Source organism: Astatotilapia calliptera, chromosome 6, assembly GCF_900246225.1.
Source record: "Astatotilapia calliptera chromosome 6, fAstCal1.2, whole genome shotgun sequence".
Lineage (NCBI taxonomy): Eukaryota > Metazoa > Chordata > Actinopteri > Cichliformes > Cichlidae > Astatotilapia > Astatotilapia calliptera.
The window spans coordinates 30,502,203-30,646,381 of NC_039307.1; the positions used below are offsets into that span (position 1 = coordinate 30,502,203).

Genomic DNA, 144,179 nt, shown 5'->3' on the forward strand with positions numbered 1-144,179 from the left:
TTTCTATCAGGGAGTTTTCCTTTCATCCCTTTATCTGGATAAAAACAGAAATTCTCTCTTGAGAAGGAGAGACTCCAAAGGGAAACTTTGATATTTAAGATCATTGTTTGAGGACACCGGGCATCATGGTGGTCCAGTGGTTAGGACTCTTGCTTCAAAGCAAGAAGTCACTGGGTTTGAATTCATCTCACTGGTAGGGGTCGTTTCTGTGTGACCTTTGGATGGTTTCCCCTGATAATCTAGTTTTCTCCCACAGTCCAATGGTAAATTGGACCATACTTGTCTAGAATATGTCCCCTTTGCCCTGTGACAGCGGGTCCAGCTTTAGTAGGTGTTGACCAAAATGAAAAGACATCGTGGATGGTTTGTGGGAAGTCTTTATTTTATTATAAACTATGTGATGAAGTCAAGTTATTCAGCAGACATCTGCCCCTCCCTGAGCCTGGTTCTGCCGGAGGTCTCTTCCTGTTAAAGGGGAAGAAACCACTGTTGCCACGTTCATGTTCAAAGTGAGTCATCTGATTGTTTTCTCTGTATCATTGTGTTATTGTATTTTTTGTATTATTGCAGGGTATCTACCTTTCAATATAAAATGCCTTACGATGACTGCTGTTGCGTTTTTCTGTTACATAAATAAAATTGAAATGAATTTTAATTATACCATTATCATCTCTCTGTATATGAGCAAAATAGGTGACTGGTTTTATTCTAAAGATACAGACTGGTGAAGCTCTCTAAGAAAAAAGGGACAGCTGTACGATTAAATGGGTTACAATGACTTTGCTCTCCCTGAACAAAAATATGCTGGTCTGCCTGGTTGTGTGGCACTGGGGGTCCAGCACCTGTGTAAACAGTATGAGAAAATGATACAGGAACATGGCCACTCAGCTCGCTGCAGAGTTTGCAGCAAAGAGGAGAATTTGAGGAATGACAAAACTCAACTCCTGACAGTGGACATACAAAAGAGAAAGATTTGATCAGGTTTTTTTCAATTCAGGCAAATATTCTGAACAAGCCAAACTTACTCAGCATCAGAGAGGCTGATACATGTTTGATGTTAGGACAACACCCCTGTGTCTTCTATAAGGCAATAGGACTATTAGGTTCTGTCAGTTATTCTTTGAACTTCTCTTATTAGTTTTTCTGACTTTTTCAAACTGAGCTCAAAGGTTACTTTTACATCCTCATCCCCTTGACTCATGCTATATGGAACCAAGAATGGGTTCAAACAACTGGACTTCAGAATGGTCATATCTGGGCAACTGAATGGCTTTGCAAAGTGATAATAGAAGTCGATAATAATGTTATATTGGATATCTCAAGTTTTTTAGATCGTAAAGGATTAAAAACATTGTTACTCTTTAGTTTTAAAACGCACGTGAATGTTTTGCGCCTTTGTATATCCACTATGATGTATTACAGCGGTGTAAGCTGTAATGCACAAGTAAAAACTAACACACTTCCATCTGTTAATCATCTGTTTTGTAAATTATGGAGGTTTTTTTGGTCCACCCCAGATAGGATCAAATTGGGCTGTATGTGTCCCACGGACCTGAATGATTCTGGGAAGAAGAACCCACTTTCAGCCCCTCCTTGTAGCACCACTCCGAGAGCAGCGGGCAAAACACTACCTGGGCTGTGCTCTATCAAGGTAAACAGAGCTAACGGGTACAACCGGCCAATATTTTCAAAATAAGTTTTTTGTTTAAAGAAATGCGTTGCCCTTCGCTTGAAATCGAAGCGTAGTTTGCCAACTTAAAACACATTATTTCATAAACTACCATTAAATTAAGATAAGCATCACGCGTCACGTTTACTTTCGCCTGTCACGCGTTTACGTTTTTATTTTGAAGACGTCCTCATACAGTTCCGGCACCGCTCGGATTCTTTCTTGGTAATTTGACATCGCTGGTTAACGGCAGCCTGGTTGCTAGACGACTCAATCTGCGACGCCGATGAGAAATCAGTAACCTCTGTACCGTAAGACAGCAGCATTTTAACAGTTTTAAGGAAGCTATGCTCTACAGCCCACGTTACCGTATGAACTGCTTATTATTAAGGAAAGTTAGCTGTCCCAAAACACGTAAATTCCCAGTTGTAGCATAGCTAGCGTCTCTTTTGTTGCCCCCTCTGTGTATTTCTTAGCAAGAGAGGAGGCGACGTGAAGTGAGATTTGGGAGTTGGGAAAAGATGACCGAATTAGAAGTGGAAAAAGTCGAGTTTTCCAACCTAACATAACATTTATTTACTAGCGATGTTCAGTGCCAATGCTAAGACGTCTTTTCAGGCGAGTGATGTCCAAACAGATGAAGACTACGAGGAGCTGGTGAGTGTTCTGATCTGGCTGGGTTAAAGATACAGCTGTTTACTTAAAACTGACTTTACAGTGGTTCTTGTTGGAATTGCTTATTAAAAGCCTATAAGGTTCTATAATTTAAAGCCATGGTAGTTTATGGCAGTTGTTTTCAGCACTTTTGACTTCTCAATCAGAGGGGATTTCTGTCTTAGTATGGGTGTCTTACGCCTCCTAGGTTGAGGATGGCTTCTCGCTCCCTGCTGATGTTCCAGTAAAGGTAAACAAATGGACTCGTGAATCTAATCTGTGCCACATGAACACATTGTTATGTCTTTGTTTTTATGGCTGGGACATTTCCTTTGCTTTCGACGTGCTCTTCCGCATGAAACCAGTTTCATAAATACTCCTGTCATCTGCTTTGCCCTCTTCGTGTTTGTCCTCTATCAGAAAACGAAAAAGAAAGTCTCTTCTGGCAAGCCTCCTCCTTCTCCAGGTGAGTCCTGTTCGGCTGCGCTGTAGGTAGTATTTTCAGACTCTGTAGGAAAACCCACCTTGAAAGTTATGTTTGCTTTTGTATTTGTAGGGTCTCCATACCTCACCAGTCTGAATGTGAATCACAGGAGAGCAGCAGTGGGTGCTTGGAGACTACCAAGGGCCTCTCTGGGGGACACCAGATTGGACACTCCCGGGGAGACTGGCCCAGCTCGCCTTACTTCCCTCAGCAACGGCCTTGGTAGGTGTCATGAAGGCACAACAAGCTCTGTGAATGGTGCCTACATAAATACATTAACAGTGAATGGGTTTATCTGCTTGCTTGAAATGAAACAGTTTATGGAAGGCTGTACAGCAAAAACAAGGAGGTAAAGGGAAATATAGGTTTTCAGTGATTTCGTCACATATCTGAACTTAAATGCATTATTCATGCTCTGCAGCGCGTCCTCGAAAAGTGTGAAAAGGCATGAGTCAGATGCAGTATTGACTCGTGTTGGAACAGTTTGTGTAAGCCAAACTTCTTTTTAATGTTTATTAGCACATCATCTAGGCTTAAAAACAAGCATGGCACAGGCATCTAACACTGCGTTATTAAAAACAATAGAAATCTGCCAAATGAATCAGGAAACCGAAGCATGTTGACAAGTAGCCTCTGTCTGTTTCTCTTTTTCAGATGTGTCTCAAACTCTGAGATCAGAGTGTGACGCCACACCAGAGCTCCTCATGCAGACCCTGAGCACGAGGAAATCCAAACATCTCCACTCTGCTTCCAACGGTGAGAGAACGCGTTTGTGTATCAGACTCAGAAATGGAGCGAAGAGGGAGACAGAGCTGAAGCTCAGGTTTTTGTGCTGAACAGGAGACGCTTAAAAAAAGGAAAAATACTGGCTGTGAAGGGAGTATGATGTGATATTAGTGCAGTCAGTGTTGTTTTTCACGACTTACAAAGCCAAGCATGTGTTGTCTTCTTTGTGAAATCATTTACCTTCTCCCATCATTTGCAGGTTTGACTTTAGTTACAAGTGATTTCATGAAGAAGGAGGACATGTACGATGAGATCATTCACCTCAAGAAGGTAAGGAGTAACACAATCACACGTTAAAACAAGACATGCATGCCTGCACATCGGTGTAGTGACTTTTCCATCTCGTTTTTGTTCTTCTTCTCAAAAATTCTTCCTCTTTAATTTAGTCAGGCTTCTTTAAAATGTAAATCCTTATGCACTTATTATATGTTTGAGTAGTCACTGGTGCTGTTCTCTGCAGAGCCTTCATGAGCAGAAATCTGACAACCAGCAAATGAAAGCCAAAATACGACGCCTGGAGGAAGACAATGCCAAGAGAGAGAAACAGATAGAATCACTGTTGGATCCCACTAAGGTAAGAATAGAAAATTATTTGTTTTTTATTTTTTCGTGTGTCGTTTTTTTGTCAAAGAAACTAAAATGATGGAAAAAAAAAACCCCAACTGTGCAATGTTTTTCCTGTAGGGATCTGAATATACGCGTAGTTTGGTAGATAGGAAAAGAGAAGGGAGCGTGGTGAGTATATCCAGTGGGTTAGTGAACATGCCGGGAATAAATGTAATTTTTAGGATGTGTTTATAACAAGAAAAGCTGATCCTCTTTGTCAAGGTTATCAATGGACTGAGGCAGAGGATCCTAAAGCTGGAGCAGCAGTGCAGAGAGAAAGAAAACGCCCTGAGGTAATGCCGTCCTCCAACTTTGTCTCTGTATGTTTGGTTTCTGTGTAAAACAGAATGATGCTCATGTGATTTATTTATTTTTTTGCTTGTTCAGTAAACTGCAAAGTGAGCTGAGGGCCACCAACCTGGAAGAACTGAAGATTCGAGTCAAATCATACTTTGAGGAGGTAAAATCAGTCCCACTTTGCCCACTGTGAGTTTGGTGGTGTGTAAAGGAGTTCAGTAAAGTGGGTCTGTTTGCCTTTCCTTTTAGATCCAGAGACTGAGGATGCTTCTAGAAGCAGCTGAGAAAAGGTGACTGACACACACGTGTCTGAGTGTAGCCGAGTTCAGGAGAATCACGGATCTCCGTCGTCATCATTATAAAAGGTTAACGAATAAACGAGTATGTTTCTGGCATTGAGACTTCCTTACCTGCTCTGTTGCAGCTGTCGAGCCGAGAGCAAATGCTCCCAGAGGCAGCAAAAAGCTTTGAGCTCCACAGTTCACCGTCTGACTGAGAACCTGGAGCAGCTTCAACAAGAGAACGTGGCACTCAGAGAAGAACTCAACACCGACAGTCCTGCTGGAGGAGCCAAAGGTCTTTTCTCACACGCCACAACGTAGTGCTGAAAAAACCAGCAAGAGTCAGATATCAGTGTAAAACGCCTACAACTCGCTGTATATTTTACATACAGTATGTACATATGTATAAAACCGGGAGGAGTAAAAAACCAATGATACTGGAACCAGTGTGTTCTATATGTTGATTTAGGGTCCCGTTAAAGGAGCTTGTACTAGAAACATGCCTTCCTGTCTCCTAGTAAAGCTCGCTGCTATAAAACAATTGTATTGTTTTTAAATCCTAATTGGTTAATACAGTTTTTCTTTATGATCTACGTAGGTTGCCATTACTGATTACATTCCAGCTAACATTAAGTGCAATGCAAAGACAAAGGAAACAAAGGAATTGGTATTAGTCTTTACATCTGTGCTGTTGGGCGAAAGGGGCAAAAAGTCCTTGTGGTCATGGATGCAGGCAGCTTCCAGAAGACTCAAAAGTTGTAGTTTTTAAGCCACAACTAAAACAAAATGCTGTGCCTCCAATTAAACACACAAGGAGACTAAATGCACTTTGGTCACAAGTGAAAATCCTGGAGATCAAGAGGATGGTCATAAAGTGGTTACAGTTTTCTGCTGTGTGCTGTAATGTTACTGAAAATAGTGTAATGATGTGTCCCAGATTACAGAGAGTGGAGTAAACAGAGACTGTTGAGACGGCTGTTGGAGGTGGAGAAGGTGAGAGGAAGCCGTAACCAGTTGTTCATGTAAACACGAGCAGTTGCCTGCCTCTGTTTCTAAGCTCGCAGCTAACAGACTCTCTCCTCCTGTCAGAGGCTGGAAGACAGCAAAAGACACGCCCAGTCACCAAAGAGCGCCATCCTATTGGATAAGGAAGTCCAGACCACACTCACTGAGAGTCTGGCGTTTACCATGGCAACAGAGGCAGTGGTCTCCAGGGGAACGCTCACTGATGAAAGGGAGGAGGTTTCGGAGTTGAGGGAACGCTTGAGCCAATTGGAGGAGGAGAAAATGGCACTTGAAGAGTTGCTGTCAAGTAGAGAGTGAGTGACGAGCAGCCTGAGACTGCTCAGTTAAAAAACAAAACACTACTTCTAAATGTAAAAGTCTAATAAATGAATGATGTGAACCTACCACATTATTACATCCGTAACAGCAGCTGTTGTTCTCTATACTTAATCTGTGTTGTCTGTGGTTCCAGTGATGAACTGAAACAGCTGAAGGCTGAAAGAGAAAAACTTGAGAAAGCGACAAAACAGTGGAAAGCTGAACAGAAAAAACTACACGATGAAGAGAGACGGCAGCATAAGTACACTTTCACTCCTGCATTTGGTGTTTGACATGGGTGTGATTCAGTGTGTCCACACTTTTCTTCAATTTGCATTGTTCATAAAATTGATCATTGTAGTTTTAAGTTAAAAGCCAAGTGTAATTCCATTTTAAGTCTTAAGTAATAGATAAATATGTAATAATAATACTAATACTAATAATTATGATGATTTGCAGGTGGAGTTTGCTTTTCATGCAAAGTTGTGTTTATTTACTGCTTTGCACGCGTGTGTTTTGTGTTTCCCAGACAGGAGTTGAAACAGTTGCGAACTCGGATCCAAACTCTGGAGGAGGAAAACAGTAAACTTGCACAGGCTGAGCTTTCCTCTCTTCCTCCCACATTGGCAGAGGAGACTCAGGGCAGCACAGGTGTGAGAGAGGGAGAGGAGAGGGACACGGGGAGCAAAGAGGAGGCAGAGGGAGGTGAGGAATCAGTCACAGATGACGGAGAGAAAGAAGAAATGGAGAAAGCAGCATTAGACATTCAGATATGCTGGAGGGAGCACAGAAACAGGGTATGTAACACGCTTATGCAAAGGAAGTTATTAATATCTGATAGAAATGTTATGTAAAAAAAAAAAATGTCTAGACACTGGCCCAGATTTCTCTTTCTGTCCATATCCGTCCTCTGCATTCTCTTTTAAGGACACGGTGATGCTGCAGTCAGCTTTAAGAGGCCACCTCTTCAGAGACTCGCAGCTGAAGGAGCTACCGGAAGATGCACTGAATCAGGTTTTACCCACACGCTTCCATGCGATGCACTCATATCAAGCCGTACTTGTAAAGCATCGAGAACAGTGTACTAATAAAAACAATAAATGCTACTTTTCATGGATACTTGAAGACTCATGTCTCGTGTTAAGGTTAATTTGAGCATAACGAGTGCTGATTTTGTTTTTCTAATGCTGGGTAATGATCAGCAGGTGTGTGAAGTATTTTCAGCAATGAAGGACTTAAATGTAATTTTGTTTTTCTTTCTTTTTTTCCTTCAAACCCAAACAAAAGGGGAAAAATTGATTAAACCAGAAATTACTTGTGTGCTGATGTACTTCCAACAATCCTACTAGAGATCATGATGTCCTTAATAAGCCAGAGTCAGCGTTGCAGCTAACACAAATAACCACTAGGTGGCTCTAAAAAACATTTTCTGGTGGGTTGGCTGTAAGCTTTTGTCCCTGCTGAAGCTTTCTTATCTCTTCCCCCTTTTTTGCTGTTTCCAGGTTGAAAAATCCTCAAACTTCAGCGATGAAGCTTCCTCCGTTGGTGACACGCTGGATGATGACGCCTTGACGATGATACAGTCGGCGTGCAGGGGACATCTGGCTCGATGTAGTCTTGCACAAGAAAGGTGACTCATTTATGCACTGAATTAAAAACCAAAACAACAAACAAACAGTCAAACCAAAGAAAAAAATCCACAATTGCTTGTTTGCGTTTGTGTGTTAGGTCTGTGCCTTCTTTAATGGAAAACAATTTTCCCACGCTGGCACCAAGAGGAAGTGCATTACCACACCCACCCAGCAAAAAAGGTGAGGTTCTCGCCATCTTTTAAAAATTGTTTCTATGCAAACACATCCACAGCAAACTATCAAAATATTCATCAGAACACAGCAAAAAACCAAAAAAAGTCACAGCTCTCCATCCATCTTCAGTTCAGGGATAGGGGTTGATGCACCCCAACACGCTGTACAAATGTATTCAGTGCCTTCGTGCTACACTGTAACTGCTCAGTGCTCAGACTTCATATTCACTGATGTATGCACCTCCCTGCTCTCAGGTTCCAAATCACTTATGATTCCTTCCCCCCGGCACTGCTTTGAGTATTGATGGATTTCGCTGGAGCAGTAATGTAATTCTATTGTCCCTGTCTGCTCAGCACCAGCGAGGGCACCGTCTGCCTCAAATAAAATAAAGACTTAAGAGGGCACTCAGCAGACCTTCACACCACTACTGCCTCTACTTTACTAGGAGTAAAAAAGACTGTTTAGGAGCTTAACTGTTTAAACAGAGGCGCAAATGACAAGAAGAAAAAAAGAGTTTGGAAAAATATCCCCCAAACTCTCTGCAAGTAATTCAATGTTAATTAAACTTTACAGAATTATATTTAATGCGCTCACGTCAAGCGATCGCAACATCCGCGATGACTCAGGTCTGTCGCAGCTTCCCATCAGCAGAGCCATCACACAAACGATTGCAGGGATTTGACTGTGTCATGCTGTGATGCAGTTCATTTCAGCGCCGAAGTAGAACCATTTTTTCCTGTTAAATGCCAAAATAGGAAATCAGATGATGACAGTGATTAATTATGAACAGATCGAATGAGCATGGAACTTTCCATGTGACTGAACCGCTCTGTGAATTATCCTCAATCCTTCCTAAGCAAGAAAGTTAGGAGTTCTCTGAGAACATTGTGCGAAGCTGTTTCTGTTTCAGGAGTCCTGCCTTCACATCTGTCTGCCCTAACTGACTCCCCCATTACTTTCCCCGCCATGTCCCAGAGTATTGAGCATGTCACAGCATGCTTGTGCATAGAGCAAAGCAGTGATGTCAGCATTTTCCCCCCTATAATCTTACAAGGATGCCTCTGCATTTGATACCTTGTGGGCTTCACTGAGAGAGTTTAACCTGCATCGTTCCAGCTTCTTTTCGATCTGAGAACACGTGCTTTCTTATGGAGCTTTACAGTGTGTCGTATTGTGTCATGCTTCACTGGTTACATTGTAGTTATATTTTATAAGTTGTAAAGGACAGCCTCCAGTGAAGCTGTTTTTTACCATCTTCATTTGATGTTTTTAATAATGTGGTGAAAGGCCTATCATGAGCAACATGAACTCCCTCGCTGAGCTGTTCTAGATTCCTACAGACAGGGTTTTATTTGTTGAAAAGTTTAGTCAATGCCACGAGAGAAGAAATGGTCCATATTTAAATGCATGCTGTTAGCACTATAGCATCTGTACATGTGTCTCTGAGGGTGTGGCTGAATGGCATTAATTACTCTTTGCTGTTCTGTTAATAAGATGCTGCATCTCTCAGTGATGATGGTGAAGAGGAAGGTGTAAAGAAAAATACCCGGCCTGCGTCTAACATCTCTGCCTCCAGGAAGACACTCACAAAAGGTCAGACAGAGGTCACAGCAAGTGTTTATTTCTTTCATGGCCTTTGTTCTTAAATGTAAGTGTTAAAGGTAATTATAGAGGAGTGCGTCCACACACCTATAAACATGCGTGCTGTATGTCTCCTGCAGCCCAGAGCGAGTCTCGTGACATCGATGAAGACGCCGCTTTCTATTCTGATGATTCTGATGACATCATCGTGTCTCCGTCACGCCCATCGAGAAGCTGAGTAGTCACTAAGTATAGTTACTGAGTATAGTTACTAAGAAGTTTAACTTCTTACTGAAGCTGCAAATAAAAGCTGGGCTGTTCCAATAATGTTTGTAATATCAATGACAATATTCACTGTGTAACACGAGCTGCTCCCATGCCAATGCCAATAACAGGAATATTCTCAGAACGTGTCTCAGTGTTGATGTAAGGTTATGAGATGTTTTTTTTTTTCTTTAATCAGACAAGAACATAAAACGAACAGCCCATTTTTGTTGAGTGTGTTATTCTTGAGCCAAATATCTCTGTTTAATTAGTCAGATTTATTTTTGCTTCTTTTTGCCTGCTGCATGGGAATTCTAATTGAAATTACAGTAATAAATGCATTTATTTCTGCTAACCTAGCAGGCATCACTTTAAATTCATCTGGCTTCATCAGGCTGTAATAATCCATAAAATCACATTTGCACATGCCTTATTTGGTAATACATGAAAGTCAGCACACTAATATATTTTGCATGCTTAGTTTGTTATAGCTGAGTCTGCGGTGTGGTTGAGGGAAAGCTCTTAACTGATGCACTATTGAGCCAAACTGTGAATAAGTTATAGATCAGGCTGCTGCAATACTGAAACGGTGAGAGCAGGGGAGGATACACAGGGACTGTGTCTAATGCCAATAATACTTGTGCTTTAAAACAGACAAATGAGTCAATAAAATCAACGATCGAGTGCATTTGTCTCCACATGATCAGTGTAACTTAATTTCTGATACAGTAAATAAAATGTTTTTCTAATAAAATCTCCAGTCTCATGTGGTCCTTCCCAGAAACTATTACCTGTACTTACATTTTGTGCTTATTTTCCCAAACACTTCTGAGAGAAGTAGCATGTACCCCCTATTTTTTTTTTGTTGTTACACCCTTTGTGTCCATACACTTCTTAATGTTTGAAGTCAGCTAATATCAGTTCCACTGTGTATAAAATCAAGCACATAGCCATGCCGTCTGTCTTTACAAACCTTTGTGAATAATGTGTAGTTTTAAAGAGATGGCTGAGTGTTGTGCTGTAATAGGAACCACAACAAAAGCTGATTGAGGTGTAGTGAGAAAAAAAATCACCAACACTCTGCTGACTTTAGAACTGCACAGCTCCAGACCTGCTCTGGCACTGAGGATTGTACAAAAACCTCCCAACAGTATCATGATCAAGAGTTTTAGCTGAAACAAAAGAGAAACTCTTTACTAAAACTCCTCAGAATAGTGACAGAGTTAAGTGTCATTACTCCATAATGTTGTTCATGGATCTCTTCTCATGTAGAGAATAAGTCTGAGAACAAAAGGGGTGCCTCTGGGGAAAACACAGAGAACAACCAGTGAAATATAGGATTTTATTTCAAAATGTATGTATTTGAAATTAGCCCAGTGTTAAAAGTACAAGTGAAAATATAATTTCTATGTATTTATTATAATGTAATAAAAAATCACCCTCAACACTGAAGATGTGCATCCCCTGAGTCTGCAACCCTCAACCTCTGATATCATATTTATTTATATTTATTATTGGTAGGAGACATTAATATTGTTTGGGACTGTTTTTCTGATTTTTTTTTTTTTCAAATTTGGAAATATTCCAGGAAAACATTTAAAACAATTTCTAGTGAAAGACCCATTGTGTTGCTTTCCACCTGTGTCGTAGTCATATAGGCTTTCTAAAATAATCTTCACCATTGTGGAGGATAAAACGTCTAATGTGTACTTCCACCACTTCAACACCAGGGGGAGGCTTTTTTGCGCATTTGCCCTCTCACATACACATCTACAAACTCAGGCGCGCGCTTGCAGAAACACACGCGCTCACACGCGCGCGGAGCTGCCGCAAAGCCCCGTCCTTCAGGGCTTTTAAAGCACCGTGTTTGCTTCACGCTCCAACAATACCATCCAATTGAAGAGCCACAACGCTGAACCGGCGGTCACTGTGGGAAGACCGCCGACGAGCACGAACCGTGAGCAGGGGAGGACAGCAACTGTATTATTATTAAAAAAAAATAGATAGTGGTTTGCTGGTCAGATAATTTAACCCCTAATCTGCCGTGACGCTTTTGCGGAGGGTGAAGGCAGTCGAAACGGGAGGACGTCTCGGTGAAATGTGAGCGGACCGGGTCGGTGACCGTTATTCCGTTCTTTTCAATGTGGATGGGACTACAAGCGACTCGCTCGTTGCAGCTAGCTCGGTCCGGCCGCGTTGATGCAGCAACAGCGCACGGCTGTCGTGCTCAAATCTACCGCCGGATTCGGGAAGACAATAGGTGAAGTATACGCCGGTCTGGACCTCCAAGACTATACCAAACGAGGGTCTGCATCCGCTTGGGCTTCACTAGGTAGGTCATAACACGGTTCCTACCCACCCCAGCACACGGACTTGGATGTCCACAGGCACGCAGACCTCAAAATGAATTCTTCCTTTTCTCCCTTCTCGTTGCCTTGACGACTCTGTGGTACTGCGGTAGATTTAATGGACAAAGCGGGATAGAGCTAGCTAATCTGGGTTTGCTAACATTTTATTGAGCGCTGCGATAGATAAATAAGGCTTGAATGCTGAATGTGTAAGGGTACCCGCGAAGGGGCTGACCTACATGTACCCATACAGTAAATTCAGTACAACGGCCATCCCCCCCTCCCGTTCAAGACACATTTATTTCACGAAGCCTGTGTTTTTGCAGTATGGGCGTAAATTGGGTGACGCTGTCATGGATGCTCTTGTCATGCCATAATTCATGTACAGGTTTAACGTTTGGGCGAAATGTACACTTACTGAATGTCTTGTCGGGCTTTAATTACATTTAATAGGTTATCGGTGATAATTGTTGTGCGGTTGTTATATAGTATAATATAGTTATTATAATGCATTGTGATACTGGCAATAAGCCAAACATACATCACTGTAAAGGAAGGCAACCTCCCAAATAGTAAAGTCATATGTCATATTGCAGTCTTTTTGCCTTTGTAACAAAACACACAGAAACCTGTAACCCCTGTGTTTTACAGCAGGGGTGTTTTATATTGGTCCAATGGGAAATGATCACGAAAGATTCAGCAGCTATACTCTTATTGAAATTAATAAATTGTGAAAATATATGCATAACTAATGAATAAAGAGGGTATCCATTATATTGGCATTTTTGACCCGCCCTGTTAGTGGGTATTGATTACTGTTAGGTCATCACATTAGCCTTATGATAACATGCGAATGCTGCGTCTTACTCTTCATCTAATGCGTTTGGTGACATTAAAAGTTGCTTCGTGTCCTCCTCAGATGCAGTGATTGGCTGTTTCTTTTACAGTGTCCCTGTGAGGAATCGGGCTAAAGAGTGAAGTGAGAGCCGGCAGGCAGCTGCATCAGGATGGCGGCCGTGGTGAATTATTCTCCGCCTTGGTGGGTGAATCTGCTCCACCGGTTGCCTCATTTCAACATCGAGTTTCAGACAGTGAGCAGCGACTTCAGGCCAGAGGACTCTGAGTACCAGAAGGTAAGACAAGTGCGGGAGAATAATTACCTCCCACTCAGAAATTCATCATCTCCTTCATCGTGCAGCATTGCCTCATCATCGTACCTCCTGCCACATGCCCACACTGTAATTTCACAGCAGAGTGGCCAAGTGGTGACTGAAGCCGTCCTGCAGCCAGAGTTGTGGGGTCTCTCCCTGCATCGATCAGTGCGCTGTGTGAATGTGTGTGTGTGTGTGAGAGAGAAAAAAAGAGAGAATAAAATCTGTGAGCCTATTCTTGTTCCACAGTCATAGACAGATGAATCTATATAAATAGATACTGCATATGAATAGCCTGACTCTGTAGAAAAGCGAGAAGGTAAAGGAATCTTTCTGTCTTCCATTTATTTTCTGCCAAATACGTTTGTAGTCCACGTAGAGAGTAAATAAGGGAATAGAAATGCAATCTCAAACCCACTCGTGCTTGTCTGACAGTGGTTTAGCCTCTATTAGCCTTTTTAAAGACGTATTTACATTTGTAAACAGTGACTGGTTCATTGACCTGAAGTCTTGCAACAGATATCCGGATATTTGAATTGCACTGTAAGTCCCAGACCGTGGAGAACCTGTAAATCAATGAATTTAGTAATCAGTTAAGACTTATTTTTTTGCAAATTAAATTTAGTTTGCTGTAGAACTCCTATTCTGACACATAAAATATCCAACATAACACAGCGTAGTACTAAGCACCGAAGGTACTTATAATTTCAAAAAATAAAATCAAACGAAGTAAGTAAACACTGTTTTACACTCTGAAACTATAAACCTTTGTTAACAGTGCTCCTGCTGTTTTTTTCACCTTGTAAAGCGCGTGGCATGATGCAGTGTTGGTAGGCTGGAGCAGCTACACAGAGCTGTGCAGGACCCCGTCTACGTGCTGAAACTGTACTGTTACCTGATGGCAGTGCCAAAAACACATGGAGCAGTCAGTAATGTGGGCTGTTTGTCCCATTGTTTGTGCTTTGACCCCTGTCATGATCAAACAGGAAAAAACAATGAAAAAAGCCATTGTCTGAGGTCTTGTGATTTTTATTTTTTTATATTTACATTTTTTTGCCCTTCTTCTTGTTCATCGAGAACTCTGCTGTTGTTCCCCTCAATCTCCAAGCCAACTAGTCAGCCAATTAGCAGTCAACCTATGAATAGCATGATCGACGTTGGTTAAATTCCCATAATTCTTCACTCTGTTTAGCAAAAAAGGTACCAGTTGGACACCAGCACAGGCCATGAATCCATATTAAGTCTGTGTAATCATCTGTGGACAGATTGGGTTTTTTTTTTTTACCTTTCAATGATAAAATGTGGTGGTTTGTGAAAGTATCATCACTCTTGATGAACTGCTTGCAGCTCATACATATATGCAATCTGTAATATGAGGTAGTGAGTAGGAATTGATTTCTTGGCTCTCTAGACACCATTAGAAGTGTAGGAACCAATGGCCACAAATAAATCACAGACAATTTTGAAAACCTATTAATATGTAAAGTCATTTATCACTGGCAGAAATCCCAATGTGATTGTCCTACTTGTATATCATTATCAGTGTAATATCTGCTGATTTGCGAGGGTTGGTTGGACAAAATATGCAGTCAGCACTTTGTGCTCTCCGATGGTCCGTTTTTCCACAAATTTTCAGCATTTTATTGGATTAAAATGAACCTGATACTTGGAAAAAACTAATGAGGAAAAATCCCAAATTAGATTTCTTTGAAAGCATAAAACTAATTGATATCATTCTTGGATTAAACACTGACTGAGTCAGGAACGGTGCATTGGAAAGCAGCTTCATCTTGAAAGGGGGGGGGGGATTTGCCCCAGTTTTGCTGCATTTCATTAGAATCCTCAAACAAGGTGACTCCCAGGTCTCTGCAGCAGTAAACCCAGCCTCGCTAGGCCATATAAAGCAAAGGCACATCACTCAGGATCTCACATTTCATGCACCGCAGTCATCCCTCAATGCATTTGCTGACACTACGGGGAGAGAAGGGAGGGCGTACAAGTTCATGCGCTGAGCGTGGGAAGGCACCCACAGCCACGAACAAGGGGAGGGAGATGAGAACCGTAGAGAGAAGAAGGGAGAGAGGAGGAGGAGGAGGAGGAAGAGGAGTGAGAAACATAAAAAAGGGACTGATTGGAGCCGAGAGGAGAGAGAGAAGGCTCCATGAGCCATGGGAGGTGCTTCCAAATTGCCAAATAGCCACTTCCTGCGAGCTATTCAGTGTTTAACTAAGGGCCTTTGTAGATGTGTGTGCCAATGTGTTTGCCCACTGGAATTTTAAGGACCCCCCTTTTAGACTAATTACATCCTGACATATTTTAGCAAACGAGGCGGTTTCTATGTCAGTGAGGATTTTGTGCTACGACCATACGTTTGTTTGTACAGCTGTAGACGTTGCGTGCACTGTATTTATATATATATATATATATATATATATATATATATATATATATATATATATATATATATATATACACACACACACACACACATACATACATATATGTCACGTACAGTATGTTCGCTTTCTGTGTCAGCGCATTTAGAGCTTGCTCGTTGAGATGAGGTCACACAGCTCCCTTGGGGGGGTTTCGTGTGTGTTATTTCGCAAGTGTGTGTGTGAGTGAGTGAATGTAGGGGTTTCCATTCAGGGTGAAATCGTTAATTCTGGCTAGACGCAGAGGAGGGAGAGATAGAGGTTGAGAAGGACAAGGAGAAGGAGGGTGAGTTGGACTGGGGGGAGGGTGAAGGGGAGGGCTGGAGTCTGTTGTGGAAGAATGCTCTCTTTCTTTCTTTCACTCTTTCACTGAAGCCCGTCTTTAGATTGGCTCAGTATATCTGTCTCAAAGGCTTTCATGCATCTACTCATCCAGCTGAGAAGCACATAAACACTCGGGCGCACACATAACAAACAAGGTCTTACACAGTGTCTTTCAGCACACGGTGTTCGTCACCGCACCACGACATTTCTCACACACACACACACACACACACACACACACACACACACACACACACACACACACACACACACACACACACACACACACACACACAATAGAGAGAGATTCTTCTGTGCAGTGTTTTTCTTTCTGATGTGATTTGGCTCGGGTTCATTTGCATTCAGCTTTTGAAGCTGGTCACAAAAAAAAAGAAAAAAGCTCTCCTCTCACACCATGTCTCACTCACTCACTGGTCTGTGATGACTTTGACTGTAGTGGGGATGCTGACTCTGTGGCTTTGTGAAGAAAACCGTTTGCGTTTTTTTTCCTGGATAGCTGAAATAGGAGCTCTTATCCTGAGGTTCTGCATTTGTGTTCATCTGTTTGCGTTATGGTGGAATCGCAAAGTCAGCTCGCAGCCACAGTTAAGCAGCTGCAGAACATTACAGAGGAATCATGTGACCTGTAATAACACACACTTTCATATTGCCAGCTGTGGAAAGTAAGTCAGTAATTGGTATTTTGGATGGTTTGCTACAGTTTGCACTGAAGAAGGCATTTCCTCGTAGCAGTTTAGAAAGATGATGCTAGCGTTGAATGTTTTTTGTGTGCGCTGTCCATGCCTTTATGCTTTGGTAGCTCTTTGACCCAGTGGCACAGGTGAATATTAACAGAATGAACTTGAGGTCAGTGAATGCCTCAGGAAAGAAGTTGAGAGGATAGTAGGCCAAATTACAGAGTAACACACAGGCAGGGAGAGTGCAAGGACAACTCAGTGAAGTGGAAGTGATTGATCCTGTCATCTCAAACACACACACACATGCATGCACACTTGTGGGAGTGCATGTACACACACTTAAATGGGCAGATTGAAAGTAGATCAGTGTGCCGGGGTGTTTAACGTTTAGCCCCTCCTCCAGCCTGCAAGCTGATCTCTAGTGTGGAGATGTGCAGGCACGCACACACTAATGTACACCCAGGCTCACCATGCTTATTAGGGGCTAATTGATCCACGCCTAATCTGCACTGATGGTTTGTTAGCCTGACAGTTAATCTAACAGCCATCAAGCACACCAGGAGGAGTTCTATGAGTACTAGGTCAGTTGTTGTTGCTTTGTAAACATAACAGTCATGACTCGCTGATTTGCACTTTTCACTGGCAGGTGATCATTCAAATCATATTTCCTGCAAACTGTGAGATATCTTTCATTTCTAGCTGCTTAAACATAAACTTTCACTTCATTACGTCTCTTAACCACACTAAGCACTGAGTAATTTTGGGGTTTGATAATCTCCAAGACCCAATTTGTGATGGGTTAGGGTTTTCACTTTTTTCTACTGAGTACTGAGCCAGCCCTTATCTCTTTACAGTTTGCTTCCAAGGTGCCAGAATTTGTTGAAACTTTTTAGTGGTCTTTGACATACATAAAAAAGTAATGCACCAAAGAGATGATTCCCATATCTCAGCATTTCAGTGCAGTGTCTCCTTAAAAGATCTGAGTGAACTGGACAAGTGGAGGACACAAAACAGATGTATTAAGCAGATGAACAGTATCTGAAAGTCATGTCCTTAAGAAACAAAAAAATAAACAACGACACGACACAGGACCTGTAAAATGCATCTGGCCTTTTAGTTGATCCATCTATTGTTCTCCAAAGCTTTATCAGAAATGGTGTCGGTGGAAGGGTGACTGTGAAGAAGTTATTCTTTAGGAGGGGAAAGAGGGAGAGAAAGCTGAGGTATGCCAAATTACACAAGAACTGCACTGAAAATCAGTGGCAGTGGGACTTACGGGGTGACGAATCCAAATTTGAAAGCTTTTGTCCAAAGTGTTGTTAGTCTGCACAGAAGAGGTAGAACAGTGAGTGTCTACAGCCATCTGTAAAACAGGGTGGAGACTGTCATTGTTTTGGGAGAATTATGAACAGAGAAAAGTATCATCAGATTTTGATCCACCGTGCAATACCATCTGGAAAGCATCTCATTGGCAAATCCTTTATTTTTCAGCATGACAATGATCCCAAACAGTGCTACAAAGGCATACCTGGATAGAAAAACTATCGGGCATGAATACTATCAGTAATAGCATTGGCCTTAGAGGAGGATCATCTTTATGGAACAAAACGCAGCCAGCATCCAAAGAAGAGCTTTGAATGTCCTTCAAGAAGCCTGGAATAAGAAATTAGAAGAAAGTTTGCCTAAAACGGTTTCGTCTGTGCTGAAGAATAAAAGGGGTTTAATATTCCAAATATTGACTTTCAAGCTCACTAAAATTGTACAAACTCTGTTTATGCCTTATATGGCGTATCTTATTAATTTTCATTTACACGTGTTTAGGTAAATTTCAATGGTGTTTTAAGACTTTTGCATTGGATTGTATATGTAATTCTTTATATGAACAGACTTAATAGTCTGTAGTATAGTTTATCTATAGATAGCTTTATTGTATGTAGTTGATTTTAGTTGCATTTGTTTGAACTACTTGCCTTTTTGATGATCTGTTTACTAGTTGTTTTTCAGACGCCCAGGTTTTCTGTGAAAATTGCTTTTTTAAAATCAAAAATGCACACTCTGAAAATGTGAGTTTATTGATGAAAAAATGACATTTAATTCGTTTTTAAATACTGTTTTGACTAATGCCAATTTTTAAGCCCTGCAGTTTGATTGCATGGCCTAGCCTACGTTTTTCATGAGTTTAAGCTGTGTTTGGAGGCTTGGGTTTTCACCTTTCAGCCCATCATATGGGAACAGGAGATTTTCTCTGTGTTCACAGTGAGTTTCTTTCCAATGTTGTAGCAAAGCATGTCGCAGCCTTGCTGTCTCACTCATGCTCTGTGTTTAATTGGGTTAACCAAACAATTGTATTAACCCTGAAAGACATGCTATAAACAGTCCAAAAATATTTCCCTGCCTAGCAACAGTAAGGCTGTAAATAAGACTTGCAAACACAAAAACAAATCTGCAGAAAGAATTACCTAGTCCCCTGATATCTGATGATCTTCTCATTCATTCAGGCCATTACAGTATTCTTTTTTTCTTTTCCATTTTGGCTTAGTCATTGCATGAAACTGTTTCAGTGCCGAAGGCTGTCTTCAGACTGCAGGCAGAAGTCTAGTTATTTTTTCTGGTTTCTGAACTGAAATTTACATTCACAATTCTATTATGTAGTTAAAATAGCCTGTGACAACCTGAAAATTGTCTCTGTGAAGCAATTCATGGTACAATGCCACCACTCATGGCTCCGACTCTGCACCCACACACGCCACAAGAAATGCCATAATTAAAAAGCTGGCTGTCGTCTTTGTGCTCTTTGTCATCTGCTCACAAATTTTCCCACACAAACTTGTGAAGTAGAAAATGTAAACACTAACTGTGACCTCCATGTTTATTTCTGTATGACATGTGACGTCTTTGCCATTGTTCTTTTGGGCATGCGAGTCACCACAGCATCATGAGCAGTTTGCTCTGAAATCAGATCTTGGCCACTTGAAAAAAAACATAATCCAACCAAAATTGAACTCTTATGAAAGGGGAAACCGTGAATTCATGTAAAAATATTACTTTCTCTCCATGAATGTGTCCTACTAGTGACATGTATCATAATGTATATGTGCAGTTTCATTGCCAGTCTGTTACGGTTAATCTGTATCTCCATTTAGTTTAAATCCCTTTGTTGATTTTACATACACACATACCTATACATAATACCATAGACTAAGAATCAGGAAACTCATGCCATTTCCTCTCTCATCATCTTTAATCTGTTGGGAGGAGACAGTCAGGGATAGCTGAGTAATAACCAGATTTCTTCTCCTTGTCCTCCTCCTTCTTTCTGATGAGCAGGGCTCAACATTGCTAATAGCACATTTGCTGAGATGGACCCTCACTAATGAATATTTTTTCTTACAGTCAGAATTTGCACAATAAAATACTTAAATTTTTTAAAATAAAACTACTGGAGGGGATAATTTAAGACAGACCTGTTTGTTTTGTACAGCACAGCTATTTTAGGAATAAGCGTGTGGTAGTGTAATAAGACAACTTTTAAAACTACACAAATGGCAGACAATGGCCAAGGGACGTAGTGTGTAAACATCGCCAACACTGTGGACTCCATAACTGCAGAGCTCCAAACCTCCTCTGGCATTAACATCAGCAAAAAACTGCACCGGGAGCTTCGTTGGCTAGATTTTCAATGCTAAGCAGCTCCTGTAGGTATAAAGTATAGCTAGCTCAGTACTTTTGTCCATATACTATAGTTGTAACTTATCTTGTAATGAGGTACATCACATTTAAACATTGCACCAGGTCACAGCCATAACTGTAGGATCTCACACAGTAGACTGATGCGTTTAGTAAATAATGATGCCTGGCATGTTTCACTACACATATACTGTATGAAAAATTTTGCTGTAGTATTCTAATGAACCCATACCTGATTAGATTGGCTCTAGCCCCCTATGTGTTGGTATGGTGCTATAGTGCTGTTACATGTGCCTCAGCTCACACACCAAGAAGCACTGACATTATTAGGGTGCATAGTTTTTCTTAATGTGAAAAGAGATTTGTGCCTTCAAAGACAAGTTATCACTTATATGCTTTTGTGAGTAGCTAGCGTGAATTGTACTGCTTACTGAAAAAGTCCAATTTAAAGAGGCAGTGAAAGTAGAAATAGAAGTGAGAACATTGCAGTTTTAGCTGGCCCCTCATTCTAACATTTTAGACTAAGATGCTGAACACGCAAACGTGGCACAGTCTCTTACTAACAGGTTAGCACTGTTTTTTGTGCTCATGCTAGCATGCTAACATTGGCGTCTAGCTCAGTTGGATTTCCAGCTCAGAAAGTCCTTTACTTCAAAAGTAGTGCCATGCCTAGTGGTTTTGACATCGTATTGAATATAGGTGCTTAGCAACTCGTTTAGACCCATATTTACACATAGCTGGTTCAATCCTTAGGAGGATGTTCATGTTTCTCCATTATTTTTTCATTGGAACCATTCTAAGAGGCTCAAGGAAGAAGACCTTTAAAACTGCAGTGATTGTCTGTTTTTCTTCGTGTGTGTGTTCTTTTTTTTGCTCTTCTAATCCTTGCACGAATCCTGTTGGGTTAAGAGACACAGTCCCAGAGATTGCTTTTCCTGATATATTTTAATAAGCTTAAAGATGTAAGGGCATTGCCGTCTGGAAATCAGCAAAAATATGAGGTCAGTAGCAAAAAAGCAGCAGTTTAAAATCTTGGGAAGTCAGGAAGTGTTTGTGGAGGTGGAGTCCCATTGTGTTTATCATCAAGGGTCCCCAGAGTTGCACTGTTGCAGTTTGTCACCATGTAGCTCCGTGGCAGAATTCCTTTGTCTGCCTTAAGTAGTCTAGCAGGTGGAGATTTTTGGTTTTCCAGAAACGTGTAATTGTCCCTCATGGTCCTCCAGTACAATGACTTTTCCAGACAGTCCCAGAGGGGAAAGAAAAATCAACATTTCAGCGTGTGTGTAAGATAAAAAAAGATTTCATCAGTCCCAGCCAAACTGCTGTAACAGCTCTCGTGTCTGTCTTTACCGGCTTCTTCCTTTTTTAGAGTTCACTTCAGTCATTTTTCACATCTGCTTCCTTGTACGTCTCTCCAGCGTGTCTTTTTTTGTTTCAAATTTACTCCCCCTACTTCTCCTTCTGTCTACCCCCATCACCCCCACCCTCTTTTACACTTCAAAGCTTTTAGAGGGTATGTGATCTGTGTGGTGGGTCTCTGGCGCATACAGCTCCCCAGCAGCAGCGCTTCCTCTCACTTGTGGAGGTGTGTGTGTGCATGTGCTTGATGGTGTGCAAATACAGGAGAAGGTAAAAATTTTATGGTGTCTATCAAAAGCCCATTTAACAGTCACTATTTTGGGGGCCTCAAGTAGCAGGAGACAGGAACACAGTTTTGCAAATACATTCACATGTGTCTGGCAAATCATGTGGTCTGTTGGTGTGTCTGGTTTCTGTTCATATCAGCTAATTTGCTTCCTTAACCCACATCCTAAATGGCCCACTTCCTTGTGATAAAGGAAACCTCTCAAACACGATGCATCTGAATGAATCAAGACAAAGTTTAATGGAAAACGTGTAACACAAACTGTACAAAAATCACAAATGTCTTGTTTTTGCTAATTGGTTTTTTGTTTTTTCTCTCACTCTTTCCTCAGTCTGTGTTGCTCCTCGGTGCTGTGGCGTTGCTGTGTTTGGGCCTGGACCTTATTTTCCTCCTTTTCTACTCTTTCTGGCTTTGCTGCCGGCGGCGCAAGAGTGATGAGTCCTCACACTCCCATATGCACTCCCAGCAGCCTAGCGCTGACTGCTGCTGCACCGCTTGGTGCGTCATCATTGCCACACTCGTCTGCAGGTGAGACGTTATTCCTATGAGATCGACTCTTCTGTACAATGTGATGAAGCTGTTTGTGCTTGAGTGCGTTTAGCAACATCCACCTTTGCATCACAGTCTGTAAGATGAGTAAGGGAGGATTGTGTCTCATTGACTTTGAATGAAGTAATGTCGTGTGTTGCTGAACTGAATTGTGGATCTGCTGCTTCACTTTACTTATGCTGAAAAGTTGATGAAAGTTCAGAATGTCGAGCACCATATCAGCCACGTTTATTCAAATGGTCCAGCACTAGCTAGCTCTCGTTAATGTAAAGGTATCCACAGCAACTTGGTTGGCTTGCCTTAAGAGTGCCAGTGTTGCTAATACTTTATTTAAAGTTAGAAGTTGGAAATGTTGACTTCCAAGACTGAATTTATAACTGGAACGCCCCCTCAAGTTGGATTTCCAGCTCAGAAAGTCCTTTACTTCAAAATCCATGTTGGTGGAAGTGCACATAAAAACTGCAAAACCTCTCATCTGTACTACTACTGTTTTGTATTTGTGACTTACTAAATAAGTCACACACAGAGACCCAACCAGGCTCCATCTTTGTGTTTAAGGGCAGAAAAACAGACATTATACTGTATTGCTAGATGGATGCTTCTACATTGCTAGGAGCAAAACAAATCCTCTTCTTTCCTTTCTTTTCCGGCTTGAACGCAGTCAAGTCAGGAGTGATGTCATTCCCTGCTTTGACATCTGACTTCGGAGGTAAATGAAGCGCAGCATTAGACCATCAATCCTGCAAAGAAACAAAACAAAACAAAAGTCAGGGATGCTTTTGTTTGGCAGTGCTTAAGTGTGAATGCTCCCATAGGGCTGAGCCAGCATAATTAGCTATTCACTTGGAAGAGTTGCCCTCTAGCCCTGGACTCAATTTTTCTCAGGGGGTTGCTAAGAAAAGCGTTATACAGCCAGTTAGTGTACAGCGTGCAGCTGAAAAGGGATAGCAGGCTTGTAGTGCTTGACTAACAGGCTGAGCAGTGATGACTTAAGGCAAACGTTTTAATTTTCTTCAATCAGAACAAGTTTCTCTCATCATTACTTTGGAGCAGTGAGTAGCATGAGCAGAATGACTTTGGATTTTTTATTTGTCTCTTACTTGTATTATATGTGTACAACAAACACATGCAGTCAACATGTAAATAATTTTTGAATTAGTTATCATTAATAACTAGTTTTGTCTTAGCACACATTGCATCCAAGGTATACAGGAGAGCATTTCTGAAGCATCCTTGAAGCAAAAGGTCTACAGCAGCGGAAAACCACACCAAGTGACACTACAGTCAGCAAAGAGCAGGAAACTGAGGCTACAATTCACTCAGGCTCGCTGGCCTCAAGCCCTGTATTAACAATTCAGGCTGCTGCTGGTGTAATGGTGTGGGAGATTGTTTTCTTGGCACACTTTGGGCCCCTTAGTATCAACTGATCATCATTTAAATACTATGACCACAGTATACCCATCTTCTGATGCAGGATAATTAATCATCTCAAACTGGTTTCTTTACATATTACAGTGACTTGCCTATACTCAGGTGCAGCATTTTGTAGTTATTTAAGATCGTGATCGTTTCCCCTCTCTCCACTGCTCTGTTTCAACATGCGTGTGTGAGTGTGTTTATCTGCTTTGCCATGTGTATGTTAGTGTGTTTATCTATTTAACCATATGTGTGTATGTGGGGCTAGCCAAGTAGAACATATAAAGTAAAGATAACAAAAGTGTGCAGATCAATGATAACTCGTCATGACACTGTAAGCGCTATAAAATCTTTCCAGAAAGTGTTAATGCCTGAAATGGTACGCCTCATGGTGGGTAAGCTAGTCCTGATGAGAGAATTAGCAGGTCTATTACAGCTGCACGCCCTGACAGGACAATAGATAAATAAAAAGAGGCCGAGGGTAAGAAGCTGACAGTGAAATGCAGAATAGGTGGCAATGGTGGCAAGTCACCATTCCAGCTGCTGTATCACATGCATGAAGCCCATGTGGCATATTTGGGAGCCAGCCAGGTGGTGACACTTCAGTGTTTGTGTTTATCTGACTCTGAAGGCTTTGTACGCTCTGGGTTCTTTAACCCAAGTGACCCAGTGGTAGGATATTTTGACCACAGATAGTGGAGTGTGTGTGGGCTCTGCTCTTACACAAAGACACAGACGAGCACATTTCTGCCTGCTTAGAGACACACAGACTGTTCCTCTTTCAGTTACCCTCTCATCAATTTTATGCCTCTCTTCTGCTGACTTTTTCCTTCCTCTCTTTCCATTTCTACATCTCTAGTCCTCCTCCTTTATTTATTATTTCTCTCTGTTCGGCCTTCTTCCTGGCCTAGAAAGGTTGCCATGGAGACAGAAGCAGATTTGATGCAGAGACGAGAAATGAATTATACAGTCGGGGAAGCTGTCTTTGTGTATGTGTGTGTGTGCATGTACGCACATTAGCGTGATTCAGAGCTGAAGATCGTTGTTTTGGAGGTTTTCATATGTTATGATTAGCTGTAATATTTCTTATTGAATATGGATCCGAGTATATGTGAACGCATTTGCGTGTGATTTTGTGTGCGTGCGGTTCCATGCGTTTTGTTTTTTTGGGGGGTTTTTTGGTTGGTCCACAATTTAATATGACATCATGTGTTATTTTTGGCTCAGCTCCAGCTACATGTGGGCTTCCTTCATTTGTGTGCAGCTGTAGTGTGTTTATACAGGAGACTCTGTAGCTTGCTTTAGGTTTTTTTTTTGCTGTTGTTGTGAAAAGATCAGCCAAAAAACAAAAAGATCAACATATTTGATTATTAGTTATTTTCTCAAATAACAAACTGGCTGCCAAGAATGAACTGAACACTGTATCTGAGTAACTGATTGTAAAATGCATATTCAAAAACACATAGAGAACAGGTAAGGTAACATGAACTGCTGAACTGTGGATCAATGTAAATGGCTGGATTCCTGTGAAATTTGAATCTAGTAGAATGATCAAAACAATTACATAGAGAGATCATTGGATCAAAAAATATGCATAGCTCAAATGGCTGTTGCTGAAAAAAAAAAGTCAGCCATGTGTCTCATTTTCTCATATAATATTAGTGAGAATATCCAAAAGCAGAACACAGAGGGAGGCAGGGAAAGCAATAGAAAATGAGCATTTACTGTCAGATCAAACCCAGTCCAGAGTCCAGTCTGAAAAGGTAAACAAGAATCCATAAAGAAGCACCAAAAGAACAAGGAGCAAGGGAACAAACGGGAGAACAACAGGGAACAAACAGACGAGCCGACACACATTGATCGGTGTCTAGATGCAGGTGAAAACAGTGAACAGCGGACCGTCTCGAAGGAGGGAAACAAAAGCAGGAAGTAAAACCAAAACAAGGCACACGAGAAAACTAACCTTCAAAGTAAAAATGGTAGCGGCAAATAACTAATGACGAGACATGAAGACAGCAACGCTGAACAAGGTGACAGAATCTTTGGGACTCACACAGAGGGAGAAAACAGTAAAACTACGGTAATAAAAACCACGGGCACTATGACACTCACCCTGTATGTATCATACACTTTGTATCAATTTTGATTAATCAAAATGTTTTTGATGACATTATTGCGGATAATGTATGAAATTAGAGCCAGAAAGGAGGCCTGGCCAGCACGAATTGGATTGGTGAATCCCCCAGAATAGTCTTAATAGTCATCAGCTGCTTTGTTAGTAGCGGTTTTAATCATCAGAATGCTGTCTGCTAACTGAATGCATTTATTTTGGACTGCAGTGAATCTGTTTGCACTGGAAGTGATCATAACCCAGCGTTGTATTCAGCGTTTACTTTCTTATCTGCTGAGCTCCGTCTGACTGCACTTAAGTGTGCTCATTTAGGTAGAACAAAGCATTTTTAGCTCATGAAGTCAGTTCATTTCAGTTGAAAGTGGACTGAAGCAGAAACTAAACAGAGTGCAGTTTCTTTGAGGTGACCTCGTTAAGAACAGCTTGCTGTTCCTAAAAGGCAAAAAGATGTTCTAGTAACGTATTTGTATTCTCCCGTTTGGAGGTTGTTTGTGTTATCAGAACTAAGCTGGATAGTGTTTACTGTCTCTTATTTGATTTCTCAACTTTTGCCTTAAAGGAGGATCTCTGTCTGTTTCATATCCTAAGCTTATGCAATCTCCTGATAGGAGCAGCTGGTATTAAAACCAGGGAGATAAAACTCATGGAGAGAGGAAAGGAGGGATAAAAGGGAACTAAGGGACAGAATGGGTGTTGGGTGAGAAGAAGAGGATGTGTAAACAGGAGCTGAGGGAGGTGGTTGACTGTTTAAGCTGAGATCACATGGAGGATGGAGTGAGATGATGGGAGGCAGGGATGGGTGGGGAAATGATAACTGATGAAGTAGACAGTGGCTACATCAACGCACAAAGCACATTAAAGGGCTACTGTGCTTGTTTTTTATCACCACTCTGTTTTTCTTCTGTGTTTGCGGTTTTATGTCATGTATGTCATAAAGATCTGAAACACACACGCAGACACACACACAGCGCAGACCCTGTTGTAAGAGGGGCTACTCAAAATCTAATGGGCTAGAATGAATTGCTGTAATAAGGGCCATAAATTTCTCTCTACAAATCTGTCTGGTGTTATTGTGCAGACAGCATCATCAATACAAAAGCATACAGTCGGGCACATGCATACAAGGGGAGGGCAGGAGCTTTTACAGGCTGAGTGAGGCTATAAAAGCATGGTGAGGAGGGGGGATGTCGGGGAAAAGGGGTCAGGAGTGACAAAACACAGAGTGGAGAAGATTTCTGTAACGGTGGTGGTGTTGGGCGGGCGACGGGTTAGTCGTAGCGTGAACATGGTTAAGGAGGACGTGGGCTTGAAATAAAGGAAAGTTGGGGGCCAGTAACCCCAGATATCGCAGCATATGTAATGTGTGAACGTGGGTGCAGAGCTGCAGAAGGATCATATTATTTGCGGTCTGGTGACCCAATTATTGTTTGGGCTCCGTGCGTGTGTGTGTGAGTGTGTGTGAATCATTTCTGGTAGTCCTGTGCTTGCCCGAGGCTTTAGGGTGACACCAAAGCCGAAAAGCCAAAGTGCTCAATGTCGCCTGTTGCTGGTTGAAAGAGCAACTGCACTCAGCAGTTCAACTGTCAGTGGGTAGTTCTGTATGATATGAATTTAAAGGTTAAATTATGTGCTGTGTTTACATGTGGGATGTCTTGTTTTCTGCCTCCTAGCGCTGGCATAGCCGTAGGATTCTATGGAAACGGAGAGTCGAGTGATGGAGCCGCGCGTTTAGCGTACTCCTTCCGTCATGCCAACCGCACCGTGTCTGGAGTGGAGAAACTGGTGAGTTGTCCACTGATTGCAAAAAATTTATTTATTTATTTATGGAAAACCTTCCTAATGACAGTTTTTTCTTTCTAGGTTTCAGACAGCGCCCTAGCCTTAAACCAGACTGTGGAGGAGAACTTGGTCCAGTTAGAGACAGCCTTCCAGGATCAGACAGATTATGTGTCCATCGTCCAGAAGCTCCAGGGACAGCTGGATGAGCTGGTGAGGCTGATGGTTGATGTTCCCTTCTGGTCCAATACTGAGATCTCCCTGGAGGACTTGGCCCGTAAAACGGAGGCCTTTGACTTTTACAGGTAACTACTGACCAGCATGGATTTTGTTTCTTACTCAGACTCAAGACTACTCTTACATTCTCTCATACACAAAGTGTTATACTGTAAGGTTAACTATTAAAACCACAGATGATGGACCATGTGTTCTGGTCATATCCTCAATCAAATCAAATAAGAATTTAAATATTTTAGGTGCACAACAGCAGAATTCAACAAACGTTAGCAAGAAAAGGCAAAATAACCAGTTCTAGTTCTAACCAGAATGAAGGCTACTCGCTTCCTCTGACAGACACATTGGATCAACAATGTCATGATGCACCTTTAAACGGAGAGGCTGAGATACATGCTAAAAGGAGCTCTTAAAAGCTATTCATGGATTATGTGGAGATTGTATCCTTCGCAGTAGTTTGTGAATGAATGGGTACTCTGATCTCATTCTTTAACTGTGAATGGCTTTCATCCCTCTTTTTCTGTTCATGTTAACCTGCTTTGTTGTTTTTGGGGCAATGACAGAAAAAGTGGTTGATAAAAAAAACAGATTGTGATGCTGTTACGTGTCGAGTCTTCTAGTAAAGCTTTAATTAGCTTTTCCTTTGCATTGCATATGTATCTGTTTGACTTGGTGTTGTATGTTTGTATGAAACACTGTGATAATTATTTTTATTTACAGGTGGTTGGGGTACCTTGGCCTGTTGCTCTTTGATGTTCTCATTTGTCTTCTGGTGCTGTTTGGACTGATACGCAACTCTAGAGGCACTCTTATTGGGTATGCTACCTTACATCACACACCAAAGCCTGCTCCTATTGGACAGATCAAATTGTGTCCTGCCTCTGTGTGTGCTGAGACTGCCTCCTGTATAACGTGTTGGTAAGCTGAATCTTGCTTTAAAAAGATATTCTTTTTGGGGGGGGTTGTTCTTCAGAGTGTGTCTGCTGGGTGTTCTGACTTTGATCATCAGCTGGGGATCGCTGGGCCTGGAGCTGGCTGTCGCTGCTGTAAGTGTAACCATGGCAACACTGCTGAGCTCTCCGGCTCTGCAGTGATGTAATCTTTACCCACTGCTCGAGTGAGTTTGTTCAGCACGTTACTGTAGCCTGATGTGTCATGTGCACTCGCCCCCCACAGTCAGCCAGCGACTTCTGCGTCTCCCCCGATACCTACATCACCAGGGTGACCAAGGAAAACGATGTCATTAACCAAGGTATGGAGACGAGAAAATAAATCATTGGCCTTTTTTCAAAACCTTTTGTGCTTCTTTCACATAATCATAAAATGAATTTAACAAATTGTATTGCGGTGTTGTTGGCTTTGAAATGATGGCTTTTAAGATGGGGACCAGGTCTGTGACCACTTGCAGTCAGTTGCCCTCTGTAAAGCAACTTTGGTGGATGAAACAGCAAGAAGTGCTGTTAACCTATGTGCCATCAGGTTGCGACTGGATGGAATCAAGTTGGAAATGAGGTCAAATCTGATAACAGCAATTAACTGATATATATCGACGCTAATTGGATATCTATTGTTGTCTACATGCACAGAAATTTACTTACAGTCAGAGTCCAGCCAGAACCTCATAGATGTGATGTAGTTTCTTCAGGACAGTGAATTAACTGAAAAATGACAGGTTGTCTGTAACTTTGCTTTTATATAGAAATACAACCAGTGCAGTCGAATCTTCTGTTGGACAGAGATAATCACACACGAGTTACACTCATTGGCGCAGACTGACTCAGACTGTGAGCGTGTCTGTGTTTATGAATTATATTAATTTCACAGCTTTGCCAATCTGTCTGAGAGGGATTGCAGTCAGTCCAAGTTGGGTCACAATTCTTTGGAGACACACGACCTGTCGAGACCCATTGTGGTTGAAAGTAGTGCTGAGACACTTAGGATGTCGCATGCTTGACCTGTGGCAGGAAAAAACTAAAGAAAAAAAAGTAAATTAAAAGCAATCATAAGGCAAGGAGGTTATTATCCTATTTCTGTTGTTGTGTGACTGATCCATAATCCACCTGTATTGACATTGGCTGTAGTGTGTCTAAACGGTGCTGGTAAGATAGGCATGAAGTGCTACAGGGCTAAAACAGCCTTTTCCAGTCTTGCAGACCACTGCCATCTATTTCAAAGTCTGTAAATCTGTGTGCAGTCCAAACCTTAAACCACAACTGTGGTCATAAGACGAGCTCATGAAGTGTTTCTGTGTTTTCATTTACTCGTTTTTATCTTCTAACGATTTACTTGTTGAAGCTGATTCTCATTTAACACTTTTAGTTGCAGTATGCGATAGCCACATCTCCATTATGGTTTTTACATCATTAATGAAGTCTAAGGGAAGTTAACAATTAAAATGTCAGATTTCCCCCCCCCCCCCAAAAAAAAATTTAAAATCTGGTGGCTTTGTGCAAATAGTGATATTTCTTTTTTCAAATTTATATTATTTATATATCACACATAATTATAGTTTATATTATAATTTTTCCCATTTGTTTATCATATGCAAATTTTTCCTGTCTACTTGCAGTTTCTTCACAGCCCCACCAGGGGTCTGTGGCCTACCATTTGGGAATCTCTGGATAAAAGAATATTTACAGTTATTTATGCTGCTTGAAGACAAAAGCATCCCACATTTTGTTTTGGTTTTCACCAAATAAAATATCAGAATTTAAAGAAAGGGTGCGACACTTTTGGATCCAGAAGTCCTGGAGAAGGGATTGTCATGTTTAGAAATTCTCTGTTAATTATAAATCCTGAACATTTTATGGTAAAGGGATGTAGGGTACGACCCTTTATATGCAAATGCTGCATATTGACAAAAAGTGTGAGCTGAAATGTCTCAAACAGAGTCCATTTTCCTCACTGACAGTTGAATCTCACCCTGACATGTTGGTGCTATTTAAAGAAACAAGTGTGTGTGTTTGTGTGTGTGTGTATCCAGCAGGATTGTGTTTGATTGGCACTCTGGTATCTAAAAGCTCTCACTCTCTCTCTGTGCTCACTGCAATGCATCAGCAACCCTGTACTCCCTGCTCGCTCTGCCCTTGCTTGTCTCAGATTCAGAAAAAAAACCCAACCTGACTACATTTCGTTTTTCATTTAATTGCATTTGTTCTCTCTTTCCATCCTGTTATATCCCTCTTTACTTCTCAGTTGCTCCGTTTCTTTGTCTCCATTTCTCTCCCTCGCTCGCCTCCTTTCACTCATCTAATGACTTCTGTTTGTCTGTCAGTTGTTTCCGCTTTGTCTGTTTGCTGTAGCGCACAGATGTTGCCTCTTTAACACACACACACTGAATTATGCCTGAGTGGAATTGCAATCATGGCTCAATACAGTCATACTGGATATTATTTTACACGTGAGGTTTTTAAATGAAACTGTGCAGTCCAAACGTTCCCATCGTCATATTGATCTGTATTTACTGGCATGTTCGCAGATGTCCTGCAGTATTACCTGACCTGCAGCTCTGGACAGATTAACCCCTTTCAGCAGGTGAGGTCTTTGTCATTGCTGTTGCATCGTTGGAACACAGTTTTCTGCAATTTCTTCCTTTCACGAGGCTGTTTTGCTTTGTTTTTTTGTTTTTTGCAGAGGCTGTCGGGGAGCCACAAAGCATTGGTGGAGATGCAGGATGATGTGGCAGAGTTACTGAGATCAGCAGCACGTGACTTTGCCAGCACCAAGGTGTGTCTGTGTGTCTAGATGTACATAAGAGCAGATATTTACAGTATATTTGAGCATACATGTGTAACCTTCGCTCTGCGTGTGCAGGGGAATCTCGAGCAAATCCAGTCTGTGCTGAATTCCACCGAGGTGGGCCTGCACCAGCTGACTGCTCTCGTCGACTGTCGCAGCCTGCACATGGTGAGTTACAGGGTGTGTTGTGGTAAAGATAACGTCCGTAATTGAAGCTTAAAGTAGACGTGTGCAGTGACTCTACGGCACGGCTGACACCGTTTTACGCTGTGCAGTTACATTTCTGTTGAGATGCACACCAGATCATGACGCAGGCTTTCAGAGGTTATGGTGAAGTAGAAATCCCCTGCGACTTCTCTCCTCTCCTCGTGTGGTGGAAACATGCACAGTAGCTTTATTTTTTTTTTCCTTTGTGTGACTGTAAATAAGGAATTGATTCATTAAAGGACTACTTTAGGGCCAAAGCTCTCCTCTACTCACCTCTCCTCGTAGGACTACGTCCAAGCACTGACTGGCTTGTGTTATGATGGCGTGGAGGGTCTCATCTACCTGGTTCTCTTCTCCTTTGTCACTGCTCTGATGTTCTCCTCTATTGTGTGCAGTGTGCCGCACACCTGGCCTGGCAAGAGGTAACACACACCCACCCTCACATTCTCTCATTCACACACACACACACACACACACACACACACACACACACACACACACACACACACACACACACACACACACACACACACACAAGCCTTTACATCCTTAAATCCATCTCTTCAGTTAACTAATGACTGACACATCACTAGCTCGTTAACATCTTACTGTAACTGTCTAACTGATCTCAGCTGGTGGACTCGATAACAGTGGGAAGACCCATAAAGAATCGACTCGGTGCCCATGCATGTCATTCTTTTTTAAGTGTACCTGCCTCCCAGACTGTCGTATCACTCTGTACTCTGTACTATCTTCTTGCCATCTTTGCATCTATACAGTTTATTTTATCGTTTGCCGGTGGACAAACCGGCAAACCGTTTGGCTGAACATTGTTTGTATGTTTGTACATACTTCTCATTTTTCTTTTCTCCTCTTTGGACTTGGAGCACCAATGTCGTGTTAGACTTTATATCACCACAGTTTGTTGTTTTTTTTGTTTGTTTCCGTGCCCCACTTCCTCCTTATGTTCTTTCCCTTCCTCCTCTCCCCTGTGTCCTGATTTGGAAATGCTTTGGGCTTCAACGAATGGTGATGCATATGACCCCCACGGTCAGATTAACCACCGCTACCATTCATACAAATATTCGAACGAGCAAATAATTCTGCGATAAAATCAGAGAAAGAGACAGGTAGACTTTGCTCGCAGTGACCGTGTCACTCCGGTGAAGGATTTGAATATTGAAACAGCTGTGCCATGATAGTTTTTTTCTTTTGCTTCCTTTTACACTTGCTGTTTGCGGGCATAAATCGGCATGAATCGCAGTGTATGACCCAACAGGTATGAAAAATAATCAATCTCTCAGAACAAGTGCTCACTGGGTCTCTTGCCTGTAAAGACTGACTGTGTCGCAAACTCCATTTTGGTTTAATGAGTAACACGTCTCCATCTGGTGGCCAGTTGGGGCAACAACACCTGTCGCTTATTGTCTCTGTTAACACGGGGCTTAGGCTAATTTATTCATCATACAGCTTCCTGCCTCTTTACCTTAATTGAAACTCTTTCAGTCTGATGATATATTCTTAGCATATGGACAGCTGATATAGAGTACAGCAAAAAAAATCACTGGAAAAAAAGAACCTTATAAATAATAAAGCCTACACGTACACATGCATTACTGTGACTGACCTTACTTAACAGAATCCAGTGCTTTTCTGCAGCTGCATCCAACTTCCAAATCAGCACGTATCTTATCTGATGCCTCATTTTGTTACGTTGCTGGCTGTTTTACATTTTTGACCATTTTTTTTGTTTTTTTGTCTGAAAATGGTTTGCCCAAACCAGCCATATTATCTTTTTTTTCCTGATGTTTTTGCTTTAATTTCATGGAGCACACAGAGATGCATGAATTATATAAAAGGACATTCTTGAAATCGGACACTGTTTGAACAATGCGACCTGTTAATAAAAGGAGCAAACTCTCTCAGCCAACAGTGGATGACTGCATGAAGAAAATGACATGCATGTTTCTACCAATGACATGGAATACAGAAGGGTTTGCTACTTTATTACAGTTGATGATTACTTAACAACACATAGCAATAAAGGGAAATAAAAGTGTCCACTCTGGACCTCACTGCACTTGTGGTGGGTCTGTTTAGTAGATGAATGCTGCCCAATGTTCCTTTTCTTCTTGTCCAGCTGCTTTGGGGCCGGAGGGCGTAGCCTTACCCAGATTTTAATATCGGGGAACTCCTGATAGTACAAGTACACCTTCCCCCTTCTCCTAACCTCCTCTTCAACCACTTGTTTACACTCTGTTGTCTCTCTCGGATCTCCCTCTCCCTGTACCTTTCCCTCCCTCCCCCCTTCTTATTCATCATGCCCTTTCGTGCCTGGCCCTTACCCCGACCAATTGAAGGATGGATGAGGAAGACGGAGAGGACGAGTCGGGCGCCTCACGTGGCGGGGTGCACGATAACCTGTACCGCGTTCACATGCCCAGTCTCTACAGCTGTGGCTCCAGCTACGGTAGCGAAGCTAGCCTGCCCGCTACAGCCCACACTGTCAGCAATGCCCCCGTCACTGAATACATGTGAGTTAGCACCCACCGCTAGCTAGAGGCTAGCAGGATCATACACTGCCTGCCAATAGGTAGCTGATGCTTGCCCTCCCCCACACCATGTGATCTAGGCTAGAAGTGCAGCAGTGCTTACTGCTTGTGGTAATGATAAGTTAGAAAAGCTGTTAAATAGTTTTTTAAAATATGTATGGCTTGCATGTCGACTGCAACACACTGTCAGCGATATTTGTTACTCAGTGAGTTAGTACTTATCATCTTTGAGATGCTAAAAGAAAAACAGCTGCTTGCTGTATAAAAAAAATTCAGCTTTGCACTCGCATAGTTTAAGTTAATAGTTGCACCATGCTTGCTGTTGCCACAGGACTGAATTGCTTGTTCATAATAGGAAGTAGAGAAGATAAGTAAGCATATATCTCTCCACAATTAATAAACACAATGCAGTGTTTGCTGCAAAGGGAAGAATGATGGTTTTCAAGCCACAAAGAAACCAGAAAGTAAGACATGTGCTAATTTGAGGTTTTTGGACCATCGAAGGACCACATTCACCAACCCTGTATGAGTCTATATTCCAAAGCATACCACAGGGTTTGGTTTGAGCTTTTCCTGAAAGTTAGATGGGAAGTCTCATCCAGTCATTACTTTCCTTTTTGCCATAGCTAAGCTGTCATTGCATAGGTACACAGTCTCATATGGTAGTTGAATCTGTTGAATATGACAAGCTCCAGATTGTCATCAATCCTGGAAAATAAGTTTCATAACATAGTTACAAGGTTTAGGAGCTGGTTTGGCAGTAATGCAAATCATATGTTTACAGTTAGATGAACAAAGCATGCAAATCCATCATTATTAAACCACAGTACACTAAAAAACCCTAAAAACTGAGTGTCGCATGAGCGCTGGCTGGCTTTGATTATATTGAGCTAAATAGAAAAAAAGTGCAGCTTATCCATGCCGGGGTTGTTGGTTTCTGTACCCACAGTGTCCGCTTGCAGTAATAGAATAAACAGCCTCCTCAGCATTTAGCTCCCTAATAAATTTTGCTTGCACAGGACATTTACAGACTGTTATTAAGTTAAAAAATATCTTGTTGAATCCTTTAATAGTTGAAATGTTGGCCTGAAAAAACGATTGCTGCAGAGTTCTTTTAAATGTGGGCCTGAGGCTAATCTCCGGTGGCTATCCATGATGATAACAGTCCTATTTCACTGAGTCCCATTGTGAGATTCAATATTTTGCCTTTGTTCTGAAAGTATGTTAATTATGTTAGACTGTGGCCGAGGTGTTTTAAGCCCCTGTAGTACCAAGCTTACGTCCTACGTTGGCAATAATTATTGAGGTAATTTTTCAGAGGCCATATGTCAGAGTCATTGTGTTTCAGCGATGAGCAGATCCGCACATCATGAGCTCAGCGGCAGGGTGACGACATGCAGTAACCTCTTATTCTATAATGCAGGAGCCAGAACGCAAACTTTCAGAACCCTCGGTGTGAGAACACCCCCCTGATTGGCAGGGAGTCCCCTCCACCCTCTGTAAGTGCACACTTTCTAGAACACATTCTCCCACAGCTATCTTCCAATAGCCACAGTGCTGCTGGGACACATTTCAAATCCCACACAGTTGGCATATTATTCATTTAAGCGTAACAAGCAAAGAACGGTGTAAATTATTCACTATTTCAGATGTTTCATAGTGCGCTATGTGTGGATATTGGAAGGTAGCGCCACCCACCCACCCCAAATCCCTAAAACACTGCAAGTGTCCTCCGTGCTCACGCTAGACCGTGATCACAGATCGCCTTCATGTAGGTCATTTTGGCAGCCTGGGAAAACTGGAAGCTTGAAAAAGAAGCCTGTCGTTATAGTAAGATCTGCACTTGCATCAAAAGAAGGAGGCAGACTGTTTCGATAAGCGCAACTGCCGGGTCATGTTTGGCTAAAGTTGTCTTCTATTTCTGATGTAAAACGTCTGGTTGGCGCTGGGTGATGTGCAGACCACATAGATTTTTTTTTTCACCTCAAAGACTTTTTTTTTCAACCTCGAACTTTGTTTTTTTGTAAGAAATGAAATGCTGACTGTTATGGCTTTTAAAAAAGTGCTGCTGGGCCTGTAGTTGTGGATTTCGTTCCATGCAGTATCACCTGTACACTTCTACATTACAATACTGTGGAGTGACAGCATTTATTGAACAAATCTGGTGTTATTACTTCAGGGCTCGGGTTGCATTCCTCGCTCGGTGCAACCTGACCCCGAACCCTTGCGGGTCAGAGCTCATATAGCTTATATTGCAATTCTAGCAAAACTTGAGCCCAAGCCTCTTAAAAGTTCCCGCTCCTCCTTCCCTCCCTTGTTCCCACACCGTGTCTATGTGTGCATCTTCTGGTCGAGGTGTATGTGTCCTGTGTTTCCCCCTCACCCTTCACCATTGCACAGCCACAGGAGCACTTATTCCCCCACCTCCACTGTTGAAACGTAGCAGCCAGCAAAACGGCCTGCCGCTCGCCACTCTTAAGACAGGGCCGATGGCTGGGCCGCCGTCCTGTGCACAGCTGCTCTTCTGTCTTCTGCAGCGATGTGGAAACCGCAGACCTCCGACTGTAACTACCTCGGTGCTCCCGAGAGACCACTAACTCATACCAGGCTAACCTACTACATCAGAAGTAGAGCAACTAACTACGAATGAACCACATCTGCTAATTTACAATAACATCATCCTGACCTAATCAGCTGTTACACAATGAATAACTGTTGTAATCAAACCCCGGCTGTCCAAATGACTGGTCACAGTATTTCAGCTGTACATGTGTGTTTGTGTTTGCCTTTCATATCGATCTATCTACAAGCATTAATCTTTGTTTGTCCGTCGTTTCCTTGTCTTCTTTTCATCCTCTTCTCCTTTCTCGTCATTTCCCACTCTCGTCCCTTTCTGCTTCTTCTTCTCTTCTTTTTTTGTATCCCCTGTCTCTTCAGTACACCTCCAGTATGAGAGCGAAATACCTGGCGACCAACCGACCAGACCAGAACCGACGCTCCGTTCCTAACGACCAACTGGATCCCGCTAGCCGGCCTCACCCCGCTGCTAGACCACAGTCCTCAGTCCACTAAGAAAGCACTTCAGCCACAACACTGCCTGAATCCAGTTCTCACAGCCAACAGCAAGATCCAACACGGCCCACAGCACCAGAGCTGGGTGCTTTTTTTCCCAGTTCTTTTTCCAGGTCCACTGAATTTAACCAACACTGACCGGTTCATCAGCAGAACTCATCAACCAGATACCACAGCACATGACTGCACTTTTAAAGCTCAACTTCTACTTCTTTCCTACATAAAACCAACATAACTGAAAAGGCAGAAGAGCACATCGTAGAAGATCAATGCTTCTGCTTCTCTTCTTTATGGACACACACATACATACACACGCCCAAGCTGCTTGATCCACCACTGCTGCGAAGCCATAGTTTCTTCCTCCCAACTTGCATCTGTCCACTGCCGTCCAGTGAAGGCATCCACGCTGCTCTCACTGCTCAACCGCCCCTGACACACTCACACACAGGCAAGCACACAAACACACACACACACACACACACTGTACAGAGCTGTAAATAGTGACCATGTGCTTTATTCTGAGTTCATGAAAAGTAGACTGTTCAATCCTTTACTGGTAACGTGGTGTGCTGTGTGTTTATCATGGAAATGTTTGCTGTATCTCTCATACAAACACACACACACATGCACACACAAGTAGGAAGATAGTCTAACCAAACACTCATTTGTGTAAATAATAAGCCAGTGAATCAGAAAGCCATGCTTAGATGAACTGTACCACCAGATCCCCATTCTCTCTTTAGCTTAACATTGTCGTCTAAGACTTGAATTGTAAGCTCAAAAAAAGAAAGAAAAAAAAGTGTGCCCGCGTGTCTTTTCCATACTTGTTAACGTGCGCATACGTTTCAGTTACGAGCCAGTAACCCTGTTGTGAAATGACTGCTTTTGAACTTTGGGAAAACGGAGTCTGAGACAACGGACATACGGAGGCTCAAACCTGTGCCAAAAAACTGAATAATTCAATGAGGGATGCCTGATTCTGCCCTCATTTCCTACTGCCTCCAGATATCTCGAGAAAGGACGGGGAAAAAAGAAACCTCACACGGAATCTTTTCCCTCCGTCTGTCAACGATAAGGGAAAGAGGAGAGACATTTGGAAAAGGGAAGGAGTGGACCGATAGTTGCAACTACACATTTGCCAGGTGCTATGTAAAGCGGTCGAGGATCCGGACTGAGGAGGGACAGAAATGTTTTTGTTACTTTTAATGCTTTTTTTCCTTTTCTTTTTTTTTAAATTCAGGGATTTGTTAAAGAAAAGCAGAGCGGCTTTCCGTGATTACTAAATGTAAATTGTGTCCCGAAGCCAGAAAAACTCCATTCCTGACTGAAAAAGATGTTACATCAAAGTTTGTTTTTATCATAAGCTGACATTGATGCTGTGATACTGTGACCAACTGTAGTATTCTGTTTCTTCCTGTGCTTTTATTTTGGTGACCTCAGATTTAACCTTTTAGCGCAGATATTGAATCTTTTATTTTCTTTCTTTCTTTTTCTACCCACAAGCACAAATTCTCTTCAAGGTGACTTTGTGAGATGGAGAAGTAAAACTCACTGCCTGGGTCACTGCCAGTGGCTTTTTCCCCTCCCACTCTGTGTACAGTATATAAAAAAATCCAAACACAGTAGTCGTGAACCCGCGTGTGTGTGACATCACTGCGACGTGATTGGCCGTTGCTCTATGTCACTGTTACTCTGTGTGAGTAGTGATTAAGTGACTGGCAAAGCAAGCAAAGGCTGGCCTATCTAGCCCGAGTCATTCCTATACTGACGTTGCACACACGTTAACGGACACACACATACACACTTTGTGCTTTACTGACACACACCTTCCATACATACTGCAGTATTCTTTAAAGCCCATCTTTCCCTACTTTTATCCTGTTTACATTCATATCTAGAGCGATAGTAGCAGCACGTCCCCCTCCACCATGCTGATAACCCCGTGCATTATGGGTGATGTAGTAGGTAGTAACCGAATTAAAGAGAAACCCCCAATTCTGTAGTCGACCACCCTGAACTCCCGTACGCTGTTGCACCACCCAATCCTGTACAGCATTTTAATACTGTCTTATTAATCGATGACCACTTCTCGTATTAGCGAGACAATCTTACATGTGTGATTTTACTAGGAAGGAAACGTCCATGTTATGGTAACAATGCTACCTATGGTCTAGTACTTTTACAATGTTTTATTGCACCATGGATGCAAACAGTGTTAAGATCTGTGGGACTAGTCACTGATTAATGGCCTTTCATAATGTTTTTAAACTCTTACAGCACTCTTCATATCACGACATGTCTTCTTCTTCTTCTTTTTTCTTTTTTTAAGTGTTTCGCTGTCTTGTAAAAATCAGACTTTAAAGATAAAATAATAGCTAGCTGTTTTGTAGGATAATAAAGGCAAGAGCAGCGTTTTTCCTCTCTTATTAATGGTGAATGACTCTCTGTCTTGCAACTGTTTTAATAAGACTATTACAGTGTCGTCCGCGCACCTGACGCAGTGCTGCGTTTGAAGTTCTGTGCCAGTGCTGTCTGTGATTTGGCTGCTCTGGTACAGTATGTCGTGACGGGTGGGAAGAGCCCAGTAAGAGTCAGTAACGAGTGGGCGCTTCTCCGTGTGGTAATTACAGGACTTCAAATGCACGACTGTTCAGATGTGACAGACAAACAATGTTTTCTATGGCTGTTTTTATTTTCTGATGGTTTAACTAAGATATTAATGATATACATGTCAAAACTGTGGTAATGATATCATTCAGCCTGGAATAAATGTTTTAAAAAAAGAAATTAAAGCAACTTTAACGTACTGATGAAGACCGTTGCGTCTGTTTTTTTTTTTCTTATCACCCTGTTCCCTGAAGGTTTTACCAGGTTTAACACAGATTTAACAAGGTGCTGCAAACATTGACATGACAACATTACACAGTTGCTGCAAATTTCTCTGCTGCACATCCAGGATGGAAATCTGTTCCACCACATCGTAAAGCTGCTCTACTGGACTGAGACTGCTGACTGCAGAGGCCATTTGAGTGCAGTGAACTTGTCGTTATGTGCGAGAAACCATTTTGAGATCATGTGAGCTTTGTGACGTGGGTTGCTTTCATGTTTTTTTCACACTAAATGTCTCAACTTCCTGTTCTTATCTGAGAGGAGTGGTGTGGTCTTCTGCCGATGCAGAGATGCTCTTCTGCATGGTTATTTGCGTTACTGTTGCTATTATCAGCTCAAAGCTTTAGCCATTCTCCTCTGCCCTCTGGCATTAACAAGGCGTTTCCACCCAGAGAAATACCACTCACTGAATATTTTCTCTCTTTAGGACCATTCTTAATAAATCCTACAGATGGTGGTTTGGGAAAATTCAAGTCGATCATCAGTTTCTGAAATTCTCAAAGCAGTCCATCTGCTACATTCAAAGTCACTTAAATCACCTTTCTTCCCCATCCCAAGTTTGAACAATCTTAGTGCCTTAATGGATTGATTTGCTGTCATTTCCTTGACTGATTAGACGTTCGCACTGACGACCAGCTGAACAAGTTTATCTAATAAAGTGGCGGATGAGCGTCTTTACTGTAAGCTGATATTGCAAATGTTTTAAAAGTGCTGGAATCTCTTCAGTGACACTGAAATATTGGTTTTTACAGCCATTTAATTTGGCAGACTCCATCATTTCATTATTGATGGGATGCTATTTACCAGCATCTTCTCCTGCACCATCAAAATGAATACCAGTACAAATCACATCAAGAGGAAAATAAAAGCGACTGGACCGATGTCAATGAACAGAGAGAGCTACTTCCATTAATCTTGACAGTGTAGATATTACAATAATGAGTGCAGCTGATGTGAAGCTTGAATCTCTATAGAGCTACATTTGCATGGCGAATGATTTGTTTGGTCGCTCTATGACCTCTAGATTCTTACAGATTAAGAGCAGCAGTTTTTACTGATGATTAATGAAACCTAGGAGAATAGTATAAGATACATTTAGCCTAGTATATTAATAAACAGCAAGTTTACGCCTCAATAAGAGGACTGTCATGGCCACTTCTCCACCTAGTGGTTGATAGAGCGTTTTCAGACTTGTGCGCAGAAGTAGCAGCAAGCACGATTCATGCATTCATGAGACTCCAGACGATGCAGATTACTTTGAGCAGGAAGCAGAGACTAACAATATCATTGCTACATTTACAAGTTCAGTGTTTTGAGAGAAGTGGCACTGAGAATCTACCATCCATAATAAAATATGCCATGTACAGTTTAGACATACCAAACAGGCCGCACGTTTAATGCTTTAGACAAAATTCATGAGAGGACAAAACTTTCGGCTTACTTTTTATTTTGCAATAATGTCTGGATTCTGGATTCTGGATTAAATAAGGGGAATGATTACTTAATAATCAGCGCAATTTAATTTGTAATTGCGTTGTTTAAAATTTAATCTTGAGAAAGACAAATTTTGGATCTCACAGGCTTGATGGTGGAGCTAAAACCTACAGTGTTAGGCGGATAAAAAGACGTCTGACCTTGAAATGCAGCGCAGTTACACATACAGCCAGCAGGTGTCGCTGTCCACTCAGATGAGTGTGAAAGCCCAAAGTGATTTTTATTCACTGGCTAAGTTTTCCTCATGGTTAACACAGCCTGACACCGGTGGGTTCACAGCGGGAGAGAGCACGCACACACACAGCTAATCTTTGGGTTCTGCCTTTATCTCTTGCAGGCCCTTCTGCGTGGCTTGATCAGATAAGAGGACTGTTAGTGTGAATGTGTGAGGGAAATGTCAGAGGGTTATGAGTGCGGAGGAGAAGTCCCGCCAGACAGAAACCCATAGATTCATGAACAAGTAAAAAAAGGTGAAAGGTCAAAGTGCATTTTTCTTCATAGCTCAAAGACTTCTTCAAACAAACGGCAGATTTCTTTTCATGTAAGAAGTGGGAGTGTATTTGCATGTGCAATTTTTATCACTCCAACTTGTTTGTGATTGGAGAATTCGCCAATAAGCAATTGAGTAAAGAGAACAAACAGCTGATTGATAAAACACTTTAATTATAACCATACAGTCCAGATACTGGAGAGAGCCTTTCTGCTTCAGGAGCAACAGTTATTATATATACACATTCACGTGGGGAGGGGCGGGGGTGGACTTTTAATTGCACAAACTTCCTTCAACACACAGAAAGACATCAAGACGACTCAACATGAGTCAATGCTCAAAAACAAAAACATTTTCGAAGCAGTGCAGTCATGTTCCTTCCATTTGCATCAATAACAACCTTTACAAAGAAGTTTTTGTAAAGGACAGTTTGACATTTTGGGGAATCTGATTGTTTTCTTGGAGAATTAAATGAGAAGACTGACATTACATCATACGACAGAGTAGCCAGGCACAAACAAGAGAAGAAAGTCATTTCCCCAAAATGTCAGACTGTTCCTTTTAGTCTTTTAATCAAATGACAAACTGCAAACAGCAAAAATAAGAGAAAAACGTGAAGTTCTAAAATATATACACCCAAGAATGGGGTTTATATTGAACACTGATGTTAAAAAAACAAACAAAAAAAAAAACCACATTGTTTTAACACTATGGACACGTGGTTTTTTTTTTTCCTTCATGATGGGGAAATGCAGTGATATACATTCTCTGCTGTAAAAAAAATCTCTTGAAAGAAGAGAGAGGATGCTCAAAGGAAAGCAGGACAGGCTACACTATGCAGCAGTTTAGATCCAAGTGGGGCCAATTCTATAAAAGTCCTAATGGAGCGGCGCTACTGGTACTGAGCATCTCTCTACTTTCAGACTGTGTCATATCTTGCACACAAACTCCAGATAACACTGGTGAAATCAGATCGACACATTGTCCAAATTTGCCCTTTCTCGTGTAGCACGCAGCAGGAGAAAATCCGCCTCAGAGCGTGCAGAAGGCATGACTCATCGTGACTTCAATAGACTAATACCTGCTCGGCATTCTTCCACAGGCGCAATCACACATCACGCAGACTCTCGTGTTCGTGAACCGGCATGCTAAGGATCAGCCGATCTGACTGCAGCTTCCCTGGGTTATGTCGGCAAAAGTTCAGGCCTTGAGGTGCGTGCCTGAATCGTCGCTCCAGGCCTGATAAACTTGAAACTAAAATAGCTGAGAGTTTGCAATGAGTAAGCTGGCGTTGGCATTCCCTGTTCTCAGAGGATGAATGCGATCTTATGATCATAAAATGTGTTATAAATCCATGTAGTCAGACCAACATACAGACTTTAAAAAGCCCTGCTTGAAGGAGAAAAGCATCTTTGACTTTGACATTTTGAAGGCCTTTTGCATTACTGCAGAGTCAGATAAATAAAATTCATACTGTCGGGGTCAGCATTGTGAGTATGAAGGCACAATAAGCCGTCAGTTAGCACAGCTTGGCAAAAAAAAAAAAAAAAAAAAAAAAGTCAATCTCCATCAGTTTTCCACGTAAAAGGCACGTGACTTTTACACACTGGGTCAGAGTTCAAGTGTCCTAAAAAGCCTGTCTTCTAGTTGAGTTGTAGAGAGGCAAACACAAATCTCCCAACTGCCTCGAGACATTCTCCGGAGTCGGGAGCGGCGGGACTCGGCAGATATTTACGTTTTCTCCCCCATCGGTCCATCCCTTCCTCCCTCTTTTGTCTCTAGATGGGTGTTAAAGTCGCCAGGGGCCGGGGCACCAAGGAGTGTCTGGGTACAGCAGACAATGGACAGACCTAAATCTGAGAGAGAGGGGGGAAATGAGTGCGACAATGCCTGGAAGCTGCCAACTGGGGATTTCAAAATAAGGCCGTGGATACAATCAGTCACACACGCACGCACACAGACAGACAGAGGACAAAGCCAGGAAACTTGTAGTAAAACATGCACCACAAGTGCTTACATAAAGCTTACTACACATGTATGAAAACTATATTTGAAAGCAGACTGCCAAAGCAGCTGTGGGATTACGATGAATAGATTTAAAAAAATAAATGAAAAAAATAAAGAATAAAATAAACTATTGCAGGCTTTACTGATTTTCTATTCCCCTCCATTAGCCGCCAGTGGCTCACAGCGAGCTTATCTCATTACCTCCCACCATCTAGGCACACTGCCATCAGCACCTGCTAACAAAGTAGATAAATAAAGAGAATTACCTCAATTCAATACACAACAATATAATTACTGGCCAAAGAGCCAAGGGAGGGGGGAAAGAAGGGAAGGAATCCCCTTAATGTTCTCCAGCCTTTTGTTTTGCTTTGCTTGGATGTGCTACGGTCCTTGAACTGTAAATAATCACAGTGAAGGTGACCTTTTGATTTTTTACTGACTATTTTAGAGATCAAACAATTACACCGTTGTGTCCTGTGCTCAACATTACATAAGGAAACAAACTAAACTACCAACGCCGTTGTCAATCACTTCCAGGGCCAAGTGTAAAGTATGGTAGAGGGGGATTGGAGTTGGGCTTGGCCAAGCCTTTCCAGTGAAAGGAACTCTTAATGCTTCAACATACCAAGAGATTTTTGGATAATTTTGTGCTCCCAACTTTGTGGGAACCGTTTGGGGATGACCCCTAACATGACTGCGCACCAGTATACAAAACGAGATGTGGATGAGTGAGGTTGGTGTGGAAGGACTTGACTGGCCTGCACAGAGTTCTGACCTTAACCTGATAAAACACTTCTGGGATAAAATGGATGCGAGCCAGGCCTCATCCAACATCAGGATCTGACCTCACAAATGAGATTCTGGAAGAATGATCAAAGATTCCCATAAACGCACTCTTATGCTTTGCGGAAAGTTTTCCCAGAAGAGTTGACGCTGTTAATATGATGTGCTGACATAATAATCCCTCATGTACGTGTGTGAGAAGGCAGACAAGCGAATGTTTTTGACAACATATGGTCACACGTTGACACAGAAAATTTACCTGGTGGGATCTTCTTCTATAGTAAACGGGCCTTTCACGTTAACAGTGTTCCTGCTGTGGTCCACTGTGCCATAGCTGAGAGTGACCTGATGGGAGGGCGACATATATGAGGCTTGTTAGTTTGTCTGTGAGCAAAAGCCACCAAGGCAAAGTTTGTGAAACTGAGCAAAAGGGAGAGATCCTCAAATTCTGATGCAGATCTTAATCACGCTCTTTAAAACTGTGATTGGTCTTTGTGCAAGATGTCTCCTCATCTGCCCTTTTCGTTTCTTTGGCGTCACAATGAGTCTTTGTGTGGACGTGTGTACCTGGTTGTGTATGTCTGACACCAGTCCCAGATTCTCCAGGTGGGAGTGAAACAGCCCTGAGCGGATGAGGCTCACGCCGAGCAGCGCCTCCACGATGTAACCAACCGTGCAGTCATCAGGGAGGCGGATGTGCTCAGCTGTGGTCATGAAAGTGCCATCGCTAGAACAGAGAAGGAAAGAATCAGTAGATGAGACCTGAGGCTGAAACGGTGCCAAGAAAATAAATAAATTAATTTAAAAAAAACAAAAAAACAAATTCATCTTAAGTGAGGGCATACCTTGCCCAAGGTTTCATCTTCAGGGAGAGGCCACGGCTCAGACAGAACCCTGCTCCTCCGGTGGCAAACCAGAAACGCACTTGCTTCTACACACACACACACACACACACAGCATGAATATAAATGGACTGTCCACTTCCTCTCTTATTAATTTATTCATTTTCCACTTTTGCAAATTTCTGAATGTCGATAAACAATCTTAGGACCATTGTGTGATAATTGTTTCAGCTTCATGTTTTTATTCTAGAGTAGCTTTGCGTGTCCCAGTGTCTGAAACAAGCTGTTGTCGCTGCCTTCCAACTAACTTTAAACCAGCTTTATTCTTATTGGTTGCCCCTCTCAAACAGCTAGTGGAAGGGGCTGCTGTACGGTGGCCCTGATCAGTCAAACACTTACAACAGCAGCAAATAGGCAAGATAAACGCTAACAAACCCCCACAGAACACAACTGAAGTGTTTTTGGGGAGACGATAACATGAGAACAGCTGGGGAAGTGACAAGCTAACAGTATCTGGCTAATTACAAACATATTGACACGATTATATGAATCATGCAATTAAAAAAAATAAAAAATAACCCCACACACAGTATCTTTTTCTCCCTGAAAACACTGATGAATCCTCCACCTTAAGCGTGTCTCAGTGTGACCCTTCCCATGTTTTGGTTTCTGTCACTTCCGCAGCTGTTCCATCACGTTACTGCGAGATCGTTTTTTTCTACTTCTTTTCATTCAGCTCCTGTTGTGTTTAGTGCGCTTTTGCAGCATTTTTTCTATTTGCTGGTGTTTTCTTATGTTACAGTCTGTTTGACCTCTCGGGGCCACCGTACTCCCGTCCGTCTGTGACGTCAAAGAGAGCCAGGAGTAGAAAGAAAGAAAACATGAGAGAGAAGAAGGAACAAAAAGGCGCAAGCCTGCATAGTTACAAACCTAAAACATTCAATATTTCAATTTTAAGGTAAAACTGTTCTACGAAATCATGCCAAATTACCATTTCGTCAGTGCCGGGCCTCTCCGTGGCCTCTATCGGTCGCTCCAGGCTGGGCCGCCCAATGTAAACGTCCTGTGTGTGGCTGTACTGAGACAAGAGTTTCAGCAGGGAGCCTGTGTTCAGGTAGTTATCATCATCAACGTGACAGAACCACCTGCGACATAACAATGCTGTGGGTTAGTAAACTGTGTATGTGGGTGTGTGGTGCAGTGTGGTGTGGGTTGCGCCTTACTTCTTCCCAGAGCTGATAAAAGCGTCATACTCCAGAGACATTTTACAGGACAGCGCCTGACGATTGTGTGCCTGCGAGCAGTTGGTGTTGATCAGGTGAGCTCCTGATGATCAATAAGAAGCAGAAATCAATGATCGAGGCAGCCTCGACTTAAGCAGTGGAGCTGTTTAAGTATTGGATTTCATTATATCCTGACTGCTTCAAAACACCCTTATAAAAAACACCCCAATTACACATTTCTGCACTGTGCAATACAATGAGAAGAATAACTGATTGAAAGATGAACAATTCCATGAGTAAGAGGAGGAAAGGCCTGTTGATTAAACTGAAGTGACTTCCTGCACTTTGTGGAAACATTACTGCCCAGTCAGCAGCCTGGTCCCTGATTTCCTGCCTCGCACACTGTAGATAAGACTGCAGCTACTCAGCAAAACTGCTGTGTGTGTTTGTGTGCGTGTGCGCATATATGTGTGTGTGTGTCTCACCTATTCTTTTCCTCAGCTTCTCATCCTCCCCATCAGTGAACACGTATGTCTGTGGAACAAAGAAAAAAAACAAACAAAACACGACGGCGGTCATATTATTTCAGTAATCTTTCCTGAGTAGCACAGAAAGAAAAACAGCAACCACGCAGGTGATGACTGCATCAGCATTTCACAGATCACATTTGTGATTTCAGGTGAGACTCATCCCGTTTCCACGAAGCAGCAGTAAGCAGCGCCGACGCTGTGCTGACTGAGCGCCAGGCCAAAGGTAAGCCTCCCGTCTATCAGCAGCGCAGCAGCTGGCTTCGACCCCCTCGCTGCGCGTCTGTGTGAGCGTTAATGTGGTGAGTGACAGGGTTGAGGGTCACTGTGCACTCAGGAAGCTGTGCAGACCTCGTAACCCTCCACAGGAAGTAAAAAAAAACCAAACATACAAGTCTCTAAATAGTCTGTTGTTTTGGCTTTTTTTGTTCCAGGACAATGTGTTTGAAATGAAAAAAATCGCAGGTATAATGTGCCCACTGTTGGGAGTAATTCTGAACCCGTTTATAGGTCCTGGGGGGGGTAAAGAGTTGTCATATTTAGTCCCCGCAAATGTTCAGGGGTAGAAGTAATGATGTGATCCCCTGCTGAATTTGTAAGTGAGCAAACTTACAAATTCAGCAGGGGATCACATCATTAGTTCCCCCATTGTAGGATGATGCAGCCGGCCGTTTACACAAGGTATCTGATGATTTTACATCCTGTCAGCTCAGTCCAGCATAAAAGCAGTTAAAGTGTTAAAGAGCCAACTGATGAAAAAAACTGAAACCCCCCAAAAAGAAAAAGGGCGTATAGAGCTAAACGCTAACACCTAGCTTGTTGTGCTAATATGTTAAAGCTAAATACAGACTGTGGGTCTGAAAAGGGACATTCTTTCTCATGGCCAGCAGGGGGCGACTCTATTGAATAGAAGTCCATGAAAATCACCCAATTTCTCAATATCAAATTTAGGGTAAACAAGTGTGGCAAGTGCAAGTATCTAATACATAAGGTCATCACTGTACTTGGCAGACAGTTTGTTTCAGGAATCTCCGATTGAGTGGATTTAATCTGTCTCTCCGTTTTCCTTTCATTGTTGTTCATAAAGAGAATTCTTCATGGTTCGTTTATGACTTTATTGTCTATGTTCGAGTGAGGCGTTAGAAACTTAACATCTGAAGTCCCCAAAACTCCTACATAGAACAAAAAGATTCTACTGCATTTCGATGGTAAGAGGACAAAGAGCTGCAGCGAAATCATTTAGCAGCTAAAGATCATTTAAATGCTGTTAGTGCTACAGCTTTCCTTGAAGTCTACAGAACTTCTCCACAAAAGTTGCCAAGAAGTTTCTTGCTCTGCCAGCGGACAGATGAATACTTGATGCGAGAGGATGCTGCGGTCCAGACCTGGCAGCAGGGCAGATGTCCAAAGTCTGCTGCAACCTCCAGCCACAAACTGAATGCAAAGGACTTCCTAGGACACTAAATAGCAAAACCCATCATAGCACTGCGTTGTGTACCCTCCACAAATCTATCATGTACTGCACACTTTTTTCATTTGACAAAATAAATTCAAGTCTTTGCAACTTATAGGCTCTTTGTTTCCAGGCTCTTTCCTTGTTCTTGAGTCAGTTTATTCCCTCCTGACATGCAGCATGAATATATCAACAAATCTTTGCTTTAAGTACTACGTGATCAAGAGAGTAAATGTGACTGACCCCAAAAAAAAACAACACTCCAGCCAGCTGTGAGATTCTGTCAGTCTTTTTTTCCCCACTCTGAGCCTCTTAAGCCCCCAGAGTCAGCTTCTGCATCAGAACGCCTGCGTAAGAGTGCGTTCTATGACAAACCAGTGCACGCCTGAGCCAGTCTAAGAAGGCAGCAGCGCAGGGGGAGGAGGAGAAAATGTAGACCTTTTTTGCTTTTTGGGAGGTGGGGGTAGGTTGCCAGGAGTTGGGCTGGCAACCCAGGGAGAAAAAAAAAAAAAAAAAAGCAGCAAAAGCCAGTCAGTGTGTGTGGTGGAGTGCGCGCGTGTTTATCCTCGTGATCAGACACGTTTGTAACTTCCCATGAGAAATCCTTCGAGTTCCCAGGGTATGTGTGCGTTTGTGAAGGTCTCTGACTGTGCGTGTTTCCATTACTCAGCAATGTTACAGTACAGAGGTGTGTCTGGGAAACAGGTAGGGTTACAAACACCTGACTGTGAGAGCTAATGCACGATTATGCCCCATACGCACACGCCAATTTCCACATAAACTGTATTTACATGTCAACAGTCTGGGTGTAGCACTGAACTCGAATGAGCTTCATCCCCTCAAACACTGAGGTTTAAATGGATGATCGCATGATCCGCAGTCACGTCTGCCTTTGATTACGAGCTTTGAAGCTGCTGGGTGCACTCAACCGCTGGCCCATGTGTTTTATAGCAAGGGATTCATCCTTGACTCACTCACCACCGCACCTCAGACCAAAAAGCTGTCTGCTCGTCCTGTTTGATCTTAAATATTTATCTGTGAGGCACTGAAACTCCTCCTGTACCAGCCTCTCCCTAAAACTCCAGCACTTCTAAATCCTCATCACAGGACTAACGTTTAGAAAGGAAACTGTAGTGATCGGCCAATTCATTAATGACTCATTTGGGGGAAAGTTGAAAAATATTTTGTAGTCGTTTTCATTTTTTTTTTTTTTTAAATAGACACAATTACAAAAAAATCTGAAGACTTATTTTTTTCAGAACATGAAAATGATTAGTTGATGATTAGTCTTGTGCACACAGTCTGAGTGAAAACATTTATAGCACAAGAGACAAAAACATCTTGTTTGGGTAGCTTGAGGTTAAAATTCAGCTGCAAGCACAGTTTCATGTTGAATCCTGATGATAATTTGAAATAATTCATCTCAAAAGACTTAAAAAAAAAAAAAAATCTGCAAAGTAAGTTGTCTTCCTCCCCTTAAGCCCCGACCACCAAGGCAGAATGTGGAGGTTTCTTCCTGTTAAAAATGAGTTTTTCCTTCCCAAGGTCGCCAAAGTACTTGCTTATAGGGGATCATCTCACTGTTGGTGTTTGTTCTGTTTTCTCTCTATTACTGTAAGATAGTTACCTTACAAAGTAAGGCGAGGCAGCTGTTGTTGTGATTTGATGCTATATAAATAAAATCGATAAGATTAAAACCATGCGCAGCTCTTTCATGTTAATTTTATCGCAGAGACAAAGAAAAAAATGATCTGAATTGGCTCATGTCATTAGGCCTGCCTGTAGCTGTATCGTGTCAGCACATCAGCAGCAGTGTGATCAGCCTGTTTGCCCTCTGATCTCCATCTCATACATTACAGAAGGACCCATCTCCGTTTTACAGCTCCCTGCCTGGAGCATCAAAGAGCCGTGAGTGCGGTTCAGGGCAGGACTGATAATCTGGGTTACAGGGGCATTTTCCTAGTGGGCCGAATATAAAGGATTCATGTAAAACTAATGGCTACTTTGACCATGAGCAACTACTAATAACTAAAACTTGGCTTTTAATTGTCACGTGCTGTGTGGCCGCCTAGACCCACATTTCCAGGGCCATGTTATTTTGTCCCAGTCCAGCCTGTCCCGGACTCACACAAAGACTTGGGGATGTAAATGGCAATCGCAGCCTTCGGTGTATGAAACCTTTAGGACACGCCTTCCCCAATTGTGCCTTTAGTGAGTTGACCTGAAACTAAAGGGTGCTAGAAACACAAGTATACAGACTACCGAAGGGCTGAAACCGAAGTGCTTAAGACAAAATCCTGTCGTCATGATGTGAAGAGAAGCTGGCCCGTTTCTGAGTAACAGGTGGGCCATCAAACCTACCTGTGGCATGTTCCTGGATATCCAGGTGTCCAAAAGAAGCTCCAGTCTCTGCCGGTGATACCTGCCGGTGGTTTTTACCGCTATGAACAGATCAGCCGGGGAGAGACGCTCCACCGGACCGGTTGGATCGCTGCTCCGCGGGGGGCCGCTCACCGCTCTTCTCTCCCGGGTCAGTTTGCTGAAATATGCTGAGAAAACTTTTCCGCTCGTACCCGCGGCTGGAAGCTCCTCCGGGACTCTGCAGTTTGGGTGTCCGCCAGTCACTACCAGCATCCCGGTCACCAGCAGACAGGTGACCGCGGCGGCAGCAGCGCGAGGTCCCGCGGAGCCGAGGAGGCCTTTTGATACCCACACAGGTTTCCACATCGTGGACGCTTTTAGAGTGAGAAAGTTTCTGAGAGCGCTTGTCTCCGGATTACAGCATCTCCACTGTAGTACCCAAATCACAGCCGTCCCGCGTGTCTCCTTCAGTGGATGACCTCCCACTGAGTGGCTTGCAGCTGTGTTTAACACAGAAGTTATCCACCAGTGGGCGGGACTGTTTTAGGTCCGGTTTGCATCCAGTGGCAGATTTGAGCGTTTAGTGTGGGCGGAGATCCAGCAAAGAAGCAGGGAAAGTCCGCTGCTCAATACACTTTAAAGGGACAGCTCACCCCAGCGTCCAATAGACATAGTTTTCCATTGGCCTGTACGTATGTGTATACAGGGGTGAACTGTCGCTTTAAAAGACAAACTTTCTCAAGTTCCCTATAAATCTTTTGGGACTTTGTCTTGAATAAAGATGCAACCAGTGTGATCAGCTGCAGAAGAAAAACAACTCATGTAACCCCCCCCCAGTCATTTAGAGGAACAATATCCCTGCTCCAAATATTTCATTAAATTTATTTTTTAATTTTATTGGCCATTTGCTGTGTTCCATTTTAAATTTCATACTTGTCCTTTTACAGTCTATTTGGTATTTCTCCAATTTCTGAGCAGAGGGGCAGAGTATCACTTACTGTTCCTACACAAAGCAGTGTTTTTGTGTTGCTTATCTGCTTAGCCAATTTAATTTCAAACTTATATATAACTTCTTATTTCATAGTGTAATCTTCACATGCTTTATCAAAAGTACAGTCTGTTGATTCAGCCGCTAATTATTTTCACAGTATTTATGTCTTTAGGGAATCGCTAAGCTTAGCTTAGCTCATAGCTGACTCGCTAGCAACATGGCCTCTTCGAGAATCTTGGAGTCGTGTTTGACCAGGATATGTGCTTCAATGCGCATATTAAACAAATATGTAGGACTGCTTTCTTCCATTTGTGCAATATCTCCAAAATGAGAAACATCCTTCTCAGAGTGATGCTGAAAAACTAGTTCATGCATTTATTACTTCTATGCTGGACTACTGTAATTTGTTATTATCAACATGACCTAAAAACTCCCTGAAAGAGTGCTGACAGGGACTAGAAAGACAGAGCATATTTCTCCTATATTGGTTTCTCTTCATTGGGTCGCTGCCAAATCCAGAATCTAATATAAAATCCTACTCCTCACATACAAGGAATATCAGGCCCCATCTTATCTTGATTATAGTATTGTATCACTATTGTATCAGTCATTAGAGCTCTAGGTTCTCAGACTGCAGGCTTACTTATTGTTCCTAGAGTATTTAAAAGCAGAATGAGAGGCAGAGCCTTCGGCTTTCAGGCCCCTCTTTTGTGGAACCAGCTTCCAATTTGGATTCGAGAGACAGACAGTGTCTCTACTTATGCTGCAATAGTTCTAGGCTGCTGGGGGATTCCCATGATACACTGAGTGTTACTTCTTCAGTGATCCTTTTTGCTCACTATTTAACTATTTGTTATAATTAATCTCTGGCTCGCTTCCACAGCATGTCTTTGTCCTGTCTTCTTCCATTCACCTCCTGTAGGTCACGGCAGATGCCAGCATATGACCCCCTATAATCAAGCGCTTTGGCAGCAGTGGAAAGGAAAAACTCCCTTTTAACAGGAAGAAAGCTTCACCAGAACCAGGCTCAGGGACAACTAGCAAAAGCAAAGCCATCTGTGCTTCTAGAACCAACCAGTCCCAATTAACAGGTTTCTCCCTGTTAAATGGGAGTTTCTCACTGTCTCCAAGCGATTTTCTCGTAGGGGGTAATCCGATTGTTGGGGCTTTGTCTGTATTATTGTAGGGTCTCCCGTGAGGCGATTGTTGTTGTTGATTGTTGTTTATTTAACATTTAATAATTATTATTATTTAATAATTAATTATTAGAAACAGAGCTCTTTGGAGTTTCCTTTGATTTTTTTTAGGATGCATTTTCCAAATGAAATTCACAAGTCCTAATTTGGCGAAGAGTACTGTCTCAAAATATCCCATGAGTGTTAAAGCAAGGTTTGGAACCCAATGATCAAAAAGGACGGTGCCCGAATTACTTATTCACACATTCCTTGTGTTGCGTATGGATGATCCATAAAAGTTTATTCAGCCATTTCATTTTATTTTGCATCTGTCTCATCTGTTTCAGCGGTCTAGTTTTCATTAATCTGACCAATGTTAAATTAAAATCAGCACCTGAAAAAATGAGGTTCTCCAATGGGACACAATTAATGACCTCCCCTGTGATGCTTGGAAGGAAATATGGCAGGTGTTTCAAATGCAGCATAACACACATGATAAATCAGCACAGCCGTTTCAGTTGTTGGACATAAAAGTGGCAGTTCGAGTGTATTGAATTCCTCTGTGTGGAAGCCTGGTGGGTCATTCTCCAAGAGGACAGATGTTGAAAGAGACCGTGACAGAGGAGTGTGTGTAGTGCTGCCAACTCTGTGCACTCTCACACACAGAACACAAGACGTGCCAAGCAGACAGGTTGCCAGATCCACCAACCATCTGAGGAATGTTTCCCCTCTAATAGTGTGCAGTTTGTTTGTGCTGGTCCCTCAAGCAAATTGGTGTAATGTTGCATTTTTCAAAACACAGAAGCCTGTCTCAGACACTGATAAAAGACCACTGCATGCTGTCATCCTGTCTTTAGGCACTGTAGATAATAATTATATTCAGCTGGCATCTCAGTTGTATGACATGAACTATTGATTTGATTGAATTTGTTCAGTTACAACGGAGATGGCCCAAAAAAGTTAGTAAAGGAAGATAACATTTAAGTTTTGAGTTTGGTGGTCACACTTCTGTTCACTTCTGTGGTCCAAGGAACTGATTAACTTATCTTTGAAGCTACTTTAACCCTTTACAGGAAACATTTAAAAATACATTGTTCAGTCACAAGCAGAAGCAGAAGTGGTAATAATATCCAATATGGCTAAAAACTGATACTTTTCTTCAAAGATTTAACTTAATTTAAGTTCATTCACTGACAACTGAGCGTGTGTATTCTGTGATATGGTGTTGGATGGGGTGCCTTCCATAAAAGAGCCAAGTGGACAGCTGCAAAAGAAAAGCAAGTACATTTTTGAGTCAATATCCAGCAGCCTGTGGAAGGAAAACAGTCAAAGGAAAGTGTAGATCTACTAAAAAGCAAAATAAATTGACATAAAAACTTTGAATACTTAACAGTAGGTTAAAAAAGGATTGTAACTACTAGTGGTACCTCCTCTTTCTTTTCTCATATATGATTCAGTCAAAACTAAACAAGTATTGATTTGCTAAATGAATTTTAGCAGTAACAGGAATGACAGTAAAAATAAACACTAATGTATGTAATTTTAATACAAAAAAACTTGCTTTAAGGTCGTAACACAAATAAAATCATATATTTCTCAGTTGAAACTGTCTATAAATTGGTTAAATTTCTCACTGGATCACCGTCTGCTTATATGCAAAGTTGTTGCAGCATCCAACCCTATTGACTACTACTGTTCTGTTTATAATAAGGCATCTTTTAGAAATAAGTATGGCTCACTAGATGCACCTGGTGCATGCCTAAAAAGAGACTTCCCATCTCTTACATATGATGGTGCCACTATTTTTGTGCCACAGAGTTCTAGAATCCAACGCAAACAACACCGATCTCAAATTTTAGAACAGGCTTCAAATGTGTAATTCTTAACATTCGTCAGCTTACCACTGTTAGTTCTGATGTTATGACCTGATGTGTAGGAGCAGGTAGGGGCAACAAACTTCCTGATTTTACGAACAACACTGAAGTTTGAAATCCTCCAATATGTCACATGACCAGATCTTTCATGTGTGGCTGGTAGAAACCAATGGGCTTCTACAATCTCACAGTGAGTCATGCGAAGTCCAATTTGGATGTTTATATAAGTTAGAAAGGAAACAGAGCTAGAAGAGAATAAATATTAAGCTGACATATATGACATATGTGTGTATCTTGCTTCTATAGCTTGTTGTTGAAGTGCTTTAAAGCAAGTGATGGTAAGTCCATTTTAAGACAAGCACTAGTTCCATCTAGTGAGCCATACTTAAGTTATTTTTTTAAATGTGATAACACAAATGTTTATCAAACAGGTCAAAAATGCTCTTTCTCAGAAAGTTCCCTCTCTGTCACACACGATGCTAGTTTGTGACATGTCTCAGAATGATTTGCGTAGGTGCTATGATGTGTGATCAGTATCTTGCATCCTGTGGTTTAATACTATTATGATAAGCGTCATGTTAGCAGGAAATCCTTTAGCCGATTAAGTAGGAAAGTGACATTAAATTTGGGGAACCAAATGGAAATGTTTTGTGGGTGCCACCCCTCCCCACACACTGCTATCATTTTAGATAATAATCACTTTTTATATTTTTCACCTTGGTAACTTTATGCACAAGTCTGAAATAGGCCTCTGGGATCTGAATGAGGTAAATATTGTCACTACAGGGTACGTGTTAGACTTTATCAGCACAGTTACAGTCACATGACCACCGTGCTGAACGAATTGCGCCTGCAGTGGAAAACCAGACTCGATTCTAACTTTGAACAGAGGTTGTGTGAATGGTTGTGAATGTGCTTTTCCTTCTGATACATCAATATGTTGATATATTGCCTATGTCCATTCATAGCAGACCAAACTAATTAAGTAACAGATAAACGACTGAATGGAAATGTTCTGTGAATTAACAGACGTTTTCTTTTATAATTCAAGGACAATCTGGGCGATAAGCTGCCAGAACTGTGATTTTACTAATTTATGTATTACAGTTGAAGTCCAATTTTATCTGCGCTGACATGACTGCAGGAGTATTACTTTATCAAGTGGAAAAACTGCCGGCAGGACTTGAGATCAAAGTGGCCCGTGATGTAAAATGAGTTTGACATTCCTGCTCAAAGGACTTTCTGAATTTTGTTGTGGTCACTTTGGTTTGTCTGTGTTTTCTTTTGGGCTTGGTATCATTGCTTGTTAGCCACACTGTTTCAATTTTCTAAAAGTAACTTAAAGTGTGTTTGTCTGAGACTTGTGTGAAACAAAGTAAAAGTTTAGTATGCTCAACTTGTTGTATGCACTCAAGATACGAGTGCACCAGTGCGTCTGTTTTCAAGCATTTCTGCAACTTTGTGAAACCAGTGACCCCACATTCACACCCACTTCTCACTGTGATTGCTGTGTGAAGGTGTTAAAGGCTGGGTTTAAACTTCTCTGGCTCCTTTTATTTCACATACAGAACTTTAAATGAATGTAAACTCTTTCCGTGCCTCCTTCCACTGTGGTGGTTTGGATCATATATAAAGGCTTTTGCCTTTCGACACATCTGTTCGACATGTTGTACGAATCCCTTCTTTTGTTGTCTGAAACAGCCCGTGGGCATACTTTTACATTGGGGTTACATGCCCACAAAGACAGTTATGCTGACATGCTGATGTTTTGCAGGTTGTTCTGTATAAGCATCTTAAGCCCTTTTCAGAGATGGGAACCGTAATACCGCTGCCTTCACCAGTCTGTTGGAGTGATGATATTCTGTCTTTAAGACACGGATCTCTTTTCTGTTTCTTTATCTAAAGGCTTCATTCAGACATACCCATGACAGTGATGGAGAGGAAAATGGCACAAATGAAATTGGACAGTTCATCAAAGTGGCATCTAATGTGGTGGTATAGTGTTGGCTTGGAGCTGTGGGAGAAACAATACTGTGTTTTATTGGTCTGTAGAGATGCTGCTGTTGGTGGTGGAGGAGATCAGAATCAGGCTACTCTGACGAAGTAGTCTTCGTGTGCCCTCTGCTACTAGATCTGTATAGCCTCTCTCTTTCAGGTCTCTGCCTCTGTAATCCACCTGGACTTTAGACTTGTGCCAGACTTTATGCAAATGATGTCATGGTGTTTATTTGGACGGGAAGCTGGCAGGTTCAGGTGGGAAAAAACACGTGTCTGAAAGAGCCACCAGTTTAGAGTCGTGCAGTCCAACATTGGCTAATTAGCAGTCAACACAAAGCACAGCTGAGGCCTATTTGAATTTCATGAAGGCTATAAATGTCCGGTCTAAGAAGGAGACTCTTTTAAACCAGATTTTACTTTCAACACATTGTTGAAATATGTCATACAAATTCTAAATGTTGACTTTAGTTGCTGCATTAAAATAATAGAACAGGATTTATTGAAAGCCTTGATTACACCCTGTTCTGAACACAGAGAGTTGGAGACCCCCAGCTGAGTAGTCATTCCTGTGCGTGCATAGTTGGTGCATTGTAATGTAAATTCTCCACTGACGAGGCAACACATCAAGCAGTCATTCAGATGTCTGCACAGGCCCTTGTGCTCACCATCTGATGATGACCATAGTGAAACTTGTCAGACTTGTGGATGAACTTCAACTTTCAGACAGAGGAGTGAGAGGAGTGAGAGGAGTTTTTACCCATGCAAAAAGCATTCCTGTGCAGTCCTCCAAGATCCTGACTGGAAGCAGATGACGTATGCGTCTGCCGAATGTTGATTGGTTGATGAGTGGGCTGGAATAGAGCTGGAAATGATACCAGGAATGGGAGAACTGTTAAACAAAACTTCAAATATCAAAAACGAATGCTTGAAAAGCACAGACAGTAGTTTTCATTGATACTTTTCTTTGTTTTCAACATTCGGTTTCACTTCAGCTTTTTGCATGTCATAATTTCGCTCTCCTTCTCAGCTGGCTCATGAACTAATAACAACATAGGCAAGAGTGGCCCACAGACCGGTTGTAACACATACTTTGTACACTGCCTTCATCTGACAAGCTCACTGCAGGCAGACAGGCAGGCCCTGGAGTGAAGCGGACAGCCAACGACCACCCTCTGCTCACCCATAAATTCTGTTTTAATGCCACCGATCAGAAATAAAGTGTAGTTCAGTAATAGAAACACTGTAACTACAACAAGTAGTGAATCATGTCCACGCAAGTTTTCAAAGTAACAGCAGATACATTTTTAAGTTCATGAGATGGAGGCAAACTAAACATTTTTTTAATGTCTTACTTCTCAGCTGAAAGGTTTCTTTAGTTCTAACAGCTAATGAGCTCCAAGCCTACAACACCAAGTATCAGCCACCTATAATGCATCCCTGAGATCCCCTCCCAGTCGATTCAACCCACCGTTCACGACTTAAACCACGACACCTTAATACCTGCATGATGGCAGGGTGGGGCAACATCTCACAAAGACTTCACACCTTGGGCTCATGTGCCGCTAACAACTTGCATTGTGAACGTGTCTCAGGACCACCTCCAAGGTGACAACCCCACCTGGGGCTTCTCACCACCTTTTAGAAATGCAGAAGCCTTTTAGATGAGAGGAAAACACCTTCAAAAAAATGATTCTTCACCCACAAAAGTTTTGAGAAAAATGAAAAAAAAAAAAAAAAAAAACCCACCTGAAATGTTTAATGTGTAAAATCAAAGTTTTATTTACTCAAATAATTAATCGTTAAGGAGAATGTGCTTGATATAAACTGAATGCATACCAATCAAGTGCATTTCATTTGACCAGATTACAGTGCATTAAATGCAACATTTGAACTCAAGTAACAAAATTATATAGAGAATCTGAGTACGTTTGCTCCAGGCGGCAGACTTCAAAGAAGTATAACAGGAAGCACGTGCCCACAACAGAATATAATCAAAACATGAGATCCTACACAGACAACAGCAGATAAAACAGTTTCACATTACTCCAAAAATGCTCTAGATTTACGTTTTTTTTTTCTTCAATATAATGCGACGATAAACAAGAAACAGTTCAAATCTCTGACTTCTCTGAGTTGTGTTTGCGTGTTTTTCTTTTTGGTGATATGAGAAGCAGATTCTCTGCCGTGCATAACATACAGAACAAGCACAGCTGATGCTCTGAAGAGACACATATTGAGAGAATCAGTGAAGAAAAGAGAAAAAGCAGACCGCTCATTATTTTCCCCTCTCTGTGTCCCCTTCTGCCTGTCTTCATCATGAAATCCCTGTTTATTACTTCCCTTCAAAGATAAGGGCAGTTTACTGGGATCATTAAGAGCACAGCATCTGAAACACATATACACTGTTTGTGATAGCTTTAATTTCTTTTTCTCAAACTGTATCTGTGCAGCCACCATGTGAGCTGAAGCTGTGTTTGTGTGCACGAAGTCTCCAGAGCATGCTATGGTTGTTGAATGGACTCAAGAAGTCATATCTATAGTCCTGACAGAAGATGTTTTATCGGTGTGCTGCCAATGTCGAAGTAAAAATGAAGGTCTTCTGCAGCACCGTGTGCATTTTCTATGTTAAACACTTACAAAGACTGTAAAGCATCTTTTTGTTCCTCCCTGTCTGTCTCTCATCTTTCAAAACGTACATTTTTACTATTTTTATTATTTTTGTTTTACTTCACCTATCTGAATGCTTTTTCTTTCATTTCTTTTTCTCAAATCTCCCCCTTCTGCTTCCCTCTTTTTGTGCTTTTCCTTTCTGCCCCTTCTCTCCTCTCTTGTTTCAATTTGTCATCCACACGCTGCAGAATTCAGAGTCACAGGTCACAGTTTTCCAAGCCTCAACTTGGGACTTTTCCTCCGGTTTCCTCTCACTCTACAAACTCTATGCACACACATAAACAGAAAGAAGCCCACACATTCTCGAGCCTTCAAAGTCTATTTCATCTCCAAGTTTGAATTGATAAGTTCGACGACTTCCTAATTGTGCTTATTTATGAGAGGGGAGAAAAAAAAAAGAAACAGTGGGGATTGGGTGATTGGAAGCGGGAATAAGAATAAACAATGAGGATGTTTTCCTCGTTCCTTTTTTCCAGAGTGACGATTGCTCTCAGACCACATCTAATGGAGAGAAGTCTGGCGTGTGGTGGGCTGTGAGTGGGGGTGGGCGGTAGGGTTAGATGTATCCCAGGTGTCAGTTTGGGATGAAGAATTGGGGTTGCCATGGCGTCACTCGTGGTTTCCGGGGATTCTGATTCACAGTGTGATATTGATTAAAGGTTTGGGCTTCCCTGAAAAAAACAGGAAGTATTTCATTTGGTGTGTATTTGTGAGTCCGCAGAAGCTTCTTAAACTGCTTCAGCTGCTCCTCACTTCATCCTGACTGATAAAACCATCAGACAGACATACAGTAATCCTCAGAGAGCAAATATACGTGTTGTTGCTCTCTGGTAAAATCTCATAAAGTGATACACAGCCGGGCCTCTAGCTAGAACAGGATCCGCAAGTGTCTGCAAATGACTCAGGACTTCGGCATGGGCATCACAGAAACTGGGTCTGCACACATCCCAAGCCTCGCAAGAGCCTCCTTTATCTTATTTTAGGAACTGTAATCCAATTTTTAGAAATGAGATAAGAATTACATGGACCTTCCTGGCTAGATAAGTTGATATGAACAAATTGTAGACATGGAGACTGAGTGAAAATATGCCCTGAAAGGTCACCCTTCCAAATTTGATGGTACGTGGTCATCTTTGCTTCTCTGATACGGAGCTTATTGCAATAAATGCCCCTGCATAATCTAATAAATTTCCTTTCACATGAATAAACATTTTCACAACAGTAATTATTTAAAGGTCATTTTTCAGCATAACTTGATCCACCTGCAGAAAAGAAAAAAAGAGTGTTTTGATTAAGTAACGTCTAAATTGAAACGCTAACTTGTATATCACATGAAGAGAACACAGGAGTGAAACAAGTATGCTATTTGTTGAAGTATTTGGCAGCTAGTTAAAAACACAGGAGAATCAAGTCTTAAAGTTACAGAGTATAAAATCTCACCGCTAGACATCTGAATTCTGTTTTCATCTTCTTTCTTGGGGATAGAAGCTCCTCTTGAGTCTCTCTGTCCTTGCCCGGAAGATGCGGAACCTTCTACCAGATTGCAGAAGTTGGAACAGTTTGTTGCCAGGATGGGACGGGTCCTTCAAACTGTTCCAACTTCTGCAACTTCTTATCTTCTTCTTCTATGATTCCTTAAATCTTGAGTCTGAGAGTGCAGATGTGAAATAGAATTTGCCCCCATGGCTTGCTGATGCCTATGGCGTCTCTTCTCCTCCATCTTTGGTGTACTACATACGTACAACATCCATCTCGGCCATCGTATTCACAGACCAGTGTCCAGTCCTCTGTATTTTTAATGGATTTATTCTTTGTCCATGAAAAAATATCAGGGTGTTGTAAGTCATGTGTAAACACTAATAAATGTATATTTATGTATATGCTTTTTCTCTAATAAATTGACTGTACCTTTACAAAAATAAAGACCTGATCTGTACTGGTATTTGTTGTGAAAGGAGCAAATCAGGAGCCGATTTCAGGGCCTAAATGTAAACAATATTCATATATCTGACAGATAATTCATTGTACAATGCAGAAAAATAACTTCTGTATTTAGATGTGACATTGATGCATTTGAAGCCATGCTGCATATTCCTCCCAAGTACAAGGAAGTGATGCTAGTTTTATAGCTCTGCAGGGCAACAAGCACCAGTGACCATCTGTCCACAGGCAGACTGTCACGCTCGAGTATCCGCATTTATGTAATGCTGTGAGACTCCATCCATCCCAGTTCTAAAGGGCTAACATAATTTAATTCAAAATGTGAAGAGTTGTTTTAGAGTGTAGATAAAATAAAAGGATAAACAAATGTCCGCACACTCATAGTGACACAGCAATGATTCATAGCTCAAATTTTGGTTTCACTGGGATATAATGCAAATGTAATTAACTTTTCCATTTCTGCAAATTGAAAGATGGGTTAGCTGACTTTATGTTTTTAAGAGAGATTGTAGCTCCATGTCTTTTTTTTTACTTTGACATCACAAATGAAGTAAACTTATTGCAAAAATGCCTTATTGTTTGGATTATTCAAAGCATAATCTTCTGCATTTTTGCTTTTTTCTGTGGGACTGTTGTTCTCTTAAAAAGGTCAGTGAAGATTTTAACATTCATGGTAATTCAAATCAAATAGCAGTTTGTTCTGCTTATTGTGTAAACAGCCTCTGGTATCAGAAGTGCGGAACAAAATCTTTTGACTAACTACTGAGAAAAATTGAAATTTGTAAAGGGAACTGAGGTTTTCTTTCTCCGTATTCACTTACTGAGAAATAAAACAAGCTCTTTGTTATGTCTGCTATAATCCCACCATTTCAGAAGAGAAGCTCGGGGGACCATGAGTCAAAGTTTTGTTTTTGTCAAACTGCAGTTTCAAGGGTCAACGTGTTCACCCTCAATCTCGTGAGCCGGTTCTGTTGATTTGTTGTCAGAAGATTTCTATATTGTCTTTGCTCCCAGGCCCATTGCAGACAACTCTAACCTGAGATGTTTCCAGCGCAGCTACTTTGGAGTACGAAAAGAGGATATAAGTGTCGGTGATCAAAGGCTTGAAGCTGAATTTTGGAGTTTGTTGTCAGCCTCTTCTCTTGGTTAACCATCAAACACTGATGTTCAACATTTCCACTGAACTAAATCCACCACAGAAAATACAAAGATATCAGTTTCTCTACCTAAAGTTTCCTCTAAAGACCAATTAAAATGCTCAGAATGCACTTTAAAGCTGAGGGATCCTTGAAATAATTTGCAATGAATGGTGACATTTTTATTGGTAACAATGGTTCCAACTATGATTTTTTTTCAATCTACTATCAGTTTAAACAGGAGGAACGATTTGTTGAACAAATTTATTTTATTTTTGTTTTTAGTCATTTGTGTTATTTCACCAAAATATGATGGGCTTAGAATGTTTTTTGGTTTTTTTTTTTTTTTTAATTTTCTTAAAAATGTAACAGCAAGTGTTTCCACCCCCTGTGTTAAGTAAGTGCTTCAAATGTACTCAATGAAAAAACCATAATAACAGAAACCAGTCAAGCAAACTTAAACTATTTCTTATGCCTTATGTAACCCAGTTGTGTGGAGCTGCTTGACAACATGTCTTTTTAAAGTTAACTCAATACAACTTTGTTGCTTTTCGTGTAATCTTTCGGAGCAACGTATGGCTAACAGACTGATAGCAAATTCAGTATCTGAAAAACCTTTTGACAAAATGAACAACCAGGGCAGACAGCAGATCATGGACAAACCTGCAGTTTCTGGGATGTTTTGACAAGATTTGTAGGCCACAAACACAATATCCTTTGTATTGTACGTGTAGATGAAACTTTCAAGCTACACATCCCTTTGAAAACACCCAAGTTTGGCGTGAAGTTCTGGTGAAACTGTCAAGCTAAAAGCTAGTTTTTTGTATAAAAATGATTGAGTTGAGTTGAGAAATTCTTTTATTTGTCGGTTGCACTTGACAACAACTGAGATGACAGACCTTGCCGACCGTACATACAATAAAATCATAACTATAGTTAGAACATTGCAGAATATTGATCATAGATAAAGAAAACAGTTTAGCTAGAGCTGCTAAAAGAAGCATTCCAGTATAAAGCATAATGGGGTCCTAAGGTTAGTGCCAACATCAATTGGTAACCATTTAAATGAGTAGAAGAAGTAAACTGTGGCTTTTGCTTCTATAATTTCAATTATGCCTAATATAATCTGAGATATGATATTTGACATGTTATCTATCATACAATTCTTAACTTCACTAAAGGTGACAGGCTGCTCAGTTTAAACAGAACTAATATACTAAGTGAAAAAACATGAATATCAACCAAAGAAAACAGAGAATAACTGATTTACATAAAACATCTATGTAAATAGTCGAAATTTTTTACCATTCAAAGCTGTTTAGATCATTCTCATGCTGTTTAGATCAACCTATTTGCACACATATTCATGAATCATTATATCCTGTGCACTTTAAACGCTTTGTCTAATCACACAAATAATGTTACATGCATGTCTTTGGACTGCATGCATGCAAAGCACACATTCCTGTGTAAACTGACTTTTTTTCCCCCCTCTTTGCATGAAACACATCAATTTTGAGGAAATTTAAAAAAAGAGAACTCAAAATAACTCAGAGCTAAATTTTCCTTTTGAGACCATGAGAGACTAAATGGATTCAAAACGTGATTTCATCAATAAGCTTCTGAAATAACCTGATTTTCAGTTTTGTTGCAAACATACAGATTCAGCTCACCTTAAAGAACCGTTTAAGCTCCTTTCTCTTATCCTAAATTGAGTGCACCCCATCTTAAAACTCATTTAATTCCAATCCACAAAAGCAGTGGAGTGACCTCTGTGCTCAAGCTAAATGTCGACTTGATCAAGCCAGCGCCTGCTTTCAGATTGGACCATGAAAGCAAATTCACTTTGACCCTGTGTGTTCCCTTTCCATTTCCCAAACACAAGATCTGTACCTATGACACAGCTACTACCATCTCTCATCTCTGATGCATTAAGCATCTTCTTGAAAACTCCTGCAGCATAACTCTCTGTCATAATATCTGAAATACTTTTTTTGCAGTAAATTCACCCACACCTAGAAACTGTTAAACAAAAAGAGCATGTTGCCAAAATGTTCCATTCAGCAGTTATAGGACGTAATACGTTCCTGTAGCTGTCAGTGTTTTAATGACCATTTGTAGTAAAGCACCCCCTGGGTGTACGGCTGCTGATTACAGTATGATGTATCTCAATTTTTATTAAGCTGGTCTTTTTTAGAGGAAGCTTGGATGAACACGGAGCTTTGTATTGAGAAATTACATTAATCTACTGCTGCTGGCACAAATAAAGATAACAATACGTAGCTGAAGAACATTATCAGAAGTATTGTGTGGCTGTTGTGCTTACTTTTACACTGAGAGCGAAACTTTATAAAGCTGTGCAATAAAGTCTTCATTCTCTCTTTATCCCGTTTATCAACTTATGGTGAAAAATAACAGGATGGATGGGTTTCATTTTTGGCATTTTCCCTTTTTTGGATAGTGACAGAAAGATAGTCTTGCCCCAACATCAGGGGGCAAGATCCCCTGATGTTGAGGACAGCACTCAGGCAATGTAATGAGAAAATGAGCTCTTATTGGTCAACTGCAAAAATGTAGGAAACAAAAAATAAAGGGACAAAACCAAAGAGAAACACAAGTGTGTATGTAGGGTAGGGGACAAATTACACAAGTTGACACAGGTATGAACAGGGTGGAAACAATTCATGTGTGGCAATCAAGAGAAGATTAAAGACACAAAATAAAAGCACAACAAGGAAAAAACAAGGAAAAACAATCACCAAAAATCACCAAATCACCAAAAAAAAAAAGGACACATGAATATACAGACAGGTTAGGGAGGCAAAGACAGGACATAAGAAGATGTAACAATTAAATGAAAACAGTCATTATTTGATTTTAGCCCAGAATCCAGATAGTACACAACACAACATACCTTGACCACTTAACAGTGACGTTCCAGGGAACCGATTTAGTGAAGGTCTTTAAACATCTGGGTTCGACCATCCAAAAAACTCCAGAAAGTGCACAAGAGGGGTGAAGAAGAGAGTGCAGGCAAGGTGGAGTGGATGGAGACAAGGCTCAAGGGTGATTTGTGACACAACGACAGAAGCAAGGGTGAAAGCAAAGGTTTACAAGATGGTAGTGAGACCTTTTAGGAGGCCATCTGTAGGTTTCTGATCTGAAAATTCTGAGATTTCCATTGAGAGTGAGGGACAGCTCAGGTTGAGCGCTTTGGAGACAAAATTAGAGAGGCATGTCTGAGATGGTTTGGACCAAGAAGTAAAAGTCAACTTTTCAGACAGTTGTGATGGAATCATTAAAGTCAGTCGGCTGAGGCTGCAGGTTGTACAGGTGATCCGAGATAATGGAATCATGAAATCTATTTGATGTATTACCTTAGAATTACATCAAATTTTCATTTCAATTTTAAATCAATATTTCAACAAAAAAATGGTCATTGAAGCAAATTCATGGACCAGACAAGGAAAATTCAGTGAGACAAACTGTTCATCTTCAGCCTCATCCCGGCTCTCGTTGTAAAAACAAACAACATAATTTTGGAGTTGTGAAAAGCACAATTTCTGTGAGAGCAGATAAACAAGTGTGTTATTGCTTAAAGAGGGGCTTATGCAAAGCAAGAATTATCTGGTCCTGTTGTGGATTTTGTAGCTCGAGATGTTATTTATGCTGTGAAAGCAAACACTGCTGCTTCATTTCAGCTTTAAATGATGTAATGAAAATGCAACATTATAAAAAACAAAAAAACAAAAAGTACAACTTTCCTGTTTTGCACTCTCAATCAGATTCACGTACTGCTAAACATGATCTTTAGATACAGCGTATTAAGGGAGGCGTGATATGCCTGAAGTGCTTGTCATCATAACTGAAAGTCTGTGAGGATGATGCACGAGGTGACCTGAGTCCCTGCTAGTCCAGTGCCAGGACCCAGAATAATGACTGCTTAAAGCATTTATACAGGGCATGCACAAGCCTGTGTATGAATGTGTGTGTGTATTTATAGTTGACTAAATAAGTGTGCAGTACTTAAATTGCCACCTCTGGGCACTTTCCACGGGTGACAGGCTGCAGGCAGAGGGCAGCAGGGTTGGGCCTGTGAGTTACAAAATTCCCTGCCACATAAGGGCAGGAAGCAGTAACTAAAGAAACAGTGAACGGGGGAAACTGATTCTTATGCTTTAAAGATTATAAATTGAACTCTGGAACAAAAAGAAAAAATGTAAAATCTTAATTGTTTTCCTGCTTTGTCTCAGCTGAACATAAATAAATAAAGGTCCTATTTTTGAACACCGTCTACATTAAATCGCTTTCAAGAATCAGAGTAACTCTATAAAGTGTTGCACTTTAGTCTGGTCAATTTTACACGATATGACAACCTCTTAGCTTGTGGAGGACATTAAAAATGCCTGCTTTAAATACACATTTCATAAAAATAGATTTTCACCAAGAACCTACCTTTCGAGTCAATTTCAGGTAAACCTGCCATCCTTTGCCTCTTCTCCTGCATTCTGCCCCTTTTTTATCCACTTTTCACAGATCCACCATCTAGTAAAGGCAAAAAAGGGAGTTTATCCTCATTTTTATATTTTCCTCATATTTATCACGTTAATCTAAGATTATTTATGGTAACCTAAAATTGCTCGTGGACATTTTTTCCCCTGAACTAAAGACTTCAACATTATAGCTTTACTGTTTATCTCTTTTGAACATTTTTTTATACTTTAATATCGAAGAACTATAAAAATGTTTCTCCCACTGGGAAAAATGATGCTACATCTTCAACTTACTGAGTATTTTGAAAGTTTGAGTTACGTTACCAAACCACATACACACCTGATATGCTAAGTCTGCTTTGCTAGGCTGCCTTCCGGGCCTCCTTGCAGGTCATTTGTCATGACAGGAAATGCTCATTTGAAACAGAAGCTTCACAAGCTTTTCCACTTTAACTTGTACAGTGCCTGCGCTCTGCAGCCAACTCACCTACGTGGAATTATAATTATTATTTATTAATTTTAAAATTAGCGTTTACATTTTCATTTACTTTTCTTTTGGGACATGTAAAGCCTGTAAATATGGAAACGTGGGGAGTTTGAAAAATTGAAGAAGACCCAGTTACCTAAACGAGAAAGTGAACCAGGAAAGCACCGTATAGCATACAGGTAAGGCAGTTTGTTTCTACATTTGCGTTTGGTCTTGAAGTGTGTGTTTTAGTGAATATTTATTACTGAGCGAAGTAGAGTGTGACGAGTGTTTCCTTTACAAAGTCATGTTTTTATATAGAGAAGTGAGCTGGCGGCTGGTTTTGTGATAAGCCTGCTGTTTTTGGTAGATGTCGGAGGTTGCCATTGCATTCATTCTCGACTGGGATACAGAGTATGGAGCTAAATGTTTGCAGCTTCCTCTAAATGCACTTTGTGAATGGATATTGGCTGTGTTCATCATTTATGTGTCAGGTGATATAGCTGGCTGGTTGTTGCTGCTCTCTCAAATGTGTTTTATGGCTAATATGGCTGTGTGATATTCCACTAAATTATACTGCTGCCAATCTAAGTGCATTGTGTGTATTATTATTATTATTATTGATATTGAATGAGTCTCTTGAAGCTATTCGGCTCATTTTTCTTCTGCTGGCTGCCTGGCTTGTGACATATGTGCGTTTGTGCTTCTCGTTGTTGCCATTATTTTGAGGGGTTTCCTTTTGTCTCAGAAGAAACCAAGTTTGAAGCATCGAGTTATAATCAAAGTGTGTTTTGTGAGAGGGGAAAACGTTTTTGAATGTTATTTTCTTAAAAAGACTTCAGGAATCACATTCGTCTTATAAGCTGGACCCATATTAGGTTATTTATTATTTAATACTACAGTAAGTGCAGTGTTTATAGGATCATTGTGGACTTCAGCTCTGCCTTCAACACCATCCTTCCAGACCATCTCCGAGGCAAGCTTTCCCAGATGAATGTGCCTGATCCCATCTGCCGGTGGATCACTGACTTCCTGACGGACAGGAAGCAGCACGTGAGGCTGGGGAAGAATGTCTCGGACTCCCGGACCATCAGCACCGGCTCCCCTCAGGGCTGTGTTCTTTCTCCTCTGCTCTTCTCCCTGTACACCAACTGCTGCACCTCCACCCACCAGTCTGTCAAGCTAATCAAGTTCGCAGATGACACCACCGTCATTGGGCTCATCTCGGACGGGGATGAGTCTGCCTACAGGAGGGAGGTTGAACGTCTGGTGTCTTGGTGCAGCCACAACAACCTGGTGCTGAATGCCCAGAAGACAGTGGAGATTATTGTGGACTTCAGGAAGCACACAGCCCCACTCCCCCCCATCATCCTGACTGACACCCCCATCACCTCTGTGGACTCATTCCGCTTCCTGGGTACCACCATCACCCAGGACCTGAAGTGGGAGCCCACCATCACCTCCGTCATCAAGAAAGCCCAGCAGAGGATGTACTTCCTGAGGCAGCTGAAGAAATTCAACCTGCCAACACGGACGATGATGCAATTCTACACTGCAATCATCGAGTCCATCCTCACCTCCTCCCTCACCGTGTGGTACGCTGGAGCCACTGTCAGGGACAAACAGAGACTGCAGCGTGTTGTGCGCTCTGCTGAGAAGGTGATTGGCTGCAGACTCCCATCTCTGCAGGACCTGTACACCTCCAGGACACTGCGGCGTGCAGCCCGGATCTCAGCTGACCCTTCTAACCCTGGACACAGTCTGTTTGACCTGCTCCCCTCAGGCAGGAGGCTCCGGTCCATTCGCACCAGAACCTCTCGCCACAAGAACAGTTTCTTCCCCTCTGCTGTTGGACACATGAACAATAACCACATGATTGTCCCCGCCACTAACATATGACCCTACGCTGTGTCACTGTATCATTCCATGTTTGGCACTGATCACCACCTGCACTCATGTATATATCTTTCTACGTAGCACTCATAATTCTTATTCTCATGTATATATCTCATGTATATCTCATGCACATATCTTTCTTTCTACATAGCACTTTAATTCTTATTGTCTGCACTGAAGCACCGCAGCAATTTCCTAATGTTGTAAACCTCAACATCTGGCAATAAACCCATTCTGATTTCTGATTTCTGAAGAAGCGTGTGGAAAAACCAAGGCGCAAAATAACTGTCCATGAACTGAGAAAAGTCAAGCGTGCAGCTGCCAAGATGCCACTTGCCACCAGTTTGGCCATATTTCAGAGCTGCAACATCACTGGAGTGCCCAAAAGCACAAGGTGTGCAATACTCAGAGACATGGCCAAGGTAAGAAAGGCTGAAAGACGACCACCACTGAACAAGACACACAAGCTGAAACGTCAAGACTGGGCCAAGAAATATCTCAAGACTGATTTTTCTAAGGTTTTATGGACTGATGAAATGAGAGTGAGTCTTGATGGGCCAGATGGATGGGCCCGTGGCTGGATTGGTAAAGGGCAGAGAGCTCCAGTCCGACTCAGACCCCAGCAAGGTGGAGGTGGAGTACTGGTTTGGGCTGGTATCATCAAAGATGAGCTTGTGGGGCCTTTGCGGTTTGAGGATGGAGTCAAGCTCAACTCCCAGTCCTACTGCCAGTTTCTGGAAGACACCTTCTTCAAGCAGTGGTACAGGAAGAAGTCTGCATCCTTCAAGAAAAACATGATTTTCATGCAGGACAATGCTCCATCACACGCGTCCAAGTACTCCACAGCGTGGCTGGCAAGAAAGGGTATAAAAGAAGAAAAACTAATGACATGGCCACCTTGTTCACCTGATCTGAACCCCATTGAGAACCTGTGGTCCATCATCAAATGTGAGATTTACAAGGAGGGAAAACAGTACACCTCTCTGAACAGTGTGTGGGAGGCTGTGGTTGCTGCTGCAATGTTGATGGTGAACAGATCAAAACACTGACAGAATCCATGGATGGCAGGCTTTTGAGTGTCCTTGCAAAGAAAGGTGGCTATATTGGTCGCTGATTGGTTTTTGTTTTGTTTTTTAATGTCAGAAATGTATATTTGTGAATGTGGAGATGTTATATTAGTTTCACTGGTAAAAATAAATAATTGAAATGGGTATATATTTGTTTTTTGTTAAGTTGCCTAATAATTATGCACAGTAATAGTCACCTGCACACACAGATATCCCCCTAAAATAGCTAAAACTAAAAACAAACTAAAAACTACTTCCAAAAACATTCAGCTTTGATATTAATGAGTTTTTTGGGTTCATTGAGAACATGCTTGTTGTTCAATAATAAAATTATTCCTCAAAAATACAACTTGCCTAATAATTCTGCACTCCCTGTAATGTAGCTCAGTATTTAAAGGAATGCATTTTTTTTATGATGCATATAAGTATGTAGACTGCATGAAAGACAGATTTCACCATTTGGCTTGTGGACCCCTTGTTGAAAGTTTGGCTTATTTTGGAAACCTAGGCAGTTAGCAGCTAAAGGTAGCACTTGTTAGCTAGTGTTAGATGGAGGGACTTTTATGTAAGAAGGTTGCCTGATGGGTAATGTATTTTTGGCATAGGTCCGGTGTTGGAGGGGAAGCGAGGGATAGTTCATTAAGAGGGGCTTTTCACCCACCACAAATGTGCTACCATGCAGTACGAACTGCATGTTGCTTGATAGGGATGACCTATTTGTCTGTCGGTCGAATGCTGATTAGTTGACAAGTGAGCCAGTATAAGGAAGTTCACTAGAAATGTGAGAAATTCAAGAAAACCAGACAGGTTTTCCATGATTGCCCACCAGCTGCCTTGGCGATACCCAGTCAAGCATAAAACAGAAGTAAATTAGAAGTAGCCACAGCAGCCCCAAATATGTCTATGCGGCCCAGTTCTGAGTGAACTGTTAGTAGCCACTGGGGACCAAAGTCCTGTTGGTTTAACATCTCTGTGTATTTATCCACTTTACTGAGTTAACCCAGAGTTAACCCAGTTAGGTTCCAGGTTAGAGATTAACATGTGTGAAATCACTGCATACTGACCAATCCATTCTCTGGGAAGTAGTGGGATTATTCCTGGAAGATTCCTCAGACATCTGTGCATAGAGTTTAAAGTTCTGTAATACCAACCAAAATCTTTGGGTTTCCCTGAAAAACATCAGTATTGAGTATTGATTCTTGTATATGTAACTTTACGCCTTAATTTTTTCCTATTGGCTGCAAACATTTTAAAACAATTTTGTTGCTCTATAAGCGTTAATATATGAGAGCACATACTTACATAGTTTATGCCATCAGTCAGTTATATCATTGTCTTCATTCTTTGCTCTTAGACTGATAAACATAAAAGCAGCTGAAAGAATAAAAAAACCTTCTAAATATTAATTTTACTTACTTAATCTAAAGCGATATCCATCTTTCATATACAGCTTATGATATAATTGAAAGCTCATGTCATGATGACATGTCGTGGCAGACCCTTACCCATTCAATTTCAACTTTTGAAATTTAAAGTTCACCAGTCTGTGAACTTTATACATAGTCTATACAAACATACACATATGCTACAACACTGTTATTTCCCAGTTTCTGGGTATTGGAGAGTAGATTGGCACTTTCTCACACTGGGCTCCAGAGCAGGTTACCCCGGCCATATTGAGAATGAGTGCCGATGCATCCAGTAACTCGGGAAGGCAATCAAATGAGTTAGGACTCGTGTATTTGGCTGTAATAGAAAACACAGAATGCCTGGAGAGCATCATATGTCTTGGATTATTATTCAGGATTGGATGGTTTGTTGGTTTTGCCTTTTTTAGAAAGAGAGAGTTTGTTTAATGTCGAGGAGAGAAGACAATGAGAAACAGATCTTTAAGAGTTTGCATGGAGCTTACAGGGCTTCAGCTGGCTCATCACAACATGTTGTTTTCTGTCTTTATTCTATTTTTATCTCCGGTTTCCCCCCCCCCGAAATGCTCACCCTTTTGTTCGCTGACTTCAGTACCTCAGTTTGTTTCTGCCACCATATGGTTAATTCTGTGCCATGGTAGGTACTTTCCACTGCAAATCACCACACAGAGGAGCGATACCGAGCACTGTGTACTGATGCCAAAACTTCCCTGGCCATTGCTTGTGTTTCATATCATCTGTCCGTTTTCATAGTGTAATGCAATTAAAATCACACTAACAGTGAAAAATATGTGTGTGTTTTTAGACTATCTGAGACCTTTTGTTTCTTTTCCTGAATGAATAAAACCACATTTCCTTCTGCATGTTATCCAGTTTCCAGAATGTGTGTGGGTGTCTCTGCATGCTCTCGCTGTGTGTATATATATGTGTGTATATACGTGTGTGTGTGTGTGTCCAGCTACAAAAAGAGGTCCTGTCATCTTAACCAGGATTGTAAAGTCATGTGCTTCTCATTAAAATACTTCCCTCAGTTATGGATAAAAGGACTGATAGTTTTCAACGTCAATGAAAAATCAATTTGCATACATGTTTATTATTATTTTATTTACAGGGAGTTTGTGTTTGTTTATGTGTGTTGTGGGGACATAAATATATTAAGTCAACAGTGTGAGGAACTATCTTTTTGGGGGACAAAAAAGTTTCACGATATTACAGCCAGGAGAAAGCTGGGTTAAATAAGTAGAGCTTTATGGTTTTGTTTTACTTGATTTGTTTTTGCTGAAGTTGGTGTTGATAGTTGGGATGATAACAAGGCTGCGAGCCATGAAAGAAAAACGCGAGTGATGATCATATGATTAATAAAAGCACGAATAAATCTTCACAGATGACTTGGCAGCTATTTGCCAAAAGCTGATTAAGACCATGTGAGTCCATTAAACAATATCACAACCGCACATAACACCCAGGATGTGTGTGTAATTTTGTGCATGTGTGTGTGCTTATGGGTTAAAAGTGTCTCCTGTGGGTATTTGGAGACAGTGTGTGACCTGCAGGGATTTGAAAACCACAATCTTTGATCACAGGAATTCACGGAAGTCACCCTAACGAGTGCTCTGTGTACATTCTCTGTGCATTATTTGTCGATTACATTGTATTTGAGGTTGTCTCATGCACAAAGTAAAATGAGGACAAGCAGATGCTGTAAAAGAGAGACAGATGCGACTTTAACAAGCTTGCTGAAATGTGAGGACATACAATGAGATTGGATTATTATAGCTATTAGATGCAGTGGAGCACACTTGCTGCTTCAAGACTACAAGACTACTAAATCCTTGTTTTTACTTGTCTAACTTTAGATATAACCATTTCTGAGAAATCTCTAAACACAAGAAAACAGAGGGGATGGAAAATTAAAATCAAAGCAGAACTTGACTGCTACCATGTTATGTGCATGTAATCTATATTATTGCTAGGTGTCTCAGGTGAATTGAAGGTAACATAGTGATTACATTCTGTAAAAGATACTAATTCCCCTTTAAACCGAGCTGTGTGGTGAAGAGTTGGAGTTAGAGTTAAAGTTAACATTGGGATAGTGTCACGGTCTGTTTTTGATTATTAATATTCTTTGATTCAGTTAGTTGCTGGTTATACTTTCACGTCGAGTCAGTTATGTTTTCTTGTCTGTTCTTTCCTGGTCTCTATGTCCCGTGTCTCCCCAGTCAGTCGTGTCTCCATGTCACAGTTTGCTACTCTTGTCTCTGTGCTCCATGTTCGCTCTGTCTTTGCTATCACCTTGGACAGTCTCGTGTCCTGCGTTCAGTGTTTTCGGTTTTGCTTACGCCCTGTTTCGATTTGTCAAATTAGTCCCAGCTGTGTCTCCCTCCTGTTTCCCGTTCCCTCGTTGCTCCCCAGAGGTGGGACCAAGTCATTGTTTTGCAAGTCTCAAGTAAGTCTCAAGTCTTTACCCTCAAGTCACAAGTCAAGTCTCAAGTAATGTCAGGCAAGTCAGAGTCGAGTCTCAAGTCACTGGTGTAAAAGTCCAAGTAAAGTCACAAGTCTGAAACTTTGAATTTCAAGTCCTTTCGAGTCTTTAAAAAAAAACCAACGAAAAAAAAGAATGTTGCAGTTATGCTAAATGTAAATATTAGACCATGTGATTTTTAAATCTCTGTTTTTCTCAACACATGACAAAATAGTGATCTTAGAAAATATACACAAATTGTGAAATTGCACCTCTATAAAATGCAGCTCAATTACATTTAGCTCCAAGAATAATTTTCACCAACAATTCTGAGATAAGCTGCATGTTATTCTTGGATGCGCTTGTAGGACTGGCTTTAAAATAGCATGACAAAAAAATATATATATATTCTCTACTTACATGTTTTGCATATTGCATTTCATCTTTTTGTTGACTACTTCATAGTTTATGTACTTGAAAAAAATAACTCCTTGCAGCATTTTTGAGCGTTTTTCTTTTTTTCTTAAAAAAAATCTGGTTAATTTGATTGGCTTGCTACAGCTCCCGCACACATACGGACGGAGTGTGGTTTGAATAAATGAATGAATGAATTGAATTAATGGTGCACACTTTCTATATAATATGCGTGTTAAATTTTAGATTTGGGGTGAAATATCAAGTCTTTTCAAGTAAACCGGTTCAAGTCCAATTCAAGTCCCAGGTCTTTGGTGTAAAAGTCAAGTCACAAGTCTTAGAACATTTTTTCAAGTCAAATCTAATGACTCGAGTCTGACTCGAGTCCGAGTCATGTGACTCGAGTCCACACCTCTGTTAGTCCCCGGTGTATTGGAGCCCTGTGGTGTCCTCTGTCCATTGTCGCATCGTTACTGCATGTCGCTGTGTGTCTTTTGCCTTCTTGCTCCCATAGCTAAGTGTTTCCTCCTAGTTCCCAGTTTCAGTTTCTAGTTCTAGTTCCCAGTTTCAGTTTCTAGCTTTGGTTAAGTTTTCTTGTATCAGAAAAAGTTTTGCACAGCTATTAAAGCTGCTTCCTTCAGTTAAACCTTTTGTTTTGAGTCCTGCATTTGAGGCCTACCACAGCACAAGTCATGACAGGTTCTGGCTCGGATAAACATTTGATGGTTACTTCTTAACTTATTCCTCATTTCCACAACGACCCACAAGGTTTGACTCGACTCAACTCGGTTTCAGTTATTTTTCCATTATAGTACCACCTCAATGTGTGTGGGGTTGTTATAAGAACGCGGCTGAAGTCCTGTGACATCATTTATATATGACACAAACAACACAACAATGGAAGACGCTGAGATGATGGTAAGTGTATGCACTTTGTCATTGGACAATGGTGTTGGTCTTTTTGTAGCCATTTCCCTCGAACTTGCCTGCTCGTGTCCCCGACAATCCACTCGCCAAGTTTCGAGTTTGAATAGTTGTTGGGACTGTGTCCTACTTATGCCAGGTTAAGCTGTCAAACTATACTGAAATGGGCAATAAGGTTTTTGACCACTCGAGGGGAAAACATTACCATATTTTCTCTCGTCAAGCGATCCAGACATTTTAGTGAGTTGGTAATGTATAAGTGGTATGAAGAACTTTCCAGAACCACATTTCAATATCCTGTTACCTCAGAACAACTAGTGTTATAGGCCATTATGTCTGTGATCTTGTCAAAATAGACAAAGAGCTTTTTTGCAGTGATGTTAAATTAAGTGTTAAAAGCAGTGAAAGCTGCAGCCGTGGTTTGCTCTTCTCATCTTTGTGACGGGGGGAAGTGCATCTCTGAATGAGTGAATGGGAGTTTAGTAGAACCATCTGTGTGATATAATGAAAAAAACAAACCTTAATAGAGACTTGGGAATTATGGAAATGGGTGAATAGGAGGGTGAGAAAGTCAATAAAGAAGTTGGAAAAGACGCTAGGCGTGCGTGTCATCCAGCCTCATTCTCAGATGGCGAGTCACTCAGTGGTACAGTCACAGTGAGTGAGACTTACGACCTTGTCTGCAGACTACATGACACAAGATCGAGTCGTCACCTCTCCCACGATTGAGCTGCAAGCTGCACTCCACATTCTCACTTACATCAAAGAGAGCAGCACGATGATAAAATCCACAGTGTGCATGTGCCTGAGTGTCACACTGAGGGCAAGAGACACAAATAAGATTGAAGAAGACAAACAATGTAGGAAAGACGGAGGGAAATGAACTGTTGTTTAATCTGACTCAGAGCCAAAACATGTCTAATCAGTCTGACCTGATACTGGCGCGCACACACACACACACACACACACACACACACACACACACACACACACACACACACAAAGAGAAAATGAAAAGAAAACATGAATACGGAGGCGAGTGAGAGAGATGTTTGGTTACCGACAGCTTTCTCAGGACTCACATGTATTAACAGTAAGAGGCAAATGATCACGACATTAGAAGACTTACCACAACATTATGTTAAATATGAAGCCAAAGTACTGTAACAAAGGAAAACAGCTAGCATGGGTCTGAAATCAACCTCCCACTTTCCCTGAAGTTCACTTTTTATCAGTATGTCTTGTTTGTTTGAAATTGGAAAATGACAAATTATGATTTTTTGGATGGTTTTATCCTCTTCTGTTTCTCTGGAAATCCCCCCTGGCATGGCAGACCTGATGAAATAACTGAAACTGGAAGTCTTCTTTTCTTGTTTTGCTAAGCAAAGATAATTGTCACTGTGTGGGAGTGAGAAAATATTGCAAGATCTTTGCCAATATCAGTGACTCCTCATTGCACAAGTGATAAAAATCGACTCTGCAATGTACTCTTCGGGATATTAAAATGGCCTGTAGTGTGGTCTTCTGCTGTCATAGCACATCTGCTTCAAGGTTTGATGCACTGTGCGTTCAGACTGGTTACCTGTTGCATTCCTATCAGCTCTGGCCAATCTCCTCTAACCTTTGACATCAGCAATACAGTTTTACCCAGAGGACTGGATACTTCCTGTTTTTGGGCCATCCTATCTAAACCCATGAGATGGTTCTGTGGGAAACCCAAGTAGAACAGCAGTTTCTGAACTACTCAGACCATTTTGCACCTATGTCACCTTAAAAAGTCTCCTTACTCTCCTTACTTCATCATTGCTTGGTTTGAACTTCAGCAAGACTTCACAGTGTCTCTGTACAGTCAATTGAACAGAACCTAATAAAGTGTGAATTTAAACCCAGTATCAGCACTAATTTGTGTACATGGAAAGATTCTGGATGACTTGTGTATCCTAAATTCTGTGACAGTGAACAATCGCTGTTGGAGTGGCCCTCCAGTTAGGCAGGGCTTTTTAAGAGATTGATTCCCTTCACCTTCAACTCCAGCCTGTTACCTTTGCCTCAGTCACCTGCTGTCCTCAGTATGATCCCTTCATCCCCTGAAATCTAATGGCTGATTATGTTCCCCTGGTGATTCACTCTTAACCCAGCTCCTAAAATGTACACTGTCTGCCCAGACACACATTTTCTAAGCTCAACCCCTCCTCAGGCTGCGCACAAATTCAGGGGAGCCTCCGATCTCCCCGTCAGTCCTCGGCCTCGTCACGGTGTCACAGTCAAGAAACTCTAACTGAATCTGCAAAACTGACATGATCTTAAAACAGATAAAAGTAAAATATTAAAACAGCCAATGTCGTTGCTTTTCCTTCTTTGATCGGCACAGAGAAACAAACTAAATAGAGCAAATTGCAAAGCACTGCTTTACTGAGTTCGATTGGTTTTTTCGTACTGTTTGCATTTCAAGTTGCATCTTAATGCTGGACTGAGCAAAAAAAGAAAAAAAGATGATGATGACGGGAAAAGGGAAAATAAATCAACAGATCAGGTTCTGTTTGTCTCACACAGAGTGATAAATCTACAGCTGTTATTCAATCTTAAACATGCGTGTCTTGTTAAACTGTCTGCTGGCCCTGAGTGTGTGAGAACTGCATTTTACTTGCTAAAAGAGATTTTTCATTTTACAGCACATGACACTTATGGCAGCTGGTGACCTCCCTGTGAGAGAGCGAGTGTGTGTGTGTGTGTGTCTTTCAATGTGGAATCCATATACATGTCTAGTATTTCATGCTATAAAAATGTAATCCTTTAAAAACTTTCTCCAGAAATAACATCACCCAATATGTAAAACAGAGACATCACATAAAACTAAACTTTCTATCATAATTCTAGATTATGACAGGTCTGACATCTGTATGCTGCCAAGATACTTATACTCACGGGCCGCTTTGTTAGATACACCTTGCTAGTACCATGTTGGAACCACTTTTGCCTCCAGAACTGCCTTCATTCTTCATGTCACAGATTAAACAAGGTCCTGGACTCATTCCTCAGAGATTTTCGTCCAAATTTTAACATCAAACAGTTTCTGCAGATTTGTTGGCTGCACATGATTTGGATTTTCTTCCCTACCACATCCCAGAGGTGCTCTGCTGGACTGAGATCTGGTGACTGCGGAGGCCATTTAAGTACAGTGAACTCATTCCCATGATCAAGAATCATCCGACCTTTTTGACATGGAGCGTTATCCTGCTGGAAGACGTCATAAACGCCAAGGAAGGATGGATTCATGCTCTCTACCATCCAAGATTTGCAGTAGAATTAATTTCCAATCCAGCTTTGGTGAGCCTGTGTAAATTGCAGCCTCAGTTTACTGTTCTGGGCTGACAAAGAGGGCACTTTGATTTGAGATTTGAGATGTTCAGAGATTCTCTTCTGCATACGTTGGTTGTATTGGGTGGTTATTGGCTTCCTAATAGCTCAAGTCCCACCATTCTCCTCTAAACCCACCCAGAGTACTACCTCTCCCTTGATATTTTGTCAGACCACTGTCTGTAATCCCTGGAGATGGTTGTAGGTTGTAGATCAGCAGTTTCAGAAATACTCAAACCAGCCCATCTATGACTGACAACCATGCCAGATTCAAAGTCCCTTAAGTTACCTTTATTCTCAGGAAACTCGGCTCGAACTTTTCCATTACAATTGAGTACCACCTAATGTACGTGGGGTTGTTATAGCAATGACCCCAAGCACCCACCTTGTGACTTTGTTTGTATGCTACACGAATGCTATGCTATTGTTTCTGTGTAGTCCTTTTGCTTGTTGAGGGGTTTTGACGTTGGTGAAGGAGATGGTCTCACGACTCATCGACTGACATTACTGACTAGCCAGTCGGTCGCATGCAGTCTTTTGATGTCATATTTTCACCTTGGATCACCTTGGAACCCAAATCGAGGATGTACTAAAAAGCACCTGGTACAGGGTAAAATCACCTAAATTAAAACTCTAAAAACCGTGTCGAGCCATGTCAGGCCGACCTAAGTAGGTACTAATGGAAAAGGTCAATATATGCATTCTATTTCTTAACTTTTATCAAATCTTTAGCGTCAATCGGACCCTTTGCACAGACATGAAAAACAAATTCGTCAGATCATTTTTGAAATTTTGCATCTATTTTATAAAAGCCATATTAGCAAAATTGCTCCCAGATTATGAACCCTCCAGTGTTTAAATGTAAATCATTGTCAGCCGCTTTAGATTATATGGCCTGGTCACAACCTTTTGTGATTCAGTTTTCAAACCAGCTGGCATTAGTTCAGCCTCTGCCTTTAGTTATTTGCTTGCTTGCAGCCCTATCCTGTTTAACTGGAATGCTCATAACATGGACCCCATTAATATCTTATTTCTCTGCTGTTACTGGGAAAAACAAATTTAAATGATGAATAGTGCTCTGCTTGTGCAGGTTTGGGCCAATGTGTGTTGCTGTGGATACAAATCCATTACCATTTCCTGTATTCCCCTCGGTTGCGCACCTCTGTGTAATAGCCCTTATTATTGTCCTTGTCATTATTATTCTGTGGAGAGCTGTAGCCTGCTGGGTTAGAACTGAGGTGCTGATGGATTGGGAGAAATCAGAGGGTTGGAACAAAAGAATTCAATAAAGAGAAATTAAAGTTTTCACAGTTACGAACCTTTTAAAAAATTTTTTTTAAACAGCTGAATTTAGAAGCATTTAGTTTGGAGAATATTATCGTCATCCTCACTCGGTTATTTCCAGAAATGAATGTGTTTGTGCTTTACGGGTGCGAAGTGTGTGAGTGATAAAAACGCTTCCAATATGGCAGCGCATTAATCTGTCAGGAAGAAAGGAGCTGACACCTCTCTCTTTGTGTGAATGCGATAGCGACAGACACTGAGTCTTATCTTATCAGCGGGGTACAAAAAGAGCCTGCAGCAGAGGTGTGTCACATCAGTCTGACACCTGCAAATCTGCACTCGGACACTGCCAATTACATCACTGTCAGGAACGCATCCGTCAGACACACACTCAGACATCAGCGCACACACACACCCATTCTGCACTTCTGGTCATTGTACTGGTTTCTATAGCAGTCGAAAAGAATGTGTAGTTTACTCCGCACAGGCAGGATGGATTTTAAAGTCATGCTACATGCTGCCATTAAGAGCAACAGGCTTGGGCTGCACTTTTTCTGTTGCCTGCCGCCACTATGCAGTGGTTATTTCAGGAACACAGAGTGTAATAAAGGCCTGAGACGGCAGTTTACGGGGCAAAAGAGCATCTGCAGAAAAGTCTAAAAGGAATACTTTTGTCTTGCACTGGCCTGGTAAATTTTTTGTTAGAACTTGGCCCGGCCATATAGGGTGTTTGTTTAATCTGCACAAAAATAAAAAGGTTTAATGGGGGATTGTCTTTGGCACTCTTTCTCGGCCGGATCAGAGGTTTTCAGTGGATTTTATGTCATCACTGTTATATTTCCTGGAAGTATAACAGTGGTGACAGGTGCTTTTGTTGCCTTTGGAAGGCCATGGTTCCCTCTCTTTGTTTAGCTACGCTGCTGACTGTAGTTCATAGACTGCATGGATTTATGTATGTTATGTGTTGCATGTGTACAAACTAATCAATAGCATTGGTCTAACTTTCTGCAAGAAGGAAATTTGAATTTTCCTAAATTAATAAACTAGTATACCGACGCTTTATGAGTCATTATTAAGCATGTATTGATTCCTATGTAAGTGTCCCTCAACAACTGTTACTGCTTACTTAATGATGCTACGTAAGAAAGCCTTTGAGAAATTATAGGTGTTTAGCCCATTGTTTCTAACTGGGATTTATCAGTTTTGAAAAATAGACCAATATATTGATGACTTGTGTATCCTTAATTATGTGAAGGCCAAAGTATGAAAACACACACACACGTGCAAAAATGTCACAAGCACTATCGAGCAATGGAGGGCAATGTAACGCTAACTGTATAGAAATGTTGGCTTATCAGAAATCTAGTATTAATAATACAGACAAAAGATGGATGTAGCTTTGTTGTTTAAAAAAGGAAGCCAAGCCAAAATTTCAGAAAGGAGGATTTTCCAGGGTATGCTCATTGGCTGATGCCTTGTGATCGGCAAAGTGCATCGCTAATGAGTGTGGGGTTTCACAGCCACACCTACTCCCCTCTCGTCACATCTAGTTCTAAAATGTTAAGACGGCAACACTAAAAAACTTCACTGGTCCACCGGAAAACACAAAAGTGATCTTTAGGCTTCAAAAACGTGACTTACAAATCAACTGGTGACATCACGGTAACTACAGCCATCCTTGTTGTCTGTTCACAGTCTGACATCAAAGACGGAGGTAAAGAAACGCACGTTTGACACAAGACAAAAATCTTCCCTATACACAAACAAATGCAGAAACTGAGTTTCTGGACATCCTTACTACAGAATCACCTTTTCAAAAGCTCAGTTACAGTATCCAGACATAAAACACAGCCAAAACGTATAGATAACATCACATTTACCAGAATACTCGTGTATGTGTGGACACCAGAAAAATGGTCAGTGACTACAGTCAAGGGCTCACCGTATAAGAACCACATAGAACAATGCATAATTAGATCATGATCTAATTATGCATTATTAATTGATATATTAATAAGTGCTTGATTATGACTTAATCAGCTAGTTAATGGTAACTGTGTTTCTTCTTATACATTGTTGTACTAATGAACAGTGTTTGTGTGGAAGGTGGAGTGGTAGCTTGCGACATTTTTATTGATTTATAATCCATGACTTCATGAATCCATTAAAGGCCTTTGGTCTTCATGACAGATCAAACTGCTATTTTATTTTTTTAATGGAGCCCTTTCACACTACAAAGAGTGCATCAGTAATGGACTATAAATGGAGAGTCTGACAGACGTAAATTCCACTTTGTCCTTCGTAAATCTGTTGCATTCAGAACCGAACACAGAAATGTCTGTATTTTAAATTGATTTGTGATTACATAAAACTCTTATTACAGGGAGTGCAGAATTATTAGGCAAGTTGTATTTTTGAGGAATAATGTTATTATTGAACAACAACCATGTTCTCAATGAACCCAAAAAACTCATTAATATCAAAGCTGAATGTTTGTGGAAGTAGTTTTTAGTTTGTTTTTAGTTTTAGCTATTTTAGGGGATATCTGTGTGTGCAGGTGACTATTACTGTGCATAATTATTAGGCAACTTAACAAAAAACAAATATATACCCATTTCAATTATTTATTTTTACCAGTGACACCAATATAACATCTCCACATTCACAAATATACATTTCTGACATTCAAAAACCAAACAAAAACAAATCAGCGACCAATATAGCCACCTTTCTTTGCAAGGACACTCAAAAGCCTGCCATCCATGGATTCTGTCAGTGTTTTGATCTGTTCACCATCAACATTGCGTGCAGCAGCAACCACAGCCTCCCACACACTGTTCAGAGAGGTGTACTGTTTTCCCTCCTTGTAAATCTCACATTTGATGATGGACCACAGGTTCTCAATGGGGTTCAGATCAGGTGAACAAGGTGGCCATGTCATTAGTTTTTCTTCTTTTATACCCTTTCTTGCCAGCCACGCTGTGGAGTACTTGGACGCGTGTGATGGAGCTTTGTCCTGCATGAAAATCATGTTTTTCTTGAAGTATGCAGACTTCTTCCTGTACCACTGCTTGAAGAAGGTGTCTTCCAGAAACTGGCAGTAGGACTGGGAGTTGAGCTTGACTCCATCCTCAACCCGAAAAGGCCCCACAAGCTCATCTTTGATGATACCAGCCCAAACCAGTACTCCACCTCCACCTTGCTGGCGTCTGAGTCGGACTGGAGCTCTCTGCCCTTTACCAACCCAGCCACGGGCCCATCCATCTGGCCCATCAAGACTCACTCTCATTTCATCAGTCCATAAAACCTTAGAAAAACCAGTCTTGAGATATTTCTTGGCCCAGTCTTGACGTTTCAGCTTGTGTGTCTTGTTCAGTGGTGGTCGTCTTTCAGCCTTTCTTACCTTGGCCATGTCTCTGAGTATTGCACACCTTGTGCTTTTGGGCACTCCAGTGATGTTGCAGCTCTGAAATATGGCCAAACTGGTGGCAAGTGGCATCTTGGCAGCTGCACGCTTGACTTTTCTCAGTTCATGGGCAGTTATTTTGTGCCTTTGTTTTTCCACACGCTTCTTGCGACCCTGTTGACTATTTTGAATGAAATGCTTGATTGTTCGATGATCACGCTTCAGAAGCTTTGCAATTTTGAGACTGCTGCATCCCTCTGCAAGATATCTCACTATTTTTGACTTTTCTGAGCCTGTCAAGTCCTTCTTTTGACCCATTTTGCCAAAGGAAAGGATGTTGCCTAATAATTATCCACACCTGATATAGGGTGTTGATGTCATTAGACCACACCCCTTCTCATTACAGAGATGCACATCACCTAATATGCTTAATTGGTAGTAGGCTTTCGAGCCTATACAGCTTGGAGTAAGACAACATGCATGAAGAGGATGATGTGGACAAAATACTAATTTGCCTAATAATTCTGCACTCCCTGTAGATATAATAAAAGGAAAGTCGTTTTTTCATGGGTACTGCAGTTACATTCAGTCATTTAGGCTGAATATAAGAGAAGGAGAAATGTCACGATGAAATATGTATGTTTGTGTATCTCCTCTAGGAGAATCCAGGATAATTGATATTAAAAAGCATCTCAGGGGTGGCTGTTGTCACCAGTGAGTCATCATAGCGTGAGAAGAAAAGCTCTTTCTCACACACAGAGGCATAAAATGCTGCCCTCGCAGTGCAACACTTTCCACTGACACTGATAAGCAAACAGCCCGGGGACGCACGCAGAAGAGTTCTTAGCACAGCTTTAACATTCTGTGTGTGTTTGATCTATCGCTTTGTGCGCACATTACATGCATACTCATCTGCACATCCGCCTTAAAATTCTTTGAAGCAAGTCCACCTAAAGCAACCCAATCGAAGCCCCCACCCCTCAATTGCCTTCCACATGTTGAATTCTCCTCATGACTCAAACACGACAAGAAGAATCAGCGGGAACCAATCAGAGGATAACTTTGAGCTTACACTCAGATCCACAAGCTGATTAACTGACACTCTGACCATATCTGGAGTTTGTGCCAGGCTCTTCACGGCCCTGTAGGCAAAGCTGCCTCAATCCCTTAAAACACTGTGAGCGCTTTGATTGGTGGTAACCTCAGAGATCAGCAGGTTTTTTTCAAGGTAACTCCTTCAAACTGGAGATAAGGATGAGCTCTGCTTACTGATCCAGTGTAAATACGCAGTGTTAGGATTTCCACTGTATCATAAAATACGAAAAATCAGCCAACCTATTCTGGACTTCCCGCTTTTCTGTTCCATCAAAGGTCAGCAGTGCTCAGCCAGCTGGCAAGTGGTCAGCAATTAAAGTTGTGTGTAATGTGTTGTACAGCTCCACATGGATTTACTTTACCTTTACTTATGAAGTTATTCTGATTTATCTTATAGAACTGCATATCCCTACAACTTCCTAGATGCTAGGTCTGTCATGTAGTCCTGTTATGCGTTTACACAATTTGTCACTCCTCTAGTTGTCAGCAGGAGCCTGTCTGTATATTGCTTTTAGAAGTAATTAGATGACAATTTCCAGTTCATTTTAAGCAGGTTTTCACATTTGCATTACACACACGACTTAGCACTTTGAAACCCCCTGCCGCTTATAGAGTAATTCTATGCCTGCATGCCATTATTATAATCACAATTTCAGTAAGCAGTTGAGAAAGGTGTTCTTATTTTTACACTGGTCGCAGGATGGGACCACCAAACTGAACCCCTCCACAAAGCAGACCTTCAGTGTGTGGACACTTCTGGTGGTTAATTTAAAGGCTGCTTGTGCTGATAATGGTGACAGCATTAAACTGAACTGTTTGAACAACTGTTCAGTACAGTTCGACTGAAGTCAGTTTTATTTATATAGCGCCGAATCATAACAGTCGCCTCAAGGCACTTTATGTTGTGAGGTTAAGACCCTACCGTATTAGAGAGAAAACGCCCACAATCAGATGACCCCCTGCGAGCAGACACTTGGTGACAGCAGGAATGAAAAACTTTCCTTTTAACAGGAAGAAACATTCAACAGAACCAGGCTCAGAGAGGGGCGGCAATCTGCCGCGACTGGTTGAGGGTGAAGGGAGGGAGACAGGACAAAAGACACACTGTGGTAGAGAACCAACGATGAATAATAACTTATGACTGAATGCAGAGTGGTGTACAAATACATGAAGTGACAGATACAGGTGAGTGAAGGAAAAACAGTCAGTGTATCATGGGAAACCAGGCCTGTCTCTTGAATCTAAACTGGGAGCTGGTTCCATAGCTGAAGTATCTGCCTCCAGTTTTACTTTTAATGAGCTAACTAACTAGTGTGAAGCCCAACAGTCAAAATGTTTTATGAGATACAACCGATTGTTTTTGTTGTCTAAATGCAACTTTGAGAAGAAATGGCAGCTGGGTGCCTTCTATGGTTTTGAGGCAGGTATTATGTGCCCAGTTTGCTCTATGCAAATGAAGAAATGGGTTGAGAATTTACCACAGATACTTAACCCTTCTCCCTGCCCCCTGCCTTTAGCCTTGACTATAACCACACGCATACAACAAATCACACTTGCTGTATGGACAGCCACAAGGGAGAACCTTTTTAAATATTTCCTTTCCACACTGGACGTGTCTGGGCAGCCCGCAAAAGAATAGTCCAAACCCTGGAGGTCTACAGGCAGACCCCTCCATGAGAAATGCATGGTTTCACTTCGCTGTCATTGTCCACAGTGCATAAACCCATTCATCTCTATCCACGTTTAGCCAAACTAGACTTAATCCACTGGTGTAACTTACAGTTCCCAAAGGACCATTCCAACGTGTCCATAAAAACATAACCGGGCACTATTCCAGCACACAAGGCAGCTTATTTTTTTTCCATTTTGTTATTATTTTTTTGAGCTGCTGCTCACATGTGAGGACAAATTCAAGCGTGGAAGAACGCCACAAGATGGTGCTGTAGCCTCTTTCTGCAGCGCACCACCCCTGAGTACTTGATATAAATGCATGTTTACCTTTTTCTAGCCTCCATGTTCAACAAACACACACACACACACACACACACACACACACACACACACACACACACACACACACACACACACACACACACACACACAGAGAGTTGTGTATGTGGGATTTCACAGACATTACATCGACTTACTTGCCTAAACTTACCCCCAAGCCTTAGTGTAACCTTAAATCTAATCTTACTACTACCTTAAAGCACGCCTTCCATACAGACATGCACACACAAACAAATGTATGAATGGGCACTTGTCCATTTATCATTATTAATCTGACCATCCACACAAACAGATCCACCTCCTCAGGCTCCTGCCACTTTTTGCCCAAAGCTTAGCATGTCACTGCGAAGGCCAGGGATTGATGGTTCACAGACGCTCGGAGGGAGCTGATGTGATCTGCTCATCATGCAACTCTTATCCCCATGAAATGGACCGGGACTCATTGACGTGTCAGCATGTACCAGAAAATCTAAAGTGAAAAATTAATCTTGTGGTGCCACAGGGTATTACGCTTGCACAGTTTGTCTGTTCTGCACCACCATTCTCAATCACCTCCCCTTCCATGCAGATGCATCTACCCACATATCACCCTTACTCTCCTCCATCTTTTTTCTTGTAACTACACCCCCCGGCTGTTTGTGTCAGCTTTTTTTTTTTCTCCAGAAACTGCCTGGTGAAATGAGGGTGGAAAGACTAATAGCCTGTAGCCAACAGATAAAAGAGGCCTGTGTTCTTCCTATGACGCTGTTGGTATGTACCGGACAAGGACAAGGGATGGAGTTCACAGAAGGGTGAAAGAGCAAAAACACCAGAGTGCATACAGGAGCATTCACAGCACTTCATTTGTTTGTTTTTTGTTTTTTGTCAAGTTGCAGCTTTATTTCAAAATGGAACCGCACAATACCCCGTAATGACAAAAGGAAAAAATTATAAACAAAAAACAAAACAAAAATCTTCCATGTACAAAAGTATTCACAGCCTTCAGTCAATATTTTGCTGAGGTGCCTTTGGTAACAATTAAAGACCCAGGTCTTCTTGAGTCTGATGCTACAAGCCTGCCACACCTATTTTTGGGATTTTTCTCCCACTCCTCTCTCCAGAACCTCTCAAGCTCTATCAGGTTGGATGGGGAGCACTGAGGCACAGACATTTTCAGACCTCTCCAGAGATGTTCAGTCAGGTTCAAGTCTGGACTCTAGCTGGGCCACTCACAAAGTGGTCCTGAAGCCACTTCTTTGCTATCTTGGCTGTGTGCTTAGGGTTGTTCTCCTATTAGAAACTGAACCTCTGACCCAGTCTGAGATCTAGCAAGATCTGGAGCAGGTTATCATCAAGGATGTCTCTGTCTATGTCCACCTCAACTTGTCTCCCAGTTCCTGCTGTCAAAAAGCACCCCCACAAAATGATGCTGCCCCCACCATGCTTCACTGTAGGGATGGTATTGGCCAGGTGATGAGCGGTGCCTGGTTTCCTCCAGACATGACACCTTGCATTCAGGCCAGAGTCACTCTTTGACCATCGAGTTCTTGATTACCCCCTAACTACAGTCCTTCTACCCCAATAGCTCAGATTGGCTGGGTGGCCAGCTCAAGGAAGAGTCATTTTTTCTGTTCTCAAACTGTTCTGCCATTAGCAGCTCAGTCTGAGTGGAGTTTATTTCTCCTCCTCTCACCTCATGTTATGTATTTTCATTGTTTTTTCCTATCAGCAGTGTGCTGCCTGCTGTAACCCATAATTTCCTTCGGGATTAATAAAGTATTCTGATTGTGATTGTGGTGCCAAACTTTGTCTACGTCCACACTAGCCCGGATAGATTTGAAAACGGCTTTTTCGTCTGAAAACGCTCCGCGTCCACACTAGCGTTTTGAGTCGTTTTCACAGAGTTCTGCGTCCCCACTGAAACAGCCCAGAGCACTTACGTTTCAGTCCTGCGCATGCGCAAAAGCAAGTGAGAATTAAAGAATTTGAAGGAAAGCTATCAGGAGCATGTACAAACTGATAATAATATTTTGTTTAGGGCTTTCAAAATTGAGAGCAATAAAAACAACTGCTGTATAATGCCCTCCGCTATCTTTGTTTAATTGGTCACATGACTGCATCACATGACTAAAATGCGTCATCGTTTTAGAAAGTCTGCGTTTTCGAGTGTCCACACTGCGACTGGGCAGCTCCGTTTTCAAAACGCTGCGTTTTTCCTTGAGGAAGCGATGTGTTTTCAAATGAAAACTCATGAGTGTGGACGTAGCCTTTATCAACTGAGAGATGATGGAGCCCACTGTGCTCACTGGGACCTTCAGTCCCAGTCAATCCTGTCTCTGAGGTCTACAGTGGTTTGGTCTATGCTCTGAAATGATCAGTTAACTATGGGACCTTATATAGACAAGTGTGTGTCTTTCCAAATCAAGCCCAGTCAGTTGTATTTATCACAGGTAGACTCCAGTCACGTTATAGAAACATCTGACAGATAATCAGTGGAAACAGGAGGCACCTGAGCTCAGTTTTGGGTGTCATTGTAAAGGCTTTGAATGCATGTAAGTATGTAGATGTTATGTATTTTTTTTATTTGTAATATTTTCTCAAGCAAACCTTTTTCACTTTGTAATTGTGAGTTATTGCGCGTAGAATTTAACATACCAAATACATACCAAATGTATAAAAAAAGAAAAGTAAAGAAACATTAACCTCAAAACGTTTCACAGTATTTGGAAAGCTTGTAATAACAAAATGCTGAGAAACACAAAGACGGCAGCCAGTCAAGTCCGCTGGGATTTCCTGACATCTCAGATCTGGAAACAGATTTGTTTTCACACTCCATGCTGCCAAGATCTATAAACTCACAGGATGATTGATCACCAAAAACTTCAAACAAGCTGACTATAAGTTTGAGCACACTTTAAATCTAACTTCTTTATAAACACTGAATAGAACAAAGAAGGTGTAGATTCTTGCCTTTTTATGACAGAGTAAATCCACTGAAAGCTGTGACTCCGTCCTGCAGCTACGGTCACTGACTGTTCTTCTTATCTTACATGGTAGCACACGAGCTAACACTCATGCAGCTCTCAAGGTCAAAACTCATTCCAGTCTATCCCACACACAAGCTAAAGTCAGCTTAACTCAAAAGCAAGGTGAAAGAGAGGAAAAAAGGATAAAAGCACGTACACTATGATTCATATTACAGTAATCAAGTTTTTGAAGTTTGTTTCATTCAGATTGAAAACAGCTCTGGTTTAAAGCAGCTAACGTCCTTTCTTTCTGTCTTTTTTCCTTTTTTCAGCTGGAAATGAAAATGAAACACAGTCCCGGACAAGCACAATTGTATTTTCAATGACGGTTATTTTTTTTTGTTTTGTTTTGTTGCACTAATTGCAAGGTAGCCTTCCACAATGTTCATGTTACAAAATAATTGAGCAGGGAAGCATGTATTTGACTGGCTGCTGCTGTGTCTTGCTGACTGGATTGGCCCCATTCAAGTAAATGAACAGACAGTGGTTTTTCACGCAGAGATGAGATTGTAATTTGTCATTTTGCCCTAAAATTAAATGTCTCTTGGTAGATAATCACATTCACAGCCACAGTGGTTTCCAGTTCATTTAACACGAATCTGCAGAAATCAGTCTTTGAACTGTGGGAGGACCCCGGAGGATCAGCAGGAAAGGCCGAGGCTGTGGTGGCCATGGTCAGAATTGTGTTTGCTTTCTCTTTCTGTGAACCAAAATAAGTGGGAACAATGAAGCATAATGAATGAATTCCATACACATTCAGAAACCATTCATTGAATGAATATGGTTTAATTTATTGGGACCGTACTGTAATCCTTGATCAGATGAACATGAGGGTTAGGCTTTTAAAAATCTGTAGTCCGTGGCCAATTTTAATAAATTTTTTCAACCACGTCTAATATACAGGAGGTAAAGTTTCACACTCATGCTTTGTAGAAGGGAGCTTCCATGCCACTCAGTACCAAAGAATGAGGTGAACATTAAAAAAACTGATTTATTCCACACAAAACTGACAAAAAAACTAAAAAACTGTCTGGTTGCAGTCCTAATTATCTCTTCCTGTCAGTGTTATAATGTAAAAACATCTTTAAATTGTACCTACACTGTACCACTGCTGGATAGATTCACAACAGCAGGATGAATTAATGGAGCAAGGTATGTTAAATTACAAAATAAATCCAAATAACAAAGTTCAAAAATTACAAATTAAACATAGCAACATATTTAAAGGTGGGTGAATACATTCAAGCAAAAACATTGACCTGCTGTGTTGTTATGGCCCCGCAACAGGCTGCGGAAGTGTTCCCAGCCATTCACCCATGGCAGCTTGGAAAATCCCAGAATGTCAGCAGTTTCTCAGACTACCTTTCAACCATGCCACATTCAAAGTCATTTAGATCATATTTCACCCCCATTCTCACATTGTTTTGTCTCTGTCGACATGTCTAATTGGCTGCAGAGTCTCGGTTTATAGGTCTAAAAATTATGCAGCCAATGAGATCTTTTGTTTTCTCTGACAGTTTTTAGCGTTTCTGGTAATTCAAGTATTCCAAACTCTGTAACGGTCTCTTCGAAAAACAGCTCCATTGGTTAAATTTTGCTGATAGATTCCAGCAGTTTGCTTGAGCAAACTACTGGTTTTGCTCACACACAGTTAGGGCAGATAAATAAAAATAAAAATCCCCAATCACACCATCACCGGGCTCTGCTGAGTCTGAAGCTGCCTTGCTGTGCTTCGCTCGATATTTCCTGAATACCTGCGTCAAAATCTTCAGACCCTATCCCGTGTTTGTGTTTTGAGCTAGGGGAGAGGGGAAAGCTAGCGGAAGGAGATTGGGAAATATAAATCACGGGGAGTGGAAGTTTTCTCGAGGAGAGGAGTTGTATAGCTGCAGATATATCTAGAGTGATTCTGGAGGGAAAATGGTAAAACGCTAAATTGAGGGATGGCTTGGTTGCCCAACAGAGCAAAGTGAGCATGCCCAGTGAGCATACAGAGCTGGACCCTGAGAGTACTTTATGTGCTTTTTGAATGCTATCTCATTTTTTGCAAATGCTTTCAGCTGAGTGCTCTTTTTTTTTATCAGTTCTGAATGAAAAAAAAAAAGGATTTGAACGTGAATATTTTTTTTAAATTGAATCCAACTGGGACAATCCAGAGGTAGGCAGAGAGTACCGCTCTCTCTCAGGAAGCCCATACACGAGGAGAGGGGGCAAGAACAAAGGTGACTTAAGAATAATGAAAGATTTATGATGAAAAGCAGAGGGTTGGGAGTGAGGAGCTGCCCCGGGCTCTTTGCTGCACTTCATTTCAAAAGCATCCATTTCCTCTGTAACCCACATGGGTGTAAGGCACACGCTCTCTCACACACAGGTGGACTAACACATCTACCGATATACGATGTCGTCAATTTACATGATGTCTCCGCGGGAAATTGGCTTCATGATGAAGAGGAGGACGGGGGCATAAAATGAGGCTATGAATGTAAAATTATAGCACGATCGTTGATACTGGGTGGTGAGAATGTGACAATATAAAATGTTGGCACATCGAGGCACGGTGTAAATCTGGCGCTGACGTTATGCAACAAACGAGTGTTGGATTGATATACTCTTTACGACTGCCCAAACATTAGTTTGTTTCACCTCATTTAATAGTAACCGCTCAGTGCACAGACAGCAATGTAACAGCTATCTGTAGCATACTGAGAAAAATGTTCTCAGATGTCTAAAATGTTCCTGATCGTTTTCCCCCCGAGGGGTGGGGTTATCCTACGTGCAGAGAACGAGACACAATGGATGTCACGTCACGTGTGACAGGGACAAATAGCACTGTGGGGAACATCTTTATGATAACTGCCACGACACCCTGACACCATTCTTCCTCCTAACTGCCAACATTATTCTGCAGAAAGGAAAACAAAAAGGAACATTAAAAATAAAATAAGTCAGTAGATAAAATGCGAATAAAAAAGGCCTTTATCAGCGTTCCTGCTATAAATGCTTGCATTTTAATCTCACAGAGTGCCAGCAGCAACACAGACTGAGGTGCGTCTGTGTAAGATCCTATTAGAGGGCAGAAAAGATGATAACGGTGTCGTGATTAACAGGTGTCTGAGATATTAACCTAATGTACAGTGTTTCTATATGTTAGTTTTTGCTGATGTGAATGTAAAAGCTCAGATTAGAAACAGACTCCATGAACGGTGCCCTGCCGCTCTCTGCTCAATTCCAATAAAAGTTATTTGTTGTTTCTACCTCAAGATCTCTTGTTCCACCTTAGACAGATCATATCAAGATTTTATTTTTGCACCACAGTCTGAAGGTAATGTTGTGCGCTAGTTGTGCGCACAGTTTTGCAGAGCATCGTCTGCACGTTGTGGTTGTTTACTGTCACCAGAAGGCAGAACAACCAGCCTGTCGGCTCGTAAATGTGTGTGGTGTAGACAGTTCTTCTTCTTGTGCCACATTCCATTCATTTAGGATGTAAACTGATTCCCCTTATGTGTCTTTATACATATAAAACATATAATACTCCTGGAGTGTGAACACCTCCGAGCTGCTGAAAAAGGCCCAACAGAGACTGTACTTCCTGAGAATTCTCAGGAGGAATAACATCACACAGAGACTGCTGGTGTCCTTCTACAGAGCCACCATTGAGAGTGTTCTAACCTACTGCATATGCATTTGGTACACTAGCTGCACAGGGGCTCAGGGGAAAGCACTCCAAGGGATCATTAACACCGCCCAAAAGATCACTGGCTGCCCTCTCCCCACACTGGAAGTTCTACACAACATCCACTGTTTTAAAAAGGCCCAAAACATCATAAAAGACACCTCACATCCTGGCCACTCCCTGTTTGAACTGTTGCCCCCAGGCAGACGGTACAGGGCAATCAGAGCAAGGATTAATAGACTCAAACACAGCTGTTATCCAACTGCAATAACACATCTGAATACTACAAAAAAATGTCCATCACGCCACTCTTGTGTTAATCTATGCACGGTCTGAAGCATGTGTGTGGGAATGTATGTGAATGTTTACTGTTACATCTTATTAGTATTTTAAGTATTCTATCTATTTTATTTATTGAATTTTATTGTTTTATTTATATTTTGATATTGCTAGGGATGATGCAATGATCGGGGACCATTCTTAATTTCGTTGTACCTGTGACAATGACAGTTTCTGATTCTGATGATTCTGATAATACAGGTCTGTGGAGTTCAGTGTGTCTACCAATCAGAATGGTGGTGGATCATTTCCCAGGCTGCTCCGGTCTGCATGTTGAAGGATCGTTGGGAATGATACAGAACCCTGAGTTGACCCCGCAGCGTCCATTAGACGTGAGTGTTTGTAGTTTGAGCTCTTAGCTACAGTAGAAAATTGCTGTGTAACACTTTGTCTCTGCTCATTGTAAAAATTCTTACATTAACGTTAAATGAGGGGAACAAGGCAATGCTCATCCTGTGTCTTTGCTCTGCTAATGTGCTCATATTATCCTAATCATAGCCCTGTAGGTAGCACACGATTATATGGAAGCTAGGCCAACTCCAGGAAGCCTAGAAACACTGCTGTTGTTTAATTTTTAATTTTTAACCGAAGAAGAGTTCAGACCCAGAAATGGTGAATGACGTCAGACTTAAGAGGCGGATCACCAGATGTGAGTGCAATTATAAAAATAAAGTGCACTAAATAGGAAATTTGGCAAAAAGTTTTATAACAAAAAAAAAAAATCTGCTTTTGTTTACAGATGATGTGCGAGATCAGTCGTCAGTTAGAGACAGATGTGAGCATCATGATGTCATCCACTGGTTTTGTGAAGTCCTGTTTTCAAAGCTTCAAACTGAGCATTTCTCCATCGCAGCTCTTTGAAAGCAAACATTATAGAAAAAAAAAGGAGGAAAAAAGGATGCTGCATGCTAATACTGTAGAGACATGACTCAGAAGGCAGACCTGGCCCTAAGCATACTCTGCTTTATCATCCTCCTGGACACTAATGAGGACCAAAGTGTACAGAAAACCTTCATGTTTCTTACAGAAGACATGAATGCAGTGACCGAGCCCATAAAGTCATCAGGCGTTTACTTTGGGATTCAGTCTTCAGGACCATAGCCTAGGTCCATCTTTGTGCTACAAGGTTTTTTTTTATTTGTCTTCTTTTTTAAACCGTCGTCTACTTCCTTTTTCTTCTCTTTCTTCACTTTTAGTTTCCCTATCGCTAATTTTCCTCTGTCAAACCATCCCTCCTTCACTACATCCCTGAACCGTCTCTCCTATTGATGCTGCTTCTGCTAAAAAAAAGAAAAAAGAAAAATGGGCCAGTCATTTTCTCCTTACGAAAGAATTACTGGCATTGCCACTGGTGGGATGACAGCATAATGACTAAACAATCGACCCTGAGACTCCAGCCGAACAACCGTTATTATTACTTATGATTTATGTACTGCATCCAGCCCACAATGTACTGTCATGACAACAGTAAATACTATTTAAGTGGTGAACTACATAAACCTAATCTTTAACATGGCAGAAAACTGCATCTTTTATTCCAGGTCGTGTAGCTAAAAGCTCAGGTATTTACACAGAGAAAATAATAAGAAATCTATTTTTTTATTAAAAAATGTACATTTTAATCACCCTGTAATGCGTGCTGAGGATGAAATGTGGCCTTCAAGTTGTTTGAGATCTTTAAATGTGTCTTTTGCTAACCTCATCATAACTTTGGCTCTGATTCACTTCATGCTCCACAGTGTAACTGTGTATTTCAGAGAAAGTGTTTATAATCGATTTTTTATTATCAAGCATCAACAGGCCAGCGCTCATTGTAAATTAGGTGTGTCATATAAAAACATGATTTTCCAGGCCTGTCCGTGAAAAGTTTTCCAATAAAGGACGGGCAGCAGTTCTGTCATATTTATTTGTGAAAGTCAAAGCTATTCCAAACTCGAATCCCTCCATCTGTTCTCTTCTGCCCAGGTTCAGGGCTATTTGTGTCCAAGCAAAGAATGTGATGACACAGGTTTGAAACATGCTGCGACGCTGTCCTGTTTATCATCTTTTTCCATTTTCTTTGGCAGATATTGGCGTCAAACAATGAGAAAGGTCGTGAAAACATGGTCTTAAATTATTCCCATTAAACTCAGGAAGTGACGGGGGGGTGGAAGGAAACAGATCCGAGAAACGGTGCTGTGTGGATGTCAATTTTTCGTGAAATCACTTTTAAGCTAATTGTATGTTTGCAGTCATTAGTACAGGACAAGCATACGTGTCATGGATAAAGGAGAAGGATGCAGAGGCAAATGTCATTACGGGGGAGTCATTATTGGGGAATATGCTTCAAATTTTATGTGCAGAGGATCGTTAGCGGTGCCTGAAGAGATTGATTGCCCTCAGGCGCTCACATAGATAGCCGAGATGGTTTGTTAAACACTCAGAGATTCAATTAATGCGTGTGTGAGTGCATGTGAGAAGGTGGAACATAATTCATGTGCCTTCAGCTGGGATCCCACTGTTGCAGCAGAGAGAAGCCCTCGTGATTAATGACAATCTCTTCCTGTCCCCAGAGAAAGTACAGCATAGATAAATAGGTAGATACATGCATAGATACTCAGCTTGAGGCCAATCTTCAGGCTGGGACATACCGACCTGTCACAGATGCAAAGAACAGGAAGAAGGATGTTATCATAATCATGGCACACTTACTCTTAATCTCTGATAGATGTCACAAACTGAGATATGACATGTTGATTTGACATTTATTTTCACTCCCACAGATTTAGATACTCATGTCATCATCTTCTTCTTCATCTTTTGAGATGCTCACTGAAAAATATACAGACTTATTACAGGCTTTACAAGTTTTGGACATCAATCACTACAGGATGCATCCATTCATTTTTGTCTGCTTATCCTCATCCCAGTCACATCTTCCAGCTCATCTGTGGGATATCAAGTTGTTTCCAAGGCAGCCAAGGGATATAATCTCTCCAGGGAATCCTGGGTCCACTTCAAGGCAGCCCCCTGCCCCTCTCGTTCCCTGTGGGTGTTGGACTCATCACCTCTGTCCTTTGTTACTGACCGTGTTTGTAGTCTGGACAGAATATTTAGGCATAGCCAGGTAGAGGGTCTCCAATTTGTTGGAAGCAGGAGTTTATCTTTGCTTTTTGCAGATTATACACTTATGTTAGCATCATAAGGTGGTGATCTCAGTGCAGTTTGCTGCCAAGTGTGAAATGGATTGAGAAATTAACACCCTCAAGACTGAAACATTGTTTCCTAGCTGGAAAAGGACGGATGAGTTTAAGTATCTCAGTGTCTTGTTCATGAGTGAGGGGAGAGGGAGAGCAGAGTTGCTGCCGTGACAAATTGAAAGGAGCCAGCTGAGGTGGTTCAGGTCTCTGCCTAGGATGCAACCTGGACGAGACGAGGTGTTTGGGCATGTCCTACTGTAGTGGTCCCCAACCCCCGGGCCACGGACCGGTACCGGCCCGTGAGTCGTTTGGTACCGGGCCGCGAGAGTTGAGGCTCGGGTGTGAAATTTCAGGGTTTTTATCGTTAACTCTGTCTCCCTGGGTCTTTTCCCGTGTTGTATTTGTGTGTCTTATTTTGAAAGAAATATTTATGCGTTACCATAGTGACCAGAGAGCATTAAGGGGCAGAGAGGTGGATGTTACTCTCAATGTTGTTGGCGCATTTCAGGAGGACGCTGCTAATAAAGTTACACAATTGCATCATTTTTTTTTTGTTGTATTTGTCCGCGACACCTTAAAGACTGGTCTGTGAAAATATTGTCCAACATTAAACCAGTCCGCGGTGCAAAAAAGGTTGGGGACCACTACTGGACCTACTGGACCATCATGTTTGTTTTGTGTTTGTGATCATCAAAAAAAAAAATAAAAAAATCACAAACACAAAACAAACACTTGTAAATTCAATCCCCTCTTTTCTTTCTCACGACTTTGTCTCAAAGAGCAAGAACAGAAGAGAAGCGGAAGAAGAAGAAGAAAAACGTGGAAGTGCCACAGTGAGACATGCACACAAATCCTTTGTGTCTTTTGTGTTTTACTTAAGGAAATTGACCAACAGAGAGTTGTTTTGACAGTCGTGACCTTTTTGGGGACACAAAGACCAAAATGTGTTCAAAATGGACTCTTGCCCACACACACCGCTAAAGCAGCTGTACAGTTATGAGACAGGGGTAGGTGGTTCGAGTATTTCTCTTTGTTAAGCTGTTCCAACCTTTAATCCTGTTGTCATCCAAGCTAACAAGCTGGCTAAATGACAGCAAGGGCTGATTTCTTTTGTTCCACTAAAATTAATCTTAAGAGTTTTAACAGCTTACAGCAGCAGCCACCCGTGAGTGACAGCTTGTCGCACAGTAAGATCGGAAAGCCTGTGAATAATGGAGAGCAGTCGAGGGTTTGAACGTGTGTTTGCCATCAGACAGCGATTGCTGCGTGATATGAATTAATAAAAATATGCCAAATAAATTACAGTACCAGCATTTTAGTCATCAACTCATCATGTATTTATTTCAGTAACCCCACAGGGCATGTGAAAAAAAATCTATCTCTACCAGAAACCCACATTACTGTAAATTGCACACTGAAGCAGTTTTTTTCTTGAGACTCTATTTCTGTTATTGACTAAAGCAATCAAGACAGCTTGTTTCAGCTGAGCAGAGAATGAGCACTGCTTTAGTCTCACTGATGGATGATGCCTTCAGATTGATGAGTTCTGTCAGCAGGATTTTTCCCTTTCATGGTGAGGACATTAATCCGAGTCACTATTACTGTTCAGAACTCACCTTTTCCCTGAAGGATCTCATTTTTTGGTGCAGCTGTTTCATCTGTTTTACTCACAGATCAATCAGTTACCATTAAATGGAGCTTTTTCTTTAGAAGGACTGTGCTTTTGTCATGGTGGTTCAGGTCTGTTACTCTCTTTAATGACCAATGCCCTTTCCAGTGAATTTTTACAATGAGTTTCATGTATAGCTAAGCAACTGAAACAAATGTCAATGAAGTGACCTTTTTTAAAAAACAAAAACCAACCAAAAACCAACCAAAAACCCAAATGCGTTTAGTTAGTCTTGGGTAGGCTCACCTGATTATCAGAGCTCTCACTGAATCCCAGCAGATGCTGTTGGCCTGAGAGTGATGGTCAGAAGCTGTTTTCTGAACTTGTGTTGGAAAAATCAAGTTGGAATATCGTCCACATTTGCAATTTCTCACATGTAGTGCACAGCAAGAAGCACCCACTCCGTTTTAGCTACTGGAAATGGTCTGTTTGGTTTAGGCGAAGGTGTTGCCGTACAAGGAGAAAAGAGGAAAGACACAGCTGGACATCACCTGGACTTTGCACTTAATTGGACATTATATCAGACATTTATATTCTCATGTGCTACTCTATAAAGCTAATTCCTACAAAAAGTTCAGGCCTAAACTGTGCATCGGTTATGAAGTCCGTATCAGAGATGCAATATGATTGGATCATCCATTCAAAACCCTTGTTAGTGCTTGGATGTGAGTACACTGCCTGGACTAATGCTAGTTTTCATTTGACAGTAAGATATAAGTTATAGCTATTGTGTGATGACTGCAAGAACTATGCAGTGTTCCATGTGCAGTTTGGGGTTTTCTCTTCAGGTTTGGGATGCTCGCAATTATTGAGAAACAAAGAATTCGGAGACTTACCAGGACCACTGAAGAAATATAGACATATCATGACTTGCAAATCAGATGGCTAGTCACACTTGCTGAGACCTCCCTTGATTTCCTCCGATCTTTCTTCCTTTGTTACCAAACCTTTATGAACCATGAACGCTGAACCTAATTGCTGTTGTCACCTTGATCTAAAAGTATTAAAAGAAGAGCTTGCGACAGTTCAGTGGTCACCACAGATTTATCCACAATGCACAAGTGCAAACAACAACAACAAAAAAATGCTGCTGCTCTCTTTTGTTGTCAAGCTAGCTTCTCCAATAGCACAAAGTGTCAGTGATTTAAAGGATGTATGCAAACACTGATCTTTATCGGTCACAACTCTGTTTATGATAAGAGCGATCTGTCATTTGTTTTATATCCAACTATACCCCACATACTTCATGGGTATGTTTAAACTGATGTCTGTTTACAGATTTCACTTACTTGCTGTAGTGGAATACCGCTGATCAGTAATAGCTCTTCTTCCTAAAAAAAAACACTGGGTTTATTTCACCCTGCCATATCTTCCATTAATGAGGTTATCTGAGCGCTATGAGTATATGATAACTTTGGATTTTCCATCTGTACTGTAGAGATTCTGGGGAATAAGGAATTGGAGAAAACAGCATATCAGGGCAATTACTGAAAGCACATTCATGAGCCTTTAAGGCAGTTCATGTTGATGTAACTGAGATTGCAGAGAAACCAGCCAAAGCTGGAGTGTATTTATCTTTCAGTGGTAGCTGACAAAATCTACAAGGTGTACATCCTGGCACATTCCTGCAATGTAGAAATTGGCAGACACGAACCATTTCATTTTATTTGTTCCTGTCATATCTGTACAAACACATTCTAAATGTGTGCAGCTGTAACATGCAGCGTTAGAAGAGTGGAGCGACCCCCACCGCCCCACCCCGTGGTGGACATGTACTTGCCTCTGCAAAATGGACTTTTTCTTTTGAGACTTGCTCTCCTCTGATAGTAGAGATGACACTATGCAGGGGGATGATCCTGTTCCAAATCTATGCTGATTCATGCATGGCTTTTCAATAGTCCATCAAGCATAGCACTCTATTCCAGCATGAAAAGTAGCACCAGCTCAATGAAAGAGAAATTAAAGGATTCACAGCAGCAGATCCTCACAAAAACACCCAAGAAAGGTTACTCAGAGTCAATCACATGTCCGGTCAGTGCGGCCCCACACCGATGTGAAAAGATCAACCCTAACCTGACTGTCAGTCACTGCTTGACCCGCAAGTTAGAATTTGCTGTAAAACATACGACCGAGTGAAATCATTTTCAGATATTTATTCACTCTCTCTACTCGCTTTTCCTAAAAGTCCAAGGCCTTCTGTTTATCTCAGTAGATGGACCAGTGTTTGCCTGCTTTCCTGTTTGTACATTTTCAGTGCTGTGAGGAGTTGCAGGGCTGCTGCAGGGCATCCCTCCACACCAAAGCAACAAAGAAGCCAGAAGTCCTTCATCAAAGCAGACTTTTTCCTGAGTCTGACAAGGAGGAATATACTGTAGCTGCCTGTTTCTGTAGTCATTTATCTAGATGACAGCAACCAGTTATATGGTGTGTGTGCTTTGTCCATTCACTCAGATTGAGACACATCAAGGTCGATGGTCACTGTGTTCTGTGAGACCTGGTTGCTATCTTTCAGCGTTGGAGTAAGTGCTTCTCAAGAATCGTCAATGGCGAGTTCCTTATCTGCCAGTTGATGGCTTTGACCCTATTCTGGGGTCATGCCGCCAATCAGTGCAACAGAAGTCAAACCAGCTGTCAAGAAGATGAAATGTGGGCCAGACAGCATCCCAGCTGGGGTGTGAGAACTCCCTGGCTGCCATAATGCCTTAATTCTCACAAGCCAGTTCAACTGAATCATTAGTCATGACGAAGTGCTTCGGTTTGGATGACCAGCACTACAGTGCCCATTTAGAAGGGCAAAGGTGATGTCATGAAGTGCACAAGTTATCAGCTGATTTGGAGAAAGCCTTCAACTGGATCCTGAAAGAGCTAATCTTTGCTCTTCAGGCACTCAACGTTCCAGAAGACCTTGTCCAGTCCAACTGCTTTACCTCACCATCAGTACAGTACCCAGGGGAGACCTCGCTGCCTTTTATCATCAGTGTTTGGGTCCACCAAGGATCATCCCTTTTGCCATTGTTTTTCATCCTCTGCATGGACAAATCAATGGTCAATCTCCTGTTGTGGATTGTAGATTATAGAGAAACTAAACCTAAAGACAGTGACATCATCACCACCGACTGTAATACCCTCCTGGATACACAGGCTTGGGTCATCAGCTCGCTAGGACCCCCTGTCCCGGGCAGATGCCTGTTTGCCTAAAGTCCAAGATTTACAAGATCATTGAATTCCCAGCTGCTCTTTATGTACCTAATTGCTGGTCAGCAACAACAACACACGTGGATTCTAGGCCTCACCCTGGCAAGATATCAGAAAATGAAAATGAAAATAAATGGCACTAATCATAGAAAAGATGAAACTTCAATGGTATGCACATGATGCCAGAAGTGATGAGGACTCTGTGTCAAAAAACTCATTGCCAGAGGGATGTTTAAAATCCGGTGGCTTTGCTGCCTCAGGGAAGACACGCAGCTTGAATGTCACGCTAGAAGACGCCTTTGATCGCTTCAGGTGGAGACAGATGTGGAACACAGTGGACCCCATGACTACGTGGGACAAACGCTAAGAAGATTTGACTGACAGCATGCTGTGCTTTTGCATTTTGAGGTGATTTCACATTATGCTAAGTTAAATGGCACAGCTGACCAAATGACGCTGTGTGAAAGGGGATTTAGTTGCGGCGAATCAAAATTGCTATGGTCCCCCGTCCTGCCACTGCTGCTTCAGGCTTCTCATCCTCTTGCCTTCTTTCTTTCTTTCTCTCTATGTCGTGCATCTATGAGTCTGCATGGGCTTTTTTGCAGGGGGCGTGGCATGCAGCGGATTCCCTCACTTCCTTCGCCGGCACGGCTGCTCATCCTTTCACTACTTTTGATGCAGTTTGAGGCTGTTTCAAACATTCTTGTTGAAATAACGACTGTTAACTCTTTCCGTGTGTCCTCCTTCACTCTGCAACAGGGTTAGGACCTTAACAAAAATGGCATTTAAAAATCGCATAAAACTCTCCCAAATCAAACATGCAGAGCTACCTGCTGTGGCGATCCCTTGTGAATAAGGGAGCAGGTGAAAGTAACTCACTCGTTTTTGCATTTAATTGCATTACTGGTGTGCAAAATAGGAGAAAACGGGATCGAGAATATTCTGCGAATTCATTCATTAATGTTCAATAAAATCAACAAAATCTGGTGAATTCAGTGATTGTACCTATTATTTTATCTTTAAACACGACTTTGTCAGCAGTGATAAATAACAGATTCGCTAACAGGCTTCGGAGTACTGCTTATAGGCCCACTGTGGTTCCTGGATTATGAAAAAGAAGTTTCAAAAACATTTCCAGAAAGTGAAAATAATATTAAAAATCCTCAAATAGTAAATGGAAAAACACTTTCTATATGACAGGGCGGTCCAGCTGTTCAGTGGTTCGGTGCAGAGTTTGAACGATCTCCCTGTGCTTACGTGGGTTTCCTCTGGGCACTCCAGTTTCTCCCACAGTCCAAACAAAACATGCAAGCTAGGTTATTTAGTGATACTGAATTGGCTGTGGATGAGAAGCAAACGAAGAGCTTAAAGTGCAACACCTGTATGAATGCATGGTAAATTGTGACTTCTAGTCTGAAGCATTTTGAGCGGTCGGTAAGACGAGAAAAGCCAGTGAATCTTCCTAAAACATTCAAATCTAACATTACTGACTAAACACCTCCGTTTGAGCACAGCTCATGCTGTGATTTGATTCAGACTGATTCAGATGTATATAGGTGTACAGGAAGAAGTGGGCGGCCACTGCTGCCCTTTTGTTTTCCCTGCCCTTTTCATGCTGAAAAACAGAAACAGTCCCCAAACAAGGTGCTGCAAACACCCATTCTCAGATTAGCCACAAACGGGCACTTCCTCTGCAGCATTCACTCTGTGCAGTGCACATTACCCACCTGGCAAACTCTGCGCCATGGATTTTATTTGTCAGCAATGAGCATTCAAGGTCACAGAAATTTTTTTATCTTAACAAAAAGCACACTCTCATTTCCTGCTCCTACATTTAATAAAAGGACTGCAGCTCATTTAAACATCACATACCTGCCAAACCTGCTCACAGATGCTGGACGCAGGTCAAGCCCATCAAATTCATCATTTTAATGCTATACGTCAGGGGTAGGCAACCTTTCTGATGGCGAGTGCCATTTAAAATTTCTCTGAATGCGGGAGGATTCCGTCTTTTTACGGGACGGTTGGCAACTCTACTAACTAACCTTATGAATTAAATAAAGTTCAACATCAGTAACATCAGAGCACCCACCCAGCTGTATAGAAACTCTGTCATGCTGGCTAGAACGCAGTACGAGTTATTGTAACTGACTGTAAAAAGTCAGCACAACGAAAATAAATTCCACCTAAACTTGGTTTATATCTGACCCAGATAGACTGCAGCTCATAACTTCTTACCTGAAGTTCAGTTCACCTGACACTCGGACCGGCGGCCGCCTTGGGTCTCTCCTCGTCCTGCCTCCGATTTCCCTCATCCACGTGCTGGCCTCCACCACTTGTTAATTTTACTGAATCTGTGGAAGCTCCGCGATGCCACCACCAAACAACTGAGTTATTTTTACACACCGGCCAGCATCTTGCCAATCCAACACCTTTCATTGTTTATACCGTTACAAAAAAAAAAAAAAAAATCATCGGGCCACCGAGCAAATGCCCGGTATGCCCGATGGCCAGTCCAGCTATGGCCTGCCATCAGTTAACCCTTCGCGTGTCAACTGTGGCACGCGTGCCTAGGGTTGCCAACCCCTGCTATACATCATTAGCTGTATTACTGCAGTACTTTTTTTGGTCTTAATAATACTAATGTCAGCATAATCATCAGCCAGGGGGCAAATTTGAGAGGAAAGAAAACAAATTGATTGGTAGTTTTCAGATTTTATGGATAAATGTGATGTCTTTTTGTTTTTTGAATCATGTATGAAAACTTTTTCGGAGGTTTACTTACAAGTTCTGTGAGCAAATCTCTGGTTTGGTCACAGACCTGCAAGCTTAGACTCACCGAGTGTGGGAGTTGCAGGGAACATAAATGATTTAGTCTTTAAAATGGAGTTAAATAATAAATATCAGGAGCTGACTCATTACTTCATCACCAACTTTTCATGCCAGCAGTCAATATCTCAGAGTCAGATTTTCTTTTCTCTTCTTTATCTGTGTTTGATGTGGAGGATTCTTTGCATTATTGTACGGAATGAATGAAAAATTCTTTTAATGTCACAGATCGAGACTTCTCTTCAATGCAAACTATACTCTTTTTATTTAATATTCATCTTTTAATCAGATATTTCATAGTGGACTGGGTAAATGCGTCAGATGAGGTCAAAAGCCATCATCCTGGATTTAAAGTTAAATTTATCATCTTTGTTCTTCGCACACGCCAAAGAAAATGTGTTGCTTGGCCCACATTAAAAGTGTGAGAAGGGGCAATTTTGCCATCAGCCATGAACTCCATGTTTAAAAATGGACGGGAGATGCAACCTGTCGACCTGTTACCAAATAAATTAGTCCACTGTGGAGAGACTGACAGCAGTGTGTGCATGAATTTCAGCCTTTGATAAAAATGTTTTGTGACAGGCAATTATTAATTCACCGAATAGAAGAAGCCAAGTGCTCAAGGTCCATGGCATTTTAACATAACATTCCAATTTAATTAGATAGAAAAATGGACATTTATTCCTCATGCGAGCTCCTATTTAGCAGGACAGGCTATTCTTCCCAGGTCTTGTGCATTGCTGCAGTCACCTCAGAGATCTCTGAGCTCAGTGATTATCAGTGTTAACGGAGACAAGGTGCGATAGGGTCAGTAACACTAGCCTCTCCAATTATTCTGTCCTATTTGATTAATTTGCATAATTTTCCTTCAGCGGTTGTGACCAGCATGTAACTGGTCTGCATGTTATAAAATGCTCTGAGTATACAAAGGGACTGCATGATGAGCAACTGTATGGCCCTGTTTGCAGACAGTAAGCACAGCAAACAGTATAGAGCAGGAGTCGGCAACCTGCGGCTCCGGAGCCGCGTGCGGCTCTTTAGTCCTTATACTGCGGCTCTATGTGGTTTGGGAAAATAAATTACAAGTATTTAGCTGACGTGTATTTTTTTTGTATTAGTTCTTTTTAAACTTGTAGTTCTAAATTGAAACATTATTGTGATATTGAAATATAAAAATAAAATTATATTTTATTATTTTTCGTCGCTCAAAATAAGCGTCACACTCGCAGAAGCCGGTGTACCCGCCGAAATGCCAGCATTTATCGAGACTTTCAACCCCAGGTAGGCCAATTATGGATCTTCGGATCCACATTATGTCAGCAGCTCCACCGCGAACTATGTTAAAAACAAACACGGCTCCCGCGTCACAGATGACAGCTTACAGTCCTGCGTAAAGATGAAAGTGACTTCACTGTGCGCAGAGGTTCAGGAGCAGAAGGCCCATTGTAAACATATCACGGCAGACCTGACGATGTTTCCATGAACACGCTTTTCGGCATCTCTTTATTGACCACTTTTCACACACGGTTGCTGTGCGCATACAGCCGGCTGTAGCTTTTCAGCTCACAGCCCGACAACACAACAGCAAAGAGAGCACAGACTTTAAGGCGGCGAGGCGTGATTGCGGGTGCAGCTCAGGTGCGTACGCCTCCCCTGCAGCGGCGCTGCAGACCAAGCCCCGCCACACACATTTACCATGTAAAATAAATATAAGTAAATAAATAAATATTTATGCAGAATTTTGCGAATATTTATTTTTCATTTTTTTAGCAGCATAGTGCTTTTTTCCAATTGATTTTTTTAAAAGTCAGGTCAAGGCTCCAAAAGTCCAAAGGCGATATAAGGCTGGCGGCTCTCAACGGTTTTTCTTTGCTACATGGATCATTTTAGTTCAGCTGGGTGTCTTTCCTTTTATTATATTTCTTTAAGAGTTCAAAATGTGTTCATTACATAAATAAAATGTAACTTTCTCTGTAGCACTTCATGGATTTCATGAGCAACACACTTTAGTTGTTCACACAAAGCATAAAGGTAGAAAAAACAATATATACAGTGTTATCTTCATTTTAGATGTCCCAGTGTTTTCTTTTTCGTGGAAACTGGGTCCAAATGGTTCTTTGGGTGTTAAAGGTTGCTGACCCCTGGTATAGGGCCTGAAATGCAGACGCACTTGGTGGCCAACAGAGGGCAAAACCTCTGGTTTCAAAAGAAAAGTAAGACAAGTCAGAAAGTTGCCCTGCTGCTGACGTGATTTATCACCTCAGTAAGCACTCTTCTGATGACTTTATGGTATCTTTCAAGTCTTATTTAATGCAGCACAACATTAAGTTTATAATTTATTGTCCCACTCAGAGAGAAACAAACAATAAAAAACACTATATGTTTGGGATTGGCTCCCTTATGTTTGACAAATCGCTGCTGTGCAAGCCAACGGGTGATGCAATGGCACAGCAGCATGTTTTTTATGCTGTCTATATTTGAAAAAAGCATGAAATTGTGGGCGACCGTGGCTCAGGGGGGTTGGGAAGTGCATTTGTAACCGGAAGGTCGCCGGTTCGATCCCTGGGCTCTCTGTCCTGGTCATTGTGTCCTTGGGCAAGACACTTCACCCTACCGCCTACTGGTGTTGGACAGAGGGGCCGATGGCACGATATGGCAGCCTCGCTTCTGTCAGTCTGCCCCAGGGCAGCTGTGGCTACTGTAGCTTGCCTCCACCAGTGTGTGAATGTGAGAGTGAATGAATAGTAGAACTGTAAAGTGCTTTGGGCGCCTTGAAAAGCGCTATATAAATCCAATCCATTATTAATAATTAAATCTCAGCATATTTTTTATATTATAAAATTTCTTTCATAGTTATTGGAAAGGTTCCAGGTGATGGGCTCGTGAAGCTGGTTGAGAGAACGGAGTTCGAAAGCTGTCACCAAAGCCAAAGTAGGCTATGAACAAACTTGACATTAAAATATACTGCTCAAAAAAATTCAAGGAACACTATTTTAATCAGAGCACTGCATCAAGTCAATTCCACCACTGGGTTGTTGATGTGTTGAGTTAAGTAGCAGAAGGGGTTTTAATCAGTTTCAGCTGCTTTGGTGTCAGTGTCACAACTGGTACCATGAGGCGATACCTGGGCCCTACAGAGGTTGCACAGATAGTCCAACTCCTCTGGGATGGCACATCAATACATGTTGTTACCAGAAGGTTTGTTGTGTCTCAAGCTCAGTCTTACGGAGGAGATTCCAGGAAGTTGGCAGTTACTCTAGGAGAGCTGGACAGGCTGTAGAAGGTCTTTAACCCATCAGCTGGACACATGGAACAGCTTGAGCACAGCCAGAGTTTCAAAAGGACCTCTAGCAGGTGTAACAGTTTCTGACCAAATATTAAGAAACAGACTTTATGAGTTCAGCATGACCAGCGCTATGTCAGTGATGGTCTGGGGAGGCATATCCATGGAGGGACGCACAGACCTCTACAGGCTAGGCCAGGGGTGGGCAATCTCAGTTCATGAGGGCCGGTGTCCCTGCAGGTTTCAGATGTGTCCTCGAACCAACACAGCTGATTTAAATGGCTAAATTAGCTCCTCAACATGTCCTGAAGTTCTCCAGAGGCCTGGTAATGAACTAATCATGTGATTCAGGTGTGTTGACCCAAGGTGAGATCTAAAACCTGCAGGGACACCAGCCCTCGTGGACTGAGATTGCCCACCCCTGGGCTAGGCAACAGCCTCATTTGGTGAAACTATCAGGCAGTTCCTGGAGGATGAAGGAATTGATACCATTGACTGGCCCCCATGCTCACCTCACCTAAATCCACCTCTGGGACATTATGTTCTTGTCTATCTGTTGCAATCTGTTTGTACCTTGGACTATCCAGGAGCTCCGGGAGTGATGTCCTGGCCCACATCTGGCAGGAGATCCCCCAGGACACCATGCACCTTGTCATTTGGAGTACGCCCCGATGTTGTCAAGCATGCATAAAACCACGCGGGGACCATACAAACTACTGAGTACTATTTTGAGTTGTTGCAATGAAATTTGGATTAAATAGACTAGTCAGCAGCGTGGTTTGAATTCAGCCCTCTGTAGGGTGATCATTTTCATTTCCATCAAACGATGTGGCGACTTACTGAGATCTGATGTGTTTTGAACATCTTCCTTTAATCTTTTAGCGGTGTCTTTGAGTTGCTCTTTTTTATGAATTCCATGTACAATAATTATTGGTTTTGGTTTCTTCAGTGATGCTCTGAAAGGTAGCTGGGTAATAATAAGGGAATAATAACGAAAAGACCGTAAACAAGTAACTATATCCTGTGTTTTGGTTAGTACTCCATTTATGTTGATTGAACATAACCGTGAACTCCTTCAGTTTCAGGCGCTGTTCTTAAACAAAAACATGTGATGTTTCTTTGATCATACAATACGCTTCTAATTGAATCAGAAGTGACCAACACACAGGATAATTTTCAGTATCCATATAGCTACAAGCTCTGCCTGCTGCATGTATATTCTCAAACACGGGTGCTGGGGAACTGGGCTAACATCTGCTTTGCCAGTATTTGATTTTATCCCTGTAGCAGGCAATAAATCTGACCCTGCCATTTATCATTAACCCGTTTGTTTCCAGGGGAACGCGGTTACTATAGCTGGGCAGATTACGGATATATATAGGATCTAAACACTGAGCTTTTTCACTCATTCAGTCAAAATCCGTAGCTGCTGCCAGAGCGATGGCAGAACTGTAAGCTACAAGTCACTAAGCCATTTGGCTCCTGTAATCAATCAGAAGACAGAATTGAGTTTACCTCTGTTTGTGTGTGTCAAGAGAAGAGGCAAATGTCAATTTTATGGGTTGTAACTGAAACACAGAGTGCCCTCACTTTAGCACACAGGAGCCTGTGGAGTGAAGTGAGACACTTTTTGATTGATTATAGGGTTTCATAAGTGCCATAGGTGCAGTGTGATTGAGTACGAGGCGGTGTATGCGTGTGTATGTGTGTGTGTGTGTGTGTGTGTGTCGGGCAGCAGCTGCTCGCTCCCTGACTCTTTATCCCTTCCTCTCACATATTCAGTCCTGCAGTGGCGGATGGGCTCGGTGCTCCCGCCTGCAGGAGCGCAGACATCTGAGCTCGTTAGTGTTAAAGAAAAGCTGACGGAAACACAAAGAGCTCTCCAAACAACAAAGCACGCTGTCGCTTTGGGACTGAAAGAGGGATTTTACAGCGCACATACCAGTTGTCAGCGATCCAGGAGCAACTTTGCTACTGTCTTTTTTTTTTTTTTTTGCGTGCGCGTGTGTGTGTTGCAGATCTTCAGTATCTGGCTGCCTCTTTAACATCCTCAGGCTTTCAGCATCAAGATGATCCGCATATGCACAGTCAGTAAAACTCTCTGGGTCAGCTCTTTGTATTTATATTGTCATTATTTTACAAACTGCTATCTCATTTTTCCACCTTTTAACTATTTATGGTTTTTGTATGTCTTTTAACAGAAGCGGTTGCTTTGATTTCTAGGTGACGTGGTTATGTGGACTCTGTCTTTGTTCATAGCCTAGATGATTTTTTTGTCTAGGGGCACTTTAGGAAAGTAAAAAACTAACATTATTATTTTTTCTTATTCTTAATGAGGTTGTTGTAACTAAAAACAAATGACAGCAAATATTGACATACTTACTTAGGTCATTAAATGCGTGTCAGTGGTTTTCTGTCCAGGAATGTGTGATTTGCTGTTGCCAGTTCTGCGTAGCTGTTAATACAGCTACAGGTGAAAACAGCCTCTGATATCTGCCCGGTTTCTCTAAACAGATGGGACTGCATCACTATGACGGACTACAGGTGCGAGGAGGACGAGAGCGTGAGGCAGACGGGGGGTGGTTTGTATGAGTTTTCCCTTCCTTGAAGGTGAAAAAGACTGTTAATGTCTGGTGGTGGATTATCAGGTTCAGACAGCCACTCCCTCGAGGAACGAATGTACCACACGTTACATAAGAACTGCACTGGGACCAGTGTTGAACAGCGTCATGACTCCAGCTGACTCATAGGATGTGGCATAAGATGGGAAACCAAGGTTTTCATCTCTCTAAAGAGATTTTTGTCCACGCGCTTCAGAAGGACCTGCAGAACTCAAGGCAAGACTGTGGAACCTGATGTGACGTTTTTGATGAGGATTTCTCTCCTTTTTGGATTTTAATAATGTATGTTTTTGGCTTGTTCTTTTTCGTCTGTCAGAATGGATTTTAACATGGACCAAGGTAAACCCACCCAGTAAGCCATCCAGCTGAGAGATTTCCATATTTCTCTACTGCTTCCACTGGGAAACAGCATGGATCCTTCCCGTGACCAGCTGTCGGACTGGAGCTCAGTTGAGCCCACCTTCACCACACAGTTGCAGCACGACAGCGCTCAGCAAAAACTCAACCACAGCTACAGCTTCCACAGCGCTCTAAATCTGCCCGCCACCTTCATCCCCCTGACTGGCTCTCTTCATCAGCCTCTGCCCTCTAAGCTGCCCACCGCTGTTGTTCCGTACTCCTCCCTCATCGCCTTCCCTTTCTTGTCCACCACCTCCTCCTCAGCCATCAGGCAAACATCATATTCCTCTTTCGATTTATCCTTCACCAACTTTTCCTCGAATGATTTGGCAGACCTGGAGAGCATGCTGCTCTGGACCCTCCACGAGCCCAGCACCATTGCTTTGACTGTAATGTACAGCCTGTCATTCATTTTGGGATTCGTTGGCAATTTGATGTCCCTTCGAGTCCTCACCAGCCGGCGCAGTCGGCAGCTAGCTGGTGTGAGTGCTACACGCAGTCTCCTAGTAAACTTGGCGGTGTGCGACCTGGCTGTGGTGTGCGTGTGCATGCCCATCACCTTGGGAAGCCAGATCTACACCGCCTGGGTGTACGGTGACCTCTTGTGTCGAGCGGTGCCCTTCACGCAGGCTGTCTCGGTCTCGGCCAGCGTGTTAACGCTGACGGTGATCAGCGTCAACCGTTACTACAGCGTTCGATCGCCGCTCCGAGCTCGTACCATGTTCACCCGCCGCCGGATCTTGGCAACTGTTGCTGTGGTGTGGACGGTGTCCTCGATGATGTGCGCTCCCATCGCAGTGATGAACCGGCGTCGAGAGATCAGCTTTGAGACTTTCACCATCTTGGTCTGTCAGGAGGAGTGGCCTCAGCATCGTCTCAAACAGGGGTAAGTAATCAGCCTGCAGATCGTAGCAGAGTCCAATGACCTAGTTTGTATTACAAGATTAAGTTCAGTTCAGCCGTGAACGACACAAATGGAAATGCAGTCTGAGGTTCCTGACACAAACCCTCAGCCCTGAGTGCTGTTGGGCTACGCTTTTGTTGGATGTCCACCGCTTGTGGGGTTTTTTAACCCTCCAGCTCTGCTGCCAGGAATGAATGTTTAATTGAGCTCATCAGATTGGAGGAGGCATCACAGATGGCTCCTATTGGCTGTTCAGACTAGCTTTGTGAGTAATTTGTAATTTGAGGCAAAACAGTTTCTACACCCATGCTTGTTGTTAAAGGTTGCTATCCCTTGCCAGGAGTCCTATATTTATATGCAGGGAGCCACTTATCATGCAGAGGTGTCTGAAGAGTCAAATTGACAATTTCAACATGCTCGAAAGAGTCCAACTTCTTTTCTTCTTCTTCTTTGTTTTGTTTCCATTAATCATAGGTTGCCGAGTAGCTCAAAATGACTTCTGTTGTGTGCACTCTCCACTAGGGCTGTTCGATATAAAGATATATATCGGATGATGATATAAAAAGATCTAATGTTTCATTTTACGCTATTGTTTGTTTCGTGGTGTCAAAATAAACCGTTTACAGCAATATTTTTTCATCGTTTTGATGGTCACTGTAGTGGCTATATTAATTTCTTAAAGTTCTCTCTTTCTCTTATACTTAATATAACCACACTACGGACGGACAAGCGCCTGTTTTTATGCGTTGTGGTTAGCAACAACGACGGTAAAACCATCGCGTGTCCGCTTGTTTATGTTCCACATAAACCTTTCACAATAAAGCTCAAGATCCTGTTGAGACTTTTCAAAATAAACTGAATCACGTGAAAGAGTATGCAGAGTATTTACGGATGAGAAGTTAAAAAAAAAGCCGCCAGGTGCTAAAAAATAAACCTTAGACTCAAATGTTAGAACAGGGTTTTCCCCGCAGCATGCCGTGTAATGAATACTCACAAAGAAAACTTATGTCTAAAAATGTATCGTTTCATGCATCGGTTAAAACACTCGACTCCAGCTACATGACCTGCAGCTGGAAACACTTCACGCAAGTCGAGCTGCCAGAATTTACAGAAAATGTTACATTTTTGTGATTTATATCGTTATCGGACGATAGAATTCTTATATCGGGATATGAGATTTTGGTCATATCGCACAGCCCTACTCTCCACTTTCATTTTAGCTTTGTAGCCATTGTGGCGACATTCATTGTCTGTGAATCCATTTAGCAGAGGTGATGATTATCTAACAATACCATTAACACTTTTCAGTTCTAAGACAATAATGCTGGTTTTAATCCTGCAATATTTATCCTTGTCCAACGTCTGTGAAAACAGGAATAAGTTGAACAGTTTTGAGAACAATCCTCTGTTTTCCTGACAGAGGATTGTGATCGTGGCTCAAGAGTTGGGCGTTTGTCTTGTAATCGGAAGGTTGCCGGTTCGAGCCCCGGCTCCGACAGTCTCGGTCGTTGTGTCCTTGGGCAAGACACTTCACCCATTGCCTACTGGTGGTGGTCAGAGGGCCCGGTGGCGCCAGTGTCCGGCAGCCTCGCCTCTGTCAGTGCGCCCCAGGGTGGCTGTGGCTACACCAGTGGCTTGCCATCACCAGTGTGTGAATGGGTGGATGACTGTGTATAGTGTAAAGCGCTTTGGGGTCCTTAGGACCAAGTAAAGCGCTATATAAATACAGGCCATTTACCATCTATACTTGCACTGCAATAGATATAACTTTGAAATGTTGCTGCAATAAAAATATATCTTTCTCAATAGCTCCATTTGGAGGGTGCCAATGCGATACAAAATGTGAATGTTAGAATTCCACCACATAAACTGCACATAAAACTGCTGCTATGTATTTTAGGGTTTCAGAAAAGATTGAAATTACCATCTCATTGTTAATGTTTTCACTTCTTCACTTCACTTCCTCTGCAGATACAACGTGCTGCTGTTTGTGATGCTCTACTGTTTGCCAGTGACCTTTAACCTCACCATAGGATTCCTCACGGGCAGGCGGCTATGGGGAGGAAAGAAATCCACTTTCGCTGATCTCGATCCCCGAAGCCAAGCTCTTCACACCTCACGCCTTAAGATGCGTCAGAAGATTGCCAAGATGGTGGTGTGTCTAGTGCTTCTATTTGCAGTGTCCTGGCTGCCGCTCTACTTGGCCGACCTTTGGATTGACTGCGAGCAAAGGCCATCGTCTTGGCTCCTGCAGACAAGACCGTTTGCCCAGTGGCTAGGCCTGACAAACTCCAGCCTTAATCCGATCTGCTACTGTTTCATCGGAGACCTGTACCGCTCAGCAAAGGTCATAAGGACACGATACTACCAAAAGGTTGCCGCTCTTTTCAACTCCTCATCATTCTCCAGCTCAGTTACAGTGGTGCCTCCTGCAGCAGGGATAACTGACAGCAAAGTGTCGTCTGCTGAGCGCCGCCCTATCGCTGCTGCAGTGGCGGCGTCTGCATCCATGGTTACAATACCGAGGCTCTTGAACTTGGCGAGAGTCCAGGGCCTGGGGCAGAAGGTCAGAGACAGTTCAGACAGCCGAGCGGGCTCCGACCACAGCATCTCAGACTGGTGTCGGTCCAGTCCCAGCGTGTGCGACAGCTCCTTGTTACCCTGCCAGCTCCACGGCCTCCAGCACACCATACAAAAAGCAGACTTCCTGCCAACACGGAGACACTCTCTAAATGAGAAAGCTGGACCGTTACCTTTAGGAATCAGTCCTGTGGAAATAGACGTGCTACCTCCGAGGAGGCATTCGGGGGATAGAGTGTATAGTATGTCAGCTGATAAGAGAGACATCATTACTTTGGGCAAAGCTGCTTTCTGTTATGCTGGGCAGCACAGGAGCAAAACACCACAAACCTACTCTCTGGTTGGGGACACGGAGGATGAAACAACGGATATGACCAGCCTATGAAAACTGCAGTTTATCTGATGTATCAGCCGGGAGGAATTGCTTCCTTTTCTCCTGCAGGCAGTATAAACACGCACACCGCTCCCAAGTTAAAGTTTGCAGTTAACATTGTATAATAATCCATGGCAAGAGTCAGTCGTTGCTTTTAGGATAAAGTGACCTGCTCTGTACTCTCTCCTTCTTTTCATGTGTAGAAGCCTCTCCGTGTCATCTGGAGCACATGGGACCCAAGAGTTGAATTTGCAACAATAAGTTCTTTTATTTTTTTAAAGCATGTGGAGGCAGGAGCAATGGACTGATCAACGTAAGGCAACAGCCAGAGATTTATTTAGCCCGGGGTGAGAAAACTGGTTATCATTAAGAAGGATAAATTATGGAGCGTGCCATTACATGCAAGTGATATCATAGTTACAACAGCTTCTATCATTTGCATAAGACAATAACGCAGCAGGAGGTAAAGTGTCATGTGTCTCTGCTTTTCTTTGTTTTTGCTAATGGCTTTGATTGTATTTTGTGCTCACGGGTCATGTGGGAACAAACTGTATTATACACAGACTGTCTGCGAGAGTTTCTGACAGGTCTTCACTGAATAATGTTGCCATTAATGTCTGTTTTGCAATGTTAAATCAAGTCGAGAAAGATTTCAGGAAGGAGGAGCCACATACATTAAAGCTCTTTTTATCTAATTCAGCGTGAATCTTGGGAAGTATTATTAAACATGAACTTTTGCAAAGGGCATTGCTCTGCACACGTTTTTGCTTCATGCATTTACATAACTAAGTTGGCTGTAACCAAAGAATGGCTTTTATGTGAATATAATATAAATGTAATATAACACTGAATAAAACAGCTCTTCATTTTCTGGAGCCTTAAAAGGATGGACTGACCGGAAAGTGCAAGAAAAAAATTATGCCCGTGAACCTCCATGTGTACTGAACAATAGAGCTGTTTTTAAGGAATGTAGACTGAGAAGGTGAATCTGTATACAGTAAATTCCCACCGTTAAGGAAAGTAAGGAGGCAGTCCCTAGTAAAAATACAAAACAAAACAAAAAAACTACTTAATTTTATTTTCTTGTGAGCTGAACAATAAAGAAGTAAAAAAGTAGAGAATTACTAAGGTTGTGTAAAAGGAAGAATTCTCAGTAGCCCAGATTTGTAACAACAGCTAAATTATTCACGGCTTTTAAATAAATAACTTTGTTAAGCTTTTCAGTTGTGTAAAGGTAGCGTCAAAAATACGTTTAAGCTTTGAGCAAGATGAAGCTATGTGCTCTATTGGACGATTAATGTCATTTGCACAAAAGTGAATATTTGCCAGGACCGGGTTTACATTCGACGTCCACTTTGTTAGGTACACTGCTCTGGTACCATGTTGGTACTTTTACTATCAGAGCTGCCTAAATTCTTTGTGGCACATATTCAATAAGCTCTGGAAAACATTCCTCAGAGATTTTGGTCCATGATGGCATGATAGCGTCACACAGTTGCTGCATATTTGTCACATCCATGATGAGAACCTCCCATTCTATCACATCCCAGTGGGGTTCTATCGGATTGAAATCTGGTGACTGTGGAGGCTGTTTGAGTTCAGTGTGGTTGCTCTCATGTTCAGGAAGATGGGTACACTGCGGTCCTAAAGTGAAGGGATGGACATGGTAGTGACACAATACAAGCTATGGTGTTTAAACAGGCTCAGTTGGTACTAAAGGGCCCAACGTGGGCCACGAAAATCTCCTAAAGCCTTATAATAACAGCAGCCTGAACCATTGATACAGTTGTCGTCATTCACATTCATCACAGACATGAATGTCATGGTAATGTTCAGCTTTTAATACTTTCTTTGAATTTTTCTTTTTCCAAGGAGAAATACTCGTTCAGCATACACCTTTGATGACTTAAAAAAAAAAGAAAAATTGATGTCTATAGAGGAAGTTGGCATAAATTTAAGCTGATGACGCTGTTTAGGTTCATTCACCAAATTCTGCCTTGATCCCGTCTATGTTGGAAATCAGCTGTGATCCCTCATCTGCTTATTACTTTTTTAAATTCCTGAATCCATAAAGAGCAGTGAAGCTGAGAGCAGCACAGCCTGTACACAAAGAAAACACATCTACTGGAGCTAACAACACACATTATTAACATCATTTATTTTTAAGTGATTCTTTCTCCCACATGCTTCCCTCTCACTTCTCACTTTTAGCCTCTGTGGGTAAAAAAAGGTTCGATGAATAAAAATATTTCCAGGGGGAGCAGAACATCACTAACAAGTATTAGTGCTGCTGAAGTAAAATTGGATTGGTGCTGAGAATATTAAGGGTATGCAAAAAGCATTTTAATTGCTCAGACGTGGGAGTTTGTTGTTCATCAGGCCCCGCGTATTTATTTTTCAGTGAATTTCAAACGGTAGAATAAAAATGCCACCCTACGGCCAGAAGTGGCTACTGAGATTAGAACGGGTGTTTGAAATTTAAAAGGGGAATCAGAAGAAATAGTTGGAGTTTAGCATTATTCAACATTTAAAATGCCACCATCTAGTTTTGGGATCGCTCCATTCTTATCGATTGTGTAATTTTGTTAAAAGCAGCCAGTCTCCTGCTGCAACTGAGACACAGGTTTCTGCAGTTTTTCATGCATGAAGCTACGCTGAAGATTTCCAGGGAACATGAGATACGCTGTGCATAGAGCAGAAAATGAAAACCTCAAAACAGAGTGACAGATTTAAACCTCTTGTAACTCTTCAGGTTCATTTGATATTTCTGTGAAGGTTTTCAGTCATCCAGGTCATTATAGTCTAAAGAGCTTGGAAAGAAAAGCGTCTGGATTTCTTTAAGTTTCTTTAAAGATGTTTCACCTCTCATCCGAGAAGATTCTTCAGCTTCTTCCCGAAACCTTGGCTCATTGTGACCCGCACGTGTTTTCACACTTTGTCTTGTGTGATTAGGTAGAGGATCAATAGAGGGTCCATGACCCTCTTGAGGTCACTCCCACAGGGCTTAAAATCTCGGAGTCTCCACCAATTGCTCTTAGAACTGAAGAAGCTTCTCAGACGAGAGGTGAAACGTCTTCAAGGAAACTTAAAGAAGTCCAGATGCTTTTCTTTTCAAGCTCCTTAGACTTCATCTGATATTCCAAAATTCCACAATGTTAAAGGGTAAGTTCATCTGATTCACAAAACTAATAATTTACTTTCTTTCTAAGCATGAGGATTATTGTGGGTTAATTCAGGAAGTCTGCACAGATAGCCCTGAGTAGATCAGTTTTGCTTTAGCACCGAACAGGCCTACAGTCAGCATTTTTACCGTTTTTTAAACGAGGTGGGAAAAAAACTCAATTAAAAAAATTGAGTCGTGGCAGGTATTTTAAAATGTAGATGAATTAAACCAAAACTAACTGCATATTTACAGATCATTTCTATTTCTCTCTTAAAAACAGACCAAAAAATGTGTTTGCAATTGTGGAGAGCTGTCACTTGAGAAAATGATTCTTGTTATTGTAACACGAATCATTAGTTTTATACCCTAACTTCGTGTTTAAGCAGTGGGTACCTTGTTGAATAAAGAAACGAACTCCAAAAAAGCTTTAAAAGTTCATGAAACAGAAACATGCGCACAGAAGCACACAGCAAAATCAAATCTACCCCAAGGCTGCTTCCAGTTGTGTGTAAGACAGAGGTGGTGAATAGCATGAACTCCTTTGACATCAAGCTGCTAATCACACTCTTGTCCTCACAGCGAAGGCGAAGTGGTAGAACACTCAAGGCATCAGACTGCATTGAAACCGTCCTATTTATGTCTTCGGCTTAGGTTGCGTGTACCTTAGAAAATCTTAATGCCATTATGCTGTGACAGCGTCTTTCATCTCCCCCTCTCTCTTTGCTTTCATCTACCTCTCTCACTCTCTCTCTCTGTTAATGGAGGGCATGTATAGTAAACTACGTGCGTTTAGTCTTTCATTTAAAAGAAAAAAAGGAAGCGAAAGAGTTTGTGCATGGTCACCTGTAAGACACATGGGTGCACATATTTCACAGAACTGCAGCACTTCTTCTCAGAACAACTTTAGTTTGAGGATTGTTTAAACTATCTTCAGCTAACAGGGACATAATAAGTGTGTGTGTGGTTAAGTGTGTGGGTGGGCGAGGGGGTTAAATACACAGATAAAAGTTCCAGGATCCCTCTTCAGTGTTCTCTCGTCCCCTCAGGCTTGATTAATTCTTAATGCATTTCAAACTATCAGAAGGACTTGTTCTTTTATCAAATGAATGACAAAGATGTTGATGGAAGGAGCCATTCAGGGACAGTCTCATCATAAATGTAAATGCACTCCGCTGCACAACTGATGACTGATAGCAGAACAAGATGAATACCCCTAATTTTACTTGTCAATCGCACCCAAAAAGTTCTTTATACAATTATTTTTACCCTTAAACCACTTTGGTGAATGTTTATGTTAAAGTAGCTTTGTTGCTGTCTGCTAACTCCATCTGTTAAGTTCCAACTTTAACTTCTGCAACTATAAACTGAAACACAAACAAGGTACGGTGACACTCAGCCACATTGCTCCATAATACTATGAGTGGTGAAAAACTCCAGTGCATCTTTAACAAGTTATACACCTCATGAGTTATTAACTGAGGTTTCTGTTGCACAAAAGGACCAAGAGCGTGATAGTAAAGTGTAAAATGCAGGACCAGGAAGACCAGACTGACTCTAAACACCACCCAGGAGCCAGAGCCTGATCTTCAGCAGCTAACTGAGGAGGAGCAGTCATTACCTGCACCTGTTTCTGCAGTAGAATCACTCTGAAGTCTCTTAAACACTAGAACAAAGACTCTCTGTGTCCTCATGGGATTTGTGGTCATGTGTGAGACTGTAGCCTTAGGTGTTTAACCTGTAATTATGTGACAGTGCATTTCAGGATATGTTGCTCGGTAATGTAAATCTAATGTAACAATTTCCTTATAGTACCATGTTATCCCAGTATAGAGCTTCATGAAGGTTTACTTGTGGTCCTTTTCCAAAAGTAGTACAAAAAACCGAATACCTCCCGTTCATTTTCGCTGAAGGACTCTCGCTGTTGTTGTTAGGTAGGTTTAAACAGAGTTTTGCACACCACTTGAAATAGAAATGAGTGACTGAGCCCATCATAGGAAGCTCAGGACCCTCCCTAAAACCAATGCAAACTTTGGATATTGCCACGACTGTAATTTAAAGTTTGTCAGCCTTTGGGGGCTCAAGCAGTTTCCTGTCTTGCCTGTTGGCAAGCAGCACATCTGATCAGGCCCCTCATCTGTGAAACCAGCTGCCAGTTTGGGTTCAGGAGACAGAAATCCTCTCTATATTTAAGATCAGGCTTCAAACTTTCCTTTTCCTTTTCCTTGAAGTTTATAATTATTTCTGGACCAAGTGACCTGGATCTGAGGGAGAACTTCCCATGATGCACTGGCTGTTCTTCTCTATTCTCCTGTTTTCACTCCTGAAACATTTACTGGCTGATATTTCATGCCATTTACATCTGTGCTCTAATTCTTTTCTCTTCTATCTCCTCCTCTCTACTCATCCAGTCACATTAGAAGGCTATCCCTCCCTGAGCTGACTCCATTGGAAGTCTCTTCCTGTTTAAGTGTTTAAGGGGGGGCTCGTCCTTCCCACTGTTGCCAAGTGATTGTTCATAAGGGATCATCTCATTCACTCTAATAATTTAGGGCCTTTAGCCTTACAATATAAAATGCATTGAGACAACTGTTGTGAAATGGTACTATGTAAATACATTTGGATTCAAACTGATGCAAGTCACAGGCCATGGCTTTTACGGGCATCAAATAATCAGAATCAGAATACTTTATTAATCCCTAAGGAAATTATGTAGACATGAAAGGGCATAGTGTGTCTATCGTCAAAACAGCAAATACAAGAATTTATTTTGGATTAATTCTCTTTTTTTCCTCAAACAGCTTTTCAGAGACCGGAAACATGTGAAAAATACATGGCCAGGAGCCCTGAAGCTGCTCCAGAAGTTTATAAAGTTTGAGAGCGATTTCCATAAATCAGGAAACATATTTTGCCATCACCAGTCCTAAAGTACTCTCTTAAATACCAATTACACACTAATTTTCAACCATTTGCTCCATCACACAATTTCAGTAAACATGCTGTGCACTTCCCTCCAAACTGTTATGGTGCTATATTTCTCATAGTGTCCGTAAAATAGGCGCATACTTAACAGCCAAAATACTTGTATGTAAAATCCCAGATAGAATTGCGGGGTCCTCAGTTTCATGGCAGGTCTCTCCCTTGCGAATCGTCATCTGATTCCTAAAGCTGACGAGGATGTGATGGGCACTTACGCACTCAGTTTGAATCGACATTTTCAGACATCCCGAGGACTCACAATGAGGCACTTCAGCTCATCATTGCTTCATTTTTATTTTTTTTCAGTTGTCTGCCCTGTTCGGTCCTCTCAGATCTCTTCTCCATCTCCGCTCGCTTGTTTATGTTTTCTCTTTGACTTTTTTCTGCCTCTTCCTACCTCTCTTCCTCACCTTCTGTTCTTGTTACTTCCTTTCTGCTTGCGTCATTGCTGTACCAGTGTTAGAAGTCATGCTAACAATAGCCCGCTTCTCTTTATTTTTCCTCCTTCATCACCATCCTCATATTCCCTTTTTTGGCAGTAAGAGAAGGGCCATTTAACACAACATAGCCGGAGGGATGTGCTGCACACGAAAGACACAGGAATAGTAAACTCCAACTGCTGTGAAATAATAAGCATAATGGCGAGGCTCTTGTTAAAAACAGCTTACAAATTGCATAGCCCCAAATTTCCCTCTTTTTTCATTGATGAGCTTGTTTACAAAGACTACATCCAACTGCTAAATTATCGATAAACCTTTACAGCCATTAGGGGAAAATTAAACTTTGCTAGAGCAATAAAACTGTTGCTTCAGTTAATTCTTAAAAAAACATTTTATAAGGTTGCACGCATCTGTCCATCTGTCCGACTACAGGGTTGCAGGCTGAAGAATTTCCTGCACAGATGTGCTCTGCAATCCTTTTTATTTGGAGGAAGATTATTGTTTCCATCTGTTCTGGTATATACAAAGCAGGAATGGCAGCAGTAAGACCCCTGTACAGAACAGAGAAGGCCTCAGTGGCAGCAGACTTAGAGTTAGAGACAGGGGTGGGGAATGGGTTGCAAATTGGCTTGCACAGATGCAGTTTCAAGACTGTGATGAAAGAGCAATTCAGGACACAGTAGACTGAATTATTTTAATAAAAAGCAAGCTTTGCAAAGTCCAAGTGTGAAATTGTCATCATTCACAGGTTTCACCCAAAAAACAAACTCAAAATCTAAAGTCTGTGAACGAGCCAAACAAGCCGAAGAAGTTCAAGAGCACACAGAGGGAAAATAAGGAGAGGACACAACAAGATGAGTAAATGCACATTCAGAAGAAAACAATATTTCCTAACTTAAGCTTCACGTCACTACTGAGTATCTCTACAGCCTGTCAAAGAAAGAGTGGATGAGCTGGTTCTTAAATATAAGGCAGGAGACTCAGCCAGGGGCTTTTTGAGAGAGCTGCCCTCGGGCAAACTCAGGGAAACATGGACTCGCCCACCCGGGAGCATCAAGAAAGTAGGAGGGAGAGCAAGGATACTGCTGGGACCGTGTAAGAAATAAAAGTAAAAATCCAGAAACTGGAGTAAAAGAAATACAAGGCATCCGACAACACATGAAGCATAAATATAAGGCAGATTGGAGGAAACAAAGAACTATATATACACAGAATGCAGATCTGACAACAGGACTGCACGTTTGTTAAATGTGTAAACCACTAGACTATTAAATCACCATAAAGAACTTTAAAGATATAACAGCAAAATGCTGTAGAAAACCAGAAAACTATTATTACTTCCTCATCAGAAGTGCACATAGCATGCCAAGAACTATAATAACTCAAGTTAATACAATATTACTCGCGCACTCGCGGTGCTGATGTGTATTCCTAACATTACAGCTGCACATTAGAGCTCTGAAACTCTAAATTGTATACACTTAAATTTTAAGGATTACTCAGTGTGTTCTTGTGTGACACTCAGCCTAATAAAGGAGGTGTAGAAGTCGCTTTAATTTGTCACCAGATCAAAGTGAAATTCATTTTGTTGACTACTAGGTCAGAATAGCTCCAGAACAGCCCGCATCACATGGCTGACGCAGAGTTCAGTGTTACAGCTACGCATGAGTCAAGCTGTTCAAAGTCAAGGATGGATTAAGCTGTCCTCTTGACCTGTTTGTTCCTTGTGACACATTAAGCTCACAAGAAATAAACAGAATGTTCTGGCAAGACTCAAAGGACGCTACTAGACGTTCAGCCGTAATAACACAGGTGTAACAACTCTGTGATGGGCCCCGGGGCTGGTACTTTTTTGGACCCCTACCCCCATGTTGTACCACAACAAACACAGGGCCTCGCTTTCTCTTTCTCTCACATCTTTTGATCTTTTGAGAAACATTTATTTAAACTTATTTTATGACCTCACATCGTCTTCCACTGAGGCAGATACAGATTTAGCCTTGCCAGAGTAACATGAAGATAAGTAGTGACAATGTTTCAGTGCTTAACAAAACCAGAAACTACTCTCTCTATCTTTCAGCCCTTGCAGCAAGCAAAGTTATTGACAGTACTGCTCAAATCCTAAGTCCAGGTGTTATCCGGTCGTTAAGTCTGACGTCACTAGCCGTGTCTGGGCCTAAACTCCGCTGCAGGTCTATATATCAAACGATCACTATGGCATTACTGAGAGTTGAAAAGTCTTTCATCTTTAATAAAATGATCAGCGTTCTGCTCTACCAGGTGTAACAATTGAGTTTAACATCCAGGCATCCATGAAAACGGAATTTATGACATTTAAGCTTAATTTATAACAGTATTTATAACAGTATGTTTGCACTGAAGCACCGCAGCAATTTCCTAATGTTGTAAACCCGCTCAACATTTGGCAATAAAACCCTTTCTGATTCTGATTAACGGAGTTAGAAGTTAGCAGGAAGTTAGCTCGCTAGCTTCTATCTAAATACAATATAGCATGTCCTGACTGTGGGGTTTTGGAAACAAATTAAAACGTACAGCTCTGTTATCACTTCCAACATAAATGAAGACAGAAAACTAAACAGCAGTGACGTTTGTAGGGTTACTGAAGTTTGGCTAGCTGGTATATAATGATGTGCTACGTGACCGCTAGCGACACAGCTATGTTAACATAATATAAACAAGCTAACTTTTTTTCCACTCGATAAAAGTTAACGTGAGTGTTCTCGGTGGTCAGGAACAAATGTAATCGCATGGCAGGATGCTGTAAAAGGACCAAACTTCAGCCAGGAGAACAACTGAGATAATCCATCCACAATACGAGGTTAGTCATTCATATACTGCTGCATGGGCTGGGCTGTAGTTACATCCTAAAGTTTTAAAAACTGAGCTTAAATAAATGATTAGCGGTAATAAAAGCCGAGGGAGGTCAACAGTGATCACTGACTGTTTTAGTAGACTGTTTAAATAGAAGAAAATACAAAACATTAAACATGTTAACAACACAAAAGCCATATTAAACGCAGACTACTTTAGGCGCGGAAGTAGGATTCGTCACGTCATCACTTAACGACCGGATAGCTACTCTGCGCTCTTCACTCCTTCCTGTTTTGAGCACCACTTTTTTGCTCTGGTTTGCTGAACATAATTTAAAATGCCACTGAGACAACAAACTGCCCTTTAAGACACACTCCCAGAAAAAAAGGTGCCTAGTGGACATCAACATCTTCAGATATTCTGCAAAAATAAGAGCAGAGAGAGAGAAAGGTCGTGAAATATAAGTAATAAATTTCGAAGCATGCCCCTCTGCTATCAAAAACTGTTCAGAAAAGGTGCCCGTTTTAATCAGTGGAGTGTAAAATGACTGAATAAATGTTTGCACCAAAAATTAAATTCATAAGGAAAATGATTTCATAAAAAAAGAAGGCTTTGGTTCGCAAGATAGAACCATGACTTTAACAAATGATGAAACTTATTAAGTGTCCAGCTTTAGTTTAACCCTATAATGGCCATTTTATCATATTTGATACATGAGTTTCTGAGACCTCTATCTCATCAACATGGTCAATACTTGCCATAATTTCAAAATGTTATGGACAGAACTCTTTTTTTGTCTAAAAATAACATTGTTGTTAACAACAAGTTGTATCAAATGTATCAAATGCGATACAAAAATATATATATTAAACATATAATAAAAACATATCGAACACAACATGATATTTTTTTGATTTTGTTATTAGGGTTAATAAACATCTCATTACCAAAAAATCTGAATTTTCTGGCTATTTTTTGATGGGTTGGGTCTTACGGGGTTAAATTAAATACATATGTGTTGTATAATGTGGAGTGAAGGTCTAGTTTGATAGTGATGTTGGCTCAGTCTTTTCCCCCTTCTGGGACCTGGATCTGGGACCTGGAATTTAAGACATATTCAGACACTTTCATAGTTCATGTTTGAGGTATGTTTATTTAAGGTGCAATACAATAACTGAAAACATTGTTGGGGTATCTACAGTCTATAGGTAATCAGTAACAACTATGAAGACCAATAAAATTTGAAATTAACATTAAGAAATGCTGCAATTTGTCATGAGTCATGACTGAAACATTGGTTTCCCCACTACATGAGCTGCCTGCATATTCATTGCTCTGTCTATGTGCCAAGGAGCCGAGTCTCTCAGGGACTTCCTTCCCTCATCACTTTGTTTCTTTTGCTACTCATACTGAGGAGAAAAAAAGGCCTATTTTTCATCTTTTTTTTTAAAAACTGGTGGTGTTGCCACGGTGGATTCCATTCCTATACGCATCATTTTCATTTATAACCATAAAATACCTCAACATGTGTCTGCTCAGCACAGCTGTGTCATGTGATCACAGGACAACAACACAGAGCAGGAAGAAGGCAACAGCTTGCATTTTTGTTAGAATTCAAACAAAGGTAGCAAGACACAACATTTCAATGAGCCATCATTAAATAGCTTTAATAATCATGACCAACAAACCAAGTATGAGAAAAATAGACCCCTCCAGTTTTCTTCAGTGCACTCAAGTGAAGTAAACAGGAAAGATTTCAGCAATATAGCATAAAAAAACAAAAAAACAAAAACCATTTTATGAAGTTTCATGGTAATTCACCTCCTTTTCATTTTGTAGAACTGCAGCAGGTTCTTCTTCTTCTTTCAGCTGATCTTTTTAGAGCACCTCAGTGGATCATCTGCCTCCATCTCACCCTCTTCCTAGTCACCTACTCGTCCTCAGTCACACCAACCTGCCATATGACCTCCTTTGTTATAAACGTCCACCATGAACCTTCTCTGCGGTCTTCCTTGTCTCCTCCTGCCTGGCAGCTCCATCTTTAACATCCTTTATCCAACATATCCACTCTCCTTCGTCTGCATATGTCCAAACCATCTCAGCCTTGCCTCTCTGACCTCGTCTCCAAACCTCTCAGCCTGAGTTGTCCCTCTGATGTAATCATATCTAATCCTATCCATCTTCATCACTCCCTATTAGGGCTGCCACGATTAGTCGACCAGTCACGATTACGTCGACTATCAAAATCGTCGACGACTAATTTAATAGTCGACGCATCGTTTGAAGCTTTGTAAGATCACAAAAGACGCAGGAATAAGTAGTAGGATTTAAGAGTGTAATAACGGACTGAAACAGAAGATGGCAGCACTGCATGTACAAGGATGCCAGCTGCCGTTAAACCCCGAAGAAGAAGCTGTGTCCCATAATTCATAGCGCGGCCCAGAACAGTTGTCAACAATGGCGGCAGCTGGTTAGTTTTAACTGCTGCTGGTGGAATAGGCTGTACGTTTTACGTCCAGTGGATGCATGATCTGATTAGTCGACTAATCGCAAAAATAATCGGTGACTAGTCGACTATCGAAATAATCGTTTGTGGCAGCCCTACTCCCTATTAAGTCTTTAACGTCTTCAGCTCTGCCATCTTTTCTCACTTCCATGTCTCCAAACCACTTCCTGTTCACTCATGAAGTTCCGACCTTCTTTTTTTCATAACCCTGAAAATATATATTTTTCTAATTTTGTATTCTTTACTTTTCTGTGAATATGCATGCTCCGTCTGCCTGTCCCTTTGCTTCTGGAACACTTGAACTTCCCCAATGAGGACCAATAAAGGACATTTTTATTCTCTTCTTCTATTCTAAACACACACATTTCAGTGCTGGGCTTTGTTATTCAAGGCTCAGCAGCAGTGCACACTCAGTTGCCCAGGGTTAGTAGATATGGACTACTGTCAATCATACATTGGCTGTATTGCTTTCTTTTATTTAAGTTGTTTATGTGTGCTAAGAAAACAAAAAATCTCCACATTCACTCTCACACAAGGGCAAATGTTGTTGTGATATTGATTTGCTGCTCTGGAAAAAGCAACTCTGAAACAGAAGCACAGATACTGAGAGAGACGAGGCATCAGATTTAAAGGGAACTTCATCAAACCTCGAGTGACTCAGCTGGGCGATAATCCTGACAGGATGGTGCAGAGGTCTCAGGAGGCAAGAACAAACTGGGAAACACAACTTAATACTTTGTCAACAAATAAATATAAAAAGTCACATAAAATCCAGTTCTGGCTTCCATCATCCAAATTATTGGCAAAACAAACAAACAAAAAAAAACAGTGTTAATTAGGCACGACAAGAAATCGACATGCAGGTGGTCATTGTTCTGCCAAATGTAATTCAGCCAAACAAACAGACAGATTAGGCTGCTAAATGTAGGATGCTAATGTATGTCTGGCACAGCCTTGCGTGTGTCTATGCGTGTGTGTGGGGGGTTTTCTCTCTTAATGACACAGGCCTGTCATTTACAAAATGAGAGAATCTGTTGCAGCTTTGGATTGGCAGAGAGACTCTAAAATTAGATTGGATTGTAGTGTCAGACTCACTTAAGGTGTTGGGGTCTGAGTACGCTGCTGAACTGAACCATTCATTTATGAATCTCATGATTAAAAGCCTGAGATGCCTTAGGAGAAACAAAAACAGTTTCAGTGTTACACATCAGCATGTCCACGTTCAGTCAGTCGACTGCTGTGATTAGTGAAATGCTACTAAAGTTAATCAAAGAAACCTGTCAACATCGCTCCACTTAACCACAAAAATAACACAAGTACACGCTCATATCATACCACAAACAAACAAATCCCTTTAAAATGTATATTCCTTGTTACTTAATGGAATATTAAATCTGTATTCACACAGGAAGTAATTCACTCATTAAGCAGCATTTTGAATCTTTGTTAGTGGGCATTCAGGCTCTGGTTTGGATTGATTTGCATGTCATTGATTGACACAAGTATTTGATGTTCAAGCCAAACCCTTGTTGGGTTTGCACACATCTCAAGAGGGATCCTAGCCTTCTCCTCTTTATGGAAACTTTCTAAATCCTGTAGGTTTCTTGAAGATTCAGCTCACTGCACAAACGTTTGAGGTCTGGACAGTAGCTAGCTATGAACATGATCCACCAGCTTTTTTACAACATTTTGCATGGAGCTCCAGACCGAGGGCCATTGATGGTCATTTTATATTTCTTCCATTTCAGAATTATCGTACCAGCAGTCGTCACCAATACTAACCTTCCTGCTGGTGACCTGGAGCCCATTCCCCCTTGTTCAGGTTTACATTCTTGTCCCTGATGTTCTTTGACAGCTCTGTGGTTTTGCCCATAGTGGAGGAGACACTGAAATTGAAGAAACTGATTCTGTGGATACATGTGCTTCACACATATAATGAGTTGGTCACACAGTCAGTCTGTGGGAGGCAGAATTCTAGCCGGGTTGCTTGGGATCAAATACTTGAAATGTGAAGCAGTTTATAACTTTTGTGTAAAGTGTTTTTTTCTGGTGGACATTCTGTCCCTTTCCATTAAAATTAAGATACCATAAAAATAACAGTTCATTTCTTTCTAAGTGAGCAAACCACACAACAGTATAAAGATCAAATCATTATTTCCCCCACTGTACCAAGAGAAGAACAGAAAACAAACAGAGGCTGGTGGAGCGTTCCCCTCTCCCAGCAATAATAATTTGTAACACACCACAATAATTTGTAATAATTGCCCTTGCCTTCTGCCTACCTACATCGCAGCACTGTAATCACATTCTGTCATTGACAGAAGTGCAGGGACATTTCTTCAACCATTCGAATTGGATTTCAGCCTTTTGTGTTTCCTCTAAAACCAAACGAGTCCTTGGTTGTTTCAGCTTCCCCGGAGGCTGACCTACTCCCACACTCACTGACAGTGCTATTACTTACATAATATGGCACTCTGAATGAAAGGTGTATTTTGTTTTTGTGCAGCTGATGAATGGAGACAGGACCTTTGCAGTGAGTGTAAACTGCTACTTTGATCTTTGAAGCCTCACAAATTGGAGTCACCGCAATCTAAAAATAAGTCGTCCTGACTGTGACATCTCTACAGTATGTTTACAACTGTAGTGACAGGTAAATCTGCACTGTAATTATCATCTCTGCTTCACGCATGCAAGCTTTGACATACTAACTGCTTTGTCACTGAAATGCACACACACACACACACACACACACACACACACACGCACACACACGCACACACACGCACACATAGCACCTGAGGCTAAATATTCATGACTTCATTTTCACTTTGATTCCCTTCATCCAAAGCTGAGATGTGCTTCACACTGTAACAGAGGCCGCAGTCAACATTTACACTGTTTTTGCTGTCCCTTATTTATTGCCAGGACGAGCACACCTGAGCCCCGAGTGGGCTTTTCAAGTGTAAAATGACTACCGACAGTGTACTAAACAAACTTGTGTAAAGAGTGTGTCAGTAAGAGTAGTCAGCGAAGAAAACCTGACCGTCACGCACACATACATGCACAGATTCACCCGGTCAGAAATGAAGCTCAAAATTCACTTCTTGTTATTCTCAAGCTGTTTCTCATCTTCCCCAAATGCTACGAGTGTGCATTTGCATGTCTCTGCATGTTATGTTTATGCTTGTTTCTATTAAGGTCTAAGCTCTAATTTTCTCTCTTTTTAAAGTGTTTCCTTGTTGGACTTATTGTTGCATGAAGTGAAGAGAGGCCGTCCCCAGATGAGGCTCTGTCGGCACACTGGCGTGTGTCGCCTTCATCATCGATTTCCACTGCGCAGTATCCAAGTTAAGTAAAGCAGGAACCACCAGACTGTGCGCCTTGGCACCAAAATAAAGAAGACAACCTGGTAAGGCCTGCTCTGTAATGGTGATATGGTCAATTCCCATAATAAGTTAATGGAGAGTAATGAGCTCCAGAAATAGCTATTTCCTGTTTTTCAACTGCAAAGTGAGCAATGAATATTTTCCCACAGGGGTAATTTGGTGGCTTTGCTTTCCTTGTAAAAATCCTTCGAAATCAGATTTAAGAAAGAAAATGGTGCCTTAGATTAGCATATATTACCAAGAGGTATACTGCAGGGTGGTGTTTTCATTTGTGCTGTCTCGTTCAGTAAATGGAGCTCACTTGCACATTACGACAAGAAACAAAGGCCACGTTTTGAAGAGACGTTTGATGAATGAAGGGTGGATGTCAAAGGAAGGCACAACTATGCAATTTACGCATGCATTTTCCTGGTATGCACGACGGGATCAGCCTGATCATGAAAATTTCAAGCAGGCTCCCCATTACTTGTAAGAAAATATCCTTTGATGTTCATTGGCCAGAAAGGAGCTCTGCGAAGCAATTTTTGTTTGCCTTTCAACTGAGAAGATGAAACGTTAAATGCAAACACTGCGGTGGTTTTAGTGCTAAGTGTGACTCATACATTGTTTATATTCAGGGAAAGTACTATGAGGTCGAACATGGTATAAGCTGCGTTTACCAGTGCACGGTCTGTTGTGTTGCTGTAGTCATATATTCAGTTCAGTGAGAAGTTAAACCACTTTATAGTATATTAAAGTGATGTGAATTATCTCTAGTTACCATGTTTCTACACATTAAAGTGATTGACAACCTTTCCACTCTGTGAAAAAGGTTTTGTGTTATATTGAGATTGGCTAAAACAGTATTAGAAATCACATCTAAATTATAGTCTAATGTTATATATAACATATATATTATGTTGTGTGCAAACTTACAAATATATAATTCATAGTTACTGCTGTGAGAAAAACAACCAGAAACATCCTTGTATGACATGTACCTGAAACTGCAGGTAGAAATCACATCTAAAATATGATGTTATGTTAAATAATACATGTTGTGTGCAATCTTACAAATATATATTTAATTCATAGTTACTGCTATAAAACACAAGGTGGAAAGGGGAATTATGAATATGTGTTGTTTTGCAGTTTGTTCAATGATAATAAGGTACAAAAAATGGGGAAATAATAGAAGTCTGATCCCCTATGTGTCATATGCTGTGGGAGTGTCTGGTCGGGCGTGGTCCAGGTTCCTCTCATTCGTCCCTGGGGGTGGAGTTGGCCAGCTCATCACCTGTTGTCAATCTCCGGGGCTCCACCTAGAGGGTTTTTAAGCCGGCACGGCCTGCCACTCCTCGCCAGTTCGTCCTGCTACCATCTGTGGTAAACTCGCCCTCCTCTGAGCTCTGACTCTGTATATCTGGACCATGGGTTAATGTGTTTTTGTTTCCTGTATTCTTCAGATTCACCACCCGTCGCACTCATCAGTAGTGCTGGTTTGGTCTCCATTCTGTTCTTCCGTCTGCTCTGAACCCGAGGATTATATACTCCACTCCTCCTCAGCCTGCCCTTCAGTCCGTATTCTCCACCTCCTTGGAATCTGGACCGGACTCTCCACACTCTTGACCCTCTCTGGAATACTCCCACGGCAGCCCTTTTCCCGCCTAATAACTAGGGTCTCCAAGTAAGCCCAAGACTATCCACTGGCACTCCGTACCTCTGTCCCTTACTCGTTTTTTTCCATTCAGTAACATCTCTCTCCTGTGTTTACAGAAGTTCCCGTTAGAGTTCTCCCCGTGCTCTACGCCGGTCTCTCCGCCCACGGATTTCCCTTAGTTTCTGCGTATGGTTTCTGTTAAACCCAGTTCTGTTCACGTTTTGTTCTTTTCAATAAATTATACACAGTTCGAAGCAAATTGAGTCTGCTCTTGAGTCCACCGCATTCTCGCCCGTGACACTATGATGCTCTTTACTTAATGGGCTGATTTACTGTAAGCAATTATGTTACATGCTATCTCTCCAGAGGTTTTGCTATGATTCAGTGGTACTGTGCAAATTTACGCTCAGCGCCTGCTCAACTGTTTGTTAATTCAAATATCTAATCAGCCAATCAGACGGCAGCAACTCACTGCATTTAGGCATATAGACATGATCGTGATAAAGCTCAAACTGAGCATAAAAAGGCGCAACAAAGGTGATTTAAGGGACTTTGAACATGGAATGGGTGTTGGTGCTAGATGGGATGGTCTGACTATTTCAGAAACTGCTGAACTACTGGGATTTACTCACACAAGCATCTGTAGAAAGGTGCAAAAAAGGAGAAAATATCCAGTGAGTGGAAGTTCTCTGGGTGAAAGTACCTTGATGATGTCAGCGGTATTAGGAGAATGGACAGACCGCTTCAAGCTTCAGGCTGATAGAAAGGAAACAGTAACTCACATAATCAAACGTTACAACATCATTTCGAACCATGAAGCAGGGGAGCTGCAGCAGCAGAGGATCATGATTGCACTTCTGCAGCTAAGAACAAGAAACTGAGGCTTCAATTCACAATTGCTCAGCGAAATTACACAACAGATGATTATGACTGTAACATTCGGACTGCATGGTGGGAATCTGGCAGGAACAACATGAAAGCATGGATCCATCGTGCCTTCTACATCTGTGGCATTTCATGATTTCAAAATGTAATCTTTTTAACATCACTGCAGGAATAATGTGTTTAATGTTTCCAGCACCTTATTAAATCTTTGCCTCAAGAAATTAAGGCAGTTCTGAAGACAAAAAGGTGTCCAACCCATTACTGCTCAGGTCTTATGTGTCCTCTGAGAGTAAATGATGAAGTGTTTTAATTCTTTTTTTTTTTTTTTTTTTTTTTTAAAGGTTGCTGGTTACATGCACATAATTCAAAGCAGGCCCTCCAAGTGGTTATTTCTGTCCATTTTTACCATAAGACCTCAATCCTGACACAGCGTGTGATACAGTGGATGTGTGTATGAGTGCATGTGTGTGTGTCCCAGTGGCGTGTCTAGAAAATTTTTGTTGGGGGGACCAGGTAGGGGCACAGATTTGGAGAAGGGTGGCAGATGTAATTGGCAGATTCTACCAACCGTTAACCATAATTCAATAATCCTATAAACCTAATAACCGAATGCACTTTTAACTCTTATTAGAATGAGATTTTAACCACTACGGTGCAAAGTTTTTAGATTCTGTGTTGATAAAGTACAAGAGATACAATCAGTGCTTTGTCAGTGTTTACTCAGCATTCAAGGACAGCAATATTTGCATAGTATTTTTACTGACATGTAGTGCACATATGTTTTGGGCAAAAACATTTTTGAATATTAAAATACGAACATTTGTAACAAACAATTGACAAATTAGCCAGTTCCAATGTAAAACTTTATCTGCCTGTTAAAAAAAGAAGATAATCTTCTCACAAACTGGTGTTTGATTTTGAAACAGGAAAAAAGTGGGGAAACAACTGAAAAGACTAACATTTGAATAAAACCTGAAAGCAAGTAAATACTTTCTCTGCTGCCTTATGGTAAACTTTGGTAATATTGATCAAGAGCAACACTGGCTTATGATGAAATACAGTCAGCTGGCATGGTGACACTGCCAGTATTAACCTGCAGGGCTGGACTGGGACAGAAAATCGGGCATTTTGACTACAGACCGACCCACCAGGTGTTAAAGCCATAAAGACTTTGAATGAAAACAAATGCTGTTGTGACAGTGATGTACAGTCTTGTTGGTATATGTATGATTTCTATACATTTTACATCAGATAAAAACTTTGGTTGTAAGATTTAGATAATTATTTAATAAAAGCTAGATATTTTAAATGAGAATAAGAAAGAAAAGTATTTCTTTGTGCCCCCCTTTCCCTGTTAATGCCCTACCTGGCCCCCTGGAAACACTTTGCTAGACCCGCCCCTGCACAGTTACCAGCTGTCAGCTACATAGAAAAGGATCCTGGGGTTATTTATCTCTCAGAAACAGTTCATAACTTCAACTCATTCATGTCACCTAAAAGGTAAACCTGTTTCTCCATCACCTGTTCAGCTCTGATGGTTCAGTAAGGACATCTCCTGGTTTCATCTTCACGTTTCCCTCTCACCACATATCCAAACCGACATCATGACCAGCAGCTTTACAGCTGTGGCTCCAGCAAACATCAGCTGATACTAGAAATTAATATTAAATAAATTCTAACAACAGCTGATCAAGCTTAAACGTGCTGCTGTTGTTTAGCGCGACATCCGCTGGTTTCCTCTTTCTGGCGCAAAGTGGGCGATAAATAAACAAGAGAGAAAAGCCGATCAGCTGATCATTGATCAGTTTCATGATTGAATTAGCAACAGGAGAGGGAGGGGAGAGAATGAGAGAAGAGGCAGCTGTGCAGCATAAAGACAGAATAAATCCAGCTTTGTGTCTTTTTTCCATCCTAGCTAAAGTTCGGGACAAACTGCGTCTCTTCTCAGCTCAATACCAAACGCGTAATATTTTCTCTGAATGAGGGACCATTCCATTTTTTTAAGGAGCCGTTGGCAACTCTACTAACTAACCTTATGAATAAAATAAAGTTCACTATCAGTAACATCATAGCACCCACCCACCTAAAAACTCCATCAAACTGGCTAGAAGGCAGTACGAGTTATTGCAACTGAGGGTAAAAAGTCAGCACAACGAAAATAAACTCCACCTAAACTTGGTTTATATCTGACCCAGATAGACTGCAGGTCATAACTTCTTACCTGAAGTTCAGTTCACCTGACACTCGGACTGGCGGCCGCCTCGGGTCTCTCCTCCTGCCTCCCCTTCCCTCATCCACCTGCTGGCCTCTGTGGAAGCCCCGCCATAGCCACCACCAAACAACTGAGTTATTTTTTACACATCGACCTGCATCTGGCCAATCCACCACCTCTCATTGTTCATGCCATTACAAAAAAAAAAAAAATAAGTCACCGGGCATATGCCGGTATGCCCGATGGCCAGTCCAGCTATGTTAACCTGCAACCAAATCTGCAGCTCCATACAGCAATGTTACGACTTAGATTATATCTTATAACGCATAACTCTTATGTTAGCTCCCCTCAGTAGCATACTGTCTGAAATATTCCACAGCTGCAATAATTCTTTAAGTGTTATTTTTTCCTTGGGATTCTAATTTCACCGAAGTTTACTAAACTCAACAAACTTAATATTACTTACCGGGACATTTATTCTGTCATTTTCTTTCACCGAAAAATTGTTTCCTGCAGTGCCATCTTTCGTGCTTGGCTCTCCTACCTTTGCTAACGTGATGCACATAGCGCAGAAGCCGATGCTGCATTCACATACACTCGGATATCTGAGCTTCACCGTGAAAACATAATCGGACATTTGATATTTGATTGAATTTTATTGTTTTGTCTTTGGGGTGGCACCTGGGGTGGCCAGTCTGGTTGGGGGGGTGGCCTGTGCCCCCCCAGGCCACCCCGCTGGACACGCCACTGGTGTGTCCACACAAGGGTCGTCTTCTAAATCATCCATTTTTCCACATATAGTTGCAGAAAATATGTTTGAGATATTAAGTTGTTTTCTTGGAACCAAAGGATAGATCACAGCACAGTCACATTCATTCCCAGTGTGTTGTGAGATACACATGTATCGCACACCTGCTGCATTAGAGGTTCGGACCACTGAACTATAATGTCTTACTGAAAGAGTGACCCACCAGGGAGCCACTCACAGAGCAGCCAACAAGCACTCCAGAGGGTCACTCTGATATAATTTCACTTTCATCAGATCATGTGAAAGCTCGTACCCAAAGTGCTTCCTTTATTGATATTAAAACACTGTGGCTATAAATCAAAAGCAACGCCTTTATAATGATCCCAAGGCCATCACAGTACATGACACTGCTGTGAATTTATCTTCACCGGCTCCTCTTAACCCCCCACTTGAACCACTCATCAATATTACAGAGTACTTTGAAGACCTTAAGACCAGGATAAAGAAGATGAAAGTAAAAAGTTTCTTTGAAAAACTCCGAAACTGATTGTCTTGAACAAAAACAAAGATCAATTAAATTATTCTCAAAACAAGGATAAAGAAACATTCAATTCAAAATAAAGACAGCACAGTCTTTAATGTTAAAGTAACATTAATGAAACTCTAAACTTTTGGGTAACGTCTCATCTTATAGGATTTAAAATCCTTCCCTGAGCCTGGTTCCACTGGAGGTTACTTCCTGTTAAAAGGGGGTTCTTCCTCCCCACTGTTGCCAAGTGCTTGCTCAAAGACTATTGGGGTTTTCTCTCTAATATTAAAGAGTTTTATTTTATTGCCTTGAGGTAGCTATTGTTGTAAACTGACTCCATATAATATGAATCTAAAAGCTTCCTAAATAACCATCCTAATAACTTTGGAAACAATTCTCATAATTTGGCAATAACTTGAAATATGAGTTCGGTAAAAAAAAAAATTTCAGTTGTATTTCAGTTCATAGTTAAAGCTGTGGGGGACACGAGGTCTCCACCACCCCTCACAGCTATCTACTGTGGATGAACCTGACCTCTGCTTGTTGCACCATCAGTGCAACACAGACCGATTGAGCTCTGCTGCCAAAACGACTGATGAGAAAATCCTTCATAACTTGTGCAGTAACTCTCTACATTGCACAGAGAATCTGTTCTTTCATGTTCATTTTCTTTCACCATGAAATGTCACAGATATTGACACACACTAAGCTACTTCATTACGCAGCACCGATCATGACACTGTCAAACTGAGCCACTTTAATGTAATCGAGTACCGACTGTACTCTGCCATTTCTCTGTTTTAACTTTGTTGGTTTTGAAATATTTTACATTGTTATTTATTATCCTGAAGTTATATAGCTGCAGACACTGGCTGTATATATCTATGATATAGTTATTATGCATATGTGCTGTGGCGGCTTTAGCTTTTATTTGCCCCCACAGCCCATGGCCCAGTGTTTTAGATTAAAATCTTGTTATACTACACCTACAATTAGAATACGGAAATACAGTCTTCACTTTATTTATTCATGAAATAAAGAAAGCATAGTGTAATAAATGCTAAAATAAATAAAGCTTTTGCATGGTGACCTGCTGAAACAGAGAGTTCATTGTAGAGCTTTGAATTCTTTGACCCCAGCAGTTATAATTCTCCCTCAGACATCACAAACAGTTCATTTGTGCAGGAGAAACAATGGAGTCTGGAGTATTTTCCTGTCTATATTTTAAATTACGCAATTTTTGGAGTCTATTTGACAGTTTTTGTTCCCTGTTGTGATATGCAGCAACAACATTTCAATGGAAGGAAGCAGAGGAAGTGGAGGAATCTACAAACCCATTGGGCTATGTGAGTGTTTTTGCTGAATTTAAACAGTTTCAACGATTTGACATATTTTAAAAGCTGACAAGGTGAGAATCAGGTTAACTAACAACGAGGAACTTCTTATTTATAAGACTGTGTGGATCTACTGGCATTTTCACAGCTGCAAGTCTCATTATCCATCCAAGCAAAAACTGATACAAAATATCCCGTAAATGAAATGCATCCTGTTATTTTTAGATTTCAATGATGATGGAGTTCCTTAGACTTCAGCAGGAAAATCAGATTCCATCTCACATATGTGCTGAAGATATGATTGACCTTTTCCTGGAGGAGAGCCAAAGCAGTGAGCAACTATAACACACACAAACACAGACGAGCCACCTCACACCAAATCTCTTTCTAGTGAGTTTGTGTGGAGATGCTGAGATAAAATCCTATGATGAAGAAGAAGCCAACCATCTTTTAAAACCGTAAAGACAAGAAAACAGAGAAGATTTGCAGTAATTTATACAATTATTATTATTTTCATTACGTTCACATGTTGAAACAAAACTGCACTTTTTGTGTTTTTTATTTCAGGTGTGAGCAGCGAACTGAGGGGCACTGAGTCGGGTGTGGGGCTTAAATAATGCTCACCACTGACTGAACCACTGATACGACACAGGATGGATCCATGCTTTCATTTTGTTTACACCAGATTTTGACCCTACCATCTGAATGTCGAAGCAGAAATAAAAACTCATCTTTTTCACACTGTTCTCTGTAAGCTGCAGAGATGTCCGTGTGATAAAATCCCAGTAGATCAGCAGTTTCTTACTTACACCAGCCCGTCTGGCACCAACAGCAACGCCAAGTTCAAAGGCACTTAAATCATCTTTCTTTCTCATTCTGATGCTCGCTTTAACTTCAACCGTGTCTACATCCCTACATCCATTGACTTGCTGCCATGTGATTGGTTGATAAGATATGTGTGTTAATGAACGTTTGAACAGGTGTACCTAATGAACTGGCCACGAGTGTCGAAATCATAAAGGAGAACGAGACTCATCACACAGCCGATTACATTTATTCTTAACTAACAGAGACACGCTGCATTTTACTCTTGAAGTCCTTCAGTTTTACCTGACAGGACATTCAATTTGCAGTTTTGTTTTTCAGTTAGTTTTTGTTTTTTCGTTGCATTTTATTTGGTGTATTGTGTGGCTTTGGAAAGCACTGTAACACTGCACTTTGTAAGTGCTAAAAAAACAAACTTGATTACTGTTATTAATATTATTTTGAGCCATCTAATGGACGTGGTTAACCGGTTCATCAAACCCTGGAGCTGATCTGATTGTAAATCAGACAAACCATGGCTGGATTCATGGAGTGTAGATAAGTTACAGCTAGCTGGTGAACCTTTGCTAACCTGCTTGCTTGTGAACATCATTGGAGGCAAAATGCTATCTGACTGGAAGCTTTCTGTAAACAATCAGACTGGTAAAAATACTGAGTGCAACTCACATGCTTTCAATAGCTGCTTGATTTGATTCTGCAATTCTGGCTTTAGTAATATGTCTAAACATTAGACTCACAAAAACGTTCAGCTCCTGAATGAGCACAGGGTTTTTAAAGGGTTATTTTACTAATGCTTGCATCAGGACTGCATTTGCTTCTTGCCCCAGCTCTGTGTGTGTGTGTGTCCACAAACAATGTCTGTGGCCCGGCCTCTTCATAAGGAACTTCCTGTCGATCTGGTTAACCCTTTATTAAGGATTTAAACTTTGCTTAGATTGTAAATAAAATGATGAACTGCAGGAAATTGCTGTACAATCAAAAACTGCCTAGCAGGTTCATTTACGGGTTACATTAAGATTAATTATTTAGCTGATGTTGTTTGTTAGGAGGGAAAAAAAGCAAATACAACCTTCCTGCAAGCAAGCAAGAAATAAACCTTTAAAAACACTGAAACAGTAATATGTAAAAAATCCTCAGTTGGTCATTTCACTAGTATAACTGTGTTGTACTGTGTTCACTTCTAAAAAATTGTATTTCTTTTCCTAAGCAGCTTAGGCTAATGTTATAGTAGTTAAAAAGCCTGACCATCCTCCATTCTTTTTGTGCAGGATAGTGCTGCCTTCAGGGCTTTTTCTCTAAAAAGCTTTGTTTCATTTGGTACTACTTTCAGCTTGGTTTGGTGTGTGCGTAAACTACCTGACTAGGTTTGTGAAAGATCACAGTTTGGGTCAAAATAGAGCTTTTGAACAACATTAACCACATCTCAGACAAGCTGCCCGGCAGAAAGCTTGGAGGGTAAAGTACTCCAGTATGTGCCAGACAGTGACCCAGTGGTAACTCAACAAAAATGTGGCAAGAAATGGGGATTTTTCATCCTCACCTGGTGTTTGGAAAAACTCCAACAAAGCCCAAGGACTCTGAAAGAAACCTTTAAACCGCTACTCCCCATTAAAGACGTATCAAGATGCATCAGTGAATAAAACAATAATGGTTAGGAAACACTCTGCAAGTATCCACTACTGTCATAACTGAGTAATGTACCAATGTTAAGCTAAGAAAAACATGGACACAAAGCCTGAAAGAAGCCATTCAGTCCATTTCTAGGATCACAGAAGAGTAGATTTCATGAGCTACCCAAGATGCTCTGCTGCTGTCACAGCTCATGCTATGACCTGAAAATTGAAAATAAGCAGTCTGTTTTTGCATCACACGCTGTACTCAGCATGAATGAAATCTGCTGTTCTGGAGTGACAACTTTGAAGGACTAATAATGTTGTTTATGACATTACAGACGGTGTCTGGAACATGGATGCACCAGTGAAAGAAGCCCAACTGACTCCATACATGGAGTGTTGTATGGCTCAGTCATCTTAGAGTAAAAATAGGATGGCAAATTGCTGGTTGTCTCATTGCACTGTGCTGAATTATTTATTTTTTGGCCTAACGCAACACCGTTGACTAACTGGTCACCTAGAGGTTGAGGGTATTGCATGCTCACCCCCTGGGTGACAGCTTTCAATTGGAAGATGAGTGCACAGATTGCCTGGCAGGAGGCAATCGAGGTCAGGGTCGCACTGACTGCACGCACTCTTGGACAGATCAGCGAAGGTTTACAAATAACTGTTCTTTAATTTATAAACGCTGACAGCAATCAGTCTGAGTCAGTGTATGCCAGTGAGCACAAGCTGTGGCAACTGGTTGCCAATTGGTTGTAGTCTGGTTAGAATAGATTAGAATACAATAGCTTTTTATTGTCATTTTACATGTACAATGAATTTATGGGTGCTCCACACAACTGTGCAAAAGCTTAAAAAATATTTAAAAAAATATATAAATATGAATAAAAGGTGACAGAGGGCCTATATCACTTTACAGTTAAATTGCCCTCTTAGAGCAATCATGCCATTATTTTCAGTTTTGGATTTTTTTCTTTTTTAATTTCACCTGTTGAGAATGAAAAAAGAAAAAGCAGAAGAAAGTGTGACCAATAGAATAAACAACATCACGATGATATATGGGAATATAACAGTAAATACTAAATATTATCAATCAATCAATCAATCAATCAATCAATCAATCAATCAATCAATCAAAGCTTTATTCGTCACATGCAGGTTGCCCTGCAGTGAAATGGGACCTTACACATATAGCACAAACATTACATGGGGATACAATATTAAACATTATTGTGCAGCACGTAAGATCGACAGCGCACAGTGTGCTTTTAGGTAGGAGCCAAAAAGGTGTGTGATCACCCGTGTGTACACCTGTGAGCATGAACGCGCTTGTTTTTAAAAGGTTCCTTCACGTAATGATCTGCTAGAGGGTGTGGGGGGGCCACAGCCCCGTCCTCCAGGGCATGAAGCAGGTATGGAGGAGATCAAAACTCCACACATCCAGAGGCCCCCAGAACACAAGAGACCACGGAAGACTAACAGAGGGGCAGCCGCGCCACTGTCCCAGAAAGAGCTGACGAGATTCCCAGATGAGGGGTCACTCAGCAGCCACGGAGCAGAAGGCGGGGGGGGGGGGGTTGCAGTGACGTGCCCGTGAGCTCCGCCGGCAGCCAGCTGTGCCTGAGTGACCGAGCCCCAGGCCGAGAGGGCGAGGGCACCCCACCCCCGAAGTGGCCCGAGCAAGCCCCAGGCTCCAGGCCCCGATAAGCAGCCACCAAGGAGTGAGCCGGTGTGTACCTGGATGCCCATCCCCGGACACAAAGAACCACCAACGCACTGATGTCTGAGGGAGTCCGCCACTGGCAGGGGAAGTGGTGGTAAGGGGAGATAGGCCTCCATACCATGGTGGGCCTGAGATGTCCCCAGAGAGGTGGCGTCTGATACCCAACCTGACATATAGACACAGACATACAGGCACACACAGACACAAACATCCATTCCCACCCTCATGCTCTCATATGCACTTACTCCACACTCAACCAACGTGGAGACAGACATGAAGAGACGCTGTACACACGATCACACTCCCCAAGCGTACTCTAAGCCCCGGGTCTAGGTACCCTTGCCCATGGAGGGGGAAACTGCACCCAGACCCAGGTGGTGTTACCCTTTTCCCTGGGGTGAGGAGAAGCAGATCGCCTCGACTCCGCAGCAGCAGGAAGGCCCCCACATTCCAGACCCCAGACCCTCCACCTAGCCACCCCCGCTCCAGCAGGTCGCAGATAACGGGGGTGTGTGAAGACTCCAAACCTCCCTCCACCCGCTCTTTGTAGTGTTGATGCATGTGTGTTCTAAGGTGCATTTAAAACCCAGGAGGGCATGGAGCTACCTGCCAGAGAGCAGCAGGTAAGCGCATGGTCCCTCCTGCTAGCCCTCAATGTCTACGTGTATTTAAAATTGAGAGATGGGCAACGACGCCAGGGGTGAGGTGTACACCCTGATGGTCTTTTGGATTCCGTGTAGCGTGCCCACCCCCTAGATCCTATATGTATGTGTTTTGAGAGTGTGAGTAATGTGAATGTCTAAGTTGTGAGATAAAATTAAGGCACAAGAAGCCAGAAGGGGACAGAGGGGGGGATGCCTCCCCTGCACCCTGGTGACACACCTTTACCCCAAGGACCTGCATGTGTGGGTGGTTGTGGTGGAACGGGAAGAGGGAGGCAGCTGGAGATGGGGAGGGAAGGAAGGGGTCAGCGAGTTGGGTCAGCTCCCCTGCTGACCCCAGTAGGCACCCCCATACTCTGCAACCAGCCAGGGAAGGGGGGCCCAGGCCCATCCAGACCGGGGCCCAGTACAGCAGCACCGCCCGGCCCCACAGAGCCCGGGACAGCCCACCCGACCCCACCTCAGAGAAAACTGCACCCACCCCGTCATCCACTCACCTTCCAGACTACATAAGACAATAGACGCCCAGGCTGAGATCTTCCTCCACCTCTCCTGTATCCAGGGGCGGATCTAGAGAAATTTTCTTAGGGTGGCATGAGGGTGGCAAAGAAATCAAATGGGGTGGCAAAATCAAAGCATTTTTTTTTTCCAAACACATATGCAGGTGGTTACATATGGTTAAAATGATTCAAATGCAGTAAGTATACACGTTTTTCATATAAATATAGTCTATAACTTAATTATTGTCTGTAGCCCACATAACTACACACTTTAGTTACATAAAACA

General features: G+C 41.6%; 4 protein-coding genes and 3 long non-coding RNA genes across 10 annotated transcripts; 5 read left to right on the forward strand and 2 right to left on the reverse strand.

The window, feature by feature from the left end:
• The first annotated feature begins 1,878 nt into the window (after positions 1-1,878).
• iqce (IQ motif containing E) lies at positions 1,879-9,813 on the forward strand. Its single transcript, XM_026171638.1, has 21 exons — positions 1,879-2,326; positions 2,532-2,573; positions 2,744-2,789; positions 2,880-3,029; positions 3,462-3,563; positions 3,793-3,863; positions 4,054-4,167; positions 4,278-4,328; positions 4,422-4,492; positions 4,587-4,659; positions 4,746-4,786; positions 4,921-5,072; positions 5,715-5,770; positions 5,867-6,096; positions 6,255-6,362; positions 6,630-6,897; positions 7,028-7,114; positions 7,603-7,730; positions 7,829-7,911; positions 9,400-9,498; positions 9,627-9,813. Exons 1-21 carry the CDS (start codon positions 2,255-2,257, stop codon positions 9,722-9,724), a joined length of 2,142 nt encoding a protein of 713 aa, XP_026027423.1. The 5' UTR covers positions 1,879-2,254; the 3' UTR covers positions 9,725-9,813.
• Positions 9,814-11,542: 1,729 nt separating this feature from the next.
• On the forward strand, positions 11,543-40,527 carry ttyh3b (tweety family member 3b). 2 transcript variants are annotated; one of them, XM_026171639.1, is made up of 15 exons: positions 11,543-12,082; positions 13,046-13,231; positions 22,370-22,566; positions 27,805-27,916; positions 27,995-28,215; positions 28,865-28,960; positions 29,118-29,190; positions 29,321-29,396; positions 31,623-31,678; positions 31,778-31,870; positions 31,958-32,050; positions 32,375-32,511; positions 34,450-34,623; positions 36,065-36,140; positions 37,579-40,527. In XM_026171639.1, the coding sequence occupies exons 2-15, from the start codon at positions 13,106-13,108 to the stop codon at positions 37,711-37,713; spliced, it is 1,665 nt and encodes a 554-aa protein (XP_026027424.1). In that variant the 5' UTR covers positions 11,543-12,082; positions 13,046-13,105; the 3' UTR covers positions 37,714-40,527. The 2 variants fall into 2 exon arrangements, with proteins under 2 accessions (XP_026027424.1, XP_026027425.1); XM_026171640.1 differs by lacking the exon at positions 34,450-34,623 and having other exon boundaries at positions 11,544-12,082.
• A 3,605-nt stretch (positions 40,528-44,132) lies between these two features.
• On the reverse strand, positions 44,133-52,353 carry LOC113024500 (beta-1,3-N-acetylglucosaminyltransferase lunatic fringe-like). Its single transcript, XM_026171648.1, has 8 exons — positions 51,783-52,353; positions 47,927-47,975; positions 47,442-47,544; positions 47,210-47,363; positions 46,222-46,307; positions 45,944-46,103; positions 45,636-45,721; positions 44,133-44,442 (listed from the first exon to the last, which is right to left on the reverse strand). The coding sequence occupies exons 1-8, from the start codon at positions 52,146-52,148 to the stop codon at positions 44,376-44,378; spliced, it is 1,071 nt and encodes a 356-aa protein (XP_026027433.1). The 5' UTR covers positions 52,149-52,353; the 3' UTR covers positions 44,133-44,375.
• Positions 52,354-54,185: 1,832 nt separating this feature from the next.
• LOC113024503 (uncharacterized) lies at positions 54,186-68,086 on the reverse strand. The gene is made up of 3 exons (XR_003272669.1): positions 68,023-68,086; positions 58,578-58,682; positions 54,186-55,212 (listed from the first exon to the last, which is right to left on the reverse strand). It is a non-coding gene; the product is annotated as an uncharacterized LOC113024503 (long non-coding RNA).
• A 38,918-nt stretch (positions 68,087-107,004) lies between these two features.
• On the forward strand, positions 107,005-116,661 carry LOC113024499 (neuropeptide FF receptor 2-like). 3 transcript variants are annotated; one of them, XM_026171645.1, is made up of 3 exons: positions 107,005-107,037; positions 111,554-112,945; positions 114,935-116,661. In XM_026171645.1, exons 2-3 carry the CDS (start codon positions 112,071-112,073, stop codon positions 115,926-115,928), a joined length of 1,869 nt encoding a protein of 622 aa, XP_026027430.1. In that variant the 5' UTR covers positions 107,005-107,037; positions 111,554-112,070; the 3' UTR covers positions 115,929-116,661. The 3 variants fall into 3 exon arrangements, with proteins under 3 accessions (XP_026027430.1, XP_026027432.1, XP_026027431.1); XM_026171647.1 differs by lacking the exon at positions 107,005-107,037 and adding an exon at positions 111,048-111,144; XM_026171646.1 differs by lacking the exon at positions 107,005-107,037 and adding an exon at positions 111,048-111,126.
• A 2,353-nt stretch (positions 116,662-119,014) lies between these two features.
• LOC113024502 (uncharacterized) lies at positions 119,015-132,048 on the forward strand. Its single transcript, XR_003272668.1, has 3 exons — positions 119,015-119,078; positions 130,340-130,483; positions 131,063-132,048. It is a non-coding gene; the product is annotated as an uncharacterized LOC113024502 (long non-coding RNA).
• A 278-nt stretch (positions 132,049-132,326) lies between these two features.
• Positions 132,327-133,112, forward strand: LOC113024501 (uncharacterized). Its single transcript, XR_003272667.1, has 2 exons — positions 132,327-132,584; positions 132,665-133,112. It is a non-coding gene; the product is annotated as an uncharacterized LOC113024501 (long non-coding RNA).
• Positions 133,113-144,179: the final 11,067 nt, after the last annotated feature.

Bases quoted from the DNA above. Each gene is read 5' to 3' on its own strand.
- iqce (XM_026171638.1), top strand. From the start codon at position 2,255: ATGTTCAGTGCCAATGCTAAGACGTCTTTTCAGGCGAGTGATGTCCAA. The intron at 2,790-2,879 runs GTGAGTCCTGTT...TTGTATTTGTAG, and splicing joins CAAGCCTCCTCCTTCTCCAG to GGTCTCCATACCTCACCAGT. The intron at 4,493-4,586 runs GTAATGCCGTCC...TTGCTTGTTCAG, and splicing joins GAGAAAGAAAACGCCCTGAG to TAAACTGCAAAGTGAGCTGA.
- LOC113024499 (XM_026171645.1), top strand. From the start codon at position 112,071: ATGGATCCTTCCCGTGACCAGCTGTCGGACTGGAGCTCAGTTGAGCCC. The intron at 112,946-114,934 runs GTAAGTAATCAG...CTTCCTCTGCAG, and splicing joins CAGCATCGTCTCAAACAGGG to ATACAACGTGCTGCTGTTTG.
- ttyh3b (XM_026171639.1), top strand. From the start codon at position 13,106: ATGGCGGCCGTGGTGAATTATTCTCCGCCTTGGTGGGTGAATCTGCTC. The intron at 29,191-29,320 runs GTAAGTGTAACC...CGCCCCCCACAG, and splicing joins TGGAGCTGGCTGTCGCTGCT to TCAGCCAGCGACTTCTGCGT. The intron at 32,051-32,374 runs GTGAGTTACAGG...CTCTCCTCGTAG, and splicing joins ACTGTCGCAGCCTGCACATG to GACTACGTCCAAGCACTGAC.
- LOC113024500 (XM_026171648.1), bottom strand. From the start codon at position 52,148: ATGTGGAAACCTGTGTGGGTATCAAAAGGCCTCCTCGGCTCCGCGGGA. The intron at 47,976-51,782 runs GTAGGTTTGATG...TTTGTTCCACAG, and splicing joins TATCCAGGAACATGCCACAG to ACATACGTGTTCACTGATGG. The intron at 47,364-47,441 runs GTAAGGCGCAAC...GTTATGTCGCAG, and splicing joins TTTATCAGCTCTGGGAAGAA to GTGGTTCTGTCACGTTGATG.